This window comes from Ovis aries, chromosome X (assembly GCF_016772045.2).
Source record: "Ovis aries strain OAR_USU_Benz2616 breed Rambouillet chromosome X, ARS-UI_Ramb_v3.0, whole genome shotgun sequence".
Lineage (NCBI taxonomy): Eukaryota > Metazoa > Chordata > Mammalia > Artiodactyla > Bovidae > Ovis > Ovis aries.
In genome coordinates, this window is record NC_056080.1 from 53,603,209 (window position 1) to 53,747,387 (window position 144,179).

General features: G+C 39.4%; 2 protein-coding genes across 22 annotated transcripts; one reads left to right on the top strand and one right to left on the bottom strand.

The window, feature by feature from the left end:
- Positions 1-3,453: 3,453 nt before the first annotated feature.
- Positions 3,454-94,462, bottom strand: MAGED1 (MAGE family member D1). Of its 21 annotated transcripts, XM_042241793.1 has the most exons (17): positions 94,416-94,462; positions 89,923-90,003; positions 63,188-63,225; positions 52,083-52,156; positions 40,696-40,777; positions 9,546-9,619; positions 8,095-8,823; positions 6,775-7,443; positions 6,579-6,642; positions 6,283-6,362; positions 5,995-6,086; positions 5,681-5,760; positions 5,547-5,589; positions 5,174-5,236; positions 4,502-4,616; positions 3,873-4,258; positions 3,454-3,664 (listed from the first exon to the last, which is right to left on the bottom strand). In XM_042241793.1, the coding sequence occupies exons 4-16, from the start codon at positions 52,134-52,136 to the stop codon at positions 3,881-3,883; spliced, it is 2,523 nt and encodes an 840-aa protein (XP_042097727.1). In that variant the 5' UTR covers positions 52,137-52,156; positions 63,188-63,225; positions 89,923-90,003; positions 94,416-94,462; the 3' UTR covers positions 3,454-3,664; positions 3,873-3,880. The 21 variants fall into 21 exon arrangements, with proteins under 21 accessions (XP_042097727.1, XP_042097728.1, XP_060264431.1 ...); XM_042241794.1 differs by lacking the exon at positions 89,923-90,003; XM_060408448.1 differs by lacking the exon at positions 63,188-63,225.
- On the top strand, positions 27,541-30,458 carry LOC114111483 (N-alpha-acetyltransferase 50). Its single transcript, XM_027963255.3, has one exon. The coding sequence runs from the start codon at positions 27,781-27,783 to the stop codon at positions 28,288-28,290; it is 510 nt and encodes a 169-aa protein (XP_027819056.1). The 5' UTR covers positions 27,541-27,780; the 3' UTR covers positions 28,291-30,458.
- Positions 94,463-144,179: the final 49,717 nt, after the last annotated feature.

Sequence of the window (144,179 nt, forward strand, 5' to 3'; positions counted from 1 at the left end):
CCCCACCGTCTGCTGCCCCAAGAGATAGGAGGAGTTAGAAGGGGGTTCTGTAGAATGTTAGAAGAGTTTTCCCCAGGCTTTTGATTATAGGAGAAAGTCCTGGGTTAGGAGATCTGATGGAAAGGGAGAGACAGAGGGAGTTGAGATGAGGTGGCAACAGAAAGACATATGTGGCATGAGTCCCTCAAGTGCAGATTCTAAGTGCCATTAGGTTTCAGCACAAGGAATGGCAAAAGAAATCAAGTTGAGGATTGTGTTATAATCTACTGTGCCATTAAGAGGCCATTCTTCTTGGTTCCCCAATTTGTACCAGATCCAAGTTTTGCTGCAAAAGAATGTGAGCCTTTTCAAGATTTCCAGGGTCAAATTTTTCCAGTTACTGAGAATACAGCCTAGAGGTGAGTCTAAGGCAGATTCTCAAGATGTACTTGAGTCCATTCTTAGAATGGGAGTACTGAAAGCTCACTAGCCACAAAAGCCATCCCAACTTTCCCAGTAAATCCTCCATGTGTGACAAGGCACCACATGTGGCTAATGGCACAAATGGACAACTGTCCCAACAACCACATCTGACAGTGAGAGGCGACCCCTGAGTGTTTGACAGAGAGTGGCACAAAACCATGCAGTTAGGCCCAAGCCTAGGCACAAACTGCGAAAATACACCTGGTGGCTAAGGCCAGTTAACAACAGAAAAGAGTCTCCTGGAACCAACTGTGAATGCTTTTTGACGATTCCATGAAATGTGGACAGCACTCTTTGGGATGACTCAGAGGCTGCTTTTAGGCTCCTGTAAATTAACCTGGACAGAGGGAGGAAAAGTGAAAGTAGCAGAGAAGACAGGCTGAGGAATCTGCCCTGTAGCCCTGCTGGGAAGGCAGAGACCTGGGGAGTGGGCTCAATTTTGCTTGAAGCAATACGTGCCTGAGACAGTGCACAAAGTAGTCTTGTTGGGGGCAGATGCTCTGATAGCCTGGTCTGTTCTGTGATTCCCCTTATCCTGTCATAGGAGTCTTTAAGCAGCAGGTGCCCTAATGATTTTAAAGTGCCTAACCCATGCCCACACAATTTTAATTGGCCTGGTCCTCAGCTTAAGGGAGAAGGAGGAGAAAGAGAAAATGAGAGCCCTCATCCACTTGCGGAGAAGGCAATGGCAATGGCTTCACTCCAGTACTCTCGCCTGGAAAATCCCATGGACAGAGGAGCCTGGTAGGCTGCAGTCCATGGGGTCGCTAAGTCGGACAGGACTGAGCGACTTCACTTTCACTTTTCACTTTCATGCATTGAAGAAGGAAATGGCAACCCACTCCAATGTTCTTGCCTGGAGAATCCCAGGGACAGCAGAGCCTGGTGGGCTGCCGTCTATGGGGTCGCACAGAGTCAGACATGACTGAAGTGACTTAGCAGCAGCAGCAGCAGCAGCATCCACTTGGGTGGCAGATACTGGGGCGTGGGCAGTGGGGCCTTTGGAACATGCCAGAGAGTAACCCTGGCCAGAGTTCCTCAATTGCCTCCACGGCCACCTGCCTGTTCGCAGAGGGTTTGAGAAAAAAATAAAAGAGAAAAGGAGAGTGGGGTAGAGCTCCCTGAGAGTTGTCCCTGTACAGGCCACCAAATGTTGGGCCAGTCCAACCATGAGTTCGAAAAGAATTTCCAAATACAGAGTACCACAGATAGGAGTAAGTTTATCAAGAACAAAGATCAGAGATAAAGTGGGCACCACAAGTGCAGCAGGCTGACAACTCCTGACAAGCCAGGGAGAGTCAACAGTTTTCATGAGTTAATAGCCAATTTTTATAGCCTCAAGTCAAAGAAAAAAATCCTGCTGGAAAATTGGCATTACGTGATTGGTTGGGGTGCTATAGGTGTTTACTGGAGTGGGCATCTTTGGCTAAGTTGGAGTCAGGAAGCTTGTTAATGATGATCAGGGGCTTTTGGCACCATTACAAAGGGGTTCAATTAGCTTTGGAGGTGTCCTTGGTTCTGGGCTCTGCCTCTGTGGCCTTGGTAAAAGGGGACTGGGGCAGGATTCAACAGTTCCCTCAGGCTTGCCTAAGAAAATGGTCAGGATCCAGGCCTGGCTGAAGGAGGGAAGCATGGCAGTGAGGACAAAAGGCAGGGAGGGGTGGGGGCTCCAGACTACTGGCTCCTTCCAACTAACACTGGGTTCTTCCTCTCAGAATGTGGACATTACCCAAGAACCTGAAAGAAGCCTTAGACACTGTCCTTGCCCACTGCTGAGCCCTTCCCAGGAAGCTAAACTCTTTGCTCTTGCTTTCTTTAGCCCCAAGAGCTCCTGCATCTGCCCTTGCCCACATGCTTGGGTACCACTAAGCCTTTGAGGAAGTTATGACCTCAACCTAACTTGATCCTCAGCAAGAGAACTCTGCTTCCAGCAAGACTTCAGCAGTTCAAGCCATTCCCATTCAACAGCCAAAAGGCTGACTGGCTCTGCATGGAACTTTGTCTTACTTTCTCTTGTTCCCTAAGCAATAAAAGGGGCTTTCCAGATTGCTCTAGTGGTAAAGAACCCACCAGCCAATGCAGGAGATATGAGACCAGGGTTGAATCCCTGGTTAGGAAGACCCTTTGGAGGAGGGCATGACAACCCACTCCAGTATTCTTGACTGAAGAATTCCTTGGACAGAGGAGCCTGGCAGACAACAGTCTGTAGGGTCAGAGTCAGATACAACTGAAGTGTCTTAGCATGCACGCGTAAGCATAATTTCCTTTTTCTCCCTGCAGGAGGGGAGCAGCAGCCACTGTGAGGCCTTCTTCACTATGCATAAGATGTTGTCTCTGTGATGAGAGCCTGTTCCTGTCAGGGTGGGGAATTGCAAAGGCTTTCTAGAGACAGATTCCTGGGCAGCATTTCCAGAGATAGCAGCAGGGGTGGGGGTGGGGGGGGGTTAGTGGGCCCACTCCTTTACAGGCAATGTGATTAGGCATGAGACTTTTCTTCTCACACAGGAAACTCTGGCACCTGGTTCATCATGTTCTCTGCTCCTATTCTTGCCCCCATCAAAGTTATTTCACTTTCCACATGGATAATATAACCAACACCCTTGAGTCCCCAGAACATTATCTCCAGGAACAGCTACATTCCCTTCCCTTCAACCACCCACTCTCTCAACTTTATTATTATTACCTGGAGTTCTACCTCCTGTCTTCTTAAATGCAACTGTCTGACCACCTACACCCTCTCTCATTTCATCTTTCAATGTCACTCCAAAACACCTAGCAGCATATCTATCACATGATTCACTTAAGTGATATTTAATACCATATCTATTTTTAGACCTCTTTTAACATTCACGTTCATCAATCACTCTTTTGTTTCCATATCCATTAGCTAGAAAGCTGATCTGCCCTTCAGGCTAGTACTGAGGCCCCATCTCTCCCATATAAACATGGTGATTTCTCATTAAACCCAGAAAAAACAGAGAACACATCTAATTTACTTTGCAGTTTCAATGTTTATTTCTGATACCAAAACTTGACAGCACACAAGGGAGGGGGTAAGCAATAGACAAGGAACAGCAAATAAATTTTTCCTGCATGCCACTTTCAGTCAACAGGATGTGGCTCTCTAGATAGCTGCGTTTAGAAGGATTCTGAGGCTTCATCCTCACTCAGGGGAAAGACAATTGCAACGTATTAGCAATATCTGTGAACATAAAGAAGAAAAAAAATTAAAAAATCAATGCATATACCAAGTAGTAAGGAATATAAATAACAAATACTGCTTCCCCATACTTCCTTCATCTCATCACCATGGGTTTCCTAGAACTCCCAGCTAGAGCACATAAATACATTCACATGGACTCTGTAACTCCCAGTGACCCTAAGTGCCCAATCCAAAGTGATATACCTACCCAAAATCTCACTCAACCCAGAAGAAACCGATGGCACCAAAGTTGGCAGCAAAGTTGGCACTGGCTGTACCACCAGGGCCAATAATGGGGCCGGCAAAGGTCTGAGGAAATCTGGAGCGAGCATTCTGGTGGTATCTGGCCCAGAAGGTAAATGGGATTCTGGACCAGGGATCTCCAAAATCTCCTTCCTCATCCCACGTCAGCAGCTCAAACTCAATGTCATCCCAGCTCCAGGGCCCAGATACGGCCTCATCTCCAATCCCCATGCGGGTTCTCGCCTCAGCCCGTGCCTCAGCCTCGGCTGCAGCAGCATCCAAAGCATCCAAGGCCTCATCTGCGGCCTCCATGAACTGTGCAGTCCAGTCACGAGGGTCTCTCTTCTGAACCTGAGATGAGGAGTAGAAAATAAAGCCCATGATAGTATTAGTTAATATTTATGAAGCACCCACTATATACTTAGCACCCTACTTTGTGCTACTGTTTACACAGTAACAACAAAAAATACCACCAACAATGTGGCACCTACCATGTGCAATACCTAAGAAAGATCTCATTCCTGCTCTGGACTTCTCCCAGCCAGTCATACTTCATCCCTTAACCTATCAAGTCTAGAGCTGTTCCTCTATTACCTCTGCAATGAATCGTAGCACTTTCATCTTGCTAGTCTCATGGTAGGATCGGAGGCCCCAGAGGAACTCATATTCAGGAGGGTTGCTGTTGGGTACTCGTCTGTAGTCTAGGTACCTTAGAAAGAGGAGAAAGGCCTTTGTTTCTACTCAGCCAAAATGAGAGTCCATCAATGCAAAATAATCCGAGATTCTGACACCTCAGATTTCAGGTAGCAACTCCCTCCAGTCTCATTCCTAAACACAGATTATTTACCCTCTAATAATTAGGCCTTCAAATTCCTGTGTTTCTACACTAGTCACCTAGGACTAGAGGATGACTTATGTAGAGTCATAGAAAGGACAACACTTTTTCACCCCCTCTGCCACAGTTCTGACTCCGGGTTGTTACAATCTTGTTACTGAACCACAGATAGGCCCATTGCAAAGCCTCTGCTAACCCAGCCTTAGGAATATCTACTGTGGGTGTGGTGGACAAGCTTCACTTGCAAGATAACTATACTGCAGGAAAATTCAGCCACAAGGAATATACTCAGTAAATATTCCTGAGTATATATGTATGCATATGCATAGGTATAGTTAATATAAGAAATGAGCAGCATGGGAAGGGCTTTCTGAGGCTGACCAGCACACAGAATTCATGAGGACAAGACAAGCCACTTAGGCATCGCTTACTTTTGTTTTACAAATTCATAAGTGAGAAGCTTCCTCAGATCTCCAAGGAGGGGATGTCTTACTCTGAGAGCAAAAAAAAAAAAACAAAAACAAAAAAAAACAAAAAAAAAACAAAAAAAAAAGGGGGGGGGGATTCATAATTAGAGACTATGACATTGCCCAAAGGAAAGAAAACAGTTTTCCAGCACAGAAGTCAGAGATAAGAGAAGAAGCAGAGACCAGGACTATTTCCCCATCCACCCAGGTCACATTCTTGGGCTCTGTATCTCCCCAAACCAATTCCCTTAGACTACCAGGTTGATGCAATCCTGGAACCATCCTCTGTTGCCAAAGAATCATATAACAGGCAAGAGATGAGAGAGCCCAATCATACCCAGGACGTAGTCCCATCTTGCGTAGTGCCTCCCAGAGGACAGCTGCAATGGGAGGCAAGGGGAGACAAGGGATGGAAAATGAACATGGAAATCAGGCGGCAGCCAACCCCCAGCTGCTGGCCCGGCCACTCACCTTCACTGGCACGGTTGCCATTCATGAAGATGACACCCAAAATCACTAGAAGGAGACCCAGTTTTGGTGTGTCTTTGGTCCTAAAGAAGTTTTTTTTTTTTTTTAAAAAAAGGAATATATTTTCAGCAGGCATTTACACAGGCACCCCAGGCAGTTTACCCATCCAGCTTTCCTAGTATTCCTCAGCTAGGAAACAACTCTACCCCAACTCTGCCCATGACCTGCTATGTGACCCTGAATCCTGATCTACTTGAAACTCCTAGGAAAAAACCGCCACTGAGAATGGCAATGTTTCCCCTCCTTTCCCATCTTACGTTCCTAGTATGCCAGCCAGGGACTCAGGGGTGCTGATGAGAATATACAGGTGTTCTTCCTTGTCAATTTCTTTCAGTTGAATTCCAAATTTCTACAGGGGCAAGAAAACAGACTATGAAATTACAAAATCTAGCATAAGCATACCCACATTCACTCCCTGTGATTTGCATCAAACTCCCAATAGGAATCCCATGAATCTTTAAACCAAGACTTTCTCATAATATCTATCAAAGCCCCTCCTCGCAAACTCTTCCCCATCATTCTGTCCTTCAGGGTTGCCTTCTCACCTTCTCCAGGACAAAGCACGCACGTTCAATGATTTCTGGATACACATCAGTGTATTCACGGATGATATCCCTTAGCATTTCTGCAGGTGAGAGGAGGGAGCATCTGAGCTGAGCAGGGGCCACAGAGCTGTGGCATTTTTGCCAGCCCTGCCCAGGGGAACACAGTAGGCGAAAAAGGAAGACTCACCCATGGAAAGAGGGGATTGAAGGGGAGGGGACATATAAGCACAGAGATATCCATAGAGAATGGGGTGAGGGGAAGGGCAGATCTCTGGGAGAGGGTACTGAATGCCTACCTGAGCGCTTGATGGGCACCTTTGTGTAATCTTTAAGCATCAGGTACTTGACCAACTTATTAGCCTGAGAGGGAAAAAGGAACTCATTAGAGTTATAAGATATTGACAGAACACTTGGTTGAATTATAGATAGAAGTACAACAAAGAAAAGAGGTGAGGGTGGGTGGGGAGAAGCAACTGAAGTTACAGTTCTTACTCTTTCCTGAAGAAGGGCCACATCTCGGGGCTGTGAGGCACCCAGGTTCTGTGAGGCACGCGAATTAGGAGAGGGGCGCAGGTTTGGTGAGGGGCGCAGGTTTTGCCAGTCTGGTGGAACTGGCCAATCAGTGGGGATCCAGTCAGGTGGGAGCGGCCAGTCAGTGGGGAGTGGCCAGTCGGGTGGCAGTGGCCAGTCAGGGGGTAGTGGCCAGTCGGGAGGGCCTTGCCAATCTGGAGGACCTTGCCAGCCTGGTGGAGTCTGCCATCCAGGTGGGGTCTGCCACCCAGGTGGATTCTGCCAGGCCAGTGGGTTTGGCCAGACAACCGGACCAGGCCAGACAATGGGGTTCGGCCAGATCACTGGGTTCTGCCAGATCACAGGGTTTGGCCAGATCACTGGGTTCTGCCAAGCAACTGGGTTTTGCCAGGCTGGTGGGGTCTGCCTTGCTGGGGGGCTCTGACGTGCTGGTGGGGTCTGCCTGGTTGGCTGATTTTGCCAGCCTGATGGATTCTGCCAGGCCAGTGGGGTCTGCCAGAGCACATTGGGGGGTGCGCCAGGTGGGCTCTGAGTGGTAACTGGAACTGGTGCAGACCTCCAGGTCCCTGGAGCCAGTGGGGCCCGCCTCTGATCCCCACTGCTACTCTCTTCCACATTCAAGTTATTAATCTGCATCATCAAAGAAAAGGAAGGTCAGGGTTACCAAGTGTTTCTATGTCCTCACCGTATCTATTTCAGGAAGGCCCCCTAAAACCCTCACCTGTAGTGACAGCCTGACCTACTAGCCAATGGTCACCCTGAGTCCTGGGCTTGTCTTTCACTGTCTTCCAGGCAGGAGTTTCATCTCTGAACCAGGCCAGGAGCAACCCAAGGGTGGGGCCTGAGGCTTCTCTTCTTCCTATGTCCATCACTGGCTCTGCTTGTACCACCCTGGACAAATCACTCAAGTCACTTCACCTCTCTGGGACTTATTTTCCTTCTCTGTAAAACTGAAACTATGATCCCTAGCTGGTATGAGGTACCGAGAAGATTTAATGAGTGAGATAACCTGTGTGAATGTGCCTAGGCCAAGATCTAACACATGGCTACTTTTAAAATGTAAAATGAATTACACACAGACTGTATATATTACGGGTCCATGTCTCATCTCCCCATTATTCTGTGGACTAGCAAGAATCATCATATTTACCTTATCATGCCCTACAATGTAGTTGAATACAGACAATTATATATATTTAGTTTTGTCTTGTTTAGAACAAATGAACCACCTCAGAGAAGAAAGGAGAGCCCAAAGCAAAGTAGAACTAGTAGGGATCTCACCTTACGGGTCCTCTTGCCCCGAATTATAGTCCTGGACTCCAGATTCTGAGGCTGGGAACCATCCGCTGATGTCTGTGCAGCTGCACCATCAGATTCACAGATACCTGGGCTTGGGTCAGCCTCTATGTCAGCGTAGGAAGTGGCCATCTTGGCTGGGTTAACATTCTGGGTCTGGGTATCAGGAGTTGGGACCGTAGTGGTGTCATTCCAAGCCTTGAAGGCTGTCTTGGGCTGAGTGTTGACCACCTCACTGGCATTGAGAGACTGAGAGAAATTGTAGGCCGCATTTGGGACCACTTTAGTAGTGGTATTCTGGGCCTTAAAGGCCATGTCCGACTTGTTGGCAGTTAACTCACCAGTAGGGGCTGCCTGGGAAAAATCATAGGCAGCATTTGGGCCCTTTGGGGGGGCATTTTGGGACTTAAAGTGTGCTGTAGGCAGCATGTTGGGAGTCTCCTTGGCATTAAACGCCTGGGAGAAATCATAGGCAGCATTTGGACCTTTTGTGGTGGCATTCTGGACCGTAAAGGCTGTCTTAGGCTTAGTGGCAGTTGCTAAAGCCTGCGTATCAGCCATCTCACTGACTGCTGGGGGCTGTGAACTCTGAGGACTAGCATTCGGTGCACTGGCAGCTGCTGTGGCCTGGCTGGTAGGTGGAGCCTCCGAGATCTGGATGGCCTCCATCAGGGTCTGCATAAGCAAGGTGCTGTCTTCTACGGAGGCCTCAGCCTGCAAATAAGGGGTAAAAAATAAATCTCTGGGCTTCTGAAGTGGGGTTGGCAGGGTGAGGTGGGGGACGGAATGTGTAGGGGAGGTGAGGTTGGTTGGTGCAAAAAGAGAAGGGTGAGTAAGACATCTAGAGGCCTGAGTGGCGTGAAGGGGTAACAAAACATCTGATAGGGGCTGAGTGAGGCAGGGGCTAAACAAGGAGTGGGGCCAAATGAAGAGAGGGGACAAGTGTGGAGGGGGGCTGCTGATCTAGGAGGTTAGAGCAGAGCAATGCAGCCTGGGGTAGGAGCTCAGGAGGAGGTAGTGGATCAAGAGTGCCGCCTTGAGGAGTTGAGGAAAATAAGGGGGTCGCAGGGGATGGGGAATGTAGGAGAAAGGGAAGGTGGAGGCAGGAGGTTGGGGGAGGGGGCGGCAGAGAGCTCCATAAGCGTTAGGACTATGGGGGGCGGGGGGAAGGTTCCTTACTCAATTGGGATTATCTGGGCAGATTGCTCTTACTATTAACAGGGTCTCCCCTTTATCTGAAGGGGGACTGATGGCTGAAAAGGGATAACACCCCCCCCCGCCCCCACCACACACACACCTTAAACCATGGGAATCTGAAAAATGACGGAATCTAGGCATCAAGAAGGCAACATCAGATCCAAGCGTCTGCACAGCCAAAGGAGCCCCGGGGGAACTGTCGGCTAGGGAAACAGTGGGGTGGGGAGTGGAGATCTCACCTGGAAGCCGAGGAGGCCCGCACCACAGTCCATTTTCTGAGACATGATTCTTGTCCCTCTGGCAAGAGCAGAGCCTGGGGGGTGTGGAGGAGGAGTTGGGCGTTATACTAGAGGGCAAAGGGGAAGGACCGAATTTGGGGAGATGGTGGTGTTTCAGGTTTGATTGTGCGGGCGGATGAGGTGCTGAATATGAGAGGAACGGGCCAGATTGGAGTGGGAAAAGTGAATGGGTGTCCGGATGGAGGTTCTGAATCCTGAGAAGCTACGAAGAGAAGCTTCAAATCAGGATTCAGATAAGAATTCTGAATCCAGGCAGACTGAGTTGGGATTCGCATTTGGGAAATTGAATGGAGTTTTCGAATAATGAGGATCGTATAACAGTACAGACCGAAGTCGAGAAATCTGTAGAGATTTTGAACGATGGGAGGGGTTTAGAGAGCGAACAGGGATTCTGAATAAGGGAGAATCGGGTGAGGGCTGTGAATCGGGGCTTGGGGAGTGGGAGAGGGATAAGAATCCAGGATAAAGGGATCGGAATGAAAAATAGGGGGCCCGCACCAGGGGGCAAGATGCCCTATCTGGGGGCTAAGTCTCACCTTGCCTCAGGCCCCAACCCCAACCCCCTCGTAGCCTCCCTTCTTCACGACTCAGAGGATCGGGATTGCAGTTTTCGGCTCTCAGCAGCCGCACCCTCTCCTTGTCCAGGAGAAAATGCCAGCGCGGCAGCTAAGACGACCCCGCCTCTTCGCCTAATATACCACCCACCACCTCAGATGGTTGTACGCATGCGCAAGACCTGATCGACCAAATAAGAGTCCCGCCCGCTTCCCCAACAAAAGCTTCGCCCTTAAGGCTATGCTGAGCATGTGCAGTAGGAGGCAGTCCCGCCCCTTTGCCAACACACCACCCCATCACCAACCAGGTTGACAGTATGCATCGGCCCCTCCCCCAAACAGATGCGCTGTGCCTCTAGATCCCACCCCTTGCCCCACGCGTCGGCCCCCCTACCTTTTCCGCAATGCGTCTCTGTTCTTTCCCTCCCCTATCGTGGCCCCTCCTGTCAGTCAGCGTACATCAACCACCCGCTTGTCTAGCAGCATTTAGGTCACTATTAAAGAGGTCTCTGTGTAGGGTCTCTAATTGCAACAAGTGCTAGGCTCCTGCTAAAAATAATCTCATCCATTTAGGGACCTAGGAAAATGGCCAGAGAGGGATACATTAATGGAGGTAGAAAAAGTCTGTGCCTGCCACGTGACCCTACAAGGTCTCCTCCCCACTCAACAGTTTCCAGACTCAAACATTAGCTACTTTCTTGCCCTTTGTGCAGCTCCAGCTATTTATTTTGTGTGAGGAGGTGGGGAGAGATAAGCACAGCTTGTACTTCACAGCAGGATCTATGCTAGGGCTTGTTTTCCTCTCACAGAAGCCCTGAAAAGTGGATATCAGCATCTCCATTTTACAGATCAAGATAATGAGGTACAGACATATTGCATGAACTAGACAAGGGCAGTCAGTAAACAGAAAATGCAAAATGTGGGCCTGGTGTTCCAGACCCTAAAACCCATGTTGCACCATTGCTGGCTGAGGGACTGAGGCACGCTCACTTCTTCAGTTTGAGCAGCAGATTCACTCAACCTCCCCTGCTCTGTCAACGTCTGTCCCAAACTTGAGCTCATGCTCTGCATCCTGGAGAACACAGGTAGGGGCCCCAGCACCCCCTCCCCACCCCTGCCTGCTCTATGTGGGTCCACCCAGGTGTGCGAATTGCTCTTTGGGGTCCACTCCCTGATCTGTCAGGCCTCTTTTGCTCTGAGTGGCACAAATGTCCCTGAGGCCTTCTTGGTGCCCTTCAGAGCAGCCAGGACACTCAGGTACTTGTGTGTCTGAATCATGGCAAGCTTTGACTGAGAGTAAATGTTTGCCCTGGTTCCTTCCAGGGCTGGGCCTCAGTTCCTGGGATGGAGTGCTGGGCCAGTTTGTCACTAGCTGTGTGAACCCACTCAGGCCACTGGAATTCTCTAAGTCTGGCTTCTCAACATGCAAAATGGGAAAGACAAGTAGCACTTACTGGGGTCCTATGCAACGACACAAACTGTGCTTCCAGATTGGAGAGGCTCAAAAAGGCAGAAAATGTTATATAGATGTGAAATAACTCAAACTGAACTGATACTTTCCCAAAATCCAAGGTACATCTTTGTACGTTTCACATTTATTCTGGCATCAGCTCCGCCAGAAGCCAACATACAAAAGGAAGCTAGTGCTGGGAAGTACTGCAGCATTTGGTCCCCAAGGGCCAACATCAATTCTGCCTGGCTGGATAACTTTCCCCATCTGTTGCATAGCAACCTCCTCTGTCAGCTGCCTGTTTTTTCTCAGCACTTCCTCTGGAAAGTGTCTGCAGTGGGACGTGATCAGACTCAAGAAAGGAGGCCTAAAACACCATTTTATATGCTTTCTGATCCCATATCTATTATCTCCAGTCTTGACTTATGAATTCTAAATCTGTAATCTGACAACCTACCCCACTCTTGCAATTGTCTCTGTATTTTCACAATTAACAGGTCCCATATATCCTCCTCCTCACCAACACTGTGTTTGTCCTGTCATGCCCTTCTCTCTCCATTAGAATCCTTTTAGGGAGATGGACTTTTGTTTTATTCATTGCTGTATCCTTAGAACATAAAATGATGCCTAGTGTATTTTATATGCTCAAAAAATACTTGTTTAATGAATGAATGAATACCACCATTCATTCTGTTGCTTATAAAAGAAACCTCAAAGGCATTCTTGTTTCTTTCCTGTGATGAATTCACTTACTTTTCCTCATTACACAAATGCATACCTGTCATTAAAAATTCAAACATTACCTAAGTATTTCAGAAATTAAGTAGCCATCACTCCAAATTTCACCACTTTGAGGTAACTGTTAAGGTTTTGTTGCTAACTTCTCATACAACACTTTATGTACATATATTTTTTTTTAATTTTTACTTTATTTTACTTTACATAAACAGGATTACCTTATATATGCCATACTTTGAATTGCATTCTTTTATTAATACTTACTGCCTCCCACTTTCTTTTACCTCTACCCTCATCTGAGATATGCATTTTAAAAACCATTTTTTATATTCTATCATGTTCAAAAAGTCCTTTTTTAGTTTTACAAAGATGAAGATCATATTATATATATTTTAATCTGATTTATCTCAGTTAATGTTAATCTACCTCTGACTCATTCTTTTGCATTGCTGCATACTATTCCATGATAGAGATGGACCACAATATAGTAAATCATTTTCTCATTGATGGTAATTCATTTTGGTTTCAGGTGTTTTGGTGTGGGGAGGGAGCACATACTGACAACATTGCAATAAAATACCTGTACATATATCATTACTTTTAATGCTTAATATTTATTCCTGTGACATCAGATGCCCAGGAGTAAGATCAATACACTCTATAGTGTTTGGTATCATAAGCCTTTTCCAATTTTTTTCCCAACCTGGTGTGTGTTTTATTGGTATCTCCTTGTGGTTTTAATTTACATTTCTGATAAGTGGAATACATATTCATATGTCAATGGACCTACTGGATTTCTTTTGTAAAGTGCTTGTGCAAGTCTTTTGCCTATTTTTCTTGTGTTGTCTTTGTCTTAATTATTTTGGAGATTTCTTTGAACAGTCTTACAGATGCTAATTGAAATCCCGTAGGGCTAGATGTATTGCAAATATTTTTTTCACATTTTAGTAAGGTAATACAGTGTGTATACTCTGTATTACGTAACAGTTCCAACTGCAGGAGCCACCTTAGCAGCTAAAAGAATGTGACCTAGGATTTACCAGTGGTAGGGTCCTGAAGACCACCCTTGCATTCAATGATTCACTAGAAGCACTCACAGAACTCAGGATAGGTGTAACATTCAAGGCTATAGTTTATTACAATGCAAGGATACCAATTTAAATCCACAAAGCTAAAAGGTACATAACTCACATGTCCAGGAGAGAACAGGGGTGAGCTTCTATTTGTTCCCTTTCAGTGGAATTGTATGGCCAGTGCTTAATTCTCCCAGCAAGATGTGTAACAAACCTGATCCTTGGGATTTACTGGAGTTTTTAGTCATGTAGGCATGGAACACCTGGGTGGCTAACTTTAGCTACTCAGTCTCCAGCCTGTGTTGAGGTCAAACTAATGCCACAAGGCTCAAGGCCCCACTATAAATCATACTCTTAACATAAACCATCTGTTGGCCCAAAGCCCCGGCTGAACAAAAAGATTCTAATCAGGCATAATATGCCAAAGGTTTAGAGGTTATCTCCCAGGAGTTTGTCAAGAGCTGGACCTTTCTTTGGAATGTGCAGACATTTTTTTTTTTTTGGAATGCTCAAGGTCTGAACACCTCAGACTTGCTGAGTCAAGTCTTCTATTGCACAAACAGTCATCAGTTCAGTTCAGTTCAGTCACTCAGGTTAATGAGGAAAATGTAAATTATAACCACAATGAGTTATTATTTCACATCTACCAGAATGCCTAAAAAAATACAACGGGTGCTGGCAAGGAGTTGGAGAAAATAGATCCACTCACACATTGTTGCTGGGAATGTAAAATGATACAATCACTGGGAAAGTTTGGCAAGTTTCTTATAAAACCTAACATGCTCCTATTACACAATCCAACAATTGACCTCTTGGGCATTTATCCCAGAGAAATAAGAACTTATGGGCTTCCCTTGTAGCTCAGTCGGTAAAGAATCTACCTGCACTGCAGGAGACCTGGGTTGGGAAGATCCCCTGGAGAAGGAAATGGCAACCCTCTCCAGTATCCTTGCCTGGAAAATCTCATGGACACAGGAGCCTGGTGGGCTGCAGTCCATGGGGTCACAAAGAGTCAGGCATGACTGAGTGACTAACACTAATGGTTAATGATGTTGAACATTTTTAACATGCCATCAATATATCCTCTTTGGTGCAATGTTTCTTCATGTCTTTTGTCCAGTTTTCTAATTTAATTGCTTTTTTTAAAGTGTTGAGCCTTAAGAATTTACATATTTTATGTATAAGTCCCCTGTCAGATATATGGTTTGCAAACTGGTTTCTCCCAGTTTGTAACTTTTGTCTTCATCCTCTTTAAGAGAGTCACATGGCACATTTTTTAGAAAGCCCAATTTATTGATTTTTTTCTCCTTCTAAAGATCTGTGTCATTTCTAAGAACTCTTCAACAAGCCCTAACGATCTGAAGATTTTATCCTGTATTATATTCCAGAAGTCTTGTGGTTTTAACTTTTGTATGGAAGTCTATCTTCCATTTGGATTTACATTTTGAATTAGATGTGAGGTCTAGGTTGAGTTTTATTTGGGGGGATGGGAGAGGCAGAGCTACAAAAATCCATCTTATCATTCTAGCACAATTGTTGAAAAGATAATCCTCCCATTGAGTTATTTTTGCACCCTTGTAAAAGCTCAGTTGGCCATATTTGTGTAAGGCTATTTCTCAAGTTCTCTATTCTGTTCCATTGGTCTATGTGTCTACTCCTCCATCAATACTGCAATGGTCTTCATTACTGTGGCTAAACAATAGTCCTGAAGTTGAATAGAATTTTGTTCTTTTTCAGAATTATTTTATCTGTTATTCTAGTTCTTCTGCTTTCCCATACATTTTGGAATAATTTATATCTACAAAGTATCTTGGGTTCAATCCCTAGGTTGGAAAGATCCCCTGGAGAAGGAAATGGCAACTCGTTCCAGTATTCTTGCTTGGGAAATCCCATGCACAGAGGAGCCTGGTGGGCTACAGTACATGGGGGTCACAAAGTGTAGGACATGACTGGGCACACACACAAAGCATCTTACTGTAATTATGATAGCAACTGCATTCAATCTGCGGGCATTCTCTTATTTTGATTTTCTTTGACTTCTTAATCAGAGTTTTTGGTATTCTGTCGTTGTTGGGGGGAGTGATCTATAAATATCGATTAGACCCTGTTGGTTGATGATGTTGGGTCTATCCAAGTATGCTTTTTTCCAAACATGGGAAGTTTTCAGACATCTTTCAGCCCCTCCTCCTCTCTTTCTGTGACTAGATGATACCTATGTTAGATCTTTTGCAGTAGTCCAACAAATACTTGAAGCTCTGTTTATTTTTGGTTTTCAGTCTATTTTTCCCTGTCAGATATGATACTTTCTGTCATTCCACCTTAAGTTCACTAACTTATTTTTCTATTTATTCTACTTCTGAGTTCATCTATTATTAGTTAAGTTCATTTATTGGATTTTGGATTTTTCAGTTCCTAAATTTCTTTTTGATTGCTCCTTATACCTTCTATTTCTTTTGGAGATTTTCTATTTTTTTGCTGAGACTTTCTGTATTCTATGAACAGTTGCTCATTGAAACATCTTTATCATGGCTGTTTAAAAACCCCTGTAGATGATTCTAATACCTGTATCATCTCGATGTTGGTGTGTGCTGACTGTCTTCTCTCATTCAAGGTGTGATTATCTTATTTCTTGATATAACAAGTGATTTTCAATTGTATCCAAGATATTTTGCATCTGATAAGGATCTGAATCTTATTTAATCTTCTGGCTTATCACATGTGAGGCAAAGTCCATATTCCCACTCAGCCTCCACTGACACCTGGGAGAGTGGGGCTCCTTGTTACTGAGGGCTAAATGAGAGTTCCAGCTCCATATTAAGCTTGTAGGAATACTGCCCTGACTGGAAGAGACCTGGGTGCCTAATGACATAGCAAGAGAACTCACACCATGTCATTGTTTGGGATCTAAGCTCCCTAGAAAGCACACCATCTTATCTTCTACTTTCAGGGTGATTTCACATTTAGATTATATAGAATGCACCCAAGGACAAACATGGAAGAGTACATCTACACCATTTATTCCTTCTTGCTGGAAGTCTATGTCCCTAGTTCAAGTATTTTTTTTTAATTTTATTTTTTTTACTTTACAATACTGTATTGGTTTTGTCATACATTGACATGAATCCACCACAGGTGTACATGAGTTCCCAACCCTGAACCCCCCTCCCACCACCCTCCCCATACCATCTCTCTGGGTCATCCTAGTGTACCAGCCCCAAGCATCCTGTATCCTGTATCGAACCTAGACTAGTGATTCGTTTCTTACATGATAGTATACATGTTTCAATGCCATTCTCCCAAATCATCCCACCCTCTCCCTCTCCCACAGAGTCCAAAAGTCTGTTCTTTACATCTGTGTCTGTTTTGCTGTCTTGCATATAGGGTTATCATTACCATCTTTCTAAATCCCATATATATGTGTTTCAAGTATTTTTTTAAAAATTGAGATTTCTAATGTAAAATCATACTATAAAAATAATTTGATCACTTAATTTACATTAAAAAGTACACTACATTTTTCTTAAAGGAAATCAGCTCTGAATATTCATTGGAAGGACTGATGCTGAAGCTGAAACTCCAATACTTTGGCCACCTGATGCAAAAAACTGACTCATTTGAAAAGACCCTGATACTAGGAAAGACTGAAGGCAGAAGGAGAAGGAGATGACAGAGGATGAGATGGCTGGATGGCATCACCAACTTAATGGACATGAGTTTGAGTAAACTCCAGGAGTTGGTGATGGACAGGGAGGCCTGGCATGCTGCAGTCCATGGGGTCACAAAGAGTCAGACAAGACTGAGCGACTGAACTGAACTGAATTTACATTATATATTACAGTTATTCTGATGACTTGGTGAAACATCAAAAAAGATATTAAGTAATAATCTCAATAAGTAATATCCCTTTCTTTTTCTTGAAATGACTTTACCATTTCACCATTTAGAATGTTTGTTGCTTTTTTATAAGTAGTTTTTAAACATCATATTTAGTAGTTTATTTCTCTTATTTTACTTACAATTTTTCATGTTTCTTTCTGCCTTGTTCCCAAATCCTATTCCTGTTGATTGTACCATTTTAAGTATACCTTGGTTCCATTCTAGTCTCTTATTTTTTATCACCATGTTGTTAGAAGCATGTAGGGAGAAATGAAGAGAGAAAAGTTGAAAAGAGAGGGTATAAGAGGAAGAAAAGGGAGGAAGGAAAAAAGAAAAAGGAAAACAGTAATAAAAGAAAAAAATAATGACAATTGCAAGTAAATGGATTTATTAAGATAATGACAAATAAGAGAATGGAGAAACAATGGATACTAAGTTGAAATGGAAAAAGCAGGAAGAGAATAAGGAAGTAGAATGCAGAAGGGAGAAGGGATGTAGGATGGAAGAGAATGGTAGGAGATAAAACAGGTTAGGGGTAAATGAAAAAGAAAGGAAACTAAACAAGGGGAAAGAAGAAAAAGAAGAGGAATGTAGAGAAAATAACTAGGGAGAAAAGAGAAGTGCCTGAAGTAAGATGGAAAACATGGAGGAGGAGGAGTGATGTGGAATGGCAGCTTTCACTGCAGAAAGAATGCTTAATGTTAGAAGTTCTTTTTGCTCCTCAAATACCTAGTTCCCTTTATATTTGGTACTCACCAAAGTGCCAGGGGTCATTTTTCACATGATGTCACTCTTGCCTGGAGGTAAGACCACTGTGGTTTTCAATCAATAAGAGCCACGTGGCCCATGTTTTGAATAGACAAATTTGTCTGTGATACTCAGTACTTATAGGGCTTCTCAGCTGGTGCTAGCAGTAAAGTATCTGCCTGCCAATGCAGGAGACAGAGAGAAATATGGGTTTGATCCCTGGGTTGGGAAGATCCCCTGGAGGAGGGCATGGCAACCCAATCCAGTATTCTTGCCTGGAGAACGCTTTGGATAGAGGAGCCTGGCAGGCTATATAGTCCATAGGGTCACAAAGAATTGGACACAACTGAAGTGACTTAGCACACACACACTTAGCATTTATCACATACTTTCTGCTACTGGTTCTTCATCAGGTATGGATATTATCTGACAAATTTAGGTATACAAGAAATGCAAGTTTTCTTTTTCTCTGCAGCTTAGCTTGAATTCTGTCAAGTTCCCAATCTACTAAGTGGCTGAAACTCAACTCTAGCAGTGTGAAGTTCTCCTCACCCCATTTATTGGGGTTGTGTCTAAATTGTGGTATCTCAGTGTCAAAACATCAGGAAGGGTGATATATGTTGGGTATCATATATACATGCCAGCATGATATGATGTTGAGTTGAGCCTCAATTTCTACCACAAAGCCCTGATGGGGTCTCACTCTCTCCGAGGGTGTCATATTCCACTCATATACATGGGAAATACCCTGCTACTCCTATCATATGCTGAGGCTTTTTCATCTCTGTGAGGCTGTCTTTGATGAGCATACTCTTCTTATACTTCCATATCCTGAGCTGAGAGAAACTATGTGAAGAGACCCAAAGCTCAGAATGCCTACAGACACCACACAACCGTTTTTATTTTGTAGCCTTGTTCTCATCCTCTTCCTGACCTTTCCCAGGAAGTGAGACACAAGGCCACACTGTTAGAGAATCTTACAAACCTATCTGGGGTTTCTTCTCATCACTAGAATACAGGGTCTAGGTTTCTCCTTTTTTTTTCAGGAACCCACAATATCAACTGATTCTTTCTTTTTTTGCATTTCTTCACAAAACAATAAATGTGAGGCTAGAGACAGTCTTGAAAAGAAGTGCTAACAACAAAAAAGCTGAACAAACTAACAGTCAATGACTTTTCTTGTACTCAACAGAAAAATGAGGTTTCAGAGCAAATCACCATCCTATAATATTGAAGGACAGGCAAATCAAGGGTCACAAATAAGATCTGCTTACCTAAGGCAGAAGACACTAGAGCCATAAACTTGTAGGAACTCTTAAATGAAAATGTGACAAACTCCTAGAGGCTGAAGTGGACTAAAATGAGAGTGAGAAACTCTTGGGACTGGTAGTCCTGTTGGGGAAGCACACTTTCATGGGCTTTATTTCAGGAATCTCACCAGGTTCTCACAGTCACGATCTGAGAAAGACCCCCCACTATGGCCCCAGCAGAAGCAGGGGAACAGTCTTTGTGATTATACTTGTGAAATATGCCCAGAGCCTTCTCCATAACAAAGTCCTACTTTTCAAGAGGAAAGACTACCAGAGCCTTGTTCCAGCCCCTCTCTACCTTTCTTGTCTTACCTAAGGTGTGTGTGTGGCAGAGAAGGGGTGGGAGGGGTGGGGGCAAGGGAGGACTAAACAAATAGAAATACTTGTAAAGGAAATAGGCCGGAGTTACAGGCCCACTAAAACACTGAAATATAATTGGAATATTACAAAACACTGCCTTTCCCCCATACCATACCATACCTTGGGCTTCACAGGTGGCTCAGTAGTAAAGAATCCACCTGCCAATGCAGGATATTTAAAAGATGTGGGTTTGATCCCTGGGTTGGGAAGATCCCCTGGAGTAGGAAATGGCACCCCACTCCAGTATTCTTGTCTGGAAAATTCCATGGGCAGAGGACCCTGGCAGGCTACAGTTCATGGGGCTGTAAAGAGTTGGACATGACTGAGCGAGAGAGCACCTACCACCATACCAACAGGGCTCAAGTATATTATAATGGATTATATCTGAATGAGCTCCAAGCAGAGACTTTTTTAAGGAGCCCAAAGTCAAGATAGGAGACAAAATGAAGGACACTAGGGGAATATGAAGCCCCTGCCACCTATTGCTAAAGTAAAATTTAAACAAAGCCCAACTCCTAGTAAGAGGAACATAAATCTTCACAATAGAGGCCCCCCTCTCTCAGTTCCTATTACTTGTCCAGCTTTCAAAAAAAATTACAAAGCACACTAAAAGGCAAGAAGAAAAAGTCTGAAGAGACAAAGCAAAAGTATCAGACACAAATATGATAGAACTATTGGAATTATTAGAGAATTTAATACATTATAATTAATATGTCACAGACTCTAATAAAAAAGCAGACAATATGCAAGAACAAATGGGTAATGTAAGCAAAGAGATGGAAATCCTCACAAAGAATCTGATGGAAGTGCCAGAAGGACTTCCCTAGCAGCCCACTGTTAAGAATCCATGCTTTCACTGCAGGGGGCATGTGTTCGATTGCTGATCCAGGAACTAAGATCCCACATGCCAAGGGGTGCAGCCCCCCCAAAAAGAAATGCTAGAAATACAGAAATCTCATAAAAGAAATAAAGATTGCATTTGATGGGGTCATTAGCAGACTAGACATGGCTGAGAGAATTTGTGAACTTGGAAGATATGGCCAGAGATGCTTCCCAAACTAATATAAACAGAAGAAAGAAAAAGAAAAACAGAACATTCAATTATTGTGAGACAATTTAAAAGGATTCAACATATGCCACAACTGGAACAAAAGAAGAAGAAAAAAGAGAGAGTGGAATAGAAGAATGGAATGGAACATTATATTGTAAATAATAATGGCTAAGACTTTTCCAAAATTAATGCAGACAACAAATCACAGATTCAAGAAACTCAGAGAACACCCAGCAGAAAAACACTAAGAAATTTACATTGAGGAACATGATATTCAAACTGCAGAAAACCAGAAGCAAAGAAAAAATACTGGAAGAAGCCAAGGGAGAAATAAATCTAAGTATACTTATAGCAGAATAAGGATGAGAATTACAGAAGACTTCATCAGAAACTATGTAGGCAAGAAGAAGGTGAAGTGAAATCTTTCATGTTGAAGTATGGCAGAACCAATACAATATTGTAAAGTAAATAAATAAATAAAAATAAATTAAATGTTAAAAGAATAAAACCCAATGGCCTAGATTTCTGTGTCTAGCTAAAGTATTCTTTAAAAGTGAAGGAGATAAAGACTTTCTCAGACAAACAAAAACTGAAGGAATTCATCACCAGAAGATCTACCCTACAAGAAGTGTTAAAAGATTTATCAGGCACAAGGAAAATGATACAGGGCAGAAATGTAGAATTATATAAAGACAGGAAGAGCATTAGAGAGGGAATAAGTGAAGCTTTCCTTGAAAGAGGAAATCCAAACTACAATTATAGATATCTTGGGGATGCTTTAATAAAAGGAAATTTATGCAATACCTTTTTCATTATTAAACAATTACATGAAATTCACAAAAGAAGTATCTCAACCACAAACATACAGCAAGGATAAAATAAAAGGATGAAATAAGTTATGGCACATAATCAATAAACAAAAGAAGATATATTCATATTAGACATAGTATTTTAAGTAAGTAAAGTCACTCAGTCCTGTCCGACTCTTTGTGACCCCGTGGACTGCAGCCCACCAGGCTCCTCAGTCCATGGGATTCTCCAGGCAAGAATACTGGAGTGGGTTGCCATTTCCTTCTCCAGGGGATCTTCCCGACCCAGGGATCGAACCGGGGTCTCCTGCATTGGAGGCAGACGCTTTAACCTCTGAGCCACCAGGGAAGCCTAGCCAAACATTATTTTAGATTAAGTTTATTGCATAATGTAAACAGAATAATAGACAAAAAACAATTTGATAGATGTGCAAGGAATAATAAAACCCGAATCACAGCATGTGATTATAACATCCCTTTCTAAGTAAATGATAAACTAATCATTCAAAATATGATTTCTGCGGGATTTCTCTGGTGGTCCAGTGGTTAAGACTGCTTCCACTGCAGGAGGCATGGGTTTGATTCTTGATCAGGGAACTAAGATCCTGCATGCCACAATGAGTGGCCAAACTAAGATTAAAAATAAACAAATATGATTCTTGAAACTCTTACAAAGATACTATACATCAAAGCTCAAACATAAAACACCATGGTGCCTCAAAATGAGCATGATGGAGTTCTTAAATCCCTCTTCCATGTTTTCTGAAATGCAGATAACTTGATTTCATCTCTTTTATTTACATATGTAAAAGAACATAGAAAGAAATTTTAAAGTACTGTATACTTATGAGATGCTATGTATTGTGATAAGTGTAGGGGATAGAATGATGAGCAAAAACACACCTATTAACTGCTTTCAAGGACTAATGGATCTCAGTCTAACATAAACTACTGAGCCCAATCACACGCAATTTTAAGAAACCTTACTGCGTTTTTCATGCCAATTTGCATCATGGGAGCCGTCAAACTGACATTTTGTGATTACATCAAATTATTTTGTTATAAACTTAAATAGGTTACACACCTTCTTTCATTACCCCCACTTCCCTTCCAGTTAATTCCTCCTTCCCATCACCTAACAACTAACATTCCATTAATAGGCAGAAGGTTACCAGAAGAGACAAGAGGAAGAAGACTACTAGTAGAACTTTCCACACAGTTTGAGAATGTTTGTTTGATATTTTATCAGATGATCATGCCACAGAGGCTCTCGGTATCTTGTGACATACAGACCCTCTATCATTTGCACTGGCAAATCCATACATATATCTGAATGTTCTCAGATACTTGCAATATGATTTAGCTCCATGTGTGTCTTAATGTTCAATATCAATATATGTAATTTGAGAATCATGAAGCATTAACAACAACTGTAACAGATAAGGATCTGGGCTTAGACAAGTCATCACATACTCCAGCTTTATGGCAGTTCCTGATTTCATTTTATGAAACAAGGATCATCTGAAAAGCACTGGAATACCATACCAATGCCAACACTGTATACCACACTCGCATGCACAATAGTAACTGATGTACTCCATCTGAGACAGTTTTCAGTACCTGATGTTACATCACAATTATTTTCACAAAACATTTTCCATGACATTAAAAAGCCTTGCAAACTTCCTTTATAATAACTATGCACTATCCAAGGATATAAATTTACCTATGACTAATTAACAAAAGTATTATTTCTATTTATTTTTGTTCATTAGATTATCATTGTGGTGACTTTCCCCCACAAACTTAAATGCATATCTCAAATTATTTCCTTATGGTATATTATTAGAAATGGAATTACTAGGCAAAGATATATGAACTCTTTGACCAAAATGTTTTCCAGAAGAATTTTTAATCAATACTAGTAATGTACAAGAGGTTTCATGTACTCTGAGAGTGTTAGTATTGAATGTTTGCTTTAAAAATATTTCCAGTTTGATAGACAAATTGATACTTAATTGATTTAAGTTGTATTTCTTTCATGATTAATGAAGCGCAACACACTTTCAGTGTTTATTAGTCATGTGTACTTCTGCCTGAGAGTTCTTTAAATATTAAAGATATTAACCTTATACCTGGCATATTTGTTGCATTTTTTTAGTCTGTAGCTTGCCTTTTAATTTTGTTTATGAATTCCTGAGCTAAGAAAAAAGGTAAACCATTACTTTCTTTTCCATTGTTATTTACTCTATTTTTTTTATGGCAATCCAAAAGTCAAATAAACATTCATTTTTCTGGAAATTAATTTGGAAATGTGGATTTCAGGCCTAAAAATGCTTTCTTAGTAATTTACCTTTCAAGATTATGTTCTTAGTGGAAATGATAAAATTCTGAGTTATTTTGATGATTTTCATGACAGAAGCATGCTTCTACAGAAGTATAAAGTAAGAAAACACAATACAAATTCAGCAGGACATTTAATGGGACTTCTACAGTTGCCTCAGAATTTTGGTTAAAGCTGCATTGCTAAAACAAGCAAACAAAAAAGGATGCCAAGTATCCCCATATTTTATAAAGAGCCACCATAGAGTCCTAAACACAATCTTATAGGGCTTAGGCAGGGGTGGCTGACTAGTCATGCTACTGATACTTATTCCATTCCTTTTCAGCCCAAATCAAATGTACTTAGAGACTAGAAAGAATCAGAGAACAATTTACAGTGCTGTGAGTCCTTGGCTTGGTAGTGTCTTTCCCTCTCTTGAAGAAGGGAAGGGCATGTGACTCCCTTGCCAAAGCCATGTGAGTCTTAGTTGCTCAGCTGTGTACGACTCTTTGTGACCCCATCGACCAATAGCCCACCAGGCTCCTTGGTCCATGGAATTCTCCAAGCAAGAATACTGGAGCGGGTTGCCATTTCCTTCTCCAGGGGATCTTCCCAACCCAGGGATAGAACCAGAGTCTCCCACATTGCAGGCAGGCTCCTTACCATCTGAGCCACCAGAGAAGCCCAAAGCCATGTGACGAGGGATCCAAAGAACCACTTACAGAGATTAGGGGGAATCTGCATGAGGTAAGAGAAGGGATGCATGTTATTTTTTGGAATTATGGTTTTCTCTGGGTATATATATATATATGCCTTGGAGTGGGATTACTGGGTCATATGATAACTCTATTTTTAGTTTTTTAAGGAACATCCCCATTGTTTTCCATAGTGGCTGCACCTATCCACATTCCCAACGACAGTTCACTGTAGCCCTATTTACTATAGCCAGGACATGGAAGCAACCTAAATGTCCATCAACAGAGGAATGGATAAAGAAGATGTGGCACATACATACACTGGGAAACTATTCAACCATAAAAAAGAACAAAACTGTGCCACTTGCAGAGATGTGGACAGACTCAGAGACCATCATACAGAATGAAATAAGTCAAAAAGAGAAAAACAAATATATATCAACACATATATGTGGAATCTAGAAAAACTGTATGGATGAACTTATTTCCCAAGCAGAAGTACAGACCCAGATGTAGAGAACAAATGTATGGACACCAAAAGGGAAAGTGGAAGTGATGAATTGGGAGATCTTGGGAATGACATATATATACTACTATGTATGAAATAGATAAGAAATGAGAACCTACTGTATAGCACAGGAAACTCTACCCACTGCTCTTTGGTGACCTAAATGGGAAGGAAATCCAAAGAAGAGGGGATATATGTATACATATAGCTGATTCACTTTGCTGTACAGCAGCAAATAACAGAACATTGTAAAGTAACTATACTCCAAAAAATTGTTTTCTTAAATCAAGAGAGGGGAGTTTTGCATTACATTTTGGATAGTCAACAGTTTCCCTCCAGGTTGAAATTTCTGATGATTACTAAGGTTTGACTTCTTCCTGAAGACTATGGCTTCTCATCACCATACGTTGAACTACAGTTAGTAACTTTTTTATATCGAAATTTAGTTAACTTATAATATTATATTCACTTAAAGTATACAACATTTATAGGATTCAATACTTTTATAGATTATTCAATACTATTCAATACATTTATAGATTATATTCTATTAAAGGTATTATAAAATAATGCCTGCATTTCCCTGTGCTGCAGAATATATCTTTGTGGTTTATTTATTTTACACATGGTAGTTCATCCCCTACCCCTACATTGCCACTCTCTCCTTCCCTCTGCCCACTCGTATCCACTAGCTTGTTCTCTATATCTCAGAGTCTGTTTCTGTTTTGCTCTATTCATTTATCTGTCTTATTTTTTTAGATTCCGTATATAAGTGATAACATACAGTATTTGTCTAGGACCATTTATGTTGTTACTAATTGCAGATTTTCATTTGTTTCTATGGTTAATATTTCTTTGTATTTGTATACTACATCTTTATGCATTCATCCTTATCTAACTCATTTATCCATTCAGCCTTGTCTAACTCAGTTAAACTATGAATCATGCCTTGTAGGGACACCCAAGACAGACGGGTCATGGTAGAGATTTCTGACAAAACGTGGTCCACTGGAGAAGGGAATGGCAAACTACTTCAGTATTCTTGCCTTGAGAACCCCATGAACAGTATGAAAAGGCAAAAAGATGCGACACTGAAAGATGAACTCTCCAGGTCTGTAGGTGCCCAATATGCTACTGGGAAAGAGTGGAGAAGTAACTCCAGAAAGAATGAAGAGATGGAGCCAAAGCAAATATCATATAAGAAATGAATCGCCAGTCTAGGTTCGATGCAGGGTGCAGGATGCTTGAGGCTGGTGCACTGGGATGACTTGGAGGGATGGTGTGGGAGGGGAGGTGGGAGGGGGTTCGGGATTGGGTACACGTGTACACCTGTAGTGGATTCATGTTGATGTGTGGCAAAACCAATACAATATTGTATAGTAAAAAATAATAATAAGTAAAAAAAATTTTTTTTTAAATGCCCAGTTGTTGATGTCACTGGTGAGGAAGTAAAGTCCGATGCTGTAAACAGCAATATTGCATAGGAACCTGGAATGTTAGGTCCATGAATAAAGATATATCAGAAGGGGTCAAACAGGAGATGGCAAGAGTGAACACCAACATTTTAGGAATCAGTGAACTAAACTGGACTGGAATGGGCGAATTTAATTTAGTGGACCATTACATCTACTACTGTGGGCCAAGAATCCATTAGAAGAAATGGAGTAGCCCTCATAGTCAACAAAAGAGTCCAAAATGCAGTACTTGGGTGTAATCTCAAAAACAACAGGATGATCTCTGTTCATTTCCAATGCAAGCCATTCAATATCACAGTAATCCACTATGCCCCAGCCAGTAATGCTGAAGAAGCTGAAGTTGAATGCTTCATCAAGACCTCAAGACCTTTTAGAACTAACATGAAAAATGATGTCCTTTTCATCATAGGGGAAATAATGCAAAAGTAGGAAGTCAAGAGATACCTGGAGTGACAGCTAAGTTTGGCTTTGGAGTACAAAATGAAGCAGGGCAAAGTTCTGCCAAGAGAACCTACTGGTCCAACGACACAAGAGAAGACTCTACACATGGACATCACCACAAAATCAGATTGATTATATTCTTTGCAGCCAAAGATGGAGAAGTTCTATACAGTCAGCAAAAACAAGACTGGGACTGACTGTGGCTCAGATCATGAACTCCTTATTGCCAAATTCAGACTTATATTGAAGAAAGTAGGGAAACCCACTAGACCATTCAGGTATGACCGAAATCAATATCATTATGATTATACAGTAGAAGTGACAAATAGATTCAAGGTATTAGATCCAATAGACAGAGTGCCTGGAGAACTATGGATGGGGGTTCATGACCCTGTACAGCAGGCAGTGATCAAAACCATCCCCAAGAAAAATAAATGCAAAAAGGCAAAATGGTTGTCTGAGGAGGCCTTACAAATAGCTGAGAAAAGAAGAGAAGTGGGGCGGCGGGTGGGAGGCGAGTTCCCCGTGTGCACGTGTGGAGAAGCTGCTGCACTAGCGCGGCAGCGGGAGGTACCTCCGCCCCCTCCGGAGACGCAGGGCCGCGCTAAACTCTCGCGGCCTCCGTCACCCGCTCAGCTCCTTGCCTTAGGCTAGGAGGCCGGCTTGCGGGGTTGAGTGGCCTGAGCTGAGGGCGCGGAGAGCTCAGGGCGGCGACGACAACGGCGTTGATATCGGCGGTAACAACGGCCTCAGCAGGCAGGGAAGATGAAAGGTAGCCGGATCGAGCTGGGAGATGTGACACCACACAATATTAAGCAGCTGAAGAGATTAAACCAGGTCATCTTTCCAGTCAGCTACAATGACAAGTTCTACAAGGATGTGTTGGAGGTTGGCGAACTAGCAAAACTTGCCTATTTCAATGATATCGCAGTGGGTGCAGTGTGCTGTAGGGTGGATCATTCACAGAATCAGAAGCGGCTTTACATCATGACACTAGGCTGTCTGGCGCCATACCGAAGGCTAGGAATTGGAACTAAAATGTTAAATCATGTCTTAAACATCTGTGAAAAGGATGGCACTTTTGACAACATCTATCTGCATGTCCAGATCAGCAATGAGTCTGCAATTGACTTCTACAGAAAGTTTGGCTTTGAGATTATTGAGACAAAGAAGAACTACTATAAGAGGATAGAGCCCGCAGATGCTCATGTGCTGCAGAAAAACCTTAAAGTCCCTACTGGGCAGAACGCAGACGTGCAAAAGACAGACAACTGAACAAACTACAGATGAACTTTTCCTGCACTTGCTTGTCGCCAAATAAAAGAGAGGCCCATTGATTCCCCGCCCCTCCTTTCTTTTTAAAACTTTCACCCTTCCTTGTTCTTTCTTTTCCTCCTTTCAAAACTTGCTTCCCTTTCCTCTAAAAGTTTTAAACTTTTAAGGACTTATTAATCATGTTTGGATTGTTTTAGTTTTCTTTTTTTTGTGAGGTGGTTTGATTGTAGGAAGGAGAAGGTATAGATCAGTTTAGTTTCACAGTTGAGATATATAGGGTCCCAAAAATTTGAGTGTCAAATTTCCATTTTTTTTCAAATGTCCTGCTTTCACATTGAAGGGCAGAGCCTACAAAATATTGTATATTTCAAAGGACAAAAAGAAGCAGCAGCAATATCTTGTTCTCTAACTCTTAGACAAGTTTAGTGTGTTTGTGGTACTTTGGGTTTTTAAAGATTTTGTGGGATACTAATCCCTATACATTGCCTTCACTCCACCTTTTGTCCTTCTGAGTATTATCTCAGGAGTTGGGCCGTTGTTATCCTTGTAAGAAATACTGAGCTTATTTTGTTCTGTTAAACAGTTATTTCTTCCTTCCTTGCTGGTGGCTGAAGGTGGGTGGGACAGTTTGAATCGGTAGTATTAGACTTTGGTCTCAGTATGTGAGTTAAACTGCTTTTTGCTAATGAGTGGGCTGGTGGTTAGCAGGTTTGTTTTTCCTGCTGTTGATTGTTACTAGTGGCATTATCTTTTAGCATATGGGCTGGTGAGATTAATTTTTTTTTTAATATCCCAGCTAGAGATATGGCCTTTAACTGACCTAAAGAGGTTTGTTGTGATCTGCTTTTTTTCTCCTGTTGTTTTTCTTCAGTAAACCCACAGTAGTTGGTCAGACCTTAAATACGGAGTTGATGTCCTTGATAGGTCAGTGCCCTTAAATAAACCTGAAGTAGGTATTGTCTCCTGGACATATAAAAAAACACCTAAACGGAAGCTTAGATGGATTTGTGGCACAATAAATGCATTTAATGTCAGCTAACGCAGACTGTTAGAAGTGTGGCCACTGAGCATTTGATTTTAGAGGAAAGAATATCTAGACAGTATTTTTGAGAATAACATAGCTGTGCTATTGCTTATCTGTTGGAGAACATCCCAGATTTGCTTACATTCTGTGCCTGTAATACTGACTTTAAGGATTTGGGGAAGGGGGAACTATTAAACACATTGCTTCTGTTCTTGGGAAAAGTAGAAGTCTAGAAGTGTTAATAACACCAATGTCACTGTGACCTCCTGTACCAACAGGACTGGTTTATGCCAGATCATTTTCTGGCACTTAGGGAGTGGCTTTGACTGGTCAGTAACTTTCTGTAAGATAGAAGACCTCTAAAATTTTCAGGCTTTCCTCCATAATCCCATCTCCAATATTCAAAATTTTCTACATTGCCAATACCAGTGGCCTAAGAAATGTTTTCATTAGACTTAAAACAATGCACAGAGCTTGGATTTTCTGTCATTTGACTTTAAAAAGAAGGTTGGTTGATAACATTTGTCCTCTTGTGTAAATTCTGGCATACAAGTTTCATCTCTTCAAATACATTGAATGACAGAATTATTTTACACAATGTTTATGCACATCTTATAATCTTAAGTTCTTATTTGAGAATGTGAAAATGCAAGGTACAGTAGACTTCACCCGTCTTAGTTGAGTGCCAAGAATAATATAGGAAAGGAAGATAGTTGATGAGTGAGTTCATAGAGTTCTAAGATAGTAAAAATGTAGAAAGACCTTGCTGATTTCTTGGGTATCAGTTTCTTAAGCAGTCCAAATCTAAGCTTAGAAGAAAAGTTTAGCATTGAGCACCTTTACCTTCATGGATAAGCTTCAGCTTGCTCTTGCCAAGAGAAGAATGCTTGAGTTACAGAAGGCAAGATTAGTTTGAAGAATTCAGTCTTTTTGTAAACTTCAGATGTCAAAATAGATTTTGATATATAAATGAGTTTTGTGAGATGACACTGCCTCTATTTCTATAACCATTTCACCTGGACTATCTAATCAGTCCTATGAATGTATCCCTAAATGTGGTTAATGAAAACCGAATAGCTGCCTCATGACAACTAAGTACATATTATTTATGGAGGAAAAAATATTAAATTTTGAATTGAGTGTATAGGCTCCCTATCATTTCAGTGTTTCTTTCTCCACACTAGTCACTGACTTTAACCTAAATTGTGTTTGTAAAACGTGAATTGTCCTACATCAGACTTACATGAAATAATTCCATCCGTTTATGGAGGAGGAGGATGTAGAAGAGGTAGAAGCTAGGCACTCTTTCACGTGCCTAGAAGTCAGTAAAGACTGAAATAATGTCCCATGTTGAGTTGCTTAATTCTGAAATATGATAATTATCATTGAGGTAAAATAATTCTATTAACTAGAAGATCGCAAAATGTACCATCGTATTTTTTAGGGAAGATAGTTGTTTTCTCTGGGGAAAATAGGTTAAATTATATCATATGGTAATAACATTTAGGTTCTAAAGAAAAGAATCTGCAGAGAAATCTATGCAATGTATAATTTGTCCAGATTAGTTTTCATTTGAGGAAAGAAGTTCTGAAATATCCCCAAAGCAGTTTACTCGTCAATTCAGACTCCTCCAAAAGTAGAACTAACTATTGGGAAACCGTGGAATGTGGGGTGGAAAAGAAAAGCTCCCTCAGTTTTTTGGAGGGAATAACTTTAAAAATACTTAAATAGCTACGTTTACTTTGTGCGGTTAAGATTTAAACTTGTTGATTTTAACATTGCTGTTACATCTGAAAATAAACTTATGTGATGTTCTGGTAAAAAAAAAAAAAAAAAGAAGAGAAGTGAAAGGCAAAGGAGAAAAGGAAAGATATACCTATTTCAATGCAGAGTTCCAAAGAATAGCAAGGAAAGATTTAAAAAAGCCTTCCTCAATGATCAATGCAAATAGAGGAAAACAATAGAATGGCAAAGACTAGCGATCTCTTCAAGAAAATCAGAGATACCAAGGGAATATTTCATGCAAAGAGGGTACAATAAAGAAATGGTATGGGCCTAACAGAAGCAGAAGATATGAAGAAGAGGTGGCAAGAATACATGGAAGAACTATACAAAAAAGATCTTCATGACCCAGATAACCATGATGGTGTGATCACTCACCTAGAGCCAGACATCCTGGAGTGCAAAATTAAGTGGGCCTTAGGAAGCATCACTACGAACAAAGCTAGTGGAGGTGATGGAATTCCAGTCGAGCTATTTCAAATCCTGAAAGATGATGCTGTGAAAGTGCTGCACTCAAGATGCCAGCAAATTTGGAAAACTCAGCAGTGACCACAGGCCTGGAAAAGGATAGTTTTCATTCCAATCCCAAAGAAAGGCAATGTCAAAGAATGTTCAAACTACCACATACTTGCACTCATCTCACATGCTAGCAAAGTAATCTTCAAAATTCTCCAAGCCAGGCTTCAAAAGTACATGAACCATGAACTTCCAGATGTTCAAGCTGGTTTTAGAAAAGGCAGAGGAACCAGAGATCAAATTGCCAACATCCGCTGGATCATGGAAAAGCAAGAGTTCCAGAAAAACATCTATTTCTGCTCTACTGACTACACCAAAGCCTTTGACTGTGTGGATCACAACAAACTCTGAAAAATTCTTTAAGAGATGGTAATACCAGACCACCTGACCTGACTCCTGAGAAATCTGTATGCAGGTCAAGAAGCAACAGTTAGAACTGGACATAGAACAACAGACTGGTTACAAATCGGGAAAGGAATATGTCAAGGCTGCATATTGTCACCCTACTTATTCAACTTATATGACAGGACATCATATGAAATTCCAGGCTAGATGAAGCACAAGCTGGAATCAAGATTGCCAGGAGAAATATCAGTAACCTCAGATATGCAGATGACACCACCCTTATCACAGAAAGGGAAGAAGAACTAAAGAGCCTCTTAATGAAAGTGAAAGAAGAGAGTGAAAAAGTTGGCTTAAAGCTCAACATTCAGAAAGCTAAGATCACAGCATCCGGTCCAATCACTTCATGGCAAATGGATGGGGAAACAATGTACACAGTGAGAAACTATTTTTGGGGGCTTCAAAAATCACTGCAGATAGTGACTGCAGCCATGAAATTAAAAGATGCTTGCTCCTTAGATGGAAAGCTATGATCAACCTAGACAGCATATTAAAAAGCAGAGACATTACTTGGCCAACAAAAGTCCATCTAGTCAAAGCTATTGTTTTTCCAGTAGTCATGTATGGGTTTGAGAGTTCGACCATAAAGAAAGCTGAGCTCAAGAGAATTGATGCTTTTGAACTGTGGTGTTGGAGAAGACTCTTGAGAGTCCGTTGGACTGCAAGGAGATCCAACCAGTCCATTCTAAAGGAAATCAGTTCTGAATATTTATTGGAAGGACTGATGCTGAAGCTGAAACTACTTCGGCCACCTGATACGAAGAACTGACTCACTACAAAAGACCCTGCTGCTAGGAAAGACTGAAGGCAGAATAAAGGGACGATAGAGGATGAGGTGGTTGGATGGCATCACTGACTTGATGGACATGAGTTTGAGTAATCTCTGGGAGTTGGTGATGGACAGGGAAGCCTGGCATGCTGCAGTCCATGGGGTCTCAAAGAATCAGACACAACTGAGTAACTGAACTGAACTAATGGCTAGTGATGCTGAGTAACATCTGAACTCTGGCTGAAAGATCAGCCATGATCATTAGATTTGTAAGGCTTATTTCTGCCGATGAATTTTCTGGTGTTAGCAATATCTGAAGTCTGGTTAAAGGCTCTTCAATGCTCTTTGTACATGTTTTCTCACCATCATGACCTTCTTGGTGACTTATGATCTCCACAGTTGGACTGAGGCTATAATCATGTGACCTACATCATGGGCTGACTGTCCTATGTATGGATTTATCCTAATATAAGACAGTGTCTGAGATTAAAGCACAGTTACTCTAACACTTTCTTGGAAGCTCTCTGGTTGGGAGCCAATTCTGTGAGTTTCTATTCCAAGGCTTAAACATCTATCCTTTGACGGGATATTAATCTGCCTCTTTAACCTGTCTTTACACTCAGAAGCTCCTTAAATTCAGAGTCATGAAGAGCGACCCTTGAAATATGTGGTCGCATTCCCTATGATCCAAAATCTTCCTCCAATCCTTGATTTTGAATGAAGTTCTTTTTCTTGGTCAGGCTCTTTTTATCTGATAACACTAATTTTAAAGTACAGCCATCACTTATATCTAATGCATGGCAGCAGTGAGGAAATCAACCAGCTTAAAGGAGAGGAGAGGAAGAATAAAGAAGAGCAAAAGGAAATGGAAACGAAAATGGAAAGAATTCTTTAACAAGTCTCCTCCACATAGCTTCCTGAGAGGCAAGCTAGAGACTCGTTTTACACTTCAATCTGACAAACACTTAAAAAGACAGGATCAAACGTGAAATAATTTTTACAGTGATCCCTAAGAGATAAAGGAAAATGAGGTGAACCTTTACAATTTGGGGGAGTTTCTAGTTCGTGGTACAATGAGGGAGAATGCAATCAAGCCTCAGAGGATTCTATTAGGTGACAGGGATAAGACCAGAAAGACCAAGGTGGCTGGAGTTCAGAGAATACTAAAAAGGAGAAAGCTGCACTTAGGGAGCACTCCAAAGACCTTTGAAGGATTGCAATATTCAGGAGAGTACTGATTAGTGAATGCATTTAAGGAAATCATACAAGGCTAGGAAAAGAACCACCTGAAAGTATTAGAGGGAACAAGTGTCAGAAGCTCAAACATGTCTGTGGATCATACCTGTTCCCACCATTCAGAGCAGAAAAACTCATAATTCCTGAGGCATGAGTTATTCAGATGAGTTTTGCCTCAGTACACTGGGATGATTTAGCAAACACTGCTGCGGTCCTGCCTAATCAATCTGAAAAGCATGGCTTGAAAAAGATTTAATTGCTCCAAAGTAACTGCTTCTTGTAATAAAGCTCAAGAAGATGTATAATAATACAAAAATAGCCCCAAAGGTAAACATTTATACCAAAATTTTACCAAAAAGTGAAGTTCATTATGTCTGGCATCCAATTAAAAAAAAACCCAGGCATATGAGGAAACAAAATAACATGACCCATCGTGAAGAGAAAAAAAATCAATCCAAACGGATGCAGAACTTATATAGATGCTATATTTAGCAGACAACATATATTTGTTCCATATAACCAAAAAGCTAGAGAAAACAATGGTCATGTTAAGTAGAGAAATGATATATAATTAATAAGATGCAAATCACAGGTTTAGTGATTAAAACTGTAATAACTGAAATTTAAAAATACACTGGATGGAATTAACTAGAAAAAGATTAGTGAACTTGAAGATATAACAATAGCAAATATTCTAAATTAAAATTTTTTTTAAAAAAACAGTGCACAAATGCCCTTGTTTATCCTGTTTCCTCTTTTGGGAACACTTTTCCCCCATCCCAACCATCCATCATCCTTCATCCAGTTAACTCTGACACTGCCTTCAGATCTCGGCTCCATCATCACTTCCTCTGTCTTTGACCTCCCTGAGTAGATCAACCTCTCTTTAAACCTATTCACAGAACCCTGTACTTCCCCTCCACAGCAGTATCAACTTCACAAAAATTTGGTTTGTGATTAATGTCTGCCTTCTTCACAAGATAGTAAAATTCAATGATGACAGAGAAAACACGTTTATTTTTGCCTACCACAACATCATCCCCAGCATCTCAAATTATGCCAATTATATAGTGTCCCTGAACCCTGAATCCTGTATCTCTCACATCTGATATTTTAATCTATTCATTATACCCTACTGGCTGTATCCTACCCAACATCTTCTTTTCTTATTTAGATAAACCTTTTTTTTTTTATTATGGGTGATAATGTTCCCAATGATAAACTTATATTTCCCAGACAACCTTGCAGACACTGGTGGTCATGTGTCACAGATCTGTCCACTGGACACTGGATGTAGGTGGAAACCACTGGGTAGGATTTGGGGGAAAGCTTTGTATAAAGGAGAATAACTCTACTGACAAGATATTTTGCCTTCTCCTCTTCCTCGTCTTTCTACCTGGAACATAGATTTGCAGCAGCCATTGGGCAATTATCATGGGAACAACATGCTAAGTAAGGGTCATGGAACAACAAACAGTAAAATATGTGGTAGCTAAGATATTGATGAAAATCATGGAAGTCTTGGGCTTTATACCACTGGATTTGTTTTGGGTATGATAAAGCTATCCCCTATAAGCAACTTATTTTTCAGATCACTGCTGCTCATATCCAAATGCAATTTCACATACCTATCACAAAACATGAAATCTCTCTCTCTGACAAATATACACAGTCTTTAGCATACTATCTCATTCATACATGATTTCTTCTATGACTTATATGATAATGACTGTAATTTATGATCTCCATATACCATCCCAATTCTCTAAACTCTCACACTAACACACAACTGTCATTATTACTCCTATTTCTGCACGTACATTGTTCTATCCTGTATTATTATACACACAAGAGTCCATACAGTATCACAATACCCACTGTCAAATACAACTATCTCTAATCAACTTACATTATCACACACACCATCTGCATCACTCACAGTCACATCTACCATTACTCAATCCCTACACTATCACACAGTGCCTATCCACAGCCACTATCACACATACAGTCCACATCCCCACTATAAAACCTCCATCATCCTCCAAAACTCCTTTCCCACATGCTCATGTCATCTCCATATGATACACACTCACAATTAATATCCACATTACCTCCATCCTCACACACATATTTGTGCCATTCCTCACTGACAGTCAGAAACTGCATTTTCCCAACATACACTTTAATCAACAACCCCACTGATGATTTCCATGCTCCAAATGATCATGTTATCATTCTCCACTGTCAGGCATGCTCACTGTACCTATCCGCCCCCACAAATTGGTAACACTTCTCATTGCCCACAGCATCACATACAAGCACACAAATGTCCTAACCCTATCACTTCCACCATGTACCTATCTTCTACCATCACACTACATTTTCCCCATTCCATCCACTGTCTACATCCTCTTATTATTGCTTGAAATGCCCCATCCACAATTTTCAAACACACAAAGATCCCAGTGTCTCATTAACTTCATATCCTTTTTCACTATTGTCTCTCCCACCCTACTCTTTTACACATCCATTCACATGCACAGTTTTCATCTTCCACAGTATGACATACACTGTGTCCCTAACTATCATTATCACATACATTCTGATCTTGTCCTGTCACTATCATTCACATTGCCCAACTTCATTTCCAGTGATTTCATACCATCCTCCACTATTATTCACACTGTTCCCACTGCCACCACGATCACACAAACCCTGGCACTTCACCACCACACTATCCCACTGTCCATACTCTTCCCATTTCTGCATCAAATACATAGCTCAGATCATCCACAATTTTATACATGGTGCCAATCCACTGCAATTTTTCTCATTTCTTTTTTCCCCTTCCTTTCTCTTCTCTCCTGCCCCCATACCACAACTCTCCCAATATGAGGATATTACATGAATGCAAGTATAATATGGAAATTTCTTACTTGAAGCCTCATTTCAGAGCTTTAGTAACTAGAAGAACATATCTTGCTCAAAAGTTACAATATTTAGAGTTCCCACTTGATAGTTGTGAATGGATTTCTTTCAGTACATTTGTCTTTAAGAAGCATTTCTTCATGTTTTGTTACTGCATTTAGATGAAGTTTTGAAATGTTCCATTGATATGACTTTAACATGATACTATGCAATTATTTGCACTATACTTTAGTCTTCCCAAAATATCCCAATAGATTTTTTGTGTGAACCTAAAAGCAAAATTGTGATATTTTTGGTACTGAAGATAAATGGCAATACTGAATATATCACTGAGCTATGTTAGATGGGACACTTAATCTTTACTTCTCATATTTCCATGTGGAAGAACTTCAACTACACTAACACTCCTGCTCTTCTGCCCATGGGAGAAGAAATGAGTTATATGCCTAGTATGTTTAGGAGAAATATCTGAGTAGATTTGGCTCCGGCCCTTGTTCTCTGCTTCCCTTTCAGTAACCTGTGTCTCTACAGTGAACATGCATTCTGACTGGCTCCTTGCCATGCAAGAAGGGAATTACTTTTGGCCTGGAGTCCTATGGCTTTGCAGTTGTCTAAGTCTGCCTAACTCTGGGGTCCACACTAATTGGAAGTTCACACTAAAACCATCTTCTCCAAGCAGCTTTATGAGTAATGAAGATAATGTTTTGATCTCCATCTATCTGATTCTTACATTTATATTTCAATTGATTCTAAACCTGGGCAAGGAATACCAGTGTTATTTACTTCAGTTCAGTTCAGTTCAGTCACTCAGTCATGTCCAACTCTTTGTGACTCCACAGCTGCAGCACGCCAGGCCTCCCTGTCCATCACCAATTCACAGAGTTTACTCAAACTCATGTCCATCAAGTTGGTGATACCATCCAACCATCTCATCCTCTATCATCCCCCTCTCCTCCTGCCTTCAATCTTTCCCAGCATCAGGGTCTTTTCAAATGAATCAGCTCTTCGCATCAGGTGGCCAAAGTATTGGAGTCTCAGCTTCAACATCAGTCCTTCCAGTGAATATCCAGGACTGATTTCCTTTAGGATGGACTGGCTGGATCTCCTTGCAGTCCAAGGGACTCTCAAGAGTCTTCTCTAACACCACAGTTCAAAAGCATCAATTCTTCAGCGCTCAGCTTTCTTTATAGTCCAAGTCTCACATCCATACATGACTACTGGAGAGATCATAGCTTTGACTAGATGGGCCTTTGTTGGCAAAGTGATGTCTCTGCTTTTTAATATGCTGTCTAGGTTGGTCAAGACTTTCCTTCCAAGGAGTAAGCATCTTTTAATTTCATGGCTGCAGTCACCATCCTCAGTGATTTTGGAGCCCCCCAAAATAAAGTCTGACACTGTTGTCACTGTTTCTCCATCTATCTTCCACGAAGTGATGGGACTGGATGCCATGTACTGATCCCTTACAGTTCCTTCATGATGCAGACCACTGAGATCACGTAAATTCTCTTTACTGGCTTTATCCATATTTTAACATAAACAAGTTTCTAGGTGCAATTTGTTTTTGATTAGCACTTAAGACAAATTATTTGGCAGCAATTAAAGGTCCATCTAGTCAAGGCTATGGTTTATCCAGTGGTCATATATGGATGTGAGAGTTGGACTATAAAGAAAGATCCAAGGAGATCCAACCAGTCCATCCTAAAGGAGATCAGTCCTGGGTGTTCATTGGAAGGACTGATGTTGAAGCTGAAACTCCAATACTTTGGCCACCTGATGCGAAGAGCTGACTTATTTGAAAAGACCCTGATGCTGGGAAGGATTGAGGGCAGCAGCAGAAGGGGACGACAGAGGATGAGATGGTTGGATAGCATCACCGACTCAATGGACATGGGTTTGGGTGGACTCTGGGAGTTGGTGATGGGCAGGGAGGCCTGTCGTGCTGCGGTCCATGAGGTCACAAAGAGTTGTACATGACTGAGCGACTGAACTGAACTGAAGATTAAATCTAAACATGAAACTTTATGTCCACCACCACTAGACTCCCAATTGCCCTGGATTAAGGAGTTCAAACTCTTAAGGGATAGAGATACTATAGTATAGTAGGTGCTACTTAATTAATCAGGATGGTGGGGACTAAGCACCAATCGGATTTATCTTCCTGGCCACACTGATAAGTCTTACTAGAGCATAATCAAAATAACTCTTTCTTGGGATAGGATGACAAAACTTTATGTGAAATATTAGAAAGGAAGTTACATGTTCATCTAAATGCATGGAAGCCTTTTTAAAGTAAGACAGATTGTACATCAGTGAATCATTTCTTAAGGCATAAAAAAAACCTTTTAATAAACAACTAGAATTTACTCTGATAGGATGTTCTTGTTAACAAGTTCTCTGGAAATTCAGATCTAACAGTCATTTTGGCTATTTTTTTTCCCTTTTGCTAGCTAGCTTTGTGTTAGCTTTCAAGCCCTTGTATACAAACTTAAGTACTGTGTTTGTCTACTATTACTGAAATAACACCATTACAGAGTACAATTTGTATCCAAGGTAAGTAGGGCCAAATAATGGAATTTTCACAGTTTTTGCCCTAGGACAATTTGTGTTGTAAAGAACTGTTCTTTGGAAATAAAGCAGACTGGACTTTACATGTGATCTCTTTTGCATAGGAACACTTTTCATACTTGTACATCGTTGGGTGCTCTAGTGGTACTGACCTAAATATACCCTCTACAGCCTACATTGGAGGCAACAGTGATCATAAAAACAAATACACATATAAAATATGTCTCAGCAAACAAAGAAAAATAAAACAGAACTGCTGAACAAGATATGTGAAAACCTAACTGAAGAGTAAAAAGAATACCTAAGGAAAGTCAAGCACAGCACATATACCAAAACGTTTCTGAAGCTCAAAGCTTAAAAAAATTCCAATTATATAATAAAATGACAGTCATTGATGAGCCCTGAAATGAGTAAAATACCTAGGAATAAACCTAACTATGAAAGTGAAAGACCTATATTATAAACTATAAAACATTTCCATTTCTGACTCTTTGCAACCCCATGGACTGTAGCTTACCAGGCTCCTCCATCCATGGGATATTCCAGGCAAGAGTACTGGAGTGGGTTGCCATTTCCTTCTCCAGCAGATCTTCCTGACCCAGGGATCGAACCTAGGTCTTCCGCATTGCAGGTAGACACTTTACCATCTGAGCCATCAGGGAAGCCAAGACCCATACTATAAACTATAAAACATTATGGGTTTGAGATGGTGGAGTAGAAGGATGTGTCCCTATCTTCTGTGAAAGCACCAAAATCTCAACTAGCTGTTGAACAACCATTGATGAGAAGACAATGGAACCCACCAAAAAGATACCCCACATCCAAAGACAAAGGAGAAGCCTCAACAAGATGGTAGGAGGGGCACAATCATGATTTCATCAAATTCTATACCCACCAGGTGGGCAACCCACAAACTAGAGAATAACAATACCAAAGTAGTTGTCCCACTGTTGTGAAAGCTCTGAGCCCCAAGTCAGGCTTCCCAGACTGGAGATCCAGAAAAGGGGCTGGGAATTCCCAGGGAATGTGACTTTGAAGGCCAGTGAGATTTGATTACAGGACTTCCACAGGATTGGGAGAACAAGAGACTCCACTCTTGGAGGGCACAAACAAATTCTTGTGTGCACCAAGACCCAAGGGAAAGGAGCAATGACCCCATAGGGGACTGAACCAGACTTACCTGCTAGTGTTGGAGGGTCTTCTGTGGAAGCATAGGTCAGTAGCGGCTCACTGTGGAGATGGGAAAACCAGCAGCAGCAGTCCTAGAAGGTATCCCTTGGTGTAATCCCTCTTGGAGGTCACCATTAACCCAACCATAGAGCCCTAGACCCAGGGCTAGGTCACCTCAAGCCAAACAACTAACAAAATCCATCATCAAATAATTGGATTAAAGTTTTACTGAGCATGCCATCAGAGCAAGACCCAGTTTTTCCCACTGCCAGTCCCTTCCATTAAGAAGCTTACAAAAGAATCTTAGCCTCATCCACCAGAAGGCAGACAGAAGAAGCAAGAACTATATTCCTGCAGCTGTTAGAATTAAAACCACATCAAAGAAAGCTAATCAGCATGAAAAAGCAGAGGGTTATCTCCCAGCTCAAGGGACAAAATAAAGCCCCAGAAAAACAACTAAATGAAGTGGAGAGAGGCAACCTTCCAGAAAAATGTTTCAGAATAATGATAGTGAAGATGATCCAGGATCTTGGAAAAAGAATGCAGAAAACGCCAAGAAATGTTTACCAAAGATCTAGAAATACTAAAGCACAAGCAAACAAAGATGAGCAACACACCAGAAGGAATCAATAGCAGAGTAACTGAGGCAGAAGAATGGATAAGTGACCTGGAAGACAGAATGGTGGAAATCACAGCCTGGAAGACATAATGGTAGAAATCACTGCTGAAGAACAGAATATAGAAAAAAGAATCAAAGAAAGTGAAGACAGCCTAAGAAACCTCTGGTACAACATTATTATACCAACAACACATTTTAAGGGTCCCAGAAGAAAAAGAAAGAGAGAAAGGACTCGAGAAAATATTTGAAGAGATAATAGCTGAAAATTTCCTTAACGTGGGAAAGGAAATGGTCAACCAAGTCCAGGAGGCACAGAGTGTCAGACAGGATAAATCCAAGGAGAACACACCAAAACATGTAGTAATCAAACTAATGAAAAGCAAAGACAAAAATTAAACACTAAAAGCAACAAGGGAAAAATAACAAATAACCTACAAGGAAACTTCTATAAGGTTATCAGCTGATTTCTCAACAGAAACTATACAGAAAGGAATGGCATGATATATTTAAAGTGATGAAAGGGAAGAACCTACAACCAAGAATACTATACCCAGCAAGACTCTCCTTCAGATTTGACAGAGAAATCAAAAGCTTTCCAGACAAGCAAAAGTTAAGAGAATTCAGCATCATCAAACCAGCTTTACAACAAATGCTAAAGGAACTTCTCTAGGCAGGAAACACAAGAGAAGGAAAAGACCAACACAAAAGAAACCCAAAATAAAGTGGTAATAGGATCATGCATATAGAAAATTACCTTAAATGTACATGGATTAAATGCATGAACCAAAAGACAAAGGCTAGTAGATGAAAACAGGTGCATGTATGTACTTAACTTATAACATCATTTTACTTAACCCAACAAATTGTATAAAATTATTTTATATTCATGCATGCTAAGTTGCTTCAGTAGTGACTGACTTTGTGTGATCCTATGGACTGTAGCCTGCCAGGCTCCTCTGTCCATGGGACGTTAGTTTAATCATATTTCCATTATGGCTTGCAATTGTAATTATCTTTTACTTTTTGTCTGGCTATTGAATGTGAAAATTGGTAAATATCTTTTACTATTGTAATTATGTAACTATTATTTGCTAAATACCATTGTATTGTGATTGGTCAACAGAAAATAATGTAATTCTATATCACTTAAACCACCATTTAATAGAAAAGCCCATAACCACTTTTTAAATTCCAGCTGTATATCAAAATTATCTTGGAATTTTCTGAAAAATACAAATGCCCAGGTATTGCTTTTTTCTCCAAAGCTCCAAATGTGTTTTTAATGAGCAGCCATGTTTAAAAACAATTAGTCTATATGATGATCTTTTACTTCTAATTTTTTAACTTTTTCCAATTTCATATTCAGTGCTCCCATTTCACTTAGTTTATGTTTACCCATTGATCCATCTCTTTGTTGTTCTCAAGCCCTTTTTTTAAAAAAATTATTTATTTAAATTGGAGGATAATTACAATATTGTGGTGGTTTTTGCCATACAATTACATGAATCAGCCATGGGTGTACATGTGTTCCTCATCCTAAACCCCTCTCCCACCTCCCTCCCCATCCAATCCCTCAGGGTCATCCCAGTGCACCAGCCCTAAGCACCCTGTCTCATGCATCAAACCTGGACTGGCAATCTATTTCATACATGATAATACATGTTTCAATGCTATTCTCCCAAATCATCCCACCCTCGCCTTCTCCCACAGAGTCCAAAAGTCTGTTCTTTACATCTGTGTCTCTTTTGCTGTCTTGCATATAGGGTCATAATTACCATCTTTCTAAATTCCATATATATGTGTTAATATGCTGTATTGGTATTTTTCTTTTTGACTTACTTCACTCTGTATGATAGGCTCCAGTTTCATCCACCTCCTTAGAACTGATTCAAATGTATTCTTTTTAATGGCTGAGTAATACTCCATTGCATATATGTACCACCGCTTGCTCATCCATTCATCTGCCGATAAGACATCTAGGTTGCTTCCATGTCCTAGCTATTGTAAACAGTGCTGTGATGAACATTGGGGTACATGTGTCTCTTTCAATTCTGGTTTCCTCAGTGTGTATGCCGAGCAGTGGGACTGCTGGGTCAAACGGCAGTTCTATTTCCAGTTTTTTAAGGAATCTCCACACTGTTCTCCAGAGTGGCTGTACTAGTTTGCATTCCTACCAACAGTGTAAGAGGGTTCCCTTTTCTCCACACCCTCTCCAGCATTTATTGTTTGTAGATTTTTTGATAATAGCCATTCTGACTGGCGTGAGATGGTACCTCATTGTGGTTTTGATTTGAATTTCTCTGATCATGAGTGATGTTGAGCATCTTTTCATGTGTTTGTTAGCCATCTGTATGTCTTCTTTGGAGAAATGTCTGTATAGTTCTTTGGCCCATGTTTTGATTGGATCGTTTATTTTTCTGGAATTGAGCTACAGAAGTTGCTTCTCAAGCCCTTTTTAAGCATAGTAGAAAAGCTTTTGTATACATATATATATATAAATAGCATGCATAATATATATTTTAGAAAACTCGTTAATTTCTGCCTAGCTAAAAAGTTTGAATTAATATGAATAGAATGCTAAATCTGTATATATTCACTCAAACCTTTGATATAGTTCCATGTACTTTGGCATCTAGTATTACGGCTCAAAGTCTAGAAAGTTTATTACCTTAGTGATTTAAAAAAATTGTTTATGAGGCTTGAAATTTCTAACTCAATTCTAAGAATATAAAGAAATACTATATTGTTTAAAAAAAAAACAGAAAATTAACATGTGATACCACACTATTAACTAAAGTGCAGATTTTGTTCAAACTTCACAAAATTTTATGCTAGTGTCCACGATTTTCATTCATACCTCATTCCAGGATACCACACTGTATTTAGTTGCATTGAGCGCCTTCAGCTGCCTGCAACAAATTCTGGTAAATTCTCTCTTCAGTTTTATTCTGTTAGAAGTATTTTCTAATTTTCCTTGTTATGGCTTCTTCACACCCATCATTTAAAAGTGGACCTTTAATTTCAAAATACATGAGGTTTTCAAAAAATCTCTGATATTAATTTCTCATTTAAATGATTTCCTCTCTGCAATCACCCTCTGTGTGTTCTCAGTCTTCTAATTTTATTGAGGCTTTCAGTGGCTAGGTCAAAGATCTCTGTTGGTAAATGTCACACTGCACTTGAAAATATGTGGACTACTTTCAAATATCTTTTGATATTGGTTTCTAAAATAATTCCACAGTGATAAGGGCACAGACTCTGTAGGACTTCAAAACATTTAGACCATGAAACTTTTGCACCTTGTTTTATGTCCCTGGATATGCTCCAGTGTCTCCTAACTTATAGTATATGGGAACTTGAAAATAATTTGTATTCTACTGTTGTGTGAAAATTGTATAAATATTAATTATGTAAAAAAGTAAAAACTATGATACACTGATGAAAGAAATTGGAGATAATACCAAAAAAGGGAAAGATATTCCATGCTTTTGGATCAGAAAAATTAATCTGTTGAAATGGCCATTCTATCCAAAGCAATTTAAAGATTTAATGCAATTCCTATCAAAATACCCATGACATATTTCATACTACTGGAACAAACAATCCTAAATTTCACATGGAACCACAAAAGACCCCAAACTGTCAAATATTTAGGAAAAAAGAGTACTGGAGGGATCATCCTCCAAGCCTTCAGAATATACTACAAATCTATAGTAATCAAAACACTATGGTACTGGCACAGATCAATGGAACAGACAGAAAGCCCAGAAACAAACCCAAGCATCTATGATCAATTAATCTATGACAAAAGAGACCAGAATAAACACCCACATGTAAAATAATGAGATAGAACATTTTTTTCACACCATAAGGAAAAAGGAAGTTGCTCAGTCGTGTCCGACTCTTTGCGATGCCATGGACTGTAGCCTACCATGCTCCTCTATCCATGGGATTTTCCAGGCAAGAGTACTGGAGTGGGTTGCCATTTAGACAAAAGTAAACTCAAAATGGATTAAAAACCTAAAGGTAAGACCTGAAACCAAAAAAATCCTGGAAGAGAACATAGAACATTCTTTGATATAAATCATAACAATGTTTTCTTGGATCTGTCTCCTAAAGAAAAAAGAAAAAGCAATAATAAACAAATAGGACCTAATTAACTTAAAAGCTTCGGCACAGCAAAGGAAACCATAAATGAAACCAAAAGAAAACCTACAGAACCAGAGAAAATATTTGCAAATGACTCGACCAACAAGAGGTCAATATCCAAAATATAAAACGCTCATACAATTCAGTATCAAAAACAAACAACTCAATAAAAAATCGGCTGAAGACCTGAACAGACATTCTTCCAACGAAGACATACAGGTGGCCAACAGGCACATGAAAATATGTTCAGCACTGCTAATCACCAGAGAAATGCAAATCAAAACCATAATGAGATACCACAATGAGGTCTATCACCTCACACCTGTCAGAACGGCTATCATCAAAAAGAACACAAGTAACAAATGTTGGTGAGGATGCAGAGAAAAGGGAAGCTTCTCACACTGTTGGTGGGAATGTATATTGGTACAGTCACTATGGAAAACACTATGGAAGCTCCTCAAAAACACTAAACCTAAGAACTACCACGTGATTCAGCAACTCTACTCCTGTGTACATATTCAAAGAAAATGGAAACAAACATTCATTCAAAAAGATACATAGACCTCAAAGTTCATCAGTTCACTCAAGTCAGTTCAGTCACTCAGTCCTGTTCGACTCTTTGCGTATGAACTGCAGCATGCCAGACCTCCCTCTGCATCACCAACTCCCGTGGTTCACTCAAACTGATGTCCATCAAGTCGGTGATGCCATCCAACCATCTCATCCTCTGTCGTCCCCTTCTCCTCCTGCCCCCAATCCCTCCCAACATCAGAGTCTTTTCCAATGGGTCAACTCTTCACATGAGGTGGCCAAAGTACTGGAGCTTCAGCTTTAACATCATTCCTTCCAAAGAACACCCAGGACTGATCTCCTTTAGAATGGACTGTTTGGATCTCCTTGCAGTCCAAGGGACTCTCAAGAGTCTTTTCCAAAACCACAGTTCAAAAGCATCAATTCTTCAGCACTCAGCTTTCTTCACAGTCCAACTCTCACATCCATACACGACTACTGGAAAAACCATGGCCATGACTAGACAGACCTTTGTTGGCAAAGTAATGTCTCTGATTTTGAATATGCTATCTAGGTTGGTCATAACTTTCCTTCCAAGGAGTAAGCGTCTTTTAATTTCATGGCTGCAATCACCATCTGCAGTGATTCTGGAGCCCCAAAAATAAAGTCTGACACTGTTTCCCCATCTATTTGCCATGAAGTGATGGGACCGGATGCCATGATCTTCATTTTCTGAATGTTGAGCTTTAAGCCAACTTTTTCGCTCTCCTCTTTCACTTTCATCAAGAGGCTTTTTAGTTCCTCTTTACTTCCTGCGATAAGGCTGGTGACATCTGCATTTCTGAGGTTATTGATATTTCTCCCGGCAATCTTGATTCCAGCTGTGTTTCTTCCAGCCCAGAGTTTCTCATGATGTACTCTGCATATAAGTTAAATAAGGAGGGTGACAATATACAGCCTTGACATACTCCTTTTCCTATTTGGAACCAGTCTGTTCCATGTCCAGTTCTAACTGTTGCTTCCTGACCTGCAGATAGGTTTCTCAAGAGGCAGGTTAGGTGGTCTGGTATTCCCATCTCTTTCAGAATTTTCCAGTTTATTGTGATCCACACAGTCAAAGGCTTTGGTATAGTCAATAAAGCAGAAATACATGTTTTTCTGGAACTCTCTTGCTTTTCCATGATCCAGTGGATGTTGGCAATTTGATCTCTGTTCCTCTGCCTTTTCTAAAACCAGCTTGGACATCTGGAAGTTCACAGTTCATGCATTGCTGAAGCGTGGCTTGGAGAATTTTGAGCATTACTTTACTAGCATGTGAGATGAGTGCAATTGTGTGGTAGTTTAAGCATTCTTTGGCATTGCCTTTCTTTGGGATTGCAGTGAAAACTGACCTTTTCCAGTCCTGTGGCCACTGTTGAGTTTTCCAAATTTGCTGGCATATTGAGTGAGCACTTTCACAGCATCATCTTCCAGGATTTGAAATAGCTCCACTGGAATTCCATCACCTCCACTAGCTTTGTTCGTAGTGATGCTTTCTAAGGCCCACTTGACTTCACATTCCAGGATGTCTGGCTTTAGGTAAGTGATCACACCATCGTGATTATCTTGGTCGTGAAGATCTTTTTTGTACAGTTCCTCTGTGTACTGTTGCCACCTCTTCTTAATATCTTCTGCTTCTGTTAGGTCCATACAATTTCTGTTGTTTCTCGAGCCCATCTTTGCATGAAATGTTCCCTTGGTATCTCTACTTTTCTTGAAGAGATCTCTAGTCTTTCCCATTCTGTTGTTTTCCTCTATTTCTTTGTATTGATCGCTGAAGAAGGCTTTCATCTCTTTTTGCTATTCTTTGGAACTCTGCATTCAGATGCTGATATCTTTCCTTTTCTCCTTGGCTTTTCGCTTCTCTTCACAGCTATTTGTAAGGCTTCCCCAGACAGCCATTTTGCTTTTTTGCACTTCTTTGATCCCTGTCTCCTGTACAATGTCACGAACCTCATTCTATAGTTCATCAGTCACTCTATCAGATCTAGTCCCTTAAATCTATTTCTCACTTCCACTGTATAATCATAAGGGATTTGATTTAGGGTATACCTGAATGGTCTAGTGGTTTTCCCTACTTTCTTCAATTTAAGTCTGAATTTGACAATAAGGTGTTCATGATCTGAGCCACAGTCAGCTCCCGGTCTTGTTTTTGCTGATGTATAGAGCTTCTCCATCTTTGGCTGCAAAGAATATAATCAACCTGATTTCAGTCGTGACCATCTGGTGATGTCCACGTATAGAGTCTTCTCTTGTGTTGTTGGAAGACAGTGTTTGCTATGACCAGTGCGTTCTCTGGGCAAAACTCTGTTAGCCTTTGCCCTGCTTCATTCTGTATTCGAAAGCCAAGTTTGCCTGTTACTCCATGTGTTTCTTGACTTCCTACTTTTGCATTCCAGTCCCCTATAATGAAAAGGACATCTTTCTTGGGTGTTAGTTCTCAATGCTCATAGCAGCATTATTTATTTTTATTATTTTTTTCATTTTATTTTTATTGAAGTATAGTTAATTTACAATCTTAATTTCTGCTGTAGAGAAAGTGATTCAGTTATACAAATATAAACATTCTTTTAAAAATATTTTCTTCCATTGTGGTTTATCACAAGATATTAACAGTTCCCTGTGCTATACAGTAGGACTTTTTTATTCATTCTATATATAATAGTTTTTATCCATAGCAGTATTATTTACAATTACCAAAATATGGAAGCAACCTAACTGTCCATCAACAGACAAAAAAAGTTTTATATATATATATGTATATACACATACACATAAATATATATATATATATATTCAATGGAATACTACTCATTGAAAATATATATATATATATATATATATATATATATATGTGTGTATGTGTGTATACACTCAGTCCAAGAAAAGCATGGAACCTTGCCATTTGCAGCAACATTAATGGACTGGAGTGTACTGTGCTAAATGAAGTTAGAAAGACAAATATTCTACGATATCACTTATACATGGAATCTAAAATATAAAACAACTTGTGACTGTAGCAAAAAAGAAACAAATTCACAGATATAGAGAACAAACCTGTGATTATTGGTGGGGAGAGGGAAAGGGGAGGGGAAAGATAGAGGTAGGGATTTAAGAGGTTCAAACTAACCCTATGAATAAGCTACAAGGATATATTGTAAAACACAGGGAATATAGCAAAGGGTAACAGAGTTTTGTCAAGAGAATATGCTGGTCACAGCAAAGACTTTTCCAACAACACTTTTCCAACTTTTCCAAAAGATGACTCTATATATGGACATTGCCAGTTGGTCAATACTGAAATCAGATTGATTATGTTATTTTCAGTTGAAAATGGAGAAGCTCTATACAGTCAGCAAAAACAAGACCTGGAGCTGACTGTTGCTCAGTTCATGAGTTCCTTATTATTCAGGCTTAAATTGAAGAATTTAGGGAAATCCATTAGGCCATTTAAGTGTGACCTAAATCAAATGCAGAAGAGATTAAGAAGAGATGGCAAGAATACACAGAAGAACTATACAAGAAACGTCTTAATGACCTGGATAACCACGATGGTGTGGTCACTCACCTAGAGCTGGACAGCAGACATCTTGGAGTCTGAAGTGGGCCTTAGGAACCATTACTACAACAAAGCCACAACAAAGCTAGTGGACAGCTGAGCTATTTCCTAAAAGATGATGCTGTTAAAGTGCTACTCTCAATATGTCAATAAATTTGGAAAACTCAGCAGTGGCCACAGGACTGGAAAAAGTCAGTTTTCATTCCAATCCCGGAAAAGGACAATGCCAAAAAATGTTTAAACTACTGTACAATTGCACTCATTTCACATGTTAGCAAGTTATGCTCAAAATACTCCCAAGATAGGCTTCAGCAGTACGTGAACCAAGAACTTCCAGATGTACAAGCTAGGTTTTGAAGAGTCAGAGGAATCAGAGATCAACGGCCAACATTTGTTGGATCATGGAGAAAGCAAAGGAGTTCCAGAAAAACATTTACTTCTGCTTCATTGGCTACTTGAAAGCCTCTGACGGTGTGGGTCACAACAAACTGTGGAAAATTCTGAAAGAGATAGGAGTACCAGACAACCTTTCCTATCTCTTGAGAAACCTGTACATGGGCCAAGCAGCGAAAGTTAAAACTGGATATGGAACAATGGACTGGTTCCAAATTGGGAAAAGAATACATCAAGGCTGTAGACTGTCACCTTGCTTATTTAACTTCTATGCAGAGTACATCATGCGAAATGCCAGGCTAGATGAATCACAAGGTGAAGCACCACACAACTTGGTAGCCCCAGTCACAGACAGAGTGGAGCTGGAAATTACTGGTCCAAAACAGGGACAGAGGAGACTGAAGACAGGAGAGGAGAAATTTATTCTGAGAGAGAAACTCAGATCGCCACAAGAGGGCACAACAAGAATGCAGTATTTCCCCTGGTTCCCCTCCATCTTTCCTGCTGCTTATTCTCATCTTTTTTGCCCACACCCTTCACCCTCACATGTGTGTATTTCTGAGATTCTGTCCTGCTCCCCCTTCTCACTCCACATATTCTCCTGGGGCAGTCTCATTCATACCTTAATTAAAACCACCACCTCTGAATTTGACCTCCAAAACTATCTAACCCTACTTTTTTCAGAGCAGCAGAATAAAATTGCTGGTTGCTTATTAAGTAACTCCTCTTGGACATTCCAAAGGTGCTTCTGATTTCAACTGTTCAAAATTGAAGTCATCATTTTCCCCTCAAACCTGTTCCTCATTTTGAGTTCCCCAGCTCAGGGAATGGCTTTTAAATCTCAACCACCCAAGGCAGTAAGAAAACTGAGGATCTTCCTAGATTCCTTCTTCTCATCAGCCTTCACATATCCTCCAGTCAGGCACCAAGTTCTTAATTCCTTATATACACGTATTCTAATTTCATTCCCACTGCCTTAACTCAGGCATCAACATCTCTCCTCTTCTGCAATAGCCTCTGAAATGTTCTCCCTGTACCCAGTTCTGTCTTCTTCAGTGTATCCATCACAATCTCATCCACTGGATATTTCTAAATTACAAATCTTATCCTGTTAATTCTTTGACTGAAATTCCTAAATGTCTTCCCACTGTATTTAGTGTAGCATTCAAGGCTCTCCATGATCCAGCCACCATGTCCTTCTCATTAAATACCCTCTCACTATGTTCCAAGTACACTAATGATCTTATGGTATCATAAACATACCATAAACATTGAATTATTTTATATAATGTGTCTTTGCTCATACCACCATTGCTTGAAATGACTCTTTATTTCTCAGATCCAACAGTTAAAACTGACAACACACCTTTCAAGATGTATGCATTAATTTTTTTCTGGAACCCTCTCCCACCCAGTAGAATTAACTATTTCTTCCTTTGTGTCTCTAATGTATTCTATATAGACTTTTAATCAAGCATCTGTGATATGTTGCTGTGTAGATTTGTTTACATGTCTCTTTTTACTAATATCAGTTTCTCTATGACCAGGAACATATCTTTTCCTTATCTCTATCAAACTATATATCAGAGTACCTGGTATAGACAAGAAACTTAAAATATTTCTTAAAAAAATCATCATCAGGATGTAGTATATGAGGCCAGCATGATGCCAGTCTCCGATCTCTGGCAAATATCAGTAATCTACCAAACAGTTGCCCCCTTACACCTCAGAATCACTGTCAAGACAGCACAGTATGAAAACCCATTTCAATTGGTTGGAATAGGCACAAGACACTTATTTATCTTGGAATGTAGGCTGTCACAATGGAGTGCCTAAGTAATAAGAAGAGTTATCTAAAAGAACTAACATGGGAGAAGTAGCGTAACTAATGGCAGAGTATCTCCTAAACACTCTTTCAACAGTATGTTGTAGCAAAAATCGGCATCAGGAGGTAAATTCTGTCCATGTGCATCCAGCACTGCCCACTGAAGAAACATCTTGTCATCAGAAGAAACAAAACCCCATATATTGGTATTCTGATTTATACTTCAATTTTGTCTCAACTGATTCAGAAAATATTCCTCTCTGACTAAGGATCAGAAATCTGGTAACAAGCAAAGTGCTGCACCTTAGCTAACAGGCGTATCACACCTGGAGAAACAATGGATTGACATATCTTCATTCCTTCTGCATCCAGGACCCCTGGGAAAAGTACAGAAAAGGGTAAAAGCTCCTTTCTTAAATGGAACAATTTATTAGAGCACTGTTTCCAAATCTTAAGACCATAACACATATATAAAATGATGGCATGTACAAACACGGGGCTATACTGGAAAAGACGTTTCATGGCCAGAAGTAACTGGCCTGGAACCTCCAGGCAAACTGGGCTACCTGCACAGTGTATTAGTTTCCTACCATCAGTACAAATTACCACAAACTTAGTGGCTTAAAGCAACATTACGTTTATTCTTTTATAATTCCAGAAGTTCAAAGTCTAAAATGGGTTCACAAAGTTGCAATCCTTCCGGAAGTTCTAGGGGAGAATCCATTTTCTTGCCTTTTCCAGCTTCCAGAGAGTCTACATTTCTTAGTTCATGACTCTTTTATTCATTATCAAAGCCAGCAACTTAGCATCTTCTTTCCTCCCTGCAGCCCATGGGGTCGCAGAGTCAGACATGACTTAGTGGCTGAAAAACAACAACAAAACTGTCTTTGCCTATTTCAGAGTCTACACCATGAGAAGTGGTTATGGAGAACATTTGAGAAGAGAATCAGGCTATTAATGAAATCTTTCAAAATTGGAGGTGATCCCTATTCAAAGGGAGTTACAGGATAAACTCTTTATAACCTTTACTCCATTTTTTGGAGCCCGATGTGCAGTTTCTGGGAGTATTTACCAGATCCCAAAACTGACTGAATGCTACAAAAACTCACTGCACTGAAGAATGAATTGTGATTTCTGGAATGAATCCCTTAATGATAAATAAAGGCTAACACATCTCTGAAGATTTACACATTGCCATTATAAACTCAGAAGAATTAAACTCTCTGGGATTCAAATCCTAGCTCTTCCAGTGAAAGCTCTGTGACATTGGGGAAATTCTTTCATCTCTTTTTCTCAGTTTCTTCATGAATGAGAGTTCCAATATTATGACTGTTGCAAGAATTAAATGATTAAACAAACTATGTAAAGTTCTTATAGTGCTTAGCACATGGCTGTTGTTGTTCAATTGCTAAGTCAAATCCAACTCTTTATGACCTCATGGATGGCAGCAAGCCAGGATTTCCTGTACCTCATCATCTCTCAGAGTTTCTCAAACTCATGTGCATTGAGTTGGTGATACCATCCAACCATCTCATCCTCTGTTGCCCCCTTCTCTTCTGCCCTCAATCTTTCCCAGCATCAGGGTCTTTTCCAAAGAGCTGGCTCTTCGCATAAGGTGGCCAAAGTACTGGAGCTTCAGCTGCAGCATCAGTCCTTCCAATGAATATTCAGGGTTAATTTCCTTTAGGATTGACTGGTTTGATCTCCCTGCAGTCCAAGGGATTCTCAAGAGTCTTCTCTAGCACCATAATTCACAAGTATCAATTCTGTGGTACTCAGTCTTCTTTACATGGTCCAACTCTCATACGTGGTAGGTGCATAATTATATGCTAAGTGGAAAGTATTTTAATTAACTTTTATTATAAACCTTCTTTTCATTTCTACCAAAATTTGATTTTTCTCACAAAGACTTTTCCATAGCATTACACTAATACGATTCCTGTATTGTCTAATGCTGAGTAAAATTACACTTCAAACTGGAGGCCTTTCTACATTTACTGCACTATGAACTCACTGATAACAAATAAGGCTAAATCCTGCTGAAAGCATACTTATAATTTTTATTTACACAGAGGGTCTTGCCTTTATGAATCATTTAATGATAGCCTCTAATTTAAGGCTTCTTCATTCTAGTAGTTTCTTTTCACCATGAATTTGCCGATGATAAAGAAGGATCTCTTTCCATCTCCACTATGAATTTTCTGATGTTCTATAGGGCTGATATCAGCAAAATCTCTTTTCCACATTCATTACATGCATAAGGTTTCTTTGCACCATGAATCCTTCCATACTTAGTAAGGTCTGAACTGGATCTGAAAAGCTTTCCACACAGGCATTACAAGCATGGAGGATTTTTCTCCCCATCAGATTTTCTCTTCTCTCTCTCATGTTTCAAAAGAAAATCTCTGAGCTTGTCCTAAAGTCTTTTCCAGTTAATACATTCACAGGGTTTCTCTTCACTATTCTTCTTCATATGCTGGAAAAAGCTTGATTATTCACTGCAATTTCTTTCACATTGGGAATGTTTCCCCACCCTATGAAATTTCTGGTGTTGAAAGAGAATTGAGCTCTGCCTGAAGGCCTTCCCACATTTTTACAGTCACATGAATGAATAAGTTCTCAGGAGTGAACCCTCAGATGTCAAATAAAACCAACCTCAATGACTAAAAATTACTTTATATTCATCACCTTCATAGGATTTATCTCTACTAGAGTATTCTGAGGCATCAACCATGAACACTAACAACAACATCAAAAAGCTTTCAGACACTAATCATACACGTAGGATTTCTGTACATCAAAAATCTCCCAGTGTCTCACACATTCTAAAAATTTTTCAGAGCGATAGTCCTAGGAACTGTAACTCTATGCTCTTTCTTCTAGAGGTTTCCTCATATAGCAGACATCTAGCTCAGCCTATTCTCAGCCATTGCACTCTCAGCCTTTCTCTTCAGTAGGATTATTTTTATAAGTGGCAGGCAGTGTTGTGCCTGCAACAGACCTCCCTGGAAAAGGGAACATATTCGATTCTTTCCTGCCAAGCTTTCCTGAAGCCTATGTCATCACATGTTAGTCTTCTCCACAAAAGAGACTCTGACCAATTGGTCTTGGATTCTGGATTCATAATATTCTCTGAAATTTGGCTTTTTCTGAAATTTCCCTCTTTCAAGTAGATCGTACTTAGTTATAAATGATAGATCCTCAAACATAAATGGGTTAAAAAATATGTGTAAACCATTCACAAAAAGAAAATACAAACAGATAATAAACACATGAAATATTTCACCTTATTAGTCATCAATAACTGTAAATTGAAACAACCATGTGAGGTTAACTGTTCCTCTTTCATTCTCACCAAGCAGTTTATATGAGTGCATGTTTGACTGTTGTCTTTGCAGGTATGAATGTAAACTGGTACCAATTTCTAGAAAACAACTTCCCAATGTGTAATTATGAGTCAGAAAACAGTTGTACCTTTTGAGCCACTCTTTAGAAAATCTATCCAAAGAATGGTCAGATTGCAAATAAAAATTCACGTACAAAATGACTCAACGAAGCATTAACATTAGTGAAAAAAAATGGAAACACAAAATATCCAAAAACACGGAAACTGCAGTATACGCAACAAACTGCAGTATACTCTTCTGATGGGATATTATGCAGACATCAAAAATGTTGCCAAAAATTGTTACTGTCAAGGGAGATTCTCATGAGATAATTTTTAAAGAAAGCAGGTTTTAGAGGAGAAAGTATGAGCTGATTGCATCCCTTCAAAATTCTTATGTTGAAGTCCTAACCTCCAATACCTCAGAATGTGACTATCTGGATATAGGACCTTTAAAGAGGTAATTTAGTTAAAATGAGGTCATTAGGGTAGGCCTTTATCCAGTATGACCGGTGTCCTTACAAGAAGAAGTTAGAACACTGAGACACACAGCAGAAAGAACATGTAAAGACATGGCACAGAAGAAAAGATAGCTATCTACAAGCCAAGGATAGAGGACTGAGAAGAAAACAACCCTATCAACACCCTGTAGTTTGTTACGGCAGCACTGGCAATGGCAAACTAATATAGCAGGATGCGAAACTGTATATACTGAAAGAAAATGTATCAATTAGTTAATAGGATTTATAGCTGGGTAATGAACAAGTTTATTTCCTTCCTTATAAAGTTTTAATACAAAATATGTTAAAAAAAGGTTAAAATATCCATAAGCAAACAATTAAAAAAGAACAGACAGAAAAAAATCATATATCTTTTACTTGATGAAGCTGCCAAAATGAGGTAGAAAGAAAATTGGTCAGAAAAGTAAGACCCAGGAATTTCTTGGCTTTGTCTCATTTTTAGGTGGCCATTCAACTCAGGAAGGCTTGGAGAAGCAAAGTAATGTCAGGATGACTGGTTTGTTTGGAAGGCAGTGGCAGAGACAGTGAAAGGAGATTCAATTGAGTAGAGAAATCAGAAGATAACCTGAACAAAGGAGGTGCTAAGAGTGAAAAACGAGGATTTGGAAGAAGGGAGATAGCAAGAGATTCATTTTCACGGTACTGAAAAAGGGGAAGCAATAGAGAAGTAAGAAGTAACTGGGCATGCTAACAAAAAGGTAGCCACAAAGAAAATAAGAAAAGATTTTCCTTTGCCTGGTCTTGTGGCACCCACCTGATGGAGAGTTTGAGAGGGGCATGCTGCTGCTGCTGCTGCTAAGTTGCTTCAGTCGTGTCCGACTCTGTGCGACCCCACAGACAGCAGCCCACCAGGCTCCCCCATCCCTGGGATTCTCTAGGCAAGAATACTGGAGTGGGCTGCCATTTCCTTCTCCAATGCATGAAAGTGAAAAGTCAAAGTGAAGTCGCTCAGTCGTGTCCGACTCTTCACGACCCCATGGACTGCAGCCTACCAGGCTCCTCTGTCCATGGGATTTTCCAGGCAAGAGTACTGGAGTGGGGTGCCATTGCCTTCTCCTGAGAGGGGCATAGGGGTTCAGAATGTCACCCCAAAATATGCTATGTTCACATATTGATTATTTTGAATTAAAGGTACTTGAGAAACAGCTGGTACAAGGATAATCTGGACCTCCTTTGTCTCCCTGAAAGTAGGAGAAAAGTTTCTCAAGGGAAAGATATCTTCCCTGTACCAGAAAGGTAGAAGGCATCCTTATCACCAGAGACAGGTAATTTAGAGCCCAAGATGGCCAGACAAAAAACCTTACTAATTCTTTACTATTTACTACTTCTAGCCCCAAACCTCTATGCCTTGTTGATACTTCATAAATTTATTGGGTTTTGTTTTGTCTAAAAGGTATAACAGCTCTGCTCTGATCACTTGAGTTTCACATTTTTGTAGGATTCCTGTACATACAAAATTAAACTAGCTTTTCTGATTTGAGAGAATAGCATTGAAACATGTACATCACCGTATGTAAAATACATGACCAGTGCAAACTCGGTGCGTGAAACAGGGCACTCAAAGATGGTGCTCTGGGACAACCCAGAGGGATGGGGTTGGGGGGAAGGTGGGAGGGGGATTCAGGATGGGGGAACACATGTGTACCCATGGCTGATTCATGTTGATATATGACAAAAACATCACAATATGTGAAGTAATCATCTTCCAATTAAAATAATTTAAAAAATTAAATTAGTTTTTCCCCTGTTAATCTGTCGTATGTCAATTATTAGGCCAGTCAAAAAACCTAGAAAGGAAGAAGAAAAAATTTTCCCACCCCTACAGTTGCAACAATACAGATAACAAAAGCACAAGCACTTCACTGCAAGGCTGTACTTCACATGGAAAACCTTGAGAGATAGATATTATTATTTCAAATGTATAGATGAAACTGATGGCCAGAGAGGGGAACTGACTTCAGTATTTTAGAATTACTAAGTTGGGGAACTGACAGCCAATTTAAGTATGCCAGGCTCTTAACCTATGTTTTCCCACCATGCCAAGGGGCCTGTGGGCACCAACCAAAATTCCAAAACTACCCTAACACTATCTAATAAAGGTATAAATTCACAAGCCTTTTCCTGCCTCAGTTTCCTTTCTGTGCTCACCTAAGAGGATTTCTTTCTGGGTTTCTTTGTCCTCAGCTCTTTCCAAATTCAGCTGGGAATTTATTTTGGTTTTTTGATGTGGAAAATCCTATAGTTGAAAAGAAAACAAAACTTTGTGGTTAGAACTGGGGTACTTCATGTCCCTAAATTCAGTTCTGAAAGGTACAGGGAGGGCGGTGGAAGGGGGTTTCTTACTCAGGAGGTTTCAGAACCAGGCACAGGCAAAGGTCTTATGAAAGACGCATAGAAATCGTTCTGTTTCCAAGAGCCAGGGAAAGGGTACTGACCTTGATCGATGAAAACCCGGTAAAAAAACAAAACAAAACAAACATGTCATTTGCTCTTCATGGATTTGTTCCATAATCCACAAACAAAAAACATTGGAATCCAAAGGTTAGAGTACACTGAACTGGTTAAGCACATAGCCTTCAGGGTTAAGCACATAGCCTTCAGGGTTAAGCACATAGCCTTCAGGGTTAAACACATAGCCTTCAGGGTTAAACACATAGCCTTCAGGGTTAAACACAGCAAGGTTAAAATCCCAATGTTGTTTCTTCCTTGCTATTGGACCTTGGGCAAGTATCTTTACTTTTCTGAGCACTGGATGTGTGGAAACAATGTTGCCTGCCATTCCAATAAACAACAAATGTTACCCACCATCAAGTCAACAGCCACTGGAGCCGCTGCCCACCCCACCCCCCACCCCCCAGGTGGTTCATTCTGAAGGGAATTCACTATAGAGAAAAACAGGAAACATTCTATGCTGGGGATACTTGATCTAGATAGTCATAAGATGCATATGTAAGAAATAAATTGATCCCAGACTCTTGCATCTTCCCAAATATAAACACTAAAATCATTAACTAGAGATGTATATCTTTGTGATTAGCAATAGTATTTTGAGGTTTGAGTACATTTTTTCCCCAGAAAAAAAAAAAAACAAACCTCCTATATATCCTGTCTCCTCCCTCAGTAAGGTTCCCAAATCAAACTTAACTCCCGACTTTCAGGTTGTACATTTTAATTCAGCCAACAGATCTTTCCTTTCTAAAATGAAGAAAATAAAACCCAAAAGGTAATGAAGCATCTTGAGCCTAAATCTTATTGCAAAAAAAAAGGTAGGAAAGAGTTGGAGGAAAAATTTCTAGTTCTGGTAATTGCCCCCCAGCTTGTTTGGACAAACTCTCATAATAAAACAACTGAAAAAAATCTTGGTAAAAAAGAAGTAACAACTACCTGAAAACAACAAAAATGGCAATAAAAATATGGCAACAGAGCAACACCATGAGAAAAGGGGAACCTAGAGAAGTAAATAGAAGCAGAGGCAATTTCTGCCCTGAGGGCAATCCCCACAAATTTAACTTCCATTTCAGTTGTCTTCAAAGGCAAAGGAAACAGATTAAAGCCCAAAACTACTTAGAGTAGGAAAACTATCAGGAGACCCTTCCTACAACCAGCTGGATAGATGGGAAGGAAGTCATTTTGCAACTCAAGTAGAACTACAGGACTTGCCCTGGGATCCTTGAACCTTGAATTAGACAAAGAAAATCAGCAGGATCAGCTGGTAACAGAAAAGATTTCAAACACTGGGATTAGCGAACACAAGCCATAAAATAAGTATTTTTCACAGATAAATAACAAACTTAAAGATATTTCCAAGCAACAGGAAATTATAACTAGTATATCATAATTAAACCTAATCAAACTTAAAAAAAATACAATACCCCAAGCTCAAGGAATAGCTTCAGTAGGGAGACTAGGAAAATAATTTGTGAAAATTTAAGACAAGTCAGAGGAAATTAATAAGAGTCAAAAAGTGGAAATTACAGAAGAATGTAAGTATAGGTGTGTGCACACTAAATCACTTCACTCATGTCCGATTCTGTGCAACCCTATGGACTGTGGCCTGCCAGGCTCCTTTGTCCATGTAATTTTCCAGCAATACTGGGCTAGGTTGCTATTTCCCCCTCCAGGCAATCTTCCTGACCCAGGGATTGAACCTGTGTCGCTTACAGCTCCTGCATTGGCAGGTGGGTTCTTTACCACTAGCGCCACCTGGAAAGCCCCAGAAAACTGTAAGAGACTTGCTCTTACTTATAAGACTATAAGAGAATTGCTCTTACTCACCAAGCAGGTATAAGAACTTTGTAAAAGTGATCACACTAAATCTTAACAACTACTTTATGAGACATAAAATAAATCTTAACAACTACTTTATGAGACACAATGTACAGAATTTCATTAATAAATAAAATCCTTTTCATATCTTTTTCCATTTCTAACAGAAAAATCGGGCTCCAGACCTGCTTTTTCTTTAAAAAATATAGTTAGTAAAAGTCCAGAACCTAATTTTACAAATGCAAATGTTCACAATCAACAAAAGGAAACTCAAAAAGAGATGTGGGCTCTGTACTCACTCCCCTACAGCCTTGGAGGGGTGGAAATCATTTTGCTTCACAATTATTTCAAATATTCTAAATTTGAAAGATGTTAAATTGAGAATTTTAATAAGATGTCAATCTTGTGCTCTTTTACAATATGGAGACTTATGAATATTCACTACTTTTACCAACTAATTCTATTCTCTGTTAATACCAATCTTTCCTTAAAAGTATTATTTAAAGAAAGGGATAAGACTTCTACAACTTTAGAAATTGATGTTTTGTTCTATGAAAATAACCCACAAAAGAAATATGTAATTCTTACTTGATAATTCATTAATGTGGTATGGTAGACAAAATAATGACCTTCCCAAGATGTCCACATCCTGATCCTGTGAATCTGTCACCTTACACAGCAAATTGAACTTCGCATTTGAGATTAAGGATCTTGAGATGAAGAGATTATCCTGAATTATCCTGGTGGACTCAATGTAATTACAAGAGTCTTTATAAGAAGGAAAAAGGAGGATCAGAGTCGGAGAAGGAGCTATGAACATGAAAGTAGAAGGTCAGAATCAGAGAGATGAAGATGATATACAGGTAGATCTGAAGATGGAGAAAAAGACCATGAACCAAGGGAATGCTGGAAGCCTCTAAGAAGCTGGAAAAAGCAAGGAAACAGATTTCCCCTTAGAACCTTGGGCGGGAGCTCAATTCTGGTAATACATTGATTTTAGGACTGCTGACCTCCAGAACTGCAAGACAGTAAATTTGTGTTTATTATCTATGCCACAATTTTTACAGCAGCGATAGGAAACTAATACATCTGGTGATAGAGTTGAAATTGCCAACTCTCTATTTAAAAACAGGTTAATACTTCTAAGATCATTCTGACAAATTGGGTAAGGATCATTGGCACTTTCTTCTCTACCCACAGGCATGAGTAAACATAAACCCATGATTCCACTGGACTCCCTATGTAAAAAATACTTTGAGAGGATATATTTGTAATGATTTCTATTTCACCAGTGAGAAAATGAAACGTCTAAGGTCAGTACACAAAGAGTCAGGATTCAAATCCCTATCTACTGGCTACGAAGTTCACTACATCTTGCTGCCTCTCAAACTACTTGGGATGTGATGAAGAGAGGGTAGAACATCTAAATGTATTCCTCAGACAAACCACAGCTGCACAAAAAACTCCAAGTTTGTGAGATACTCTACTTTCTTTAATTCCATGCTTATAATGAGCAACATGATGTTTTCTTAGTTTGACTTTCCAAGTACCCCAAATGACATGCCCTAGAGAGAGGACCTGAGTGTTCTGGCTATCAGAAAGAAAATATTAGTGTAAGACATGTGTGATTTTCTCTCTGTATCTATCTTCAGTTCAGTTCAGTTCAGTCGCTCAGTCGTGTCCGACTCTTTGCAACCCCATGAATCGCAGCACGCCAGGCCTCCCTGTTCATCACCATCTCCTGGAGTTCACTCAGACTCATGTCCATCAAGTCCGTGATGCCATCCAGCCATCTCATCCTCGGTCGTCCCTTTCTCCTACTGCCCCCAATCCCTCCCAGTAGTCTCAGTAAATTAATTTGTATTTGTTTATCACTAAGTTTCATTTTAGCATTTCACAAATGCTAAAGACCAAATCCTGGACGTGCATGCATGCTAAGTTGCTTCAGTCATGTCTGACTCCACAACTCCATGGACTGTAGCCTGCCAGGCTCCTCTGTTCATGGGATTCTCCAGGCAAGAATACTAGAGTGGGTTGCCATGCACTCCCTCCAGGGGATCTTCCTGACCCAAGGATCAAACCCAGGTCTCTTACATCTCCTGCATTGGCAGGTGGGTTCTTTATCACTAGCACCACCCAGATAGTAGTCACTTAACTGAAATACTACCACCTGGTGGCTCAGTGGTAAAGAATTTACCTGCCATGTGGGAGATGTGGTTTGATCGTGGGTTGAGAAGATACCCTGGAGAAGGAAATGGCAACTCACTCCAGTATTCTTGCCTGGGAAATCCCATGGTCAGAAGAGCCTGGCAGGCTACAGTCCATGGGGTCACAGAGTCAGACATGACTTAGCGACTAAAGGTTTATTAAGTCAAATTTCCAAATAAAGGTAATTTCCTTTCTTTGATGAATTTTGCTGTATTTACACATCAAACACAGCTCGTTAGAGCAGGAGGCCTCAGAGATGCTCAAGTGAAACTGTTTCACAAAAGAATTCTACTTTACTTTATCTGCAATGACATCAACTTACAGAAGTATAAGGACTGAATGGGAAAAACAAGTGCAGTTATTCACAAATTAAAATAACAAACCATAAACACTTTGCAATGATTCACTGAACTGTGTAATTCATGTATAAAACACACTTCTAAGTATGTTTTACATAAATGTTATGTAAAAACTCAATAAAATTTGCAAACAAACAATTGGGCCTGGAGAAAGGTTAGTAAGGTGAATGGATCTAAAAACCATACACCAGAAATAAGCATTCCCATACTCCAGTCACAACAAATTACAAAATATAATTTTAAAATATTAACTAGAGCAACAAAAACTATCAGTGCAAAGAAACAAAACAGGTATGAGACCCCTGCAGAGAAAATTATAAAACTTTTTTCAAAGACATTAAAAATACCTAGATAAAAGGAGAGATAAACTGCAGTCTTTGTTGTAAAGATGCCATTTCTGTATCTATAATCTATAACTAAAATGTAGTTCTAATCAAAATTTCGGTTTCTTAGAGACCATATTAACCTTATCTCAAAATTCATATGAAAAAGTAAGCAGCAAAGAACGTACTTTTGAGGGCGAGGAATAAGGAAGGGGTCTTTCCCTATCAAATATCAGATACGTTATAAAACTACAGTAGTAACAGTGTAATACTAGTATAAAAGAGACAAACAGACCAGTGGAACAGAACAAAAAATCTAAAAACAGATACATAAATATATACGTACATAACAACTTGGTATATTATAGAGACAGCATTATAAATCTGTGGAGAAAGAACAGACAACACAGTAAACAGTTCTGAACTACTAATTAATCATTCAGAAAAAATTAAGATCTCTACATAATACAATACATAAAAATACATAAAAATGAATTCAAAGTGAGTCATAAATCTAATTCTGAAGGTTACAAAAATTTTATAGGAAGATATACTAGAATACCTTTATAAAATCACAATGAGAAAGAATTCCTTCAAAAAGATGCAAAAACCATGGCATATAGAGAAACTGATCATTTCATAGGGAAATGGAAGTGGCTGCTCTTCCATGAAGGCTGAGGTGATCAATCAGTTCAGTTCAGTCGCTCAGTCATGTCCTCTTTGCAACCCCATGAACCACAGCACGCCAGGTCTCCCTGTCCATCACCAACTGCCAGAGTCTACCCAAACCCATGTCCATTGAGTTGGTGATGCCACCCAACCATCTCATCCTCTGTCATCCCCTTCTGCTCCTGCCCTCAATCTTTCCCAGCATCAGGGTCTTTTGAAATAAGTCAGCTCTTTGCATCAAGGGGCCAAAGAACTGGAGTTTCAGCTTCAACATCAGTCCTTCCAAGGAACACCCAGGACTGATCTCCTTTAGGATGGACTGGTTGGATCTCCTTGCAGTCCAAGGGCCTCTTAACAGTCTTCTCCAACACCACAGTTCAAAAGCATCAATTCTTTGGTGCTCAGCTTTCTTCACAGTCCAACTCTCACATCCATACATGACTTCTGGAAAAACCATAGCCTTGACTAGACGGACCTTTGTTGACAAATTAATGTCTCTGCTTTTTAAGGTGATCAATATTATAGCATAAATTGAACCATTTATAAAACTATTTCTATCTGCCCCCCTTTTCTAGCTCTTCTGCACCAGAGTGGCTTCCAACTGTCCATTTCTTCAGGTAGTTCCCAAGCTCAAGACTAGATGACCTACATGGTCTAGATGACCACCTGCTCTCTGGTCCCAACATCCAGAGGATTCTCATCCACTGCCAGGTTAACTGCTACTTCTATGGAAAATTAAGCTCTTCTCATGGGCCCTTCCAGGAGGTCTTCTCTGAACCTTGCCCCAGGATGGGTTAGAGATAGCCTCCTCCATATTGCTACTGAAAGTAGCACACGCTGGTCTCATCATCAGAATATTCCCTGTTGCAATGTCTGTGTCTATCTCACCCACCAGACTCAGTAGAAAATACATCTAACTCAACTACACCTCATTTTGCAGCAAAGAGTCTATATTACTACATTTTAACTTATTTTCTTTATTGATTAACTAACGGTTTCTAGCTAACTTTTCTAAGGTTTGCAATCAACTGATCTTCTCCACTGGTATCCTAGCACTTCTAACATTCTCAGACTATGTATGTTTTCCTCTCTCATCTACTATGACTTCCCCCTTTGTTCACTCACACTTTTTGTCTACCAGGGACTTGGGAAAATATTTTTTCTAATAACCAAGAAAACAAATAGAGGGAATGAAAAGTAGAAAGGCATGCCCATTGCCTCCTGAAGTTATCTGTTCACTATTCTCCTTCCCACCTAGAATTTCTCCTTTGTGATCTCCAGGATCCCCTCCTCCTTGAAAAATAAGCTCAAAACACCCTTCAGTGATGTATAGTACACACCCTTCACCTCCAAGCCATAAATGGAGCCTGAGCCTGCTGGATCTCCCACATTCCTGGTCACAAAATTCCCAACTGGTAAACTACACACACTGGTATGTGAAACCTCTGCATAACATACTATTCAAGCAATATCTGTCAGATGGACATTCTCAGGTGGTTTGCCCTGTGATATAGAGCAAAGCCCAATGTGTTGTAAAAGATAACAGACTCCTACACTAACTGTACTGTAGGACTACACTGTAGTGTCCAACTGGTAATAAAGAGGATGTTTTCTAGAACATAGAATAACAAACGTTATTCTACAATAACTTTTCCATGTGAGTATGTATGAAAATGCAGCCAGAGCATTAAACAGACTGACACAAACAGCAGCCAAAGGATGAAAGGACATCAAGTGGAGAGCCACAATAAATATGCCACTGCTTTCAATATCCTGAAATTTCTAATTCTCAACATGCATAGAGAAAACAAAAATAATAATAGTAAAAAGTAAAGAAACAGTTAACTAAAATATGAAATAAGCACCTCCTAATTTTAAATGTGCTCTCAGGATCTTCCCAACCCAGGGACTGAACCTGTGTCTCTTACATCTCCTACACTGGCAAGTGGGTTCTTTACCACTAGTGGAAGCTGGAAAGCCCAATTTTAAATATGCTATGATATTAGTGAAATAACTTATATATAGTCAGATCTAAGAAGTACATTAAACACTAATTTTAATTAAGGTTTAGAGCTATTATTCTATTACTTTTAAAATAAAAAATCAATAATACATATGCATATTTCACGTCTTAATATAAAACATTTTGTCAATTTTCTGAAAGTTGATAAACTCAATTTTTGACCACTGTAAGTGTATTTCCACTAAATTCAGGTAATTAAAGGTGTGCCATAAACAAACAAGCATAAAAAATGAGACTCTGGACAGGAGGATCTGACCAGTGGAAAAGAATATATAGAACCATGCAAAACTCAGTAGAACAAAGGAACTAGGGGGAAAAACAGGAGTATTAATAGGACTGGACCTACCCTCAACAGGTGGGGGACTTGAAGCAGGGATCCAATCCCCACAGCGGGGCAACTGTCTGAGTCAGAGGAGAAACATTTAAGGCTGAGAGTGAAACAGCTGATCTGTGGCAGCCTAAATGGAATGAGAATCAGACAGTTCTTGCCGCAGCCATACATATGCTGAGCAGGAATGCGGGTGTCCTGGAAGTGGCAGCAGCTGGGAGCTGGAGTTTAGGGATTGTGGAGCAATCCCAGGGCGAGGGCTGCTATTGACTGCAGTGAGACGGATCAAGGGGATGTGAGGGAGGAGATCATGGTGGGAAATGCCTGAGGAGGAAAGCCAGGCAGCCATCGAAGCAAGGTGATACTGCTGAGACACGTGTAGGGGCTAGAGCCATCACCACAGCCTCTCTCTCTCCATACGCCAGCATCAGCAGCTGAATAATAGAGAGGCCAGCAGATCAAACGCCTGACACACTGAGCTACCGAGTAGGACCCCACCCAGGGTGATCCTTTAAGTGACTGAAGCACTGAACTATAGAGTAGGACCCCAGTCAGGGGCGGGGGGCCCCTCTATGTGCTTGATGTGCTGAACAACAAAGAAGGACCCCAGGCAAGGGATCCCTTTAAGTGCCTGAACGGGCAGAGCTATAGAGAAAGACTAGCCAAACAGGCCTTCTGATTGCCAGCTACAAGACACTCGAAAAAAAGACTCTGATAGGGACATTGCTCCTGCCATGGAGGCAGTTTGTGTCCGTCCCTAACACTTGGCTCTGCCAGGGTCCCTGCAAGTCAAGCAGCTGTACCACGCTCATGCTCAACTTTCACTGGAGCAGAGCTGCCACTGGGAAAAAAAAAAAAAAAAGTCTTGTGTTTATGTGTTCAGGGTCGCTTTGGTCCTGTCTGACTCTGTGCAACTCTGTAGGCTGTGGCCCGCCAGGCTGCTCTGTTAGAGAAGGGGTTCTCCAGGCAAGAATACTGGAGTGTATTGGCAAACACTGGGTGCCATACCCTTCTAGAGCATGGGATTTCCTGCTGCCCTAGCTGCCAATGCCCCTGCGTACCTGGTGCTGCCAAAACCCGTGACCCAAGCAGTTGCACCACTTCCACACCTGGCCCTCAAAGGGGCAAACCCAAGCCCTCCAGGGCAGCCTCAGGAGCAAACCTCAGTGGACAACCCACATGTAGAGGTGGAAATAAAACCACAATTGAAGCCCAGGGGCAGTGTGGCTAAGGAAGAAGACCCAAAACCTTCCCACCAGCGCTACAAGCTGCAGATTAAATCCACACGATCAACTAAGCAGACTCTGTGTCTATGGAATATATAAAAAGCCATTGAGAGCTCCCACAAAAGAAAATGTGCTAGCTGTGATAGCTGTGGATGTTGGAGGCAAAACATACAGGAGTAGGACCAGATTAGAATCTGAACAGCAGGTCCAGAGATCAGTACACTATTGGAGGGCATCCTAGGGAGGTATGGTGGACGGTGATTCCCAGCACAGGAAAGGACTCTGACAGTAGAGAATTAAAAAAAAAAATTTATTATTCTTATTTTTTTACTTGTTCTGTAGATTCTTTTGGATTTTTTTTTTCATTTTTTTCCTTTACCCCTCACCACCCCTGCCCTGGTCTGTTGTAATTGTCGATTTTATTGGCACTAAGAAATCCAATTAAACTTTTGAGCTTTTTCTATCAGTCACATTTTTTATTGTTGTCATAAACTTCTTCCTCTACATTAGGCTTTTGCAGTTGTATGGAGTTTTCCTGTCTTTCATTTTAATTTTTTAAACCTATTTTTATTTTTTCCAAATTTATTCCTTTCTTTGCTTTTACTACTGTTCTTTTCCCTTTGCAGTTAATCTTTAATGTATATAAATCCTCTTCATCTAACTCTATTTAACTTAGCATATCTGTTCTTTCTTTCTTTCCTTTCCTCTCAACATATTTGTTAGTTTTCTTCTCACTGCTTTATTCCCCACTTGGCACCTTGCTTTACTTTTGTTTTCCAGTTTGTGCTTAAGTTAGTTTTGTTCTTAACTGGTAAATATAATTTTTGATTTCCTTTTTTCACCAGTTCAATCTACTGTACTGTATTTTTGTTGGACTCTTTTCACTTTGTTCATGGGTGTATATGTGTATATCCCCTTATTTTAATTATCACTTGCCTGATTTTGTAACTGCCATTTGTCTGGGGTTCATCTTTGGTTTCTCATTTTTGGATATTTGTTTTACTCTCCCTTAATGCCATAACAAACCACTTGTGGAATCTTCGTTCCTGACCAGAGATCAAACCCTGAGCCGTTGGGAGTGGGAGCACTGACTCCAAGACCCTAGACAACCAGAGAACTAACCCTAGGGAGTATCAAATCGTGAGAACTCACACAAAGGAAACCACTTGAATACAAGACCCAGCATCATTCAACCACCAGTAGCACCCTGTGCAGACACCTTATCTAAAGAACAAACAAAACAAAAATACAAACCCAATCATCAGCAGATAGGAGTACCACCTCACACAGTCTTGCCCATCAGAGGAAAAACAAACAAAAACTCAGCACAAATATCTCCCTATATGAAGCTCACACAAACCACTGGACCAACCTGAGGAGGGCAGAAACCAAAAGGAAGAAAGAACTCAACCTTCTTCAAGGAAAGCCTAGGAAAAAGAGACCTCAAACACAATAACTTAAAAAAAAATGAAAAGGCAGAGAAATACTGCACAAATAAAGGAACAAACTAGAAAAACAGAAGTCCAAATAAATGAAGAGGAAATAGGAAAATTACCTGAAAAATAATCAGAATAATGACAGCAAAGATGATCAAAAACCTTGAAAACAAAATGGAGAAAATGCAAGAATCAATTAACAGAGACCTAGAAGAATTAAAGAATAAGCATACAGAGACAAACAACACAACTACTGAAACTAAACATACTCTAGAAGGAACCAATAGCAGAAAATCTGAAGCAGAAAAACGAATCAGTGACCTGGAAGATAAAATGGTGGAAATAACTTCTGAAGAGCAGAATAAAGTAAAAAGAATGAAAAGAGCTAAGGACAGTCTCAGAGACCTCTGCTGCTGCTGCTGCAGCTAAGTCGCTTCAGTCATGTCCGACTCTGTGAGACCCCATAAACGGCAGCCCACTAGACTCCTCTGTCTCTGGGATTCTCCAGGCAAGAATACTGGAGTGGGTTGCCATTTCCTTTCTCCAATGCATGAAAGTAAAAAGCAAAAGTGAAGTCACTCAGTCATCCCCTACTCTTAGCGACCCCATGGACTGCAGCCTACCAGGCTCCTCTGTCCATGGGATTTTCCAGGCAAGGGTACTAGAGTGGGGTGCCATTGCCTTCTCCTCTGGGACCATATCAAATGCACCAACATATGAATTATACAAGTCTCAGAAGAAGAAGAGAAAAAGAAAGGGTATGAGAAACTTTCTGAAGATTATACTTGAAAATTGCCCCAACATGGAAAGAGTCAATCAAGTCCAAGAGGCACAAAGAGTCCCATACAGGATAAACCCAAGGAGAAACAGGCCAAGACACATAGTAATCAAACTAATAAAGACTAAACACAAAGAAAGAGTACTAAAAACAGCAAAGAAGAAGCAACAAGTAACATACAAGGGAAACCCCATATGCTTAACAGCTGATCTTTTAGCAGAAACTCTGCAGGCCAGAAGAGAATGGCAGGATATATTTCAAGTATTGAAAGGGAAAAATCTACAACCAAGCTTACTGTACTGGCAAGGATCTCATTCAAAATTGATGGAGAAATAAAAAGCTGTCAGATAAGCAAAAGTTAAGACAATTCAGTACCACCAAGCTGGCTTCACAACAAATGTTAAATGGACTTATATAGTCAAGAAATACAACAGAAGAAAAAAGGTCTACAAAACCAACCCCAAACAATTAGAAAATGGCAACAGGAACATATACATCAATAATTACTTTAAATGTAAATGGATTAAATGCTCCAACCAAAAGACAGACTGGCTGAATGGATACAAAAACAAGACACAATATATGCTGTCTACAAGAAACCCACTTCAGACCTCAAGACACATATAGACTGAGAGTGAGAGGATGGAAAAATAGATTCCATGCAAATGGGAAGCAAAAGAAAGCTGGAGCAGCAATCCTCATATCAGACAAAATAGGCCTTAAAATAAAGATTACAAGAAATAAGGAAGGACACTACATAATAATCAAGGGATCAATCCAAGAGGAAGACATAACAATTGTAAATATCTATGCACCCAACATAGGAGCACCTCAATACATAAGACAAACACTAACAGACACAAAAGGAGAAATTGACAGGAACACAGTAATAATAGGACACTTTAACACCCCACTCATACTGATGGACAGATCATCAAAACAGAAAATTAATAAGGAAACACAAGTCTTAAATGATACATTAGATGAGATGGATCTCATTAATATCTTCAGGATATTCCATCCAAATGCAGAAGAATACACCTTCTTCTCAAGGGTACATGGAACATTCTCCAGGATAGACTACATCTTGGCTCGCAAATCAAAGCTCAGTAAATTTAAGAAAACTGAAATTGTATCAAACATTTTCTCTGACCACAATGCTATGAAACTAGATATCAATCACAAGATAAAAACTGTAAGAAACCCAAACACATGGAGAATAAATAACACGTTTCTAAATAACCAACAGGTTACTGAAGAAATAGAAATGGAAATAAAAAAATTTCTAGAAACAAATGACAGTGAATACAGGACAACTCAAAACCTATGGGATGCAGCAAAAGTAGTTCTAAGAGGAAGTTTATAGCAATACAATCCTACCTCAAGAAACAAGAAAAACATCGAAGAGGCAACCTAACTTTACACCTAAAGTGACTGGAAAAAGAAGAAAAAAATCCCAAAATTAGTAGAAGGAAGAAATCATAAAGATCCGAGCAGAAATAAATGAAACAGGAATGAAAGAAAAAATAGTAAAGAGTAATAAAACTAAAAGCTGGCTCTTTGAGAGGATAAACAAAATTGACAAACCCTTAGCCAGACTCATCAAGAAAGAAAGAGAGAAAAAATCAAATCAACAAAATTAGAAATGAAAAAGGAGAGGTTACAACAGACAATGCAGAAATACAAAGGACTAAAAGAGACTATTATGAACTATATGGCAATAAAATGTATAACCTAGAAGAAATGGACACATTCTTAGAAAAGTTCAATCTTCCAAGACTGAACCAGGAAGAAATAGAAATTATGAGCAACCCAATTACAAGCATTGAAATTGAAGCTGTGATCCAAAATCCCCCCAAAATCAAAAGCCCAGGACCAGATGGCTTCACAGGAGAATTCTATCAAACATATAGAGAAGAGCTAATGCCTAACCTTCTAAAACTCTTACAAAAAATGGCAGAGGAAGGATCACTTCCCAATGCATTCTATGAGGCTACCATCACCCTGATACCAAAACCAGACAAAGACAACACACAAAAAGAAAACTACAGGCCAATATCACTGATGAACATAGATGCAAAAATCCTCAACAAAATTTTAGCAAACAGAATTCAGCAACACATCAAAAAGCGCATACACCATGATCAAGTTGGGTTTATTCCAGGGATCCAAGGATTCTTTAATATATGCAAGTCAATCAATGTGATACACCATATTAACAAATTGAAAGATAAAAACCATATAATCATCTCAGTAGATGCAGAAAAAGCCTTTGACAAAATTCAGCACCCATTTATGATTAAAACTCTTCAAAAAATGGGCATAGAAGGAACCTAACTCAACATAGTAAAGACCATATATAATAAGCTTACAGCAAACATTATTCTCAATGATGAAAAACTGAAAGCATTCCCCCTAAGATCAGGAACAAGACAAGGGTGTCCACTATTTAACATAGTTTTGGAAGTTCTAATTTTAGCAATCAGAGAAGAAAAAGAAATAAAAGGAATTGAGATCAGAAAAGAAGTAAAGCTCTCACTGCAGATGACATCATTTGCATTTCTATATACTAACAATGAAAAATCAGAAACAGAAATTAAGGAATCAATCCCATTCACCATTGCAACAAAAAAGAATTAAATATCTAGGAATAAACTTACCTAAGGAGACAAAAGAACTGTACACAGAAAATTATAAAGCACTAATGAAAGAAATTAAAGATGACATAAACAGATGGAGAGATATTCCATGATCCTGGGTAGAAGGGTCAATATTGAAAAACTGACTATACTACCAAATGCAATCTACAAATGTAATGCAATCCCTATCAAATTACCAGTGGCATTTTTTCACAGAACTAAAACAAAAAAATTTCACAATTCATATGGAAATACAAAACACCCTGAATAGCCAAAGCAGTCTTGAGAAAGAATGAAGCTGGAAGAATCAAGCTTCCTGATTTCAGGTTATACTACAAAGCTACAGTCATCAAGACAGTATGGTACTGGCACAAACACAGAAATATAGACCAATGGAACAAGATAGAAAGCCCAGAAATAAACCCATGCACCTATGGGCACCTTACTCTTGAAAATGGAGGCAAGACTATACAATGGGGCAAAGACAGCCTCTTCAATAAATGGTGCTGGGAAAAATGGAAAACTACATGTAAAGGAATGAAATTAGAATACTTCCTAACACCATACACAAAGATAAACTCAAAATGGATTAAAGACCTAAATGTAAGACCAGAAACTATAAAACTCTGAGAGGAAAACATAGGCAGAACACTCAATGACATAAATCAAAGCAACATCCTCTATGACCCACCTCCTAGAGTAACGAAAATAAAAACAAAAGTAAAGTAGAACCTGATTAAACTTAAAAGCGTTTGCACAGCAAAGGAAACTATAAGCAAGGTGAAAAGACAACCCTCAGAGTGGGAGAAAATAATAGCAAATGAAACAACTGAAAAAGGATTAATTCCCAAAACATATAAGCAGCTCATACAACTCAATACCAGGAAAATAAACAACCCAATCAAAAAGTGGGAAAAAGACCTAAACACACAATTCACCAAAGAAGACATACGGATGGCTCACAAACACATGAAAAGATGCTCTGATGCATATCAGAGAAATGCAAATCAAAACCACAATGAGGTACCATTTCATGCCAGTCAGAATGTCTGCAATCCAAAAGTCTACATGCAATAAATGCTGGAGAGGGTGTAGAGAAAAGGGAACCCTCTTACACTGTTGGTGGGAATGCAAACTAGTACAGCCACTATGGAGAACAGTGTGGAGATTCCTTAAAAAACTGGAAATAGAACTGCCAGCAATCCCACTGCTGGGCATTCACACCGAGGAAACCAGAATTGAAAGAGACACTCGTACCCCAATGTTCACTGCAGCACTGTTTATAATAGCCAGGACATGGAAGCAACCTAGATGTCCATCAGCAGATGAATGGATAAGAAAGCTGTGGTACATATACACAATGGAATATTACTCAGCCATTAAAAATAATACATTTGAATCAGTTCTAATGAGGTGGATGAAACTGGAGCCTATTATACAGAGTGAAGTAAGCCAGGAAGAAAAACACCAATACAGTATACTAATCCCATGGATGGAGGAGCCTGGTGGGCTGCAGTCCATGGGGTCACTAAGAGTCAGAGACGATTGAGTGACTTCACTTTCTCTTTTCACTTTCATGCATTGGAGAAGGAAATGGCAACCCACTCCAGTGTTCTTGCCTGGAGAATCCCAGGGATAGGGGCACCTGGTGGGCTGCTGTCTATGAGGTCGCACAGAGTCGGACACAACTGAAGTGACTTAGCAGCTTAGCAGCAACACATATATATGGAATTTAGAAAGATGGTAACGATAACCCTGTATACGAGACAGCAAAAGAGACACAGATGTATAGAACAGTCTTTTGGACTCTGTGGGAGAAGGAGAGGGTGGGATGATATGGGAGAATGGCACTGAAACATGTATAATATCACATATGAAACAAACCGCCAGTCCAGGTTCGATGCATGATACTGGATGCTTGGGGCTGGTGCACTGGGACAACCCAGAGGGATGGTACAGGGAAGCAGGAGGGAGGGGGGTTCCGGATGGGGAACATGTGTATACCTGTGGAGGATTCATGTTGATGTATGGCAAAACCAATACAATATTGTAAAGTAATTGACCTCCAATTAAAATAAATAAATTTATATTAAAAAATATAAAAGGCAAGTCAGGATAAACAGTTACCTCTGAGAGAGAATTACCTCTGGGAGAGAATTGAGGCTTCTAGATAACTTGCAATGTTCTATATTTGGTGTTGGAAGGTTCTTTTATGGGTGTTTATTTTTATTTTTATTTTTTTTAAGGAGTCCTATTGTAAGGTAATAACATTTCTATATCTTACTCCTGAATTCCATTGTCAGTGAATTAGTCTTTTTTTTTTAATTTTTAAATTTTAAAATCTTTAATTCTTACATGCGTTCCCAAACATGACCCCCCCTCCCACCTCCCTCCCCACAACATCTCTCTGGGTCATCCCCATGCACCAGCCCCAAACATGCTGCACCCTACGTCAGACATGGACTGGCGATTCAATTCTTACATGATAGTATACGTTAGAATTCCCATTCTCCCAAATCATCCCACCCTCTCCCTCTCCCTCTGAGTCCAAAAGTCCGTTATACACATCTGTGTCTTTTTTCCTGTCTTGCATACAGGGTCGTCATTGCCATCTTCCTAAATTCCATATATATGTGTTAGTATACTGTATTGGTGTTTTTCTTTCTGGCTTACTTCACTCTGTATAATCGGCTCCAGTTTCATCCATCTCATCAGAACTGATTCAAATGAATTCTTTTTAACAGCTGAGTAATACTCCATTGTGTATATGTACCACAGCTTTCTTATCCATTCATCTGCTGATGGACATCTAGGTTGTTTCCATGTCCTGGCTATTATAAACAGTGCTGCGATGAACATTGGGGTACATGTGTCTCTTTCAATTCTGGTTTCCTCGGTGTGTATGCCCAGCAGTGGGATTGCTGGGTCATAAGGCAGTTCTATTTGCAATTTTTAAGGAATCTCCACACTGTTCTCCATAGTGGCTGTACTAGTTTGCATTCCCACCAACAGTGTAGGAGGGTTCCCTTTTCTCCACACCCTCTCCAGCATTTATTGCTTGCAGATTTTTGGATCGCAGCCATTCTGACTGGTGTGAAGTGGTACCTCATTGTGGTTTTGATTTGCATTTCTCTAATAATGAGTGATGTTGAGCATCTTTTCATGTGTTTGTTAGCCATCCATATGTCTTCTTTGGAGAAATGTCTATTTAGTTCTTTGGCCCATTTTTTGATTGGGTCGTTTATTTTTCTGGAATTGAGCTGCAGAAGTTGTTTGTATATTTTTGAGATTAGTTGTTTGTCAGTTGCTTCATTTGCTATTATTTTCTGCCATTCAGAAGGCTGTCTTTTCACCTTGCTTATATTTTCCTTTGTTGTGCGGAAGCTTTTAATTTTAATTAGATCCCATTTGTTTATTTTTGCTTTTATTTCCAGAATTCTGGGAGGTGGATCATAGAGGATCCTGCTGTGATTTATGTCTGAGAGTGTTTTGCCTATGTTCTCCTCTAGGAGTTTTATAGTTTCTGATCTTACATTTAGATTTTTAATCCATTTTGAGTTTATTTTTGTGTACGGTGTTAGGAAGTGATCTAGTTTCATTCTTTTACAAGTGGTTGACCAGTTTTCCCAGCACCACTTGTTAAAGAGATTGTCTTTACTCCATTGTATATTCTTGCCTCCTTTGTCAAAGATAAGGTGTCCATATGTGGGTGGATTTATCTCTGGGCTTTCTATTTTGTTCCATTGATCTATGTGTCTGTCTTTGTGCCAGTACCATACTGTCTTGATGACTGTGGCTTGTGTTTACTTTATAATTATTCATTTCAGTGTACTTTTATACTTTATGCAACTTTTGATATTTTCATTATATTACACAATTTGAAAAACTTTAAAAAAAAAATCCAGGGCCTTCATATGGAACTCCTTTAAAGCATACCCTAAGAGCATGTGTTCTCAATCTTCTGAGATAAGGGTTGATATAAAAAGCATCCACCCCTTTCTGAAAGCTACAGGCACTGGTTATCCACATTCATTTATAATAGGATTCTTGGAACGGGAAGCCTGGGCAGGCTAGCGTCCTACCAGCAGTGCCATTTCCCTGAAAGTTGCTAAGGGCAGTTGTTCAAGTCCCTCCAAGCACAGGAATCAGTGAACAGAATGCTCTATTAGCTTCCCTTACATTCAAGATTTTACCACCAGTTTTTTCCTAGTCCTGGTTTTTGGCCAAAAAAAAAACCACAAAAAAACAAAAAAGAAAAACACAAACAAAAACAAAAACAAAAAAAAAGTTTGTGAAGCAAAGACAAAGTTGAAACAAGGCCAGGACCATCCAAGGGATCTGGTGCAAAGCTGCTTCCATTCCCTAACTCCTCCCTTCTGTAAAAATCTCCATTCCTATCAAAGGATAGGAATGTCCTATCCTTTGTCCAATCAATGTCATATCCAAAGTCCAATCAATGTCATACCATGTGCTTCTCAGCCACACTCACCCCTTCTTCTACAAAATAGAGCATCTTTCTCACCTTCCTCTCCACTCTTACATGCTGTATCTTTTCCCATCTTTGATGATCCCATGGCTAGCTTGTTCATCCCCCAGTTTCACAGTTCCTTGACCTCCTCCAGTCCAATTCACCCACCCACAGAACCTTCTCATCATTCAGAACTACTTTTCCTCTGAAATCTTAAACTCCAATATCCTACTATGACCACAATTTCTTATTTGCCATTCCACCTTTTAAACATCTCTTTGAGCTTTGAAGTCGCCATACAGCTTCACTGACAGCCACCCACCTATCTTCCCAGCTTCTCTACAGAATCCTACTGAGAATACACTCTTTCCTTATGAGACTAGATCCCATGGTCTATAACCTGAACAAATCTCATCAGTAACCTCAACAACCCACTTAGCCCTTCAAACCTCCCACCACCCAAAATCATCATCACACATTCACAAGTCTAAAATCAAATCTAATGTTTGCCTTCCTTACTCCCACTTCTTGGCAGCTGAATACACCTGGAAAAAAGGACAAGACTAAAATCACTTTATTTCCAGCTCAGATATGCATTTATTAGTTACTGCCCATCAATCTTCTCTCATTCCCCAGAGAAGGGTGCAACCTTACTCCTCCTTCCTCTGGCCCCTTTTCATCCCCTCGCACACTCCAGAAAGCCCTTACTACCTTATTACAGAGAATGTACCAGGGTAAGAAAAAAACTCTCAATCTCTTGCCTCTCCACAACCTCACAAACAAGCCTTTCTGACCCTCTAACTCTGATATTAGAAGTGATGCCCCTTCTCTTGCTCATGGCCAGTTCTTCCACATATTCACTATACCATATCTTTTCCACATCTGTTTCTCCAGTTACCCCATTTCTCTCCTCTATTTTCAACAACCTCTTTGACTTTATTAGCTCCTCCACTACAGAACATATAAACATGCTCAAATTTCTCATACTAAAAATATACATATACCACTTGTTATCTATTCTACTTTTCATAGACAATAGTCTACATTCACTTCATCAACATCTTTGCCAACTACATTACTGGGCCTCTGTGCGTGCCTTCACCAACACAGATCCATACACACTCACTGCCCTGGCTTCCCCTAAATCCTTAACCTAACAGAAGCATCTCAAATATATATCTTATATATCCATGTAGATGAATTTCACATTATATAGTTTTCAAAGTTTAAGACAGTAGTTTTAACAGAGAAGTGCAATACACGTTGTTTAGTATACAACAATGCCTGGCACAGAGAAACGTATAAAAGGAGATAAGCATCTTCAATCATCATTTCACTCTCCCAGAGATAACTGTTAAAGCGACATACTAACCTCTGGGAGAAGCTGAAAAAAAATCACCTCACTCCCTCCCTCTCCATACCCTTAAATCCCAAGGAGAGGAGGAAGAGGAATTCTCAAGATTACTTAAGGATAGACAATTGGGCCTCAGTGTCAACTGGTGGAACTTTGAAGAGGAAAAGCATAATAAGCCAAAATTTTGGTGTGGCCTGTTAAATAAAAAATCATTCTGACACTTGTTAAAATGTAAGAAAGACTTTATTAAAGACTACTGTGATAGGTGTCAAGACTACTGCAATACAGGGGAGATATTGGATTCAACTATGAATACAGTTAAAGACATTTGTGGATCTACAGCATGGAGCTATAGAAAATTACTAAAAGGAGACATCAAGACTAAGTTGATCCTTGCTAAACTGACTTGGGATTCTCACTGAAGGCAGACCAGAGTGCTAAAATACCAAGCAAGGGTGGGGGGATTCTTGCTAAATTGACTTGGCAGGATTCTTTCTAAAACTGAGCTAAGTAGGCCAAGACAATGCCCAAGGATAAAGTTTAGTCAAAAAAAGGGCTCAAAGGAGCATGACTAATGTTAGGTCAAGGAGAATCTTTATTGTGGTTTCCCACTCCTCCGCCTTCCATGGGAAATGTTTCTCCACTGAAATATTCTAAAGTCTAGATCCACGGCAATGAGACAGTCCCTGGATATACATGCACATACAGAATTATAAACACATAATACTACATCCATGTGTGTATGCACAGATCTATTTTATATATATTATTCTATATATATATATATGTGTGGTGTGTGGGACAGTCGTGTGTATGTATATATATTATATATTAAACACTTTATATATACCTGTTGCGTATAGTTCTATATGTAATATATATAATCTATTGTGTGTATATATATATAATCTACAATATATGTTATAACCTATTGTAATGCACACACACACACACACAAACTTCTCCCACATGCTACACACATACCTGAAGTTCACTGTAACATGACATTCTTTCTCTTCTGTTTCTCCTCCTTACTATTCTCCTACTGCCCCATTCCTCCCCACCCAGCCAGTGCATCATCAGTACATCACAGGGGTGATTATATATCTCATCTGCTTAAGACAATTTCATTACTTTTCCTTCATAGCCTTCAGAGTGAAATCTCAGTTCTCTGACCTGACTTTTGGGGCTCTCAACATCCTGGACCCCATCTATGTCTCCAATTTTGTCTCTCCTCCCCTACATAAAACTTATGTTTCAGTTATGACCAACTCTATACATACCTTTCCTTGAATACATCAAGATCCCTCTGCCTCTTTCAGTTTCCTCTCACTGAAACCCTTCATAGCTCCTCTACCTTCATACTTCTTCTAATCATCCAATATCAAGCATTATCTCCTCTTTCTGAGGCATTTTCAAATGCCCATTCTGTGCTGCCACAGACTGTCAATCCCACTTGCCTATGCCCACCAGAGTACTGATCATACTCTTTAGTCACTGACTGTTTATTCATATTACCACTATAATGAACCTTTATCAAGGACAGGAAACTAGTCAGATTTACCTTCACATCTCCTATACCAAACATAACACCATATATATCATTGTAAGTGAATTTTTGCTGAATGAATGAAAGTCTACATAAATAAAGCTATTAAAATGTATTCAAAATAGAGAGGAAAAGAGCACAACAAAAGGTCAGGGAGCATGACAAAAAAAAGTCTCCTGAGCATTCACATCTTGTTTTCGAAGTACCAATCCTTACTGAAAGAATACACGATTCCTTGCAAAATGACTGATTTCAGCACTGGGGCAGACAGTGTACATGAAGAACTTAAAATGTATTAGAGAGCAATGAAGTCAAGATCTAATGAAATCTTGTCAAATGATACAGGAGACAAATGAAAACTACTTCTAATTTCTAAAATGGCACAATTTGTTTGATCCCTCTGAGCATCTCTGGCGAGTGTGGGGTATGATTCTAAACGTGAATTTGCCTCCCTACTGCCTTGTTGGGGTTTTTCCTTTGCCCTTGGACATGGGGTATCTTTTCTGGTGGGATCCAACATTCTCCTGTCAATGGCTGTTCAGAGTGAGTTGCAGTTTTGGAGTTCTCGTGGGAGATGAACACACGTCCTTCAACTCCACCATCTTGAATAATCCCCAATAAACCCATATTCCCCCTTTGGGCGAATTTAATTCAGGAGACCATTGTATCTACTACTGTGGGCAAGAATCCCTTAGAAGAAATGGACTAGCCCTCATATTCAACAAAGGAGTCCAAAATGCAGTATTTGGGTACAATGTCAAAAATGACAGAGTGATCTCTGTTGGTTTCCAAGGGAAAACATTCAATACCACAGTAATGCAAGTCTATGCCCCAACCACTAACGCTGAATAAGCTGAAGTTGAAAGGTTCTATGATGAGCTACAAGACCTTCTAGAACCAACACTGAAAGAAAGATGCCCTTTTTGTCATAGGGGACTGGAATGCAAAACTAGGAAGTCAAGAGATACCTACATTAACAGGCAAGTTTGGCCTTGGAGTACAAAATGAAGCAGGGCAAAGACTTAACAGATTTGCAGATAGAACCACCCTGATGGCAGAAAGCAAAGAACTGAACAGCCTCTTGATGAAAGTGAAAGAGGAGAGTGAAAAAGTTGGCTTAAAACTCAACATTCAGAAAAATAAGTTCATGGCATCTGGTCTCAACATTTCATAGCAAATAGATGGGGAAACAATGGAAACAGTGAGAGACTTTGTTTTGGGGGCTTGAAAATCACTGCAGATGCAAACTGCACTGCAGACTGCAGCAATGAAATTAAAAGACACTTGCTGCCTGGAAGAAAAGCTATGACCAACCTAGACAGCACATTAAAAAGCAGAGACATTACTTTGCCAAGACAGGTCTGTCTAGTCAAAGCTATGGTTTTTCCAGTAGTCATGTATGGATATGAGAGGTAGACTATAAAGAAAGCTGAGCGCCAAAGAATTGATGCTTTTGAGCTGGGGTGTTGGAGAATACTCTTGAGAGTCCCTTGGACTTGCAAGGAAATCCAACCAGTCAATCCTAAAGAAAATGAGTCCTAAGTATTCATTGGAAGGACTGATGCTGAAGCTAAAACTACAATATTCTGGCCACCTGATGTGAAGAACTGACTCACTGGAAAAGACCCTGATGCTGGGAAAGATTGAAGGGGACAAGAGAAGGGGACAACAGAGGATGAGATGATTGGATGGCATCACCGACTTGATGGACATGAGTTTGAGTAAGCTCCAGGAGTTGGTGATGGACAGGGAGGCCTGGTGTGCTGCAGTCCATGGGGTTGCAAAGAGTCAGACACGACTGAGTGACTGAACTGAACTGAAAGGCTAACAAGAGTTTTGCCAATGGACCCAGTAGTCATAGCAAACACCCACACCCAACAACACAAGACTCAACTCTACACACGGACATCACCAGATGGTCAATACTGAAAGTGAAAGTGAAGTTGCTCAGTTGTGTCCGACTCTTTGCTACCCCGTGGACTGTGGCCCACCAGGCTCCTCCGTCCATGGGATTCTCCAGGCAAGAATACTGGAGTGGGTTGCCATTTCCTTCTCCAGGGGATCTTCCCGACCCAGGGATCAAACCCAGGTCTCCTGCATTGCAGGCAGATGCTTTAACCTCTGAGCCACCAGGGAAGCCCCAATACTGAAATCAGACTGATTATATTATTTGCAGCTGAAGATGAAGAAGATCTATACAGTCAGCAAAAACAAGACCTGGTGCTGATTGTGGCTCAGATCATGAACTCCTTATTGGAAAAGTCAGACTTAAATTGAAACAAGTAGGGAAAACCACTAGACCATTCAGGTATGACCTACATCAAATCCATTACGATTATACAGTGGAAGTGACAATTAGATTCAAGGGATTAGATCTCATAGACAGAGTGCCTGAATAACCATAGACAGAGGTTCATGACATTGTACAGGAGACAGGGATCAAAGCCATCCTCAAGAAAAAGAAATGCAAAAAGACAAAATGGTTGTCTGAGGAGGCCTTACAAATAGCTGAGAAAAGAAGAGAAGAGAAAGGCAAAGGAGAAAAGGAAAGTTATACCCATCTGAATTCAGAGTTACAAAGAATAGCAAGGAGAGATAAGAAAGTCTTCCTAAGAGATCAATGCAAAAAATAGAGCAAAGCAATAGAATGTGAAAGACTAGAGATCACTTCTAGAAAATTAAAGATACCAAGGGAATATTTCATACAAAGACGGGCACAATAAAGGACAGAAATGGTATGGAGCTAAAAGAAGCAGAAGATATTAAGAAGAGGTGGTAAGAATACACAGAAGAACTATGCAAAAAGATCTTCATGACCCTGATAACCATGATGGTGTGATCACTCACCTACAGCCAGACATCCTGGAGTGCAAAGTCAAGTGGGCCTTAGGAAGCATTACTATGAACAAAGCTAGTGGAGGTGATGGAATTCCAGTTGAGCTATTTCAAGTCCTAAAGGATGATCCTGTTGAAGTGCTGCACTCAAAATAGCAACAAATTTGGAAAACTCAACAATGGCCACAGGACTGAAAAAGGTCAGTTTTCATTCCAATCCCAAAGAAAGGCAATGCCAAAGAATGTTTAAACTACTTCACAACTACACTCATCTCAGTTCAATTCAGTTCAGTCACTCAGTTGTCCGACTCTTTGTGACCCCATGAATTGGAGCATGCCGGGCCTCCCTGTCCATCACCATCTCCCGGAGTTGACTAAGACTCACGTCCATCGCGTCAGAGATGCCAGCCATCTCATCCTCTGTCGTCCCCTTCTCCTCCTGCCCACAATCCCTCCCAGTATCAGGGTCTTTTCCAATGAGTCAACTCTTCTCATGAGGTGGCCAAAGTACTGGAGCTTCAGCTTCAGCATTGGTCCTTCCAATGAACACCCAAGACTGATCTCCTTTAGGATGGACTGGTTGGATATTCTTGTAGTCCAAGGGACTCTCAAGAGTCTTCTCCAACACCACAGTTCAAAAGCATCAATTCTTTGGCACTCAGCTTTCCTCACAGTCCAACTCTCACATCCATACATGACCACAGGAAAAACCATAGCCTCGACTAGACGGACCTTAGTCGGCAAAGTAATGTCTCTGCTTTTTAATATGCTGTCTAGGTTGGTCTTAACTTTCCTTCCAAGGAGTAAGCGTCTTTTAATTTCATGGCTACAGTCACCATCTGCAGTGATTTTGGAGCCCTAAAAAATAAAGTCTGACACTGTTTCCACTGTTTTCCCATCTATTTCCCATGAAGTGATGGGACTAGATGCCATGATCTTCGTTTTCTGAATGTTGAGCTTTAAGCCAACTTTTTCACTCTCCTCTTTCACTTTCATCAAGAGGCTTTTTAGTTCCTCTTCACTTTCTGCCATAAGGGTGGTGTCATCTGCATATCTGAGGTTATTGATATTTCTCCCGGCAATCTTGATTCCAGCTTGTGCTTCTTCCAGCCCAGCGTTTCTCATGATGTACTCTGCATATAAGTTGAATAAGCAGGGTGACAATATACAGCCTTGATGTACTCCTTTTCCTATTTGGAACCAGTCTGTTGTTCCATGTCCAGGTCTAACTGTTGCTTCCTGACCTGCATGTAGGTTTCTCAAGAGGCAGGTCAGGTGGTCTGGTATTCCCATCTCTTTCAGAATTTTCAACAGTTTGTTGTGATCCACACAGTCAAAGGCTTTGGCGTAGTCAATAAAGCAGAAATAGATGTTTTCTGGAACTCTCTTGCTTTTTTGATGATCCAACATAAGTTGGCAATTTGATCTCTGGTTCCTCTGCCTTTTCTAAATCTGGCTTGAACATCTGGAAGTTCACAGTTCACATACTGCTGAAGCCTGGCTTGGAGAATTTTGAGCATTACTTTACTAGCATGTGAGATGAGTCAATTGTGTGGTAGTTTGAGCGTTCTTTGGCATTGCACTCATCTTACCTGCTAGCAAAGTAAAGCTCAAAATTCTCCAAGCTAGGCTTCAACAGTATGAAAAGGCAGAGGAACCAGAGATCAAATTGCCAACTTCTGTTGGATCATCGAAAAAGCAAGAGAGTTCCAGAAAAACATCTACTTCTCCTTTATTGACTACGCCAAAGCCTTTGACTGGGTGGATCACAACAAACTGTGGAAAATTCCCAAAGAGATGGAAATATCAGACCACCTGACCTGCCTCCTGACAAATCTGTATGAAGGTCAAGAAGCAACAATTAGAACTGGACATGGAACAACAGATTGGTTCCAAATTGGAAAGGAGTAAATCAAGGCTATGTATTGTCACTCTGCTTATTTAGTTTATATGCAGAGTAGATCATGCAATATGCCAGGCTGGATGATACACAAGCTGGAATTAACATTGCCAGGAGAAATATCAATTACCTCAGATATGCAAATAACACCACCCTTATGGCAGAAAGCAAAGAAGAACTGAGGACCATCTTGATTAAAGTGAAAAGAGGAAAGTGAAAAAGCTGGCTTAAAACTCAACATTCAAAAAACTAATATCACGGCATCCAGTCCCATCACTTCATGGCAAATAGATGGGGAAACAATGGAAACAATGACAGACTTTATTTTCTTGGTCTCCAAAATCTCTGCAGACCATGACTGAAGCCATGAAATTAAAAGACGCTTGCTCCTTGTAAGAAAAGCTATGACCAACCTACACTGCATATTAAAAAGCAGAGACATTTCCTTGCTGAGAAAGGTCCATCTAGTCAAAGCTATGGTTTTTCCAGTAGTCATGTATGGATGTGAGAGCTGGACCATGAAGAAGGCTGAGTGCCGAAAACTGACGCTTTTAAACTGTAGTGATGAAGAAGACTCTTGAGAGTCCCTTGACTGCAAGAAGATCCAACCAGTCAATCCTAAAGGGAATCAGTCCTGAATATTCATTGGAAGGACCAATGCTGAAGCTGAAGCTCCAATACTTTATTCACCTGATGGGAAGAACTGACTCACTGGAAAAGACCCTGATGCTGGGAAAGACTGAAGGCAGGAGAAGAAGGGGACGACAGAGGATGAGATGGTTGGATGGCATCACCAGTTCGACAGACATGAGTTTGAGTAGGCTCCAGGAGCTAACGATGTACCAGGAAGCCTGGTGTGCTGCAGTTCATGGCATCACAAAGAGTCAGACATGAATGAGCGACTGAACCGAACTGAACTGATGGGTTTAACAGATACACACTACTATACATATTAAATAGATAAGTAAAATGGATGTACCGTATAGCATAGGTACTATATTCAAGATCTTATAATAACCTCTAATGGAAAATAATCAGAATAAATATATGTCTGTAACTGAATCACTTTGCTGTAGACCTGAAACTAACACAGCATTGTAAACCAACTATACCTCAGTAAAAAATTTTAATCACAATGGATACACGTTAAATACATAAAGATCCATGAATTCTTAATGATATTAAACAATGAAGGTCTCTAGGAAATCAATTCTGGAAACTGATATATGAAAAAAAAGCATTTATCCTTTGTTTTAAATGTGAACAGTTTTTAACTGAACTATAGTTAATTTATAATGTTGTGTTACTTTCAAGTGTATGGTAAAGTGACTCAGTTATACACACATATGTGCATGTATATATAGTTTTTCACATTCTTTTCCATTATAGGTTATTATGAGATATTGAGCACAGTTACCTGTACTACACAATAGGGTCTTGCTGTTTATCTGTTTTATAAATAGTAAGGTATATTTTAATCTCAAACTTCTAACTTATCTCTTGCTTCCCTACTCCTACTATCCCATTTGGTAAACGTCAGTTTGTTTTCTACGTCTGTGAGTCTATTTCTGTTCATAAATCCTGAGTTTCTTTTTATGAAACATAAATTAGAACAAAAAAAAGGTATCTGGCAAGGAAAAGTTCTCATTTATAAAATAATCCTGCTAATAAATGCAGAATAACTAGTAGAATTCTACCACTACTTTACAGCCACTATTGAAATACTGAATTTAGACAGTTATCTCCAATGGCTCTGAAAATCAACAGGAGAAAGGTTGGGAAGAAACGCTACAATGGAGGGATCAGGCTGAGTTAACCTGAAAACACAAATCAACCCCAGCATCAGTTAAAAAGATAAAATCCCCATGAGGTAATGCAATAAAAAGTGCATTACACTCCCTGAGATGATTCTTACCTTTAAAAAGTAATTAAACTGAAGCTAATCAAGCCTCTAGCTCTAAATTCCAGTGAAGAGGAAATATGGGAAGGAGAAAACAATAAAAACCACATCAAAGAAGCAATCATCCAAATCCATTTGTCAATCAGACAGTTTCTCCAATAAATCAACAGTGTTTAAAACTAGCAGGGCATGGGGGCTTTAGAGGATTTACAGGAGAAGAAACTCAAGAGAAAAACAGCCAGTAGCAATAAATGGTCTTTCTTTGGATATAGATTTAACAAAGCTACCGTAAATAGACATTTTTCAGACAATCATGGAAATCTGAATATGAACTGAGTGTTAAATGATATAAAGAATTACTGTTAATCTTATTAAGTATAATGGCCTAGTGGTTCCTTATTTAACACACTTATGACTTAGGGATCCATAATGAGTTATTTATCTGTGCAATGACACAATGGCTGAGTGCCATTTTCTCAAATGCCCCAGTGAAAAAAGTGGGTGAGGAGAAAAAAATCAAATGAAATTGGTTAAATGGTATTAATTGTTGAAGCTTGGGAAAGGATTTATGCATGGTTATGTGTGGTGTGTGTGCTTACTACTTTCTTCTTTAAAACTATTTGAAAATTTCAGGAATAAAAGAAAAAGAAAAAAACAGAAGGCAATGTGAAGGAGTTTCATATGGTTACTTCCAGACCGGACAGTTTGAGCAACAGAAGAAGTAATGACTTGGAAAGTACTAAATATGTAACAAGTTCAATAAAATATAGAAAATAACAATAAAATCTTAAGAAATATAAAAACACATTAGGCTGGATAACAGTTTTAAATAAAAGACTTGTTTGAAAACAATCTGCAAATGCAGTAGGTATGTATATGATATTAGGGAATTACTGTTGAGTTTTCTTAGTAAGATAATGGCAATTAAATTATTTACAAAATGCTCCTAATATTAGGAGATGAACACTGAGATATTTATGGGGAAAGTATCAAATTCATCTATTAAAGTAGTATCTGAATCAGAATGCCAAGAAGGATTTTTGTGAAAACTGACAAGCTAATTCTAAAATGTGTGCATGCCAAGTCACTTCTGGCGTGTCTAACTCTTGGTGACCCTAGAGACCGCAGCCCTCCAGTCTCCTCTGTCCATGGGATTCTCCAGGCATGAATACTGAAGTGGGTTGCCATGCCCTCCTCCACTGGATGTTCCTGAAGGATCAAACCTACATCTCTTAAGACTTCTGCGTTGGCAGGTGGGTTCTTTACAACTAGTGCCACATGGGAAGCCCTCTAAAAAATGTATAAGAGTGAAAATGAGTATACTACCCAAAGCAATCTACAGATTCAATGCATTCCCTATCAAGCTACCAATGTATTTTTCACAGAAGTAGAACAAATAATTTCACAATTTGTATGGAAATACAAAAAATCTCGAAAAGCCAAAGCAATCTTGAGAAAGAAGAATGGAACTGGAGGAATCAACCTGCCTGAATTCAGACTATACTACAAAGCTACAGTCATCAAGACAAGATGGTACTGGCACAAAGACAGAAATATAGATCAATGGAACAAAATAGAAAGCCCAGAGACAAATCCACAAACCTATGGACACCTTATCTTTGACAAAGGAGGCAAAAATACACAATGGAGAAAACACAATCTCTTTAACAAGTGGTGCTAGGAAAACTGGTTAACCACCTGTAAAAGAATGAAACTAGAACACTTTCTAACACCATACACAAAAATAAACTCAAAATGGATTAATGATCTAAATGTAAGACCAGAAACTATAAAACTCCTAGAGGAAAACATAGGCAAAACACTCTCCAATATAAATCACAGAAGGATCCTCTATGACCCACCTCGTAGAGTAACGGAAATAAAAGCAAAAATAAACAAATGGGACCTAACTAAACTTAAAAGCTTTCACACAATGAAGGAAACTATAAGCAAGGTGAAAAGACAGCCTTCAGAATGGGAGAAAATAATAGCAAACGAAGCAGTTGACAAACAATTAATCTCAAAAATATACAAGCAGCTCATGCAGCTCAATACCAGAAAAATAAATGACCCAATCAAAAAATGGGCCAAAGAACTAAACAGACATTTCTCCAAAGAAGACATACCGATGGCTAACAAACACATGAAAAGATGCTCAACATCACTCATTATCAGAGAAATGCAAATCAAAACCACAATGAGGTACTATCTCATGCTGGTCAGAATGGCTGCTATGAAAAAGTCTACAAACAATAAATGCTGGAGAGGGTGTGGAGAAAAGGGAATCCTCCTACATTGTTGGCGGGCATGCAGACTAGTACAGCCACTATGGAGAACAGTGTGGAGATTCCTTAAAAAACTGGAAATAGAACTGTCATTTGACCTAGCAATCCCACTGCTCGGCATACACACCAAGGAAACCAGAATTGAAGGAGACACGTGTACCCCAATGTTCATGACAACACTGTTTACTATAGCTAGGACATGGAAGCAATCTAGATGTCCATCAACAGATGAATGGATAAGAAAGCTGTGGTACATATACACAATAGAATATCACTCAGCTATTAAAAAGAATGCATTTGAATCAGTTGTAATGAGGTGGATGAAACTGGAGCCTATTATACAGAGTGACGTAAGCCAGAAAGAAAAACTCTAATATAGTATATTAATGCATATATATGGAATTTAGAAAGATGGCAACAATGACTCTATATGTGAGACAGCAAAAGGGACACAGATATAAAAAACAGACTTTTGGACTCGGTGGGAGAAGGCAAGGGTAGGATGATTTTAGAGAATAGTATTGAAATATGTATATTACCATGTGTGAAATAGATGACCAGTTCAAGTTTGATGCATGAAGCAGGGCACTCAAAGCCAGTACACTGGGATAACCCAGAGGGCTGGGATGGGGAGAGAAGTGGAAGGGGGTTCGGGATGAGGGACACATGTACACCTGTGGCTGATTCATGTCAATGTATGGCAAAAACCACTACAATACTGCAGAGTAATTAGCCTCCAATTAAAATAAATATATTAACTACTTTTTAAAAATGTATATGGAATTCAAAAGGCCAAGAATAACCAAAGCATTATTAAAGAAAAAGAGCAAAATTGTAGGACTTACTGACCACATATAAGATACATTATAAAGTTACATTAATTATGACAGTGGTACTCATACAAGAATAAAAAAACCAAAATGAAATGAATCCAGAAACAAACCCACATATATAACCTAATCATCTGATTTATGAAACAGATGACGATGCTAGAAGGAAAGGATGATTTTTTCAACAAATTGTATTGAATTGCTGGATGTCTGTTTCAAAACAACAACAACAACAAAACAATGGGCTTTTATCCATATCTCATACTGGCAACATACAATAAAATCAATATCAAATGAACTGGAAATATAAATGAGATTAAACAATAATATCACATAGAAAAATATCTCTATGACTTTGAGAAAGGCAAAGATTTCTTAACCAGGACAAACAAGCACTACCCATATAGAGGAAAAATTATGAACTCAACAATATTAAAATTGAGATACAAGCATATCTTGTTTTACAGTGGTTCACAAAGACTGCATTTTTTACAAATTAAAGGTCTGTGGCAACCCTGTGTGATGATGGTTAACACTTTTTAGTAATAAAGTATTTTTTAATTAAGGTATATTCTTTTTTAGACAGTGCTATTGCACACTTGGAGTTTCCCAGGTGACCAATGCAGGAGACACAGGTTTGGGTTGGGAAGATCCCCTGGAGGAGGAAACGGCAACCCACTCCAGTAGTCTTCCCTGAAATCTGGCGGGTTACAGTGCATGGGGTCGCAAAGAGTTGGACAAGACTTAACGAATGAGCATGCATGCATTGCACACTTACTTGACTACAGCATAGTGCAAAATTAACTTTTAAACGCACTTGAAACCCCAAAATTTGTATGACTTGTTTATTGTGATACTCACTTTACTGCAATGGTAGAAGCAAACCTGCAATATCTCCAAAATGTGGTTGTATTCAGTTCTTCAAAAGACACCATTAAGAGTCTGAAAGTGGAAGCAATTGAAATCTGCAATAAACAGATCTAACAAAGTATTCATATCCTTACTAAAGAAAGATCTTCTACAGAACAATAAGAAAAGGATGGTCCAGGAGAAAAAGTGGTCAAAAGACTTGAATAGGTACCTTGAAAACAAGATATCCAGGCCAACAAACAGGAAAAGATGCACATTGATCAGCAGAGATATGCAAACTAAAACCACAAGATACCATTAATAACCACTTGAATGATTACATATTTTTTCCTTAAAAAGACAACACATTAAGTGTTGGCAATATTCTAGAGCACTGGAACTCTTAAAAGTTTTTCTATTAGCAGTTTTTTTAGTACAACTGTTTTGGAAAACTGGTTGGCAATACTTACTAAAGCTAATCTTATCCATAACCTATGAATTCATCAATTCTACTCTTAGGTATATGTTCAACAGAAATCTGTGTATATATATCACCAAAAGACATGTTCTAGAATGTTTATAGTACTATTTGCAGACCAAAGATGTAAACAACCAAAATGCCTATCAGTTGTGGCATATTCACACAATGGAATACAGAGCTATAAGAATGAAGGAAGTACTACTACACTCGGTAACTTGGATCAGTATCAAAAACAAAATCTTAAGCCAAAGTCAAACACACACAAAAACATACCAAATTTTTATAAAGTCCTAAAGCAGGAAAATTATTATACAGTGATAGAAGCCAAGATGTGGTTAATTTGGGGTTTAGATTGTAACTGGTAGGGAAGGGATTTCAGATACTGATAATTGTTTGTTTTTTTTTTTAATGGAGTATGCTGTTGTTTAGTCATTAAGTTGTGTCCCACTCTTTTGCAATCTCCTCTATCCATGGGATTTTCCAGGCAAGAATACTGAAGCAAGGTGCCATTTCCTTCTCCAGGGGATCTTCCAGGACCAAGCATCGAACCTGCGTTGCCTGCACTGGCAGGCAGATTCTTTAACAATGAGCCACCAGGGAAGCCCAACATGAATTTATAGCTGATTTACAATATTATATTAGTTTCAGGTGTATAGCATGGTGACTCAGATTATACTCCATTAAAAATTATTACAATATAATACCTATAAATCCATGTGCTATACAATATATCATTATTGCTTATCTATTTTATACATAGCAGTTTGTATCTCTTAATCCCATACCTGCTATTTGCCCCTCTTCCTGCTGGTAACCACTAGTTTGTTTTCTGTATCACCAAATCTGTTTGTGTTTTGCTATATATATATTCATTTGTATTATTTTTTAGATTCCAAATATAAGTGATACCATAAAGTATCTGTATTTCTCTGTTTCACTAAGCATAATATTCTCTAGGTCCATACAACACTGCTACAAATGGCAGAATTTCATTCTTTTTTAAGGCTGAGTAATTGTGAGGCTTCGCTGCTAGCTCAGTGGTAAAGAATCTGCCTGCCAATGTAGGAGATGCGAGTTGGATCCCTGGGTCAGGAAGATCCCCTTGAGAAGTAAATGGCAACCTACTCCAGTATTCTTGCTGGGAATACCCACAGACTGAGGAGCCTGGCGAGCTACAGTACAGGGCATAGCAAAAGAGTCGGACATGACTTAGCAACTAAACAACAATATTCCATTTTACATATACACCATATCTTTATCCATTCATCTGCTGATGGACACTTGGGTCGTTTCCATATCCTGGCCATTGTAAATAGTGCTGCTAAGAACACTGGAGTGCACACACCTTTTCAAATTAGTGTTTTCACTTTTTCCAGATATATACCATGAGTGGAACTGCTGGATCATGTGGTAGGTTACACAGTGGTGACAATGCTTTCAGCTGTACCCTTACGTATTCATACCCCAATTAAAAATTTAAAAGGAAAAAAAAAGAATAAAAAGTTTGAAAATGGGAAAAAATTTCAAGTAAAAAGTCATCACACTTTTCAGCTCTTAACATTTATAACTAGGAAGTAAATCAAGTACCTGATATAATTAGACTTGTGAAAGAAAGCTTACAAAATGAAATTTTTATATCCAGACTATGTCTAATAAAATATTGAGTATTTTCTACTTCTCATTAATAAACAGAGACAGAGAGAGAGAAAGAGACGATCAGGCCAGGACTGAGTATCTGACAGATTTTAACTCCATTAACTCCACTACCATTTAGCAAGTTACTACCCACCTGAGTCTAGGTTTTGTCATCAGGAAAATGACAACGATGATACTGACTTTAAACAGTGGTTCTGAACATTAATTAGGGAGCCAACTACATTAAAAAGGTTGTTTATAAAGACAGGCACTAAATTCATTTCAATTTACCACACCAACATTTATGGGCAACATTATGAACACGCAGTGAAAAGAGCAGTGAGAGAGGAAAGCAAATACGCTGTAGGACAGCATACAATGCACCACAAATTAACACACTGAGGAAGAGGTCAGGATAGAGGCAGACGTGTCTTCCCAGAGGGGCTGGTAACTGACAGTTCACCTAAATGGTAGCAACAAGCTAGCCAGGAGAAAGACAATATGGGGAACTTACATGGACAGATTAGATCATTCGAGTAGGCAGTAAGTGTTAGTCACCCAGTCGTGCCGACTCTTTGCAACCCCATGGACTGCAGCCCACCAGGCTCTTCTGTCCATGAGATTTTCCAGGTAAGGATACTGGAATGGGTTGCCATTGGCTAGTGACCACAGGCAGAGGGAAGAAGAGCGAATGTTGGAAGCAAAATGACCAACAAATGCAAAGCCACTGTCATAAATATATCCTGGCTTCCCACTCATATATGTATAGTCTGTGCCCTCTTTTCCTTTAGATTTCTGCTCAAATGTCACAATACCAAGGAGGCCTTTCTGCCTTTCCTATCTAACATAGTACAACCATCTCTATCACAACCTATTATATATTTATTTTATATTCACTCATTGTCTCTCAACTATACTTAATCATCCCTTATTTTGGCAAGTCTAACACCTTACAGAAGAGGGAATAAGTTGCTTGTTCAAGGAGACTGCTAAATTCCGCTTTATAACCTGAAATACCCCTCACCCTCATTATAAATTTACTTTTCTCTCTCTTGGAATTGAAATAAAAAATTGTGATAATTAATGAACAGTCTTGCAAGACAGTTTAGACATGATAAATGGTGCAAAGACGTAAATTCACATTGCAACAAATGAAAAAGACAAAATTCATATTACACCAAATAGATAATACATGCATAGCTCCTAAAAAAAAAAAAAATCTTTGTCTGAAAAATCTGTCAACTTGCTCTTCAATGTTGCTACTGAACAACAGGAAAAGATTTACATAATAAACCCAACTCACATGAATTAATAAATTTGTGATTGGATGTCATCTCTGTCAACCATTTCTGCCCCGTGAGAAATTCTAAAGATGGGAAAGCTTCCCTCTTCTAAAGCTGACACCAAGTTATAAGCAAAACTCACTACATTTGTCACTCAAAATTTGGAGATTCAGTTGTATACCAAAATTTTTTTATGTCATAGGCTGAAACCAGTGCAATATCTGATATGGGATTTCGTTTAGGGTAATAAATAAATACAAGTACATAATCTGAACAAGTTCCTACGTCTCTGAGAGCTCTAAAAATTTTCTGCTCCATTGCTGATTTTTAAAAACAACAAAAACAGCCTTGCCCTTGAAATTGAAGTCACACCTAATTTTATAAAGTATTAATAAATAATTCACTGTCCTCCGCAGAAGCAGGACCAAAGAGAATCAGAAGTCTTCAGGGGAGTAAAATACTGGGGTCTAAAGGGGAAAAAAAGGGAAGAATGTAGGCTCAGACTAGGGGAAAGAAAGAGAAGTCTCTCGGCCGTTTCCGACTCTTTGCGACCCCATGGACTGTAGCTTACCAGGCTCCTCCGTCCATGGGATATTCCAGGCAAGAGTACTGGAGTGGGTTGCCATTTCCTTCTCCAGAGGATCTTCCCGACCCAGGGATAGAACCTAGGTCTTCCGCATTGCAGGTAGACACTTTACCGTCTGAGCCATCAGAGAAGCCAGAGTCGGGGAAGAGGGTAGCAAAAGTTCTGAAGCTAAGAAGAGGGCGGGGTGGAAGGTGGGAGTAAGAGGTAGGAAAGAAATCGATGGTACAGGGAATGACCCAAGTTCATAAAGACCGGGAAGAGGATTCGAGATTAAGAGGTGAAGTGAAGAATAATCAGGGATAAAAGGACCATAAGAGTCAGAAGGAGGGGATGACGGCCAGCCATCTCCTGAGGAGTGAGAGAGTGAAGACAGAGATCAGAACCACAAGCGTCAGAAACATCCTTCAATGTACCCTGGAAATGAATTCTTTCCACCTCGTGGCGAAACAAAGAGGAAAGCGTTCCTGAAGTGTTTGGGGACTCACTTGTGAAAATTATCAGTCCCTTTCTTTACACTCACCTTGGTGAAGAACGCCGCGACAAGATGAAGGCGTGACCGGAAGTGCTAATTTCTTTTGTTTGGCGGAAGCTTTTGCCCAGGACGCCACACCCTCACCCCCGCCCCCATCACTCCCCACCCCACCTCCGCCTTCACTCCAGACAACTTCCTGTGCCTTTCTAGCAAGCTTTTGAAATATTGTATCTCAATGGCTCTCTCACCAGATGCGCACCTGGATAGTGACGTAGGATCTCTGGAAGAAGGAATCAGTAACTTTTTACAAATCCTACTAGCCCTAGTCATCCAAGGAACTGTAGCATCTCTGCCAAACTCTGTGTATCCTATTTGTCACCTCGCCTTGCTGATTCAGACGTTCAAGTACTGTTACTTCCTTAACTCTCGGATGTCTACAGCTACATATTTATCATACTGATTAACTGCTTTCTGGAATTAAAAAAATAAGTTCATTTTAATTACTAGTATAAAAATTTCAAGATGTAATTAGCCTCCAATTAAAATAAATAAATTTAAATTTAAAAAAATTTCAAGATCTTTAAAAAGTCTTAAATCTGAATCATTTCCGTCTTGGAATGGTATCCAGAGAGTAACATTCCATACTTAAAATTTGCAAAAGAAAGTGAACTCATTTAGAAAGCATTCTTGTGTACTTTTATACCCCTCCCACCCAAATGAAGACAATGATAATTGACAAAAAGTTTCAATAATAAAAATAAGCCTTACTTTGGTTAAAAGTTCAATATTGAGTTACCTATTGCTGTTACCTCCAGAAAACTCCTCTAGGGCCAAAATCTGTACCCCAGTTCTTCTCTTTTGTGGTTATTTTCAGCCAGTTTGCAAGTGTACCAAATACTGCGTTAGACCCAGAGACATGGCACTAGAAGCCACAGCCTAGGGGCTAAGGCAACATTTAAACACGTAAGAGTCTAGCATAAAATAGGTGATTATAGATGCTTGTGGAATGAATAAGTGACCAAAATGTGGTCAGGGCAATGACAAAGGCTAGCACAAGGTCTTTACTTTTGCTAGTATTTGTATAGTTCATTTCAGCATTTAACTCATGTTTTGTCATTCAACCAACAGATTTTGAACAACCACTTGGTGTAAGGTTCTGTTTCTGATATTGTCCATATGAAGAAGATTAAGATAGAATCCTGGATTTCAAGACCCTCCAATCAGTGAGGGAAATGAACACATAAAGAACTAGTAGCACTATAATGTGACAATAATAATAGATGAAGAGAAGACAGTGTTGAAACTATGGCTACTCCATCGACTGGTGAATAATTAAAATCTAAAATACTCCTTATATACTAGAGGGTACTCAGTGAAGACTTGTTTAATGTTGAATACATGATGGAATGGATGAATGGAAAGGAAGAAAGATAGTGGATTTGAAGTATAGTGTGAAAGAAGCAGTGATGAGAGATGGAGGCTGAATGTAAGAGAGCAGACAAGGAAGAACCTTGCATGCCATGTTATGGAGTTTGAGCTTAATTATGAGGAAAACAGAAAATCAAAGACAATTTTAAATAAGAAAAAATGTAGTAATGTTTCAAATCAAAATATAGAAAATGGGTTGTACTAGTGCAAACTTGTTGAAAATTGCAAGGGAGTACATCAAGGCTGTATATTGTCACCCTGTTTATTTAATTTATATGCAGAGTACATCATGGGAAATGCAAGACTGGTTGAGCTCAAGCTCAAATCAACATTGCCTGAAGAAATATCAATAACCTCAGATAGGCAGATGACAGACACCACCCTAATATCAGAAAGTGAAGAGGAACTAAAAGCCTCTTGATGAAGGTGAAAGAGGAGCGTGAAAAAGCTGGCTTAGAACTTTACATTCAAAAACCTAAAATCATGGCATCTAGTCTCATAACTTCATGGCAAATAGATAGGGGAAAAAATGGAAACACTGACAGACTTTATTTTCTTGGGCTCCAGAATCACTGCAGATGGTGACTGCAGCCACGAAATTAAGACAGTTGCTCCTTGGAAGAAAAGCTATAACTTACCTAGACAGCATGTTAAAAGCAAAGACATCACTTTGCTGACAAAAACATCTGTCTGTAGTCATATATGGATGGGCGAGTTGAACCATAAAGAAGTTTGAGCACTGAAGAATTGATGCTTTCAAGCTTTGGTACTGGAGAAGACTTTTGACAGTCCCTTGGACAGCAAAGAGATCAAACCAGTCAATCCTAAGGGACAACCCTAAATATTCATTGGAAGGACTGATGCTGAGGCTGAAGCTCCAATAATTCAGCCACATGATGCGAAGAGCCGATTCACTGGAAAAGACCCTTATGCTGGGAAAAATTGAAGGCATGAGGAGATAGGGATGACAGAGGAAGAGATGGTTGGATGGCATCACTGACTCAATGGACCTGAGTTTGAGTAAACTCTGGGAGATAGTGAAGGATAAGGAAGCCTGGCATGCTGCAGTACATGGGTTGCAAAGAGTAGGACGTGACTGAGCGACTAACCAGCAGCAAGTGCAACCTTGAGGCAGAGAGGTTGGTTTAGAGGCTATTGTGGTAATCAGTGACCAAATACAGAAAATGAGGGGGTTTATATTAAGAATTAATTGTGTTTGGAATTGAGCTGGAAAGAAAAAACACAGTGAATTATTATAAATCCAGAGGCAGTGAAACCTGAGCATTTTCCTTGGTGCACTCTGCAATCAAAATTTTGATTATTTCATTCAAAAAATTTAATTAATATGCACCAGGCCCTGAGGATAGAAATGTGACTAAAATTTATGCTCTAACAGAACTTTCATTCTTGTGTCATAAATAATAGAATATTTTAGAAATATATGCTAAAAGGTGACAAGTACTGTGTAGAAATAAACCAAGTAAGTGGAATAGCGGGGCTTCCCTGGTGGCTCAGTAGTAAAGAACCCTGCTTGCCAATGCAGGAGATGAGGGTTTGATTCCTGGGTTGGGAAGATGCCCTGAAGAAGGAAATGACAACCTTCTCCAGTATTTTTTCCTGGGAAATCCCATGGACAGAGGAGCCTGGAAGGCTACAGTTCATGGGGTCACAAAAGAGACAGACACTGAACAACAATAAAGTGAGAGAGGAATGTACTATCGGGGTTACATTACTTAGTGAAGAGGGAGAAGTTTGCCATTATAGGAGAACTCACTGGACATTTACAGGCTTCATCCACTTCTCATTTATCAGGATCACTTAGCTCAGACCTTCCATGTTTCTCCCCTCTCTTTCTCACTCCGTCTGTCATCACACAGCTTCTCCCTGAATCCAGGTCTCATGCAGCTGCTTATAATTTGGAAAGTGCACTAAGATCTCATATTTCTGTGCTTTCACACTCTGCTAACTCATAGTCATCTTTCAAAAGTCAGCTCAAAACCTTGCTGATGCTTTGTTTCACTCCTTAAACAAAACCAGACAACTGCTCCCCTTCTCTGCTTTTGCCATGTATACTATTCTTAGTACTTTCATTCACTCAACAAACATTTGATGGTCAACTATCATGTGATTGCCACTGTTCCAGGCAGTAGAGATAAAAGCATAAATAAAAGAGTGGGTAAAAGTCCTTTCACTGTTGTAATTTACATTTTTATGAGGAAGACAAGCAATAAACAACATAAGTATGGACTTTATAAAGCTGTAGTTCTCAACTCAGGATGCCCATTAAAATAACTAGGAGAGCTTCCATCTTTCTTCTTTTTTAAATGCCAATCCCTGATTCCCATCTCGGCTAATGTTAATCTAAAGCTTAGGAGTGAGGTCAGGCATTTATGTATATTTTTAAAGCTCCTTAAAGTGTTTTTGATGGACAGAGAAGATAGAAAACTACTGCACTCCAGGATATGGAAAATGATACCAGGACAGTCTAAAAAGCTAAAAGGAATTAAGAGTAAATAAAATGATAAACATGGATGTCAATTTAAAAACCATGGTGTGTATTAAAAACATAATTATATTGACTGGTGGGTTGAAAAAATGGTGATTCAAAGATTCTAAACAAAAATATCATACAACTCAGGAAGAGATAGAGATTAGAATAAAATTGTTTGGTAGAGAAGTTAATATATTTTTGAAGTTCAGACATTGTTAAGTTAAATAATTAAATATTCAGAAGTTACCACTAAAATAACAGAAGCACAGTGAGAGTAAAAAGTACAATAAGGAAAAATGCATACACTAAATTTGTAGAGGAATAAAATGGAATTAGTTCAGCTGCTCAGTCTTTGCGACCCCATGGACTGCAGTATACCAGGCTTCCCTATCCTTCACCGTTCCCAGAGCTTGCTCAAACACATGTCCATTGAGTGGGTGGTGCCACCCAGCCATCTTGTCCTCTGTCGTCCCCTTCTCCTCCTGCCTTCAAACTTTCCCAGCATTGGGGTCTTTTCTAATGAGTCAGCTCTTTGCATCAGGTGGCCGAAGTTTTGGAGTTTCAGCATCAGTCCTTCCAATTAATATTTAGGATTGATAGACTGGTTTGATCTCCTTGCAGTCCAAGGGGCTCTCAAAAGTCTTCATCAACACTACAGCTTAGAAACATCAATTCTTGGCGCTCAGGCTTCTTTGGTCCAACTCTCACATCCATAAATGACTACCGGAAAAAGCCATAGCTTTGACTATCCAGACCTTTATGGGCAAAGTAATGTTTTTGCTTTTTAATACTCTGTCTAGATTTATCATAGCTTTTCTTCCACGGAGCAACTGTCTTTTACTTTCATGGCTGCAGTCACCATCTGCAGTGATTTTGGAGCCCCCCAAAAAATAAAGTCTCTCACTGTTTCCCCATCTATTTACCATGAGGTGATGGGACCAGATGCCATGATCTTAGCTTTTTCACTCTCCTCTTTCACCTTCACCAAGAGGCTCTTTAGTTTCTCTTCACTCTCTGCCATAAGAGTGGTGTCATCTGTGTATCTGAGGTTATTGATATTTCTCCTGGCTGTCTTGATTCCAGCTTGTGCTTCATCCAGCCTGGCATTTTGTGTGATGTACTCTGCATAAAAGTTAAATAAGCAGAGTGACAACATACAGCCTTGACATACTCCTTTCCCAATTTGGAACCAGTCTGTTGTTCCATGTCCGGTTCTAACTGTTTCTTCTTGACCTACATACAGGTTTCTCAGGAGGCAGCTAAGGTGGTCTGGTATTTACATCTCCTAAAGAATTTTCCACAGTTTGTTGTGATCCACACAGTCAAAGGCTTTAGCCTAGTCAATGAAACAGAAGTAGATGTTTTTCTGGAATTCTCTTGTTTTTCATCCCATGGATGTTGGCAATTTGATCTCTGGTTACTCTGCCTTTTCTAAATCCAGCTTGAACATCTGGAAGTTCTCAGTTCACGTATTGGTGAAGCCTAGCTTGGAGAATTTTGAGCATTACTTTGTTAGTGTGTGAAATGAGTGCAACTGTGTGGTAATTTGAAATATTTTTGGCATTACCTTTCTTTGGGATTGGAATGAAAACTGACCTTTTCCAATCCTGTGGCCACTGCTGAGGTTTCCAAATTTGCTGTCATATTGCATGCAACACTTTAAGAGCATCATCTTTGAGGATTTGAAATAGCTCATCCGGAATTCCATCACCTCCACTAGCTTTGTTCGTAGTGATGTTTCCTAAGGCCCACTTGACTTCACACTCCAGGATGTCTGGCTGTAGGTGAGTGATCACACCATCGTGGTTATCTGGGTCATTAAGGTCTTTTTTGCATAGTTCTTCTGTGTATTCTTGCCACCTTTTCTTAATATCTTCTGCTTCTGTTAGGTCCATACTGTTTCTGTCCTTTATTGTGCCCATCTTTGCATGAAATGTTCCCTTGCTATCTCTAAATTTCTTGAGATCTCTAGTCTTCCCCATTCTATTGTTTAGAATGGGAAATATATTAGATGTATTATTTTCTATATATCATATATTTTAATAAAGATATAAAGAATAATTTTAAATTGCCATAAAAGAGACAAAATGATATATGATAAAAACTCTCCATCTATTTATTTATTTAAATTTGACTGCACTAGGTCTTCATTGCTGTGCATGGGCTTTCTCTAGTTGTACACAGTGGGCTTCTTATTGTGGTGGCTCCTCTTGTTGTGGAGCATGGGTTTCAGTAGATGGAGGACATGGGCTCAGTAGTTGTGGCTTGTGGGTTCTAGTCATGCAGACTCATCGTTGTGGCAATTGGGCTTTGTTGCCCTGTGGCATGTGGCATCTTCCCGGACCAGGAATCTAACTCATGTCCCCTGTATCAGTAGGCTGTTTCTTTACCACTGAACCACCAGGGAAGTCCAACTCTCCATCTTACACCTGGCCCTTAGCTACCTAGTGAATTTCTTAATTATTCTTCCAAAGATATGTTATACATATGCAAATAAACACACACACACATATATATTTACATTTTTACCAAACAACACATGTGATACACATTATTTTGCAGCATTATTTTTTCATTTAACTACATTTTATGGGCATTAATTTCACCTTGGTACATAGACAATTGTCATTTTTAAAAATTACATATAGTAGACTGAGTCCCTTCATTGTTCTGCTGAAACCATCACACCATTGTTTGTTATTCAGCTATACTCCAAAACAAAATAAAAAGGTTTTTTTTTAAATTACATACAGTAAATTACTTTTTATGGTATGTACAGCATAGATCATGTAACCAAACCACAGTCAGGATACAGAATAATCCCATAACTCCCAAAATTTCCTATGATACCCTAAGTCACACAGCCTTCCCACTCCTAATGTTCTCTTTCAATCTAGTTTATTATTTTTTAAAATATCATCTAAATGGAAGTATAGAATATATAACCTTTGGAGATAGGCTTTTTTTTTTTTTTACTTCAGATAACACCTTTGAGAGTCATTCAAGTTGATGCATATATCAACCATTCATTAGTCTTTATTTATGAAGGGCATTTCATCATATGGATGTATTGCAAATTGTTTACCTATTCACCAATTGAAAAATATTTGGGTAGTTTCCAGTTTTGAAGATGATGAATTAAGCAGCTATAACATTCATATCAGTCTTTTCGGTGAACATAAATTTTAATTTCTCAAAAGAAATGCCTAGGAATAGGATTGCTTATAAATGGTTATGATGTATAGATGTTTATAAGAAACTGCCAAAATGTTTTCCAAAGTGATTATAATATTTTGTGTTGCCACCAGCAATGTGTGAGTTATAATTGCTCTACATCTTTGCCAGCACTTGGTATTGTTCATACTACTTTTATGTTTGCTATTCTAACAGATATGTAGTAGAATCTCTTAGTGATTTTAGTATGCATATCATTTGTTAAAAGGACAATTGTTTCTCCATTGAATCTGTATCTTTGCTTTAAAAATCAATTCATTGTATTTGTATTGGTCTATTTCTGAATGCTCTATTATTTTTCACTGATCTGTGTGTTACTCCTTCACCAATATCATACTGTCCTGATAACTCTATATGTGTGCTTAGTCACTCAGTTGTGTCCAACTCTTTTCAACCCTATTCACTGTAGCCTGCCAGGCTCCTTTGTCCATGGGATTTTCCAGGCAAGAATACTGGAGTGGGTTGCCATTTCCTCCTGCAGGGGGTCTTCCCAACCAAGGGAGCGAACCCAAGTTTCCTGCATCTTTTGCATTGGTGGGCAGATTCTTTACCACTAAGCCACCTGGTAAGTCCCTCTAATAACTGTAGTTTTAAAGTAAATCTTAATCTCAAGTAGTGTGGTTCCTCCAAATATATTTTTCTTTTTCAAAATTGGTTTGATGATTCTAATTGCTTTGACTTTCCCTATAAATTATGGAATCAGCTTTTCTATAACTACCTATAATCCTGTTGTGATTTTGATTGAAGTTATGTTGAATCTATAGAATAAGTTGGGATAACTGTTATCTTATTAATAGGACTCTACCAATCTATAAGCACTAGATCATCTCCATTTCTTTATATCTTCTTAGCTTCCTTTAATCAGTGTCTTATAGTTTTCAACCTGCAGATCCAGATTCTGTTTATTTTGTTGTTGTTAAATTCACACCTAACAGTTTTCCTTTTTATCATAAATTGTATCATTTCTTCAATTTTGCTTAAATGTTGGAGCTAGTACAATTTTTTTTTTAATTTCACTATTATGTGCTGACCTATATCCTGAGTTTTTGTTAAACTCACTTGATACTTCTAGGGGTTTTGGTTTTGTAGATTCCTGGCAATTTTTTCTAGACAAATATGTTTTCTGAAAATAAGGAATATTTTTATTCCTCTTTCCAATCAATGTAAATTTTATTTCTTTTTCATGCATAATTGCCCTGTTTAGGACTTACAATACAATATTGAATAGAAGTGGTGAGAATAGCCTCTTTGCAGAAATCAGGGAGAAAGCACACAGCTTTTCACTATTAAGTATAAAAGCTGAAGTGGCTGCAATAATATTAGAAAAAAATAGACTTTAAAACAAAAATGTTTACTATGCATAAAGAAAAACATTTAAAATGATAAAAGAGTATTTTTGTAAGGTATTAAATTTGTAAATATATATACACCCCAATGCAGAGCATTAAATGAAAGAAGGAGAAAGTTGTAGAATTGAAGAGAGTTATGGAGAAAGATGTCTTCCCTGGTGGCTCAAATGGTAAAGCCTCTGCCTATGATGCGGGAGACCCAGGTTCAACCCCTGGGTTGGGAAGATCCTCTGGAGAAAGAAATGGCAACCCACTATAGTACTTTTGCCTGGAAAATCCCATGGACGGAGGAAGGTGATAGGCTACTGTCCATGGGGTCACAAAGAGTCGGACACGAGTGAGCGACTTCACTTTCTTTTCTTTCATGGAGAAAGACAGGGAAGCCTGGCATGCTGCAGTCCATGGGGTCACAAAGAGTCATACGTGACTGAGCAACTGAACTGAACTGATGGAGAATTCAACAATAATAGTTGGAGACTTTAACACTCTACTTTCAGGATATTCAGAACAATAAAGCAGAAGATCAACAAGGAATTAGAAGACTTGAACAACACTATAAAGAACATAAACTTAATAGACATCTATAGAACACTCCACTTAAAAAGGCAGAATAGATATTCTTGACTGGTACACACAGAACATTCTCCAGGTTAGACAATTACACTAGGCCATAAAACAACAAATTGAAAATCAAGAGAACAAAAAAATCAATTATCTGAAAAGACCAATAAAATTCGTAACTCTTTAGCTAGAAGGACCAAGAGAAAAAAGGCAGAAAACTCAAATTACTAAAGTAAGGAATGAGATAGTGGGTGTTACTCTGACAGTAAAGAAACAAGAAAGTATATAAGAGAATGCTATGAGTAACTGTTGCCAATAAATTATAATACTTAGATGAAATGGACAAATTCCTAGAAAGAATTAAACTATCTAAAGTAAATAATAGGAAGTGGAGAATCAAAATAAACCCATAACAACTATAGAGATTGAATTTGCAATTTAAAAAACTTCCTACAAGAAAAAATACATGTTCAGATTCACTGATAAATTCTACCAAACTTTTAAATGATTAATTAGAATCAATAATAATTCTTTTCAAACTATTACAGAAAATAGAAAAAGAGAAATATTTCCCAAATTCTACAAGGCCAATATTTTCCTACTAACAAAAGCAGACAAAGGAATGACAAGAAAAGAAAACTACACGTTTTTTACACAAAAATCCTCAAAAAAAATGTACTACCAAAACAAACCTACCAGCATATATAAGGGATCATATTATGACCAAGTAGAATATATCCTATAAATGTAAAGTTGGTACAAAATCATAAAATCTATTTTTAAAAGTCACCATATCAATAGAATAAAAGGCAAAAATCATGACTTATTTGAATAGACACAGAAACAGCATTTGACAAAATCCAATCCTCCTTCAAGATTTTTTTTTAAAAGCCAAACTAGAAATTGGGCAGAACTCCCTCAATCTTATAAAGGTCTTCTGTGAGAAATGCAAAGCTATTATCATACTTAATAATTAAAGATTGCATGCTTTCTTCCTAAGATAAACAATAAGGCAATGATAGACACGTCCACATTTTTTAAACACTGTACCAGAGCATTGTGCTAGAGGTTCTAGAGAGGGCAGTTATGCAACAAGATTAAAAAAGCAAATCTTGATTGAGAAGAATAGGTAAAACTATCTCTTTTTGCAGAAGACATGACCTCATTTAGGGAAAATCCTAAGAATCTCCAAAAGAAACCCTATTCGAATTAATAAATGAGTTTAACAAGTTTGTAAAGTATAAGATCAATATACAAAACTCAATTATATTTTTATACATTAGCATTAAACAATCCAAAAATGAAATCAAGGAAGTGATTCCAGTTACCATAGAATTAGGAAACATAAACATAATTAGGAGTAAATTTAATAAAAGAAGTTTAAAAAGCTTACTCTTAGGCTAGAAAACATTATTAAAAGTAATTCGAGAAGACCTATATAAAGGGAAAGAAATCACATGTTAATGAATCAGAAGACTTAGTATTGTTTAGATGGAAATGCTCTACAAATTAATCTACAAATTCAATGCAGTCCCTTGTCAAATCCTACATTTTTTTTTTGAAATTAGCAAGTTAGCCATAAAATTCATAGGACTGATAACGGCTAAAACAATCTTTATTGTCAAAATTGAAAGACATAGACTGCCTGATTTTAAGATTTTCTACAAAGCTAAAGCAATCAAGACATTGTGGTATTGGCATAAAAATAGACATATAGATAAATGGAATAAAGTGGAGAGTCCAGAAATAAACTCTTGCAATTGGTCTGTTGATTTTCATCATCAATACACCAAGAGTACAAGACAGTTTACAGTGATAGAATAGTCCTTTCAGTTGTCCTCAGAAACTGAATATCCACATCAAAAAGAATGAATTTGGACCCCTACCTCATACTAAACACAAAAATTAACAGAAGAAAAATAAGAAAAGGAGGAGAAAGTGGAGGTGGGGGAGGAGGAGTGGGAGGAGGAAGAGTGGGGAGGATGAGATTAGGCCTGAGAGCCTTCTGAGGTAATTCTTATGCTAAACAAGGTAAGAAAACCTGAGGGGCAAAAGAAACCTCCCTGGGTTTTCTCAAAGTAATTTGGCAAAGACTGAAATTTCTGAAGACTAAGTGGGAGCAGAATAAAAGAAATATTCCTTTATTAGTTATTCAAGTTTTTGGCCATTGTGGCCTGGGAAACATGAAAAATTGGTAATTGGCAGATGAAAAAATAAACTCAGGAAAGAAAACCATTGATTTAAAACTAAAGTTTTTGACTTGCTGTCTAGACATCTCTAGCAAGTTTTGCATCTCTAGAAAGATGAAAAATAGGAAGTAAACCACTACCTTTTCTACAGCATCCTGCCACTTTTCTTGATTGGAGTAATGGTTATAATTCTATTAGCATCATTCATTTTTGCTAGCAGCTATTGATATTCTACTATGTGAATGATAAATAACTGGTAACAGACTGGGTGTACAAGCACGATTTAGAAAAGGTAGAGGAACTAGAGATCAAATTGACAACACAGAAAAAGCAAGGATCATAGAAAAACCAAGGGAATTCCAGGAAAAAAAAAAACACATCTATTTCTGCTTCATTGACTATGCTAAAGTCTTTGTGTGGATCACAAAAAGAATGTGGAAAATTTTTAAAGACATGTGAATACCAGACTACTTAACCTGCCTCCTGAGAAACCTGAATGCAGGCCAAGAAGTAACAGAACAGGATATGGAACAGCAGACTAGTTCCAAACTGGGAAAGGAGTACATCAAGGCTGTATATTGTCACCCTACTTATTTAACTTATATGCAGGGTACATCATGCTAAATGAGAGGTAAGAGATGAGAGTTGGAACATAAAGAAGGCTGAGTGCCGAAAGACTGAAGCTTTCAAACTGTGGTGCTGCAGAAGACTCTTGAGAGCCCCTTGGATAGCACGAAGATTAAACCAGTCAATCCTAAAGGAAATCAACCCTGAATGTTCACTGGAAGTACTGATGCTGAAGCTGAAGCTCCAATACTTTGGCCACCTGATGTGAAGAGCTAACCCTCTGGAAAATTCCCTGATGCTGGAAAAGATTGAGGGCAGAAGGAAAAGGGGCAACAGAGGATGAGATGTTTGGATGGCATCACCGAATCAATGGACATGAGTTTGAGCAAGCTCCGGGAGATAGTGAAGGACAGGGAAGTCTGGCACGCTCCAGTCCATGGGATTGCAAAGAGTTGGACAGGACTTAGCTACTGAACCATATCAATGGATTAGGTGGCTTTGGTGTCAAGCTGGGAAAACATGAATACTCAGGCTCAGTACTGTTTGACAAAATGTGCTGGCAAGGATGTAAAGGAAAAGGAACTCTTGTGCACTGTTGATGGGAATGTAAATTGGTGCAGCCACAATAAAAAACAGTATGGAGGATCTTCCAAAAACTAAAAATAGAACTATCATATGATCTAGCAATTCCATTTCTGGGAATTTATCCAAAGAAAACTAAAACACTAATTAGAAAAGATATAAGCATTCCCATGTTCATTGTAGCATTATTTACAATAGCCAAGATATTTGAGAAACCTGATGTCTATCAATGGAAGACTAGATAAAGATGATAGATAATGTCTATCAATGGAAGATAATAGATAAATGGACTATTAGTCAGTTACAAAAAAAGAAGGAAATCTTGCCATATGAAGCAGCATGGATGAAATTTGGAGTTCTATGCTAAGTGAAATGTCAGACAGATAAATGTCGTATGATCTCATTTATATATGAAATTAAAAATAAAGCAAAAACAAACCAAGCTCATAGATTCAGAACACGGATTGGTGGCTGCCAGAGGTAGAGGGTAGAGGTGGGCAAAATGGGTGAAGGGGGGGTCAAAAGGTACAAACTTTCACTTATAATATAAATGAATCTTGGGGATATAATGTACAGATGGTGACTATAGTTAGTTAAAAACATTGAATTGTATATTTGAAGGTTGCCAAGAGAGTAAACATAAAAGTCTTCATCATAAGAAAAAACATTTTTTGTAACTATATGCGGTAACTAGGCTTATTGTGGTGATAATTTTGTAATATATACAAATATCACATCACCTGAAACTAATATAGTGTTATATGTCAATTCGGAGAAGGCAGTGGCACCCCACTCCAGTACTCTTGCCTGGAAAATCCATGGACGGAGGAGCTTGGTAGGCTGCAGTCCATGGGGTCGCGAAGAGTCAGACATGACTGAGTGACTTCACTTTCACTTTTCACTTTCATGCACTGGAGAGGGAAATGGCAACCCACTCCAGTGTTCTTGCCTGGAGAATCCCAGGAACGGGGGAGCCTGGTGGGCTGCCGTCTATGGGGTCACACAGAGTCGGACACAACTGAAGCGACTTAGCAGTAGCAGCATATGTCAATTACACTTTAATTTTTTTTCCCAAAAGTTTATTTTCCACTATGTTGGTTGATCAAAAAGTATCCTGTGGTTTTTTTTTTATTACTTTCATTTCCCACTTAGGATTATCATGTCTTTGAATGTAAATGATCTGTAGTTTTTATTTTATATTGATTCATATGTTCTTTAAAAAATCTTTATATTGTCAGTTAACTCTTTAATACTCATGTCTTGTTTGACACTTGAAGGTATTAAATACCTCAGATAATCACTGTGCTGGTTTAGTTGCTAAGTTGTGTGTGACTCTTGAGACCCCACGGACTGCAACCTGCCAGTCTCCACTGACCATGGAATTCTCTAAGCAAGAACACTATAGAGTGGGTTCTTGGAAGATCCTTCTCCAGGGGATCTTCCTGACCCAGGAAGAGAGATTCTTTACTGACTGAGCTACAAGGGAAGCATAATCACTGTCAAATAAACACTGTGGCAGATACTGTTGCCCTGCCCATATCCTGTCCACACTCATGTATTTACAATGAAGGTTGCCCTTATTGAATTTCTCAACTTTCTGTCTGAGGGAACTTTTGATTTTGTTTCTTGCTATAGGATAGGAGTACATGTATTTTTTTCCCCTACTCTGTGTGGCTTGTGGTATCTTAGTTCACCAACCAGGGATTGAACCTGGGCCCTTGGCAATGAAAGCATAGAGACCTAACCACTGGACTGCCAGGGAATTCCTAGAAGTACACTTATTTTCAGTTAGAGCAAGCCAAAAGTGTTAGAGAGATATTTCCCTTAGAAAAACTAATAAGTGATGGGAATGAGTGGCTAAATACAGTAGTTTCCTATACCTTAATTGATATAACTCTAAGATGCATTTACTATTTCCCAGAGTTGTCCAACTAGGTGAATTCCAACTGTGCACCTATGTTGGCTTCTTTCTGTTCTTTGTTATTCTTTCCCACTACCATATTTACTTCATTTTAAAATGTTTATTTTTTAAAATTGAAGTAGAGATGATTTGCAATGTTTCAGGTGTATAGCAAAGGGATTCAGTTATACACACACATATCTATTGTTTTTCAAATTCTTTTGCTTTATAGTTTATTACAAGATATTGAATATAGTTCCCTGTGCTATACCATAGGTCCTTGTCATTTATATACTTTATATATAGTAGTTTGAATCTGTTAATTCCAAATTTAACCCTCCTCCCTTTTTCCTTTGAGAAATCAGTTTGTTTTCAGAGTCTGTGAGCCTATTTCTGTTTTGTAAATAAGCTCATTTGTATTTTTAGATTCCACATATACATAATACCTTATGGTATTTATCTTTCTCTGTCTGATTTATTTCACTTAGTGTGATAATCTCTAGGTACATCCACATTGCTGCAAATGATATTATTTCATTCTTTTTTAGGGCTGAAAATGTTTCATTGTATATAGCTACCAAACCTTTTATCCATTCATCTGTCAATGGACAGTTAGGTCACTTCCATGTCTTGGCTATTGTAAATAGTGCTCCTATGAACAATGGGGTGCATGTATCTTTTCTAATTAGAAATTTCTTTGGATATATGCCCAGGAGTGAGATTGCTGGATTATATGGTAACTATTTTTAGTCTTTTAAGGAATCTCCATACTATTCTCTGTAGTGGCCACACCAATTTATATCCCCACCACCAGTGTAGGAGTGTTCCCTTTTCTCCACATCCACACCAGCATTTATTATTTTTAGACTTTTTGGTAACTCATGTGAGGTATCAGTTACCATACCTCATTATGGTTTTGATTTGCATTTCTCTGATGTAATGTTGAGCATCTTTTCATGTGCCCATTGGCCATTTGTATTTCTTTGGAAAAATGGGACTTCTGCCCAGTTTTTTGATTGTTTTTTTTTTTTTAATTCAGTTGTAAGTGCTATTTGTATATTTTGGAAATTAATCCCTTGTTGACCACATAATTTGCAACTATTTTCTCCCATTCTGTGTGTTTTTTGTTTTGTTTATGGTTGTCTTTGCTGTGCAAAAAATTTTAAGTTTAATTAGGTACTGGTTGTTTATTTTTGTTTTTGTGTAACTACTCTAGGAGACTGATCCAAAAAAAATACTACTGCAGTTTATGTCAAAAATTGCTCTGCCTATGCTTTCCTCTAGGAGTATCTGGTCTTAGATTTAGATCAGTATCCATTTCAAGTTTATTTCTGTATATGGTGTTAGGGCTAGGGCTAAGGGCTAAATCACTTCAGTCGTGTCCAGCTGTTTGCGACTCCATGGACTATAGCCTGCCAAGTTCCTCTGTCCATGATATTCTCCAGGAAAGAACACTGGAGTTAGCTGCCATTACCTCTTTCAGAGAATCTTCCAAAGCCAAGGATCAAACCTGTGTCTTTTATGTCTTGTGCATTGTAGGCAGATTCTTTTCCACTTGAGCCACAGGGAAGACACATGGCGTTAGGGAATGTTCAAATTTCATTCTTTTACATGTAACTGTCCAATTTTTATAACTCAATTTTTAAAAAGTAAAACAAAAAGATCTACTCTGTTCTGTGGTAGCTATCTGTAAGAAAAATCAGAAGTGATAATACTTGAAGAAAAAAGACAGGAATTGATAGCTGAAGTGTGGCAGCAAAAAGATCACATGGACTTTTCATGGCTGTAGCCTAAGAACAAGGAGACTGGCTTGCAATGAAGCAGTAGTGGAGGAGGAATGGGAAATCTAGGAATACTTTAAAATTTTAATAACTTGATCTGGACAATGATTGCGCAGATTGGTAGATAATTGAATTGTATACATCTGAGTAGTGCATATTCAGTCAGTTCAGTCACGTCTGACTCTGCAACCCCATGGGCTGCAGCATGCCAGGCCTCCCTGTCCATCATCAACTCCCTGAGCTTGCTCAAACTATATCCATCGAGTTGGTGATACCATCCAACCATCTCATCCTCTGTCATCCCCTTCTCCTCCTGCCTTCAATCTTTCCCAGCATCAGGGTCTTTTCCAATGAATTGGCTCTTTGCATCAAGTGGCCAAAGTATTGGAGCTTCAGCTTCAGCATCAGTCCTTCCAGTGAATGTTCAGGACTGATTTCCTTTAGGAATGACTGGTTTGATCTCCTTGCAGTTCAAGGGACTCTCAAGAGTCTTCCCCAACACCGCAGTTCAAAAGCATCAATTATTCAGCACTCAGCCTTCTTTATGGTCCAACTCTCACATCCATACATGGCTACTGGAAAAACCATAGCTTTGACTAGATGGACATTTGCTGGCAAAGTAATGCCTCTGCTTTTTAATATGCTGTCTGGGTTGGTCATAGCTTTTCTTCCAAGGAGCAAGCACCTTTTAATTTCATGGCTTCAGTCACCATCTGCAGTGATTTTTGAGCCCAAGAAAATAAAGCCTGTCACTGTTTCCATTGCTTTCCCATCTATTTACCATGAAGTTATGGGACCAGATGCCATGATCATTGTTTTTTGAATGTTGAGAACATGAAGTTGAGTATCCAGAGAGACCTAGGTGGCTAGAATTTTCAGCAGAGAGTACTATAGAAGAGAAACTACACAGAAGTCAAACTATAGATATCTACTGAGATTCCCCTTAGCATTCAGCTGAAAACTGATCAGAACATGCATGTGAGGAAAGTATCCAAGGCCAGATAGAGAATCACCCAAAAGGATTAGAACTAACACTATCTGGCAGAAGGATGCAGGGCCAGAAATAATATCTATTCCCACCAACCACACTAAAAAAATACCCTCAAAATTCATGGTACACAAGATAGAGTATACAGAACGGTAGCTTCATTAGTGAGGAATCATTGGGCATAGAATGACTACTATGTCAGTCCTGTGGTATAATCACAAATCAAAGCATGACCCAAGAATATCAAACCATTTTCAGGTACCTTAATTATGTCCCAGAACTTTGTCAAGAATATTTATAGGAATACAAACATATTTAGCACTGAAAAAATTAAAATTGACACTATCAAGGTAGTTTTTCTAAGGGTGGTGTCATCTGCCTATCTGAGGTTATTGATAGTTCTCCCAGTAGTCTTGACTCCAGCTTGTGTTTCATCCAGCCTGGCATGTCTCATGATGTACTCTGCATATAAGTTAGATAAGCAGGATGACAATATACAGCCTTGACGTACTCCTTTCCCAATCTGAAACCAGTCCGTTCTTCCATGTCCAGTTCTAACTGTTTCAGATTTCTCAGGAGGCAGGTCAGGTGGTCTGGTATTCCCATCTCTTAAAGAATTTTCCAGTTTGTTGTGATCCACAAAGTCAAAAGCTTTGGTGTAGTCAATAAAGCAGAAGTAGATAAAGCAGAATATAATGCACTTATTGCCAGTGCATATTATTGTACATAAAATACTTCAATTTAAATGACATAAGAAATTACACATATCTCTACTATGGACAATATGAAGTAAAAACCAAAATTTACACTCAAAGCTGAGACAACCAAAAGATGTGTCAAACTATATGAAACATCAGTTTTTAAGACACTGGAGATCCAGAGGTCCAGCAATGGGAACAAGTGTGGTGAACTCAAAGGATGCCTCAGTTTACTACTTCAAGAGGTTTTCTGGGCTATGGTGCGAGGAGAGAGAATTGAGGATAAAGTGATGGACTCCTTGCATTGAGAACATGAAGTTGAGTATCCAGAGAGGCCTAGGTGGCTAGAATTTTCAGCAGAGAGTACTATAGAAGAGAAACTACCTTAATTATGTCCCAGAACTTTGTCAAGAATATTTATAGGAATACAAACATATTTAGCACTGAAAAAGTTAAAATTGACACTATCAAGATAGTATTTGGGGCTTCCCTGATGGCTCAGATGGTAAAGATTCTGCCTGCAATGCAAGAGACCTGGGTTCGATCCCTAGGTTGGGAAGATCCCCTAAAGGAGGGCATGGAAACCCACTCCAATATTCTTGCCTGAAGAATTTCATGGACGGAGAAACCTGGTGGACTACTATTCATGGGGTAGCAAAGATTTAGACATGACTGAGCAACTAACACTTTCATTTTTCATTTTCAGGTAGTATTTACTTTCAAATGACAGAGAAGGCAGAAAGCATAAAAATATAAACAAAAATTATTGAGGGGAAAAAATCAAACTAAAAGTTGGAACTGATCAAAAGCTGAGATGTTAGATTTAGCAGACACAGTCATTTAAATAGACACTATAATCATATTCTATATGTTCATAAAGTTAAGTAGAGACACAGAATATATGAAGAAGACTCAAATAGACATTGTTAAGATGAAAGCTAAAATTTTTAGGATGCAAATAATGATGGATAGAATTAATGGATGATTACACACTGCATAAGAAATGATTAATGTACTTGGTGGCATAACCTATCCAAAATGAAACAGGAAGAATTATAAATGAATTATAAAAAATGAACAGAGTATCAGTGAGCCATGGGACCAGTAACTAATGAATGGATAATGGAGTCTCTGAAAGAAAGGAGAGGGGAAGGAGACAGAAAAAAAAAACTGAAGAAAAAAAGGCTAAAAATTTATAAATTTGATAGAACTATAAACCCACAGAACCAAGAAGATAAATGAATTCCAAGCACAAGAAAAAAGAAGAAAACTACACCTATGCACATTATGATCAAAGTGCTTAAAACCACTGAAAAACAGAAAATCTTAAAAGCACCCAGAGTATAAGGCTTGTTATGTACAGAGGGATAAAGAAAACGATGACATCAGTTTTCTCCTGGGAAATGATGCAAGTAAGAAGACAGTGGAGAAACATCTTTAACATTGTGAAAGAAAGTAAAATGGTAAAGCAAAATTCTGTATCTGATACGAAAGTCTTTCAAAAGTAAAGACATTTTTCAGACACACAAAAGCTGAAATAATTTATTACTGGCAACATGTACTATGATAACTAGTAAAAGTGCTTAATGGAGAAGGAAAATGGTACCAGATGGAAATATTTATCTACAGAAATCAATGAAGAAGGCCAGAAATAGTGTGATATTATTATTTATAATAAAAATATATACTTGGTCTTTGGCCACATAGCCCCTAAAATTCTTGTAATTTCCTGTATAAGAGCCATAAGGGCATTTTTTGCTATAACATTTAGTCTTTTTCCTCAGTTCCTGAAATAGGTTTAAGGCATAAAGGTGAAATGGATGTCTTGTTATCCATAACAAATCCCTGTCAATCACATTTAAGATTATGTTAATGAGGTGACTTTTGGAAAGCTCCTAAGGATAGGAGCCAGTAGCCAGGAGAAACAACTTTGATTTGAAATTTTCAGCCTTAACCACCCCCGCCTCACACACATAGCCCCCAGTGAAAGAAGAGGGGCTGAAGATTGAGTTCAGTCACCAAAGGCCAAAGATTTATTTCACCATGCCTATGTAATAAAGCCTCCACAAAAACCCAAATGAACAGATTCAGAGAGTTCCCAGGTTGCTGAATATCCCAAGATGCAGGAAAAGTGGTGTGTCCAGAGAGAGCATGGAAAATCTGTGCCCCTTCCCACATCCTTTGCCTTATGCATCTCTTTCATTGGACTGTTCCTGAGTTATATCCTTTTATAATAAACCAGTAATCTAGTAAATACATTTTCTCCTGTAGTCTTTGAGCTGCTCTAGAAAATTAATTGAATCTGAGAAGGGGGTCATGGAAACCTCCAGTTTACAGTCAGCAGGTCAGAAGTAAAGGTAACAACTTGGACTTGCGATTGACATCTGAAGTGAGAGGGACAGTCTTGTGGGACTGAGTCCTTAACCTCTGGCGTATGATGCTATCTCCAGGTAAACAATATGAGAGCTGTAGAACACCCAGCTGGTACAGAATTGTTTGCTGGGGGATCCCCCCCAACACATCTCATGTCAGAAGTATAGAAGTGTTAGAAAACTGAGAATGGAAGAGACACACTATGTGTTTTTCCTCTGGAAATCATATGACAAAGGATAATATATTAAATATACTAAAATAAATCTATTACATAATTATATAATATGATATTATATATATAATTACATATAAGGCACAAAAAGAATTTTATATGATTTTTATACTGCTGTTGCTGTTGTTCAGTCACTAAGTCATGTCTGAGGCATTGTGACCCCATGGACTTCAGCACACCAACCTACATAATAATAAATTATATAAAAACAATATATAATATCTATAATAATATGTAACATATTAGAATATATGTAATAGCTATATTAATATGTTGTTGTTGATATTCAGTCATTCAATCATGTCCGACTTTACAACCCCATGAGCTGCAGGGCACCAGGCTTCCCTGTCCTTCTCCATCTCCCAGAGCTTGCTCAAACTCATATCTATTGAGTCAGTGATGTCATTTAACCATCATGTCCTCTGTCTTCCCCTTCTCCTCCTGCCTTCCCCTTCTCTTCCTGCCTTCAATCTTTCCCAGCATCAGGGTTTTTTTCAATGAGTTGGCTCTTTGCATCAGGTGGTCAAAGCATTGGAGCTTCAGCTTCAACATCAGTCCTTCTAATGATGAATGATTTCCTTCAGGATTGATTGGTTTGTTCTCCTTGCAGGCAAAGGGACTCTCAGGGGTGGAATCTTCTCCAACACCACAGTTCAAAAGGATCAGTTCTTTGACACTCAGCTTTCTTTATGGTCCAACACTCACATCCATACATGTACTGGAAAAACAATAGCTTTGACAAGACGGACCTTTGTTGGCAAAATAATGTCTTCATTTTTATTAAGCTGTCTAGGTTTGTCATAGCTTTTCTTCAAAGAGTCTTTTAATTTCATGGCTTCAGTCACCATCTGCAGTGATTTTTGAGACCAAGAAAATAAAGTCTGTCACAGTTTCCATTGTTTCCCCATTTATTTGCCATGAAGTGATGGGATCAGATGCCATGATCTTCATTGTTTTCTTTAATGAATTTATTTTTTAATTGAAGGATAATTGCTTTACAGAATTTTGCTGTTTTCTGTCAAACCTCAACATGAAAAAGAAATATAGACCAATCGAACAAGATAGAAAGCCCAGAAATAAACCCACACACCTGTGGGTAACTTATTTCTGACAAAGGAAGTAAGAATATACACAATGGGGCAAAGACAGCCTCTTCAATAAGTGGTGCTGGGAAAACTGGACAGCTACATGTAAAAGAAAGAAAATAGAACACTTCCTAACACCACACACAAAGATAAACTCAAAATGGATTAAAGACCTAGATATAAGACCAGAAAATATAAAGCTCTTAGAGGAAAATATAGGCAGAACACTCGATGACATAAACATTCATTTTTTGAATGTTGAGTTTTAAGACAGCTTTTTCACTCTTCTCTTTCACCTTCAACAAGAGGCTCTTGAGTTCCTCTTCACTTTCTGCCATAAGGGTTGTGTCATCTGTATATCTGAGGTTTTTGATATTTCTGCCAGCAATCTTGATTCCAGCTTGTGCTTCATCCAGCCTGGCATTTCGCATGATGTGGTCTACATATAAGTTAAATAAGCAGGGTGACAATATACACATCTTGATGTACTCCTTTCCCAATTTTGAACCAGTTCATTGTTCCATGTCCAGTTCTTCTTGACCTGCATACAGTTTTCTCAGGAGTCAGGTAAGGTGGTCTGGTATTCCGGTCTCCAAGAATTTTCCACAGTTTGCTGCGATCCACATAGTCAAAAGCTTTAGCGTAGTGAGTAGAGCAGAAGTAGATGTTTTTCTGTAATTCTCTTGCTTTTCTGTGATCCAACAGATGTTGGCAATTTGCTAATATGTAATATACAATATAATATATATTATAATAAAGCATAGAGATATATGTGAATACATATATATGTTTCGTATATTATATATGTACATACATATACATTATATTTCATGCCTATACATGTATATTGATATAATAAATATATATTAATATTACTATCAATATATAGTAAGTTGTTATATAATATATATAATAATAAGACACAATAAGAGATATATATGAATACAAAAGATTATTTGATACATGTTATATTTATGCATGATATATATTATGAATATATTTTATTTATATAATATATTAATACACATAATGAACATATATCTGTATATAATATATAATATCCATAATATATTCTATATATAATATATAAAGATATAAAGAGCTTGTATATGGTATATATTATGGATATTGAAAAAGTTGGCCTAAAGCTCAACATTCAGAAAACAAAGATCATGGCATCCAGTCCCATCACTTCATGGCAAATAGATGGGGAAACTGTGGAAACAGTGTCAGACTTTATTTTGTTGGGCTCCAAAATCACTGCAGATGGTGACTGCAGCCATGAAATTAAAAGATGCTTACTCCTTGGAAGAAAAGTTATGACCAAACCAGATAGTATATTCAAAAGCAGAGACATTACTTTGCCAACAAAGGTCCGTCTAGCCAAGGCTATGGTTTTTCCAGTGGTCATGTCTGGATGTGAGAGTTGGGCTATGAAGAAGGCTGAGCGCCGAAGAATTGATGCTTTTGAACTGTGGTGTTGGAGAAGACTCTTGAGAGTCCTTGGACTGCAAGGAGATCCAACCAGTCCATTCTGAAGGAGATCAGCCCTGGGATTTCTTTGGAAGGAATGATGCTAAAGCTGAAACTCCAGTACTTTGGCCACCTCATGTAAAGAGTTGACTCATTGGAAAAGACTTTGATGCTGGGAGGGATTGTGGGCAGGAGGAGAAGGGGACGACAGAGGATGAGGTGGCTGGATGGCATCACTGACTCGATGGACATGAGTTTGAGTGAACTCTGGGAGATGGTGATGGACAGGGAGGCCTGGCATGCTGTGATTCATGGGGTCGCAAAGAGTCGGACACGACTGAGCAACTGAACTGAACTTATGGATACTGTATATTACAAATAATATATATTACAATATGTGTAGTATATAATATATATAATGCATATGAGATATGAAATATATCAGTCCTGGTGTCTGAGTGATTCCCTGCACCTAGCAAAGGGACCAAAATTCCACAGCCTGAAGACAAATGCTAATACTCCAAAATATAGACTAATTTCCCATTCTACCTTCATTGGCTGAGCAGCCGCCAAGAACAAAGGCTGCATCTCCCAATACCTGGTGAACAAATCCAGTATTGCCTCATGAACTGATTGGCTCTCTGAGTTACCCACCCATATATTTGGAGAGAAACTTCAAGGACAAGATGTGGAGCAGCTGTCCTTCTATGAGACTGGAGAGATTACACGAAAAAAATCTGGATGTCACGAAGGAGGCAATAGTTCAGGCAGAGGAAGTGGCTGTTGAGATTACTAGGAAGCTGGACAAACAGAAGAAACGCTTGAAGAAGGAAAAGAAAAGGCTGGCTGCAGTTGTCCTGGCCTGAAGGAGTGGAAGGAGACAAGTGAAAGACCCAAAAAGAAGAAAAAGCAAAAGCCCTAGGAGGCTCCTCAGGAGGATGGAATGGAAGACCCATCTGTCTCCAATACAAAAATGATCTTCATGACCCAGATAACCACAATGGTGTGATCACTCATCTAGAGCCAGACATCTTGGAATGTGAAGTTAAGTGGGCCTTAGGAATTATCACTACGAACAAAGCTAGTGGAGGTGATGAAATTCCAGTGGAGCTGTTTCACATCCTCAAAGACGATGCTGTGAAAGTGCTGCACTCAATATGCCAGCAAATTTGGAAAACTCAACAGTGGCCACAAGACTGGAAAAGGTCAGTTTTCATTCCACTCCCAAAGAAAGGCAATGCCAAAGAATGTTCAAAGTACCATACGATGCACTCATCTCACACGCTAGCAAAGTAATGCTCAAAATTCTCCAAGCTAGGCTTCAATAATACGTGAACTGAGAAATTACAGATGTTTAACCTAGGTTTAGAAAAGGCAGAGGAACCAGAGATCAAATTGCCAACATCCGCTGGATCATGGAAAAAGCAAGAGAGTTCCAGATAAACATCTATTTCTGCTTTATTGACTATGCCAAAGCCTTTGACTGTGTGGATCACAATAAACTGTGGAAAATTCTGAAAGAGATGGGAGTACCAGACCACCTGACCTGCCTCTTGAGAAATCTGCATGCAGATCAGGAAGCAACAGTTAGAACTGGGCATGGAACAACAAACTGGTTCCAAATAGGAAAAGGAGTACGTCAAGGCTGTATATTGTCACCCTGCTTATTCAACTTATATGCAGAGTACATCCTGAGAAATGCTGGACTGGAAGAAACATAAGCTGGAATCAAGACTGACAGGAGAAATATCAATAACCTGAAATATGCAGATGTCACCACCCTTATGGCAGAAACTGAAGAAGAACTAAAGAGCCTCTTGATGAAAGTGAAAAAGTTGGCTTAAAACTCAACATTCAGAAAACGAAGATCATGGCAGCTGGTCCTAGCATTTCGTGGCAAATAAATGGGGAAACAGTGGAAATAGTGGCTGACTTTATTTTGGGGGGCTCCAAAATCACTGCAGATGGTGATTGCAGTCGTAAAATTAAAAGATGCTTACTCCTTGGAAGGAAAGTTATGACCAACCTAGACAGCATATTAAAAAGCAGAGACATTATTTTGTCAACAAAGGTCCGTCTAGTCAAGGCTGTGGTTTTTCCAGTGGTCATGTATGGATGTGAAAGTTGGACTATAAAGAAGGCTGAGTGAGAAGAATTGATGCTTTTGAACTGTGGTGTTTGAGAAGACTCTTAAGAATCCCTTGGACTGCAAGGAGATCCAACCAGTCCATCCTAAGGGAGATCAGTAGTGGGTGTTCATTGGAAGGACAGATCTGAAGCTGAAACTCCAATACTTTGGCCACTTGATATGAAGAGCTGACTCATTTGAAATGACCCTGATGCTGGGAAAGATTGAGAGCAGAAGAAGGATGACAGAGGATGAGATGGTTGGATGGCATCACCAACTCGATGGACATGGGTTTGGGTGGACTCTGGGTTTTCGTGATGGACAGGGAGGCCTGGCATGCTGAGGTTCATGGGGTTGCAAAGAGTCAGACACAACTGAGTGTCTGAACTGAACTGAACTACACCAGTTTTACAGATGAGGAAACTGAGTCTCAAAGAGTTTAAAGTACTTGCATAGGTCCCTTAATATAGTAGTAGTAAATAGTAAAAATTGGATCAACTATTATGTTTCTTAGTCCGTACTCAAAATTTTCAGAATCATAATAATGATTCAAAGAACAAAAACATTAACATTAGTATAGTTTAATTTATTAGGCAGGATGGTGTGGACATGGGACTAAACTGTACAATTCTATATACCTTTTTTAATGTCTTTAACATGTTATGATATTTTAAACTTAGTGATCCTAAGAACTTTAGATAATCGAGTTCTTTTTCTAAACTTATAAAGTCATGTTATCATGCCACTAAAATGTATTAACTTCACTTTAAAATTTTATCATGTATTATATTATTCAGATACCAAAATGCTCTTATATAATGTATCATGGGCTACCATGTATGCTTTTTTTGTAACCACGTTTACAAATTTGTCTGAAGTAATTTAGCAATACCTAAGTAAGTGTTAGCCGCTCAGTCGTGCCCGACTCTTTACAACCCCATGGACTGCAGTGCACCAGGCTGCTTTGTTCATGAGATTTTCCAGGCAAGGATACTGGAGTGGGTTGCCATTTCCTTCTCCAGGGGATCTTCCCAATCCCAGAATCGAACCCCTGTCTCCTGCATTGCAGGCAGATTCTTTACTGACTGAGCTATACGAGAAACCCTTACCTAAGGTCCATATAAATGATAAGAAGTACAATATGAAAATCACATGTTAGAATCCAAGAAACTTGAAATGTGATAGACTATATTAGGCGTAGACTGTAGAAAAACTAGTAAACAAAGAGGGGGTGCAGTGTCAATAATTAAGAAGAAGATGTGAACATTGAATTCCTTTGGTAGAAGTGATAAGTATGTTAGGTTCATTGACATAATCCATAAGAATCATAATCTGTAAGGTTTGATCTTATTTATTTATGCACCAAGGAATCTTTCTCACACATTAGGACTTTTTTCCATTGTAGATAGGAAGAGAACATACTTATGCAAGGGTGTAAATTATTGATGCACTTGAAAAACAAAATTCTCATTAAAAATCAACTGTCACATTATGGGACAAGATAGAATAGACACACTTCTCCCTATTCTTCCCACTAAGAACAACTAAAATCCCCACACATGATAGGTGAAGGGAAGAAATCAGACCAGCTAGGAACCTCAGGACATGAAGTACAACACAGCAGTGAATTCCTGGATTTTTTTTTTTTCCCCTCATATATCCAAGACTGTGTGCAACAGAATCTAGCAAACCTAGAAATGCCAATGGGTACATTTTCAAGAAAAGCCTTCTTTCTGTAGCAAAAGAACCAGGATAAGATAATACACCTCTGTGTAATACGATAGGAAACTTTAGGCAATTATTGCCTTGCTCCAGCCAATCTTCATGGAAAAGAATGCAGCCTTAATTCACCCCTTGGTCCAAAATAATGGCTGAGTGGAGAGCATAGACTTCCATTTTTACCTGGCTGTAACAAGGCACAACTTTTCCTGAATCAGAGTGGTTTTAGATGAAGCCAAGTGGGGAGCTGGAATTTATCCTCCCTGGTGGTTCAGACGGTAAATAATCTGCCTGCAATGCAAGAGACACAGGTTTGATCCCTCAGTTGGGAAGATCCCCTGGAGAAGGGTATGGCTAACTACTCAAGTATTCTTTCTTGGAGAATCCCATGGACAGAGGAGCCTGGTGGGCTACAGTCCATGGGGTTGCAAAGAGTCAGACATGACTGAGCGACCAGCACTTTAACTTTTCCCTTTTCAGTGATAAGGAAGCATTCCCCTGTGGTTTCAGCAGAGGCCACATAGGGAACAGTAACAAGGTGCCCTTTACAACATCCAGATAGGGTTGTCTCAGTGTTGGCCTAGTGGGGAGCCTGAACTCCTGCTCACCTTCCAACAGTAATGAGGAGTCACTCCTTTTCTGAGTATCAAGGAAAGCTGAGTGAGGAACCCAGACTTCCACAAACACCTGGAAATGCTAAGGCAGTATTTCCCCTTCTCCCAGGGCAGGTCTGGTGGCTCAGATATTAAAGAATCTGCCTGCGATGGCAGCATATCCCCTTACCCCACTAGTATGGTGTCCGAGGAGATCTGTTGAAATGAAGGATTTAAATAAGATCCAGAGCCTCGTAACATGGTATAAAAATGTCCAAGATACAACACAAATCACTCATCACATCAAGAACCAGGAAAATCTCAACTTGAATGAGAAAAGACAATCAACACATGCCAACGTCGAGTTGACATATATATTAGCATTATCCGACAAATGTTTTAAAGCATCCATCTTATAAATGTTTCAATGTGCATTACAAACACACTTGAAACAAAAAAAGTAGAAAATCTCAGCAAATAAAGTATCAGCAAAGAAATAAAAGACATAAATAGAATAGAAATGAAATAGAATAGCTCAAATAGAAATTTTAGAACTGAAAATAGAAATACCAGAATAAAATCACTGGATGGTCTCAAAACTGGAATAGAGAAGACAAGAAACTGAATAAGTGAAATTGAATATAGAACAATAAAAATTGACTAATATTCACAGACTGGAAAAAAAGAGAACAGACCTTCGGGTACTTGTTGTTCAGTCGCTCAGTCATGTCCAACTCTTCGCAACCCCACGGACTGTAGCACACCAGGCTTCCCTGTCCTTCACTACCTCCTGGAGCTTGCTCAAACTCATGTCCATTGAATCGGTGATGCCATTCAACCATCTCGTCCTCTGTTGTCCCCTTCTCCTCCTGCGTTCAATCTTTCCCAGCACCAGGGTCTCTTATAAAATATAATGTTCCTGTCATCAGAGATTCACAAGAAGAGAGAAAGATAATGCAACTGTGAGTGTATTTGAAGAAATAATGGAATAAAATTTTCCAAATTTGGAGGAAAAAAATTCTTGAAAGCAGCAAGAAAGAAGTGATGCATGATATATAAGGAAGAAAAAATTTAATTTTTAATATTTATTTATTTTAAATTGATGATTGGTTTACAATATTGGTTTGATTTCTGTCATACATCAACATGAATTAACCATAGGTATACATATGTTCCCTCCCTCTTGAATCTCCCTCCCACCTCTTGCCCATTCCTACCCCTCTAGGTTATTACAGAGCCCCAGTTTGAGTTTCCTGAGTTGCACAGCAAATTCCCATTGGCTATCTATTTACATGTTAGTGTATATGCTTCCATGCTACTCCTCTCCATTTATCTCACCCTCTCCCTCTTTTCCCCCACTTTTGTCCATAAGTCTGTTCTCTATGTCTGCATCTCCATTGCTGCTCTGCAAATAGATTTGTCAGTACCATCCTTCTAGATTCCATATATATGCATTAGTATACAATATTTGTTTTTCTCTTTCTTACTTCACTCTGTATAATAGGCTCTAGGTTCATCCACCTCATTAGAACTGACTCAAATGCATTCCTTTTAATGGCTGAATAGTATTCCATTGCATATATGTACCACAGTTTTTTTATCCAGTCATCTGTTGATGGACATCTAGGTTGCTTCCATGTCTTGGCTATTGTAAATAGTGCTGCAATAAACATTGGAATACATGTGTCTTTTTCAGTTTTTGTTTCTTCAGGGTATATGCCTAAAAGTGGTATTGCTGGGTCATATGGTGGTTTTATTCCTAGTTTTTTTTTTTTTTAAGGAATCTGCATACTGTCTTCCGTAGTGGCTGTATCAATTTATATTCCCATCAGCAGCGTAGGAGGGTTCCCTTTTCTCCATACCCTCTCCAGCACTTGTTGCTTGTGGATTTTTTGATTATGGCCATTCTGTCTGGGGTGAAGTGATATCTCATTGTAGTTTTGATCTGCATATCTCTAATAATGAATGATGTTGAGCATCTGTTCATATGTTTATTAGCCATCTGTATGTCTCCTTTGAGAAATGTCTATTTAGATCTTTTGCCCACTTTTTATTTGGGTTGTTTGTTTTTCTGGTATTGAGTTGTATGGGCTGCTTGTATATTTTGGGAATTGATTCTTTGTCAGTTCTTTCATTTGCTATTATAGAAAGAAACAATTTAGATTAGCAATAGATTTCTCATCAGAAATGTGGAGGTTAAAAGGAAGTAGTAAAACATTTTTCAAGTGCTGCAAGAAAAGAACTATTAACATAGAAATCTATATCCAGAGAAAATATCTGTCAGAAAAGAGGAGGAGATCAAGACATTCTCAGATGAAGTAAAACTATTTGTCCCCAGCAGACCTACCCTAAAAGAATGGCTAGAAAATAAATCTAAATAGAAAGGAAATGATGAAAGAAGAAGTCTTTGGAACATCAATAAAGAAGAAAGACAACACAAAAAGAAAAATTAGGGATAAATATAATAGACTTTCTGTCTCTTTAGTTTTCTAAGCCATGTTTAGGAACTGAAGAAAAAATTAAAATATTGTCTTAAGTGGTTCTCAAAGTATGTAGAGAAATAATTAAGATGATGATAATATTATAATAGGGAAGAGAAAAGGGAATTAATAGCTGGAAAGTTTTCTAATCTTGAACTAAAAAATGAAGACATGGTTGGACTGTGATAAATTATGTACATATAGAGAATAATAAGTATAATGAAATAATACGTATAGTATACAACATAATACTTAGAACAATGTAAAAATCTATACAAAATGATACATTCAGAAACACTATAGATAACTAAAAATGGAATTCTAAATATAGTGAGTAGCAAGACCATGGTCTCATTTTTTTCATGTTCCTCTCTTCTAACTATAAGCTCTGGAAATAATGCATGAAGGAACCAAATGAGAACTCTGAAAGGTAGAAAGGGGAAGACAGTCTAGTTAGGGCCCCAGGGTTGTAGGAACAACATGGTGGCAGAGTATCTTATGACAACCCCCACCACAACACACACACACACACACACACACACACACACACACAAACACACACACACACACACCAGGCCTGGCATTTCCTAAACTCCAATCTGTTAGCAGTAGAAAGCCCAAGTAGGCTTATCTCTTGCCTGAGCTGAATAGAAATACCATCTCCAACACTCAAAGGAGCCTGGTAGTAATGGCCAGAAGGATCTATCAGGACACCTGCTGATAATAAACAGCCAGAGGAAATGCATTTCTTCCCTGGTGGGCTACCCTCTGCTACAAGAGATAAGAGGCAACAGGGTGGCAGGATCCAGAGTGCTTCTGCCACAACAAGCAGCTCCACCAGGGAAGCTTCTTCATCCCCAGAGCCTCAGACACCCTTGACAAGAATTTTAAAGCAGCCATCATAAAAATGATTTCACAAGGAATTTTAAATTCACTTAAATGAAAAATTAGGAACTATTGGAAAGAAATAATGTAATACTGAAATAAGAAAACTCAATAGTATAGCGGAGAAGAGAGTATAAAGTCACTGAATTGAGGCTATATCAAGTGAATTTATTCAATCCAAAAGTAGAATAGACCAAATACAAACCAGAACCTCAAGATCCTGTGACAAAATAATGAGTGCTGCTATTTACAAGGAACTCAGTAAAGCTTCACTTTACCTATGTCATTCAAACTCAGTGATATAGGTAAAGTGAAAACATACAAAAAAAATATAATGAAAGTGTTAACAAAAAGAAAGTCTTGAGAAAAAGCCAATAACAATGATAAACATTTTGCTTGATGAGTAAAAATTAAATGAAAGGACTCACAAATCACCATTATCATGAATAAAATTGGGGATATTGTTAAAGATTCTACATAATTAAAAACATAAAGAATATACAAATAATATTTCATTTATAAATTTGACAACACAGAAGACAAAGGCATATTCATCAAAAATCATAACCTGCCGAAATCTAGCCAAGATAATATACATAATCTGATAATCTGATTAGTCCTATAACCATGAAAGATATTCAATTTGCAATTTAAAAGCTCTAGAAAAAGAAATCTCCATGCCAAGATGGTTTCACTGGACAAACCTACTGAATATTTAAAGAATAATTAACACTATTTTACACAATATCTTTCAGAAAATAGAATAGGGGAGAATACTACTTGTATTATTTTATGATTTAAGATGAAACTGGAGCCTATTATACAGAGTGAAGTCAGTCAGAAAGAAAAACACCAATATGGTATATTAACACATATATATGGAATTTAGAAAGATGGTAATGACAACCCTGTATGTGAGACAGCAAAAGAGACACAGATATAAAGAACAGACTTTTGGACTCAGTGGGAGAAGGTGAGGGTGGGATGATTTGAGAGAATAGCATTGAAACATGTATATTACCATATGTGAAACAGATCTCCAGTCCAAGTTCAGTGCATGAAACAGGGCACTCAAAGCCAGTGCACTGGGACAACCCTGAGGGATGGGATGGGGAGGGAGGTGGGACTCCTCAGGATGGGGGACACATGCACACCCATGGCTGATTCATGTCAATGTGTGGCAAAAACCACTACAATATGGTAAAGTAATTAGCCTCCAATTAAAATAAATAAATTAATTAAAGAAAGAAATATATTTTCTAGGGAAAAAAGAGAATTACTCTAATTGCAAAACCAGACAAAAACAGTACAAAAACAAGTATATGAACGTAATTGCAATAGAACAACAAAATATTTTAAACAAAATCTGAAAATGCAAAAGATGAATTATAGATTGTGGTCAAATGGGATTTGTTCACCACTGCATTCCCAGTACATTATAAATGTTTAGCACTGATTCATGGGAATGAATGAATGGATTAGTTAGTTAATTCTTACTGAACCATTCTTTTCACTTAGTTGTCCCAAACTCAGCTGAAATTCAGCATGATTAAAAATTTACTTATTAATTTATATGTTCCTCTTCCCACTCAGTACCATGTCAGGAATATACTCAATAATACTACAAATAATCAATATTTATTGAAAGAATCAATTTACCTGTTAAAGACAGGCCACCATCATCCAAACACCTAAGCCCAAACTGAAAGACGATAGTGGTCAATGGCATAAACTCTGGAGTCAAACAGAATTGAACTGAAATTCAGTTTTGCCATTTCTCACACGTGTGGAAAGAAATAAGCTGATTTCTCAGGTTAAGTACAAAAGTTAGAAAAGACTAATATCCCAGCTCAGTGAGGAGAGGCAGGAAGAGTTCCTTCTTACTCCATTTATTCTATCCAGGCCTTCAACTGATTGGAAGAGGCCATCTAACATTAGAGAGGGCAATCTCCTTCACTTAGTCCACCAATTCAAATGTTAATATCATTCAGAGATGAAAGAAAGATGAATATTCTCACATACACACCCAGAAATGTTTTGCCAAATGTCTGAGAACCCCTGGACACACAAAATTAACCACCAGAGGGAGTAACAACTGTGAAATGAAAAGGAAGAAGAAAGATTCAGCAGACAGAGCCAGTGAACCAGGATGCAGAGGTGGAAAAGTTTCTCTCAGAAGAGTGAAGAGTTCTAGGGCAAATATTGTTTGTTAGAGGAGCCTGTGTTTAGTGGAAATGGTTATGTCTTTGTATAGCGACCTTACTCAGATAGTGGCTAGGAAACATCAGTAAAAATCTTAAAGTTGGCTACCTTCATCTTGTTCAGTTATTAAGTAGGGGACATCAGAGAAGATTAGGACTTCATTTGGAAAGCAAATGCAGGTTCAAGGAGCTAACAGCTGTCAGTTAAACACATTCTTCTCAATTGGATGGCAAGTTTCATTTTGAAGAAGAATACAAGAGGTGCAACACAGATATATGTGCCACAGCCTAAGTCACCATCATCTCTCATTTGGATAATTTCAGTGACCTCTTAGCTATTTTCTTAGTTATCAATCTTGTCCTTCACCTCTTGCTCCTGTGTCAGTACTCCTCACAAAGTCCTGAGAAATCCTAGTAAAATGTAAGTTAAATCCCCTATTCACCTCAACAAACTCTTAATGCTTTCCATTTGCTTTGAAAAAAAAAAAACTAATACAGAGACTAACAAAAGCTTACATAATCAATCACTGCATTTATTATTTATTTCATAGTACTCTGAGCACATAATTAACTTCTCAGAGAGACTTTCTTATCGGCCACATCAGATGGAGAGAGTAATTCTCCATTCTCAATGACCACATTATATTTATTTCAACCATTCAAGTATGATCCAAATGAATGATCCCTTACGATTGTGAAGTGAAAATGACAAACGGATTCAAGAGATTACATCTGATAGACAGAGTACCTGAAGAACTATGGACAGAGGTTCATGACATTGTACAAGAGGCAGTGATCAACACCATCCCCAAGAAAAAGAAACGCAAAAAGGGAAAACACTTGTCTGAGGAGCCTTACAAATAGCTGAGAAAAGAAGAGAAGAGAAAGGCAAAGGAGAAAAGGAAAGATATACCCATTTGAATGCAGAGTTCCAAAGAACAGCAAAAAGAGATAAGAAAGCCTTCCTCAGTGATGAATACAAAGAAATAGAGGAAAACAATAGAATAGGAAAGACTAGAGATCTCTTCAAGAAAATTAGAGATATCAAGGGAAAATTTCATGCAAAGATGGGCTCAATAAAGGACAGAAATTGTATGGACCTAACAGAAGCAGAAGATATTAAGAAGAGGTGGCAAAAATACGCAGAAGAACTGTACAAAAAGATCTTCATGACCCAGATAACCACAATGGTGTGATCACTCACCTAGAGCCAGACATCCTGGAATGTGAAGTCAAGTGGGCTGTAGAAAGCATAACTAGCAACACAGCTAGTGGAGGTGATAGAATTCCAGTTGAGCTCTTTCAAATCCTGAAAGATGATGCTTTGAAAGTGCTGCACTCAACATGCCAGCAAATTTGGAAAAGTCAGCAGTGGCCACAGGACTGGAAAAGGTCAGTTTTCATTCCAATCACAAATAAAGGCAATGCCAAAGAATGTTCAAATTACTGCAGAATTGTGCTCATCTCATATGCTAGCTGGGAGGGATTGGGGGCAGGAGGAGAAGGGGACAACAGAGGATGAGATGGCTGGATGGCATCAGTGACTCGATGGACGTGAGTCTGAGTGAACTCCGGGAGTTGGTGATGGAAAGGGAGGCCTGGCGTGCTGCGATTCATGGGGTCACAAGGAGTCAGACACGACTGAGCGACTGAACTAACTAACTAACATATGCTAGCAGTTCAGTTCAGTCGCTCAGTCGTGTCCGACTCTTTGTGACCCCATGAATTGCAACACGCCAGGCCTCCCTGTCCATCACCATCTCCCGGAGTTCACCCAGACTCACGTCCATCGAGTCCGTGATGCCATCCCAGCCATCTCATCCTGGGTCGTCCCCTTCTCCTCCTGCCCCCAATCTCTCCCAGCATCAGTCTTTTCCAATGAGTCAACTCTTCACATGAGGTGTCCAAAGTACTGGAGCTTCAGCTTTAGCATCATTCCTTCCAAAGAAATCCCAGGGCTGATCTCCTTCAGAATGGACTGGTTGGATCTCCTTGCAGTCCAAGGGACCCTCAAGAGTCTTCTCCAACACCACAGTTCAAAAGCATCAATTCTTCAGTGCTCAGCCTTCTTCACAGTCCAACTCTCACATCCATACATGACCACAGGAAAAACCATAGCCTTGACTAGAAGGACCTTAGCCGGCAAAGTAATGTTTCTGCTTTTGAATATACTATCTAGGTTGGTCACAACTTTTCTTCCAAGGAGCAAGCGTCTTTTAATTTCATGGCTGCAGTCGCCATCTGCAGTGATTTTGGAGCCCCAAAAAATAAAGTCTGACACTGTTTCTACTGTTTCCCATCTATTTCCCATGAAGTGATGGGACCAGATGCCATGATCTTCGTTTTCTGAATGTTGAGCTTTAAGCCAAATTTTTGCTAGCAGAGTAATGCTCAAAATTCTCCAAGCCAGGCTTCAACAGTGAGCTATGAACTTCCAGATGTTCAAGCTGGATTTAGAAAAGGCAGAGGAACCAGAGATCAAATTGCCAAAATCCGCTGGATCATCAAAGAAGCAAGAGAATCCCAGGAAATCATCTACTTCTGGTTTACTGACTATGCCAAAGCCTTTGACTGTGTGGATCACAATAAACTGTGGAAAATTTTTTAAGAGATGGGAATACCAGACCACCTGACCTGACTCCTGACAAATCTGTATGCAGGTCAAGAATCAACAGTTAGAACTGAGTATGGAACAACAGACTGGTTCCAAATTGGAAAAGGAGTACATCAAGGTTGTATATTGTCACCCTGCTTATTTAACTTATATGCCGAATAATTCATGTGAAATGCAGGGCTGGATGAAGCACAAGCTAGAATCAAGATTGCCAGGGGAAATATCAATTACTTCAGATATGCAGATGACACCACTCTTAATGGCAGAAAGGGAAGAAAAACTAAAGAGCCTCTTGATGAAAGTGAAAGAGGAGAGTGAAAAAGTTGGCTTAAAACTCAACATTCAAAAAGTCAAGATCACAACATCCAGTCGCATCACTTCATGGCAAACAGATGGGGAAACAATGGAAGTTTTGAAAGACTTTTTTTGCAGGGGGTGGGGGGACTCCAAAATCACTGCAGATGGTGACTGGAGCCATGAAATTAAAAGACGCTTACTCCTTGGAAGGAAAGTTATGACCAACCTAGACAACATATTAAAAAGCAGAGATATTACTTTGCCAACAAAGGTCCATCTAGTCAAAGCTATGGTTTTTCCAATATGTATGAATGTGAGAGTTGGACTATAAAGAAAGCTGAGCACTGAAGAATTGATGCTTTTAAACTGTGGTGTTGAAGAAGACTCTTGTTCTGCAAGGAGTTCCTACCAGTCAAGCCTAAAGGAAATCAGTCCTGAACATTCATTGGAAGAACTGATGCTGAAGCTGAAACTCTAATACTTTGGCCACCTGATGGGAAGAACTGATTGGAAAAGACTCTGATGCTGGGAAAGATTGAAGGCAGGAGGAGAAGGGCATGACAAAGGATGAGATGGTTGGATGGCATCACTGACTCGATGGGCATGAATTAGAGTAAGCTCCAGGAGTTGGTGATGGGCAGGGAAATGGTATGGACACAGGACTGTGTGCTGCAGTCCATTGGGTGGCAAAGAGTTGGACATAACTGAGCAACTAAACTGACTGAAATCTTATCAAAGTAACCTTGACTTCAGGACACAAATTATATCCATTTTCTTCTCTGCTGCATTGCTAAATTTGAGAACAGTGTGTTATTTCTCTCAGTTTCTGACTAAATATGTATTGAGGGACTTCTATAATTCTTATATTGTTTTGTTCTATCGTGAAAATGTAATCTACACCACGGCCAGAATTTGATCTGTTTCAGCTTTGGATTCACAAATCATAGAATAGGGATTAGCAAATAATAGGTATAAAAAATTATTTGTAGAATGAGTAAATAACAACTCTTGGGTTGTGACAATGTACCAGGCCTACTGATAGATAAAGCATAATAGTAATAAGCAAGGTAGATGTGGTAACTACATTTAGATATAAAGAAATAAAAAATAAAAACGTATACTATAAAATACGACACATACAAACAAAGGAAAATACATAGTGCTATCAGAATATGAAATCAAATTTTGCTTAGGAAGTATAGAAAGCAGCATATATGCTAACAAATTCAGCATAGGGAGGAGTTAGTAAGGGAAAGGAGGTTAAAACTATATTCTAGGCAGACAGAACAGTGTATGCAAAGCCCCAGTGAAAAGTGAAAGTCACTAAGTTGTGTCCAACTCCTTGTGACCCCATGGACTATATGGTTCATGGAATTCTCCAGCCTAGAATACTGGAGTGGGTAGCCTTTCCCTTCTCCAGGGGATATTCCCAACCCAGGGATTGAACCCAGGTCTACCACATTGCAGGTGGATTTTTTACAAGCTGAACCACAAGGGAAGCCCAAGAATACTGGAAGGTGTAGCCTATTCCTTCTCCAGTGGATCTTCCTGACCCAGGAATCAAACTGGGGTCTGCTCTATGCAAGCGGATTCTCTACCAACTGAGCTATCAGGGAAGCCCAAAGTCCCCATAGCAGGAAAGAAACTGGCAAGTTTGATAAGCTGAAAGTATTACTGACATTGAAGTAGTCAATGCCATCTAACCAAAGACACCAGGAATACCTAGGGGGTTAAAGAAGTGGCATTCATCACCAATTGCACTAAAGAAGTGAATGACTTGTGGAACCATGAATGTGTGTCAGGAAGATCATGTTAGAAAAGATATATTATGTGATTTGAGTTTGGGTTGGGTGGTTTGGTTGTTTATGTCCAACGGGAGAATAACAGGGTTTAACCATCAGTAGCAGGACCTGTTATCAGCGGCACTGAGGCCTCTGTCTAACCATCAGATGAGTGGCGCACGTCAGCATCTGCTTTTTTCCTTCACGTGACTAAAGAGCAGAGAGTTGTGGGGGAAAGTGGCACAAGAACCTGGAGAGGTAGGCAGGGCCAGGCCAGGCGGGGCCTAGAAGACCATGTTGGCAAAGTTGGCCTTTATCTTAAAGCAAAGAGAAATGGAAGAGTGATGTATTTCAATCTGTGTGTCCAGGACTGTGGAGGGTCTGAGATTTTATGCTACTTGCAAATTCATGAGTTAATTTGCTACAGATTGACAGATCCTGACAGAAGACTCCTGGGTGAGACAAAGAGCTTTCCACTGGCAGCAAAGGCAGAGCATGAGGTTTGCACCAGTGCTGCATATGCCAAAAGTCCCCTGGGGGCAAGGAAGGTAGATGTGGATGCTTACACGTGCAGAGGGTTGTGATACACAAATGGACCCCTGAGTTTGGGACATTTCCTGCTTTTGTAGTGAGCAGAAGTACTCTTGCTCCCTGAGGGAGGTGTTATCTCATCCCTCATATCCCCAGGACAAATAAAACCCAGAGAAATCTGGTTAAGAGCAGTTAGGGCTTTATACTCTTGGCACACCCAGCAAAACCACGAAGGAACACTCAGGACCCATCGGAGACTTCCATTCCCAGCATTGTGTTGTTGAAAAGGCCAACATTTGGAAAACCTGCTCATTACATGGAGAAAACTAACATGAATCATGGACTTAGACCATGTCTGATCATTCCCATCAGGCTACAAACCTGCTATAATTCCTCCTGTGTTGACCCTCCACACTCCCCTGCAGCTATTGCCCCACCTAGGCACCCTATTAATGGGGCCAGGTAATGTAACACACCCCAGGATAACTCCAGTGAGAGAGTATGTACAGAGACAGTGGCACCTTGCTGAGCGAAAAGGAGAAGCACCCAACCCCGTGAAGAAGGAAGGACAGGTGGAGACAAGGAAGATGGTGTCCTGGGCTGGGGACACGGAAGATGCCTGAACCCCTGGGCACTGGTGCTCCATGAGGCATGCAAGTGCACCCCAGGAGGGTTTTTGAGGGCCTGGTATAAAGTGGACAGGACCCAGAAGAGAGGCACCAAACCCTCCCAGCGACTTCCAGGCCTACCCCTTACAGAAACCTCACCTTGCATTTTCCATGGGAGATGGAGTTCCTTGAAATCCTTGGTTGCCATGGGAACTCAGTTACTTGATCCAGCTTCTGTGAACCACATGTGTCTCATCACGACCAATTTTCCCCAAATGGTTCATGATAGTTGGATGCCTTGTTCTGAGCTTGCTGATATTGTCTGCAGATGGGTGAACAGCTGAAAGCTTTAGGGGGTGGAATGGGACACATTACTCCAACCAAAATTGTAGGAGGAAACTGTGGTTTAATTTGCAGTGGTCGATGGTGCTATCTGGTGTGATGTTTGCATGTGCTTATTATATCATGTACATATACCTTCTAATATTTTAATAAAGTATTTAACAATTAGAATTCTGATACCATATCTATTTATTGTTTATAACATAATACAAATTATAGTCTCATTAATACCCCATGGACCCAGGATCTTGGCAGGCTACAGTCCATGGGGTTGCAAGAGTTGGACATGACTTGGCAACTAAACCAACCAACCAATAATGGAATAATTATGTTCAACATGTAATGATTTGTGGCATGGTATCAGGTAATATGCTAAGCACTCTACACATAAAATCTCACTGAAGCTTCAGAGAAAGGTAAGCAGTTTCGTGTTTTTATTTTTAAATCTCCATTTTGCTGATGAAGAGATTGATGCCCCAGAGAAGTTTTCTAATGACGCACATGGTGGGTGTGGGTACAGGAAGGGCCAGGGTGGAGACTGCCAGGTCCAGGGGTTGAGAGACACAAGACACCTGTGAGGACCTTAACTGCATAACACAGCAAATGCAAAACAATGGCAAGTCAAAAGAAAGACTTGGGAGAATGTGGGGGAAAGCTTTGCAGAGGTTTTTCAGTGAAAAGCCATGAATTTTCATTTTGCACCAAGCCCTTCCTTAAATAGCTGGAGCAGCGTGGTAGAGAAGGTCACAAATTCAGATTGCATAGCTCCAAAGCTTGTGTTATTACTTTTCTTTTCCTCCTGTCTTAATGAGAAAATCGATGACTAGGTGATACACACACATGATATAAACTTTAAAAGTTGCAGACAGTCAAAAGTATATCTCTCGCCCCAGTTGTTGGAACATACTGCTCTCCTCCCCAAAGGCAACAACTTTCCCAATAGGTTCTTACATATCCTTCTTTTACGTTAGGAAGGATATGCAAGCATATAGGTGTATTTCAACCACTCCTCTTTATATACAAATGGTTAAATACCAAATAGCGAGTGTTCTGGGCCTACATTTTTCCATTTCCAACATATCTTGGAGGTCTTTCTGCATGATCATAATGAAGCAAAAGTTAGAGAGTGCCTGTCATGCCATTGTATTAAGTGCTTTAAATCTGTTGGTTTAACCCACACTATGCCCAATGAAGTATTAAAGATTATCCCCTTTAATTGATGAAAATTTAAAGTATATAGAATTTGAATAACTTGTCAAAGGCAATATGGCTAAAAGTGGGGAGAATCAGGATTTGACCCATCGAGTGTAGTTCCAGATTGTACACTTAAGTAACATTCTTTTTTCCTTAAATACCGGCATGATATCCTTTTACATTGATGTAGTTACTTTTATTTACAATTCTACTACTGATAGACACTTCTGGTTTTTCCAATCTCACATCATCACAGACGAAGCTACGTTGAATAAGCTTACATATATAATAATACCACACATGTGCAAGTACATCCAATGGCTAAATTCATAGGAGTAGGATTTCTGGACCAAAGTTCCAGAAATATTTTTGCACACATGATTTTGACAGATATTGCCCTCTCCAGGTGTTGTATCAATTCACACCAGCACTAACAATGCAGGTGTATTTGTTTCCCCACATCCTCATCAAAACAGTGTGTTTGAAATACTTGTATATTGGGCAACATGGTAAGTAATGAGTGATAGGTTATAGTGGTTAAAATACCCATTAGCATTATTATGAACTAGGCTGGGGATTTTAAAAACACATTTAGAGGCACTGTGTATTTTCCCTTCTATAAATGTATTTGTCACACTGGTAGGCCAGAACTGACTCAGTTCAGTTCAGTTGCTCAGTCGTGTCAGACTCTTTGTGACCCCATGAATCGCAGCACGCCAGGCCTCCCTGTCCATCACCGACTCCTGGAGTTCACTCAGACTCATGTCCATCGAGTCAGTGATGCCATCCAGCCATCTCATCCTTGGTCATCCCCTTCTCCTCCTGCCCCCAATCCCTCCCAGCATCAGAGTGTTTTCCAATGAGTCAGCTCTTCGCATGAGGTGGCCAAAGTTCTGGATTTTCAGCTTTAGCATCATTCCTTCCAAAGAAATCCCAGGGCTGATCTCCTTCAGAACGGATTTGTTGGATCTCCTTGCAGTCCAAGGGACTCTCAAGAGTCTTCTCCAACACCACATCTCTTCTTGCTATTCTTTGGAATTCTGCATTCAAATGGGTATATCTTTCCTTTTCTCCTTTGCCTTTCTCTTCTCTTCTTTTCTCAGCAATCCATAAGGCCTCCTCAGAAAACTATTTTGCCTTTTTGCATTTCTTTTTCTTGGGGGCGGTCTTGATCAATGTCTCCTGTAGAATGTCATGAACCTCCATCCATAGTTCTTCAGGCACTCTGTGTATCAGATCTAATCCCTTGAACCTATTTGTCACTTCCTCTGTATAATCATAAGGGATTTGATTTAGGTCATACCTGAATGGTCCAGTGGTTTTCCCTACTTCCTAGTAGGGAAATTACTGATACTGGTCTAGTACTTTCCGTACAAGGCAAGCTATTCAATATCACAGTAATCCAAGTCTATGCCCCAACCAGTAACGCTGAAGAAGCTGAATTTGAATGGTTCTATGAAGACCTACAAGACCTTCTAGAACTAACACCCAATAAAGGTGTCCTTTTCATCATAGGGGTCTGGAATGCAAAAGTAGGAAATCAAGAGATAGCTGGAGTAACAGGCAAATTTTGCCTTGGAGTACAAAATGAAGCAGGGCAAAGGCTAACAGAGTTTTGCCAAGAGAACGCACTGGTCATAGCAAACACCCTCTTCCAACAACACAAGAGAAGACTCTACACATGAACATCACCAGATGGTCAATACTGAAATCAGATTGATTATATTCTTTTCAGCCAAAGATGGAGAAGCTCTATCCGGTCAGCAAAAACAAGACTTGGAGCTGACTGTGGCTTAGATCATGAACTCCTTATTGCAAAATGCTGTGTTAAAATGCTCTATTGTATGTTTGCTTTCACTTTCATTATTTTCATTTTATCTTTAATGATTCTTTGTTTTTCTTTGCACTTTATCTTGCTATTTTTTAACTTATCCTGTTATTTTTTTAACTTCTGAAGATGGATGGTTAGCTCATTTTCTGCCATTCTTCCTTCTTCTTAAAATTTTATTTTTATTGAGATATAATTTATATACAACATTACTAGTTTTAGGTGTATAACATAATGTTTTGTTATTTCTATATATTTAAGAAAGATCACACGGTAAGTCTATTTAATATCTGCTATCATTCATAGTTCCAAAATTTGTTTTCTTTTGATGAGTACTTTTAAGACTGACTCTCTTACTGTTCAGCTGCACCCTGCAGGCCTATAAGACCTGTGCTTTCTCAGCTTCAAGACTGAAGAAAGAGCCCAGAGCCCAAGACAGAGACATCAGTGGTTTAATGGATGGGGGATCTTACATGTCTGAAGCGAGGTCCTGGTGTGATACCTCACCGTGTGTTGTGGATGGCAGGCAGGATATGGCTGCAGTCTTCATTCTGGGGAAGGGGAGATGGCCAGTTATAGGCAATTAATGTCAAGTTGGCTCATTGGTTACCAGGGAAACTAGCGGAGGAGCACGCCCCTCCCTGCCCCAATGATAAGAACATTTGTGTGTAGCTGGGGCTGGAGGCACGTATGTGGGAAGGTCAGTCATGTGAGTAGGGTATAGGTGAAGCAGGCACTGGTCAAGCAGGGGATGGACAGAGAGCAAGACAACAGACATCTTGAGAGGTCTGCTGCTGCTGCTGCTGCTGCTAAGTCGCTTCAGTTGTGTCCGACTCTGTGCGACCCCATAGATGGCAGCCCACCAGGCTCCCCATCCCTGGGATTTTCCAGGCAAGAACACTGGAGTGGGTTGCCATTTCCTTCTCCAATGCATGAAAGTGAAAAGTGAAAGTGAAGTCACTCAGTCGTGTCCGACTCTTCGTCACCCCATGGACTGCAGCCTACCAGGCTCCTCCGCCCATGGGATTTTCCAGGCAAGAGTACTGGAGTGGGGTGCCATTGCCTTCTCCTGAGAGGCCTGATTGTACACTTACCAACTTTCAAGCCCAGTAGATGCCTAAAACTGCAGACAGTACTGAATTATATATATATATAATGTTTTTTCCTGTACATAAATACCTATGTCAAAACTTAATTTATAAATTAGGCATAATAAGAGAATATCCAAGTTGCCAGCCTCACTGCTTGGGTACTTTGGGGCCATTACTAAGTAAAATAACAGTTACTTGAACACAAGCACTGTGATACTGCCACACATCATCCAGATGGCTATGAAATGATTAATGGAAAGGATACGTTCATTTTCAGGCGGGACATAACAGGGCAGCAGGAGATTTCATCCCATTACCCAAAATAGTACACAATTTCAAATTTAACAATCATTTCTAGATTTTCCCAATAAACTTTACAAACGGTAGCTCAAAGCAAGTAACTGAAACTGCAGAGAATGAAACCAAAGATAAGGGGGGACTACTCTATGCAATACAGTGTTATTAACTACAGTCACCATACTGTGCATTACTTCCGCATGTCATTTGTTTTATAATTGAAAGTTTGTACCTTTGATCTCTCTGACAACCAATGAACACTTCTCTGTATCTATCAGTTTGGCTTTTTGCTTTTCTTTGTTTTCAAATCCACATATAAGTGACATGATGTGGTATTTGTCTTTCTCTGGCTGACTTATTGGGCTTCCCAGGTGGCACAAGTGATAATGAACCTACCTGTTAATGCAAGTGATGTAGGATACCTGGATTCAATTCCTGGGATGGGAAGGTCCCTGGAGGAGGGCATGACAACCCACTCCAGTATTTTTGCCTTGAGAATCCCACAGACAGAAGAGCCTGGCAGACTACAGTCCATTGGGTCGCAAAGAGTCGGACACGGCTGAAGCAACTTAGCAAGCACATCTGACTTATTTCACTTAGCATTATACCCTCCAAGTCCATTCATATGGTTGCTGATACTGGATCTCCTCTTTTATGGCTTAATAATAGCCTATTGTATTAATATCCATTAATATCTTATTGTACACCATGTCTTTATCCATCCATATGTCTATGGACACTTAAGCTGCTTTCATATCTTAGCTATTGTAAGTAACACTGCAATAAAAATTGGTGTGCAAATAGCTTTTTGAGTTACTATTTTCATTTTCTTCAGATAAATATCCAGAAGTGGGATTGCTGGATCAGAGGGTAGTTCTATTTTTTTTTTTTTTTGAAGACCTACCATCCTGTTCTCCACAGTGGCTGCATCAATTTACATTCCCACCAACAGTGCAAAAGTACTCCCTTTTCTATACATCTTTGCCAACACTTATTATTGTCTTTTTGATAATAACAATTCTGAAAGATGTGAGTTGATATCTTATTGTGGTTTAGATTTCCATTTCCCTGATGATTAATGATGTTGAGCACCTTTTCATGTACCTATTGGCCAGATCTGTGTCTTCTTTCCTCTTTTCTAATATATACATTTAATGATATCCATTTCACCTAATTGAGCTATCTTCCCAAGTTTGGTCTGTTACATCTCCATTTCCACCCAGTTGAATGTGCTTTATCATTTGCACCCAGATAGATGTGAAAGTGTTAATCTCTCAGTCATATCTTACTCTTTGTGCCCCCATGGACTGTGGCCCACCAGGCTTCTCTGTCCATGGCATTTTCTAGGTAAGAATACTTGAGTGGGTACCCATGCCCTTCTCCAGGGGATCTTCCCAACTCAGGAATCGAACCTAGTCTCCTGAATTGCAGGCAGATTCTTTACCATCTGAGCCACCAGGCAAGCTCCCCCAGATAGATGATACAAAGTGAAATGGGAACTGATTTACTTATGGTTCAGTTACCTGACTCAGAAGGTGTAAGTTCTTGGGGTCTCAGCTAAAATTAGGGATGGTCACCACTTTTGGTTAGCTCTGAGACTTAAAGCACAGCTCAGTTTTATAGCTGTTTACTTTTACATAGACAACTCTGGATAGAAGCTGTTTTCAGTTGTAGGCTTGCTCTGCTGGTCCTGTCTTCTCCTAAGAGATCCAGTAATTACACAAAGTAATTCCTCAGCATCTTCTTCGAACCAACCTGATTTAATGTTTTTCTTTATGTATCCCCTGAGCTTTTAAATTACTCTCAGCAGATCCACTGGTCCTTGCAACTTACTTCACATTTATCAGAATATGAAGTCCGTTATCTTCATGTAGGTGGTGAGTATCATATGTATCACTTAGATCCATCTTATTTGTTATTTATTTAGTTCTTCTATGTTGTTATTAATTGTGTGCACTTTATCTATCATGCCCTGAGAGAGGCCATGGCAAGTCTCATACTGCTAATTTGTGTATATAAGAATCACAAGTGTTATATCATCTTAGGAAATTGTATTCTTCTGCAATAAAATATACCCTTATTTGTCTGGTGTATTGTATCTCTTCTTCATTCATTCTCTCCCTGTTTTAAATTGTGATTCAAATTTAATTTCTCCTTCCTTCCTTTCTTTCATGTTATTTGCATTTGTCTGGAAAATCAACTTGCCAAGGCTAGGCTATCTCCTTCATGGACCACAGAATTGTCATGGAGAAGGGGTATGTGTAACTTAATGAAGTTATGAGCCATGCTATGCATGGCCATCCTAGACTGATGGGTCATAGTGAAGAGTTCTAAAAAAACGTGGTCTGCTGGAGGAGGAAATGGTGATTCACTTCAGTATTCCTGCTGAGTGATCCCCATGAACAGTATGGAAAGGTAAAAAGATATGACCCTAGAAGATGCAGCCCCAGGTCAGAAGGTGTCCATTATGCTGCTGGGGAAGAATTAAGGGCAATAACTAATAGCTCCAGAAAGAATGAAGCAGCTGGGCCAAAGCAGAAACGACACTCAGTTGTGGATGTGTCTGGTGGTGAAATTAGTCCTATGCTGTAACAAACAATGTTGCAAAGAAATCTGGAATGTTAGGTCCAGGAATCAAGGCAAACTGCAGGTGGTCAAGCAGGAGATGCACTATGGCTGATTCATGTTGATGTTTTATAGAAAGCAATGTAAAACTGTAAGGCAATCATCCTTCAACTAAAAATAAATTTTTTTTAAAAAAAAGAAGGCAGGAGATGCAAAATTGGTCTTGGACATCTTAGGAATCAGTGAACAAAAATGGATGAGAATGGGTGAATTTAATTCAGATGACCATCATATCTACTACTATGGGCAAAAATCTCTTAGAAACAATGCAGTAGACTTCATAGTCAACAAAAGTTTCCAAAATACAGTACTTGGGTCAACTTCAAAAATGATAAAATGATCTCAGTTTGTTTCCAAGGCAAACCTTTCAACATCATAGTAGTAGTAGCAGCAGCAGCAGCAGCAGCAGCAGTGTTAATCACTCAGTCAGGTTCAACTCTTTGTGACCCTATGGACTGTAGCCTGCCAGGCTCCTCTGTCCATGGAATTCTCCAGGCAAGGATACTGGAGTGTGTTACCATTCCTTTCTCCAGGGGATCTTCCCTACCCAGGGATCAAACCCTGGTCTCCCACATTGTGGGCAGATTCTTTACCATCTGAACCACAGGGAAGACCAACATAGTAATCCAAGTCTATGTCCCAACCACTAATGCCAAAGAAGCTCAAGTTGACTGGTTCTATGAAGATCTACAACACCTTCTAGAACTAACACCAAAAAGATGTCCTTTTCATCATTAAGGATTAGAATGCAAAAGTTGAGAGATATTGGAATAACAAGCAAGTTATTTGTACTTGGAGTACAAAGTGAAGCAGGGCAATACCTAACAGAGTTGTGTCAAGAGAATATGATGGTCACAGCAAACACTTTTCCAACAACACGAGAAATGACTCTTTACATGGATATCACCAGATGCTCAATAACGAAACCAGAATGATTATGTCTTTGCAGTTAAAAATGGAGAAGCTCTATACAGTCAGCAAGAAATAAGACTTAGAGCTGACTGTGGCTCAGTTCATGAGCTCCTTAATGCAAATTTCAGGCTTAAATTGAAGAAAATAGGGACAACCACTGAGCCATTCAGGTGCGACCTAAATCAAATCCCTCATGATTATACAGTGGAAGTGAGGTGGCAAATAGATTCAAGAAAATAGTTCTGATAGATAGAGTGGTTGAAGAACTGTAGATGGAGGTTCATAACACTGTACAGGAGGCAGTGACCAAAACCATACCAAAGAAAAAGAAATGCAAGAAGGCAAAGTGGTATTCTGAGGAAACTTTACAAATAACTGAGGAAAGAAGAAAAGCAAAAGGCAAGGGAGAATGTGCAAAATATACTCAATTGAATGCAAAGTTCTACAAGGAGAGAGAAGAAGCCTTTCTTAAATGAACAATGCAAAGAAACAGAGGGAAACAAATAGAATGGGAAAGACTAGACAGAGATTTATCCAAGGAAAATGGAGATATCAAGGGACCATTTCCTGCAAGGATGGGCACTCAAAGGACAGAAATGGTAAGAATCTAACAGAAACAGAAGAAATTAAGACGAGGTGGCAAGAATACACAGAAGAACTATGTACGAAAAGTCTTAATGACCTGGATAAACACGATGGTATGGTCACTCACCTAAAGCTGGACTTCCCGGAGTATGAAGTCAACTGGGCCTTAACAAGCATTACTAGGAACAAAGCTAGTGGAAGTGAGAGAATTCCAGCTGAGCTACTGAAATCCTGAAAGATGACGCTGTTAAAGTGCTGCCCTCACTATGTCAGCAAATTTAGAAAACTCAGCAGTGGCCAAAGGACTGGAAAAAGTCAGTTTTCATTCCAATCCCAAAGAAGGGCAATGCCAAAGAATGTTCAAACCATCATACAATTGCACTCACTTCACATGCTACCAAGTTATGCTCATCAAAGTAGGCTTTAATAGTATGTGAATCTAGAACTTCCAGATGTACAAGCTGGTTTTAGAAAAGGTAGAGGAACCAGACATCAAATTGCTGATATTCACTCGATCATAGAGAAAGGAAGGAAATTCCAGAAAAAAAAGACATCTATTTCTGCTTTATTGACTATACTAAAGCCTTTGACTGTGTGGATCACAGCAAACTGGAAAATTCTCAAAACTGAGAGAATTGTACCATCCTCCTTGTCTCCTGAGAAGCCTGTATGCAGATCAAGAAGTAGCAGTTAGAACCTTACATGGAACAACTGACTGATTCAAAATTGGGAAAGGAATATGACAAGGCTGTATATTATCACCTTGCTTACTTAAGTTGTATGCAGTGCACATCATGGGAAACACAGGCTGGAGTCAAGATGGCTGGGAGAAATATCAACAACTTCAGATATGCAGATGATACCACTTTAATGGTAGAAAGTGAAGAGGAACTAAAGAGCCTCTTGATGAGAGTGAAAGAGGAGAGTAAAAAAGCTGGCTTGAAACTCAACATGAAAAAAAAAACAAACCTAAGATCATGGTATCCAGTTCCATGTTTCCATGGCAAATATGAGGAAAAAGTGGAGACAGTGACAGTTTTTCTTTTCTTGGGCTCCATAATCACTGCAAATGGTGACTGGAGCCATGAAATTAAAAGATGCTTGATCCTTGGAAGAAAAGCTATGACAAATCTAGGCAGCCTATTAAAAAGCAGAGATATCACTTTGCCAGCAAAGGTCCGTATAGTCAAAGATATTGTTTTTCCAGTAGTTTTGTATGGATGTGAGAGTTGGACCATAAAGAAGGTTGAGAGCTGAAGAATTGATGCTTTTGAATTGTGGTGCTGGAGAAGACTCTTGGGAGTTTCTTAAACTGCAAGGAGATCAAACCAGTCAATCCTAAAGGAAATCAACCCTGAACATTCACTGGAGGGACTGATGCTGAAGCTGAAGTTCCAATACTTTGGCCACCTGATGTGAAGAGCCGACTCATTGGAAATGACCCTGATGTTGGGAAAGATCGAAGGCAAAAGGAGAAAGAGTGGCAGAGGATCAGATGGCTGAAGAGCATCATCGACTCAATGGTCATGTGTTTGAGCAAACTCTGGGAGATGCTGAAGGACAGGGAAGCCCGGCTTGCTGCATGTGTTCATGGGGTTGCAAAGGGTCGGACACAACTTAGTGACTGAGCAATAAATGTGTGTATCTATATCTACATATACAGCACATCTTTACCCATTCATCTGTCAAAGGATATTTAGGTTGCTTCCATGTGTGACTATTGTAGATACTTGGTGCTATGAACATAAAGGTGCATGTATCTGTTTGAATTAATAGTTTTCTTCTTTTCTGGATAGATACCTGAGATTTGGGTTGCTGAATCATATGGCGACTCTATTTTTAGTGTTTTAAGGAAAATCCTTAATGTTCTGCACAGTGACTGCACCAATTTACATTCCTACCAACAGTGTAGGAGGGTTCCCTTTTCTCCACAATTTCTCTACCATTTATTATTTGTAAACATTTTGATGAAGGCCATTCTGGCTGGTATATATTTATACACTTCTTTAACATTCCATCTTTCTTCTTTCCATTCTGAAGCTGTAAGTTTTCTCTAGTTATATCCTTCCTTTGTGTTTGGAGAGCTTCCTTAAACCATTTTTCTAGGGATATATTTGTAATTGACTAATTATTGTAACTTTCCTTGTTTTGAGTATGTCTTTTCTTTCCC

Excerpts from the sequence above, each read along its gene's own strand:
- LOC114111483 (XM_027963255.3), top strand. The coding sequence starts at position 27,781 with ATGAAAGGTAGCCGGATCGAGCTGGGAGATGTGACACCACACAATATT.
- MAGED1 (XM_042241795.1), bottom strand. The coding sequence starts at position 52,136 with ATGAAGATATGTCAATCCATTGTTTCTCCAGGTGTGATACGCCTGTTA. Across the intron at positions 40,778-52,082 it reads TGATACGCCTGTTAGCTAAG|GACTGCTGCTGCTGGTTTTC; the intron begins GTGCAGCACTTT and ends GATACCTTCTAG. Across the intron at positions 5,590-5,680 it reads TGGCAACCGTGCCAGTGAAG|CTGTCCTCTGGGAGGCACTA; the intron begins GTGAGTGGCCGG and ends CTCCCATTGCAG.